This window comes from Macaca fascicularis, chromosome 7 (genome assembly GCF_037993035.2).
Source record: "Macaca fascicularis isolate 582-1 chromosome 7, T2T-MFA8v1.1".
Classification (NCBI taxonomy): domain Eukaryota; kingdom Metazoa; phylum Chordata; class Mammalia; order Primates; family Cercopithecidae; genus Macaca; species Macaca fascicularis.
The window spans coordinates 108,179,280-108,323,458 of NC_088381.1; positions in this window are offsets into that span (position 1 = coordinate 108,179,280).

Consider the following 144,179-nt stretch of genomic DNA (forward strand, 5'->3'; position numbering starts at 1 on the left):
CAGTGAATTTAGAGATAACCTAATGAGGAAAAGAAACAGATAACCATTTATCATAGCCTTTCCAAAACCAGCTCATGAAGAAAGACGCAAATGGAAACAAAGTAACTGAATACATTCATTTGTTAATTAATATCTGCTGTTCTTAGAGAACCATGAACAATTTATTAAAGAGGCGATAATCTGAAATACTCTATTACAGGGTTAATGATCATAAAAACAGGTCTCATAAAAGTAAGGGACAATCAAGAGCTTTCTGGAAGTGCTCATTTAATATATTTCTATTCTCTTAAACAAAAAATAGTCTCTGACACATTATCAGTAAATCATGTCTTAGGCAATACTATTGATTTTCTTAAGCCAGAGGATATTTACATTCCTTAGGCATGTCTACTTTCCTGGAAATATTTATTTGTGTTCACAAAAGTTATGTACCAAGAAAAAGCTCCAGGCTCAGTTTGAGGATACGGTAGAGGATTAATTGCCACGAAATACAAATTGGAAAAATTTTTAAATGTACTTCTGCTCAAATTTGATTGTTGAAATTAAATTCCCCAAAGTAAAATATCCCTGCGTGTGAGACAAGGTGATTCTCATTTTAGGAAGATAGGAATACAATTTTCAACCCTAACTACATGTACTAAATTGCACATTTCTAACCTCTGATTATTTTGAGTTGTTTCTAGTATTTTTAAAGTAAAATCCATATTCTGATTGTTCCACAAAATTGTTTCTGCCTATTTTTGAATTTCATAATCCACCCCTCACCACCCTCTGTTTAAGATCCAGGCATACTGTTTCTTTACTATTTGTCCAACATGCCTATCTCTTTTTTGTACCTTTGCAATGGTTCATAAGCTCATAGCCTGAGAATACTCATTCACCTTCTTTAGGTAGCCAAGCAAGAGAGCTTTGTTATTCTTAATTATCTTATTTATAACAGGGAGACCACCCTTTCTCCCTATCAAGGTAATCCAGGTTACTATCTCATGACACATTGTCCATTTTGTTCTCAGAAATTATAAACATCTGAAAATATGTTTTTTTCTCATTTAATATTTATCTCACTCACAGGAGCGTAAGGGACAGGAGGAAAGAAGACTTTTAAAAATTATGTATGGCTATAAAATAGGAATAAAAGACATCCCTGAGACATTATACATATAGATAGATATCTATATCTAGGAATGGATAGATAGATTAGTTATGAGCACTGATCTCTGATGTTTTATTCTCTTGCCCAAATTCCTAAGAGGTATGGGGACTCATTCCTAACAAACCATAAAATCTCATTATGTGTTTTTTTAAATTAACCCATATAAGGTGTCTTACTTTTGTTGATGAAATGAGTCAAACTCTGTAAAATATGTGAAGAGATTTATTCTGAGCCAAACGTAAGTGACCAGTGTTGCGGGAAGTCAGGGACCCTGAATGGAGGGACGAGCTGAAGCCATGGCAGAAGAACATAAATTGTGAAGATATCATGGACATTTATTAGTTCCCCAAATTAATAATTTTATAATTTCTTACACCTGTCTTTACTGCAATCTCTAAACATAAATTGTGAAGATTTCATGGACACTTATGACTTCCCCAATCAATACCCTTGTGATTTCCTATGCCTGTCTTTACTTTATTCTCCTAATTCCGTCATCTTTGTAAGCTGAGGATGAATGTCACCTCAGGACTCTGTGATGATTGCATTAACTGCACAAATTGCTTGTAGACCATGTGTGCTTGAACAGTATGAAATCTGGTCACCTTGAAAAAAGAAAACAATGACAGCAATGTTCAGGGAACAAGGGAGATAACCTTAAACTCTGACTGCTATTGAGCCGGGTGGAACAGAGCCATATTTCTCTTCTTTCAAAAGCAAATAGGAGAAATATTGCTGAATTCTTTTTCTCAGCAAGGAACATCCCTGAGAAAGAGAATGCGCCCCTGAAGGTAGGCCTCTAAAATGGCCACTTTAGGGGCAGCTGTCTTTTACGGTCAAAGACAAAGGGATGAAATAAGCCCCGGTCTCCTGTAGTGCTCCCAAGCTTATTAGGTTGAGGAAATTCTCAACTAATAAATTTTAGTCAGACCGGTTGTCTGCTCTCAAACCCTGTCTCCCGAAAAGATTTTATCAATGACAATGTGTGCCCAAAAATTCATTAGCAATTTTAATTTTGCCCCTTCCTGTGGTCCTGTGATCTTGCCCTGCCTCCATTTGCTTTGTGGTGTTTTATTACCTTGTGAAGCATGTGATCTCTGTGACCCACACCCTATTCATACATCCCCTCCCCTTTTGAAAATCGCTAATAAAAACTTGCTGGTTTTACGGCTCAGGAACCTGCCGACATGTGATATCTCTCCCGGACACCAAGCTTTAAAATTTCTCTCTTTTGTGCTCTTTCCCTTTATTTCTCAGACCAGCTGATGCTTAGGGAAATAGAAAAGAACCCACATTGAATATTGGGGGTGGGGGTTCCCCCAATAGACCAGTGAATTGTGACATAGCCCCAGGAGATCCTGAGAATATGTGCTTAAGGTGGTTGAGCTATGGTTTGGATTTATACATTTTAGGGAGATACAAGACATCAATCAATAAATGTACATTGGTTCAATCCAGAAAGTTGGGGAAACTCGGGCATGAGGTGGGGATGGTACTTCCAGGTCATAGGAAGATTCAAAGATTTTCTGAAGACCTAGAATCAATAGAAGGGAGTGACTGGGTTAAGATTAGGGGTTATTAATGCCAAAGTTCTTATTATGCAGATGAAGCCCCCAAGATGCATGCTTCAGAGAGAGTAGATTATAAATTTTTTTTATCAGACTTAGTCTTACAATCTCTGTTTTGATGTTAATGCTGGTCAGCTGTGCCTGAGTTCCAATGGGGAGAGTATAATAAGGCACTCATTATAAGTGAGTCTAACTCCCACTTCCCATCATGGCCTGAACTAATCTTTTAGATTAACTTTGGAATGCCCTTTGTCCAAGGTGAAGGTCCAGCAGTTGGTTGCAGGGCTTAGAATTTTATTTTTGGTTTACACTTTGCAACCTGCATGTGGTAAAGCATCACATGACAAATAGCAGAATTGAAAGGAAATCAAAATATTTTAACTCAAAATATATTTTGAGATGGCTGCTACAGGGCCAGCAGACTGAAATAGCTATGCAAAGCCATCTTTTCTGGGGAAAATGTATACCTGTAGATAATCTCCATTAATGCATCCATGACTTCCCTTTCTAGACCTTTCCTACATCCAGACGAGATTAACTGAGAGTACAACACCTTTAAAGATCTGAAAAGAGATACCTTTTATCTATTTTCTCTGAGGGCTGCTACCTGTGAGTCTTGATATGCATAACAAGGCTACCTTTGCTATCCAAGTCTCTTTCTTTCTCCTTCCCATAACCTGTCTTGTGACTAAAACCTATTTTTGCCTATACTCTAAGCCAGCATTCTTTCTCTAACCTTAAGATGATAAGCTTCTGAACTTCTTTGGGAGGTGGGGTCTTCATTTTGAAGACTCTCATGTATACACTTTACACAAATTTGTGTACCTTTTCTCTTATTAGTCAATCTGCCTCATATCAGTGATTTTTCAGGGAACCTCCAGAGGCTAAGGGCCTTGTCCCCCAAAGCCCCCTTATCTTAACTCAAGTATTTCTTTCTACTGACTTTAAGTCTTTAAATAATAGTTTCACTCTCAACCAGTTGTCAATGAAAGAATCCCTAAAACCCATCTATGACTTGTAAGCTCCCCTTTTCAAGATTCGCTGCCTTTTCAGGCCAAACCAATGTATATCTTCCATGTATTAATTTATGATTTTATCTGCAATTCCTGTCTCCCTAAAATACATAAAACCAAACTGTTACCCAACTGCCTCTGGCACATTTTCTCAGGATCTCTTGAGATTACATAACCCTGGGCTGTGGTCACTCATATTGGTTCAGAATAAATCTTTTAAAATATATTTTGGCAAAATTGTGGTTTCTTCATCTTTAGATAGATAGAAAGAAAAAATGACTTGGTATAGGTGATCATAAAGACTTTAAAACAAAAAAATTAAGCATATGATTACCTTTTGTTGGGTATATATTTCTGAATATATACACACACATGCTCACTTATATATCTTAGCATTTAGTGTGTTCATTGCTATTAGAGTATCATTGCTTCTAGACTCATCAGAAAGAACTAGGAAATATATGTATGTATTCTCATTCATGAATACACAGAGATCAATATTTATTTCTATGTTTATCTGTATATATAATTTAACAAAAACCTAAGTTTTTATTGATACCTCTAATTTCAGTCTAACTCTACTGGATTCATCTTAGCCTTTTACATTTCCTTATTTGTAATGTTCTTCTCTGACAGTAAGGAACCTGGATTTCTTTTCCCATAATATGTACACATATTTGGCCAATCCCAGTATATGTACAAACTTTGCTCTCATAACTTTGTGCTCCCATAACAAGAATTATGGATTAGTCTTCACATTGCTAAATCATAACCATTGAAAACACAGTAGCTTTAATTAGAGAAACATTCATAATTCCAAAACCAAGTTATGAAAGAAGAGATTTGGTTTCCTTCAAACCCAGAATTTAGTGTTTAAAAGGCCTGGAGGAAGCCAATTGCTTATACCTTTCCCATAGCTTGCTGCTAACTTCATGTTTAGATTTCTTGATTCCTTGATAAATGTTTCTAATCTAAATTGTCACTTCATCTCTCTATCTAGCTTTATTGGATAATACCTTGTTTTGTAATTTCATTGTACTTTGACTTTCTATAGCACTCAATTTCTTAACTTTGGTATCTGGTTCATTTCAAATCCACTACTACTAAGAATTATCCCTGCTCCTTACTTAACATTTAAGCAGTCCATCCCAAACCAAATGAAGTAAGTATCAGAAGCCTTTTTAATATTTAGCTCCTTAATCTCCTTACTTCCACCACTTTTAGACTCATTCAAATAAATTTTTAGTTAAAATTCCTCTTTCCCTTGATGGCACAACTGTCCCAGTCCACCATTATTACTCAGGCTGAGACTTTAGAGACATTGTTGATTCTGCCTTTTACTTTGCTTTTAAATCCAATTAATGGCTTCACATTTTACATTTTAAGTTTTCTTTCTCACCTGTGGCCTCTTTCAGGTTTTTATGCCCAGGAGAGGCTTTTGTAGTAATAAAAACCAGCAGCGCATCCTGCATGGGAAATTTCAAACAGTTGCCCCTATGACCCTTACTTATTCTGCATACTGCTAAAAATAAACCTTATTAAAATATCTGATGTTATGTTTTCTAGGGCCAATTTGGTTACATTAGAATTAACTAAAATGCATTAATCAAATATTCAAGTCTTATTATGCTGTGATTTCAACCAGTATTTCTGGAGGTGATCCTTGCTCTTCTCTTTGACATGTAACGCCCTTGAACCTTCCTTCTTGTTAATTTTCTTTATATTATTTCCTTTTTATTTCAGAGAAAAAGTTATATCCCTAAAATTATATATTAAATTTTTCTAAATGCTGTTTTAGTTATATTAAAAAACCAGAAAAGAGCAAATTTATATCAAAGAAAGTAAAAGAAATTATAAAAAGAAACCAATGAAGTAGGAAACTATTATCTAATAGAAAAAGTCAACAAAACTACAAGTTGATCTATTAAAATGTTTAATAAAATTAACAGCACTCTGATAAAACTGATAAATCTAATAAAATATATAATTTATATATCTGATAATTCACATATATTATATATACAATTTCAGTAGACAAGCAGGCGATGACTTGATAGATCCTACAGATATTAAAAAGATAATAAATGGATAATAAGCTATATTACAGATAATAAAATATATACTCATTAATATCTGTATACACTCTGAGTAACATAAATTGACATAAAAATTTTGAGTACTTTTATAGTTATTGAGGTTGTTGAAACTCCCAAAAATTATCTCCTCAAAACAAGTAAAGCTCATATGATTTTGCTAATGCATTTTGTTAGTTTTAGGCAAAGCAAAAAACTATTTTAACACCAATTCTTCTTAAGAATAGAAAATGCAAAATGTATTGAAAATAACTAAACAATAACTAAATAGTCTCTTCTAATTACAAATTCAATACTTTTGCATTCAAATTTTCATCAGGTTTTAGAATTGGAAATTGATAAGTTGATTTTAGAACATATGGGCAAACAAAATGAACCAAAAAAAAGCCAAATTTTTCATACTTGTTTTCAACTGCTGCACAAGTTACCAAAGACTTGGTGTCTTAAAACATCATGTATTTATTATTTCCCAGTTTCTGTAGATCAGAAGTCCAGTTTAGCTGAGATCCCTGCTTAGAGGACCATGAGTCTAAAATCAGGGTGCCAGCCAGGCTGCATGCTTATCTGCAGGACTGCCTTAAGAATAATCCATTTCCAAACTCAATCAGGTCATTGAGAGAACTCAGTTCATTGTAGGTGTCTGTTTTCTTGCTGACTCTTAGCTAGGGTGGCTCCTACATCCTAGAGACTGCTCTCATGTCCTAGCCATATGGCCATATCACAACATGCCTTCTTACTTTTAAAGCCAGCAAGTGACTCTTTCTCCAGTTTGCTATGGGATAGTCTTACAAAATTTAATTTAATCAAAAGAGGAACAATCCCATAATTTACTCTATGTAACATAAACTGATTAAAAGACTAATTATCTCATCATATTCACAGGTCCTGCTTCCACTCAATGAGAGGGGACTATGGAGAATGTATATAACTGGGATTTGGAAACCAACCATCTCAGCATTTTGTCTGCTACAATATTTCTTGAGAATAAGAATTAGGCTTCAGGGACCTACACTACCAATCATAAAAGGTTACTATGGAGCTAATTCACAGTATGTGTTAGCTGTTGAAAGATTGACAATTACAGCAATAGAAGAAAATTGAAGCATAGGAAAAAGACACACACATCGAGAGCTGCTATTTGGTTTAAAGATGACAATGCAGTGCGGTAAAGAAAACATGTCGTTTTCAATACAGAATGTTGTTTCAATTGGATAATCACCTTGGAAAAATAATAAAAACATAAGCAAATATTTACCTCCTACTTCCATCATATACAAAAATTAATTCCAATTGACTACATGTCTAAGTGTGAAAATTAAAACAGTAATGTTTATGGAAGACAACATATGTAAATATTTTTAGGACCTTGAGTTAAGCAAAGCTATTTTGTAGAGAAACAAAAGGCATTATTCATCAATAAATTAATAGGCTTGTCTACCTTAATCTTATAATTTATATTTGTCAAAAATACCATTAGAAAGTAAAAATAAAATGCGCAAATTAGGAGAAGATACACTTATCCACAGTATATCAAGGACTTCTAGAAATCAATAAGAAAACAGTTATCTCTATTTAAAAAATTGGTTAGTAGACTTTTGGGGTAAAACAAAGAATATAGCCAATAAATGAAAATCTGTTTAAACTAATTATTAGTAACATGCTTAACCTAATTATTAGTAATCCATGATGTTATACCAGCATTCATCCAACAAAATGGCTAAAATTGAAAACAAGCAAACAAAAAACAAAAAACACCCTGACAATTCCAAGTTTGAGGCAGTATATAGAAGTAACTGGAAATCTCATACATTGTCATTAGCAACGTAATTTAGTAAAATCACTTTGGAGAAGAGCACAATTGTGTCTAAAAAAGCCAGACATATTCATAGTCTATTACTAAGTCATACCACTTCCTGGAAATTTCATTTATATATGTATCAAAAGATACCCAGAGAAAGATTTATAGCAGCCCATTTGCACTAGCCCTAATTTGGAAGCAACCCAATTGTATATCAACAGTAGAATGGATAAGTAAATTATGGTATATTTTAACGTATAATGGAATGCTAAAGGGCAGTAAGAATGCATGAACTGCTTTATTCAGGAAGTATGAATCTTGCAGATATTGAACTGGACAAACCGTATGCAAGAAAGTGCATCACTCTATGATTCAATTTATATCAATTATAGAAAAGGCATATGTAAGTGATAGAATTCAGGATAGAGGTTACTCTTGACAATGAAGGAAAAGAAACTAGAGGGCCATATGAGGGCCTTTTTGTGCTGAGAGTTCTGAGTCATATTTCTATGATCCAGTTTGTGAACATTTACTGAACTTACTTTTGCAAATTTTTTGTACTTCTCTGTATATATGATATATTTCAATTTGCATTGTGTTTAAAAAAGTAATCTTAAACTTTGTAGGATAGGGTTTAAATAATTTGACTTAACTTTTGACTGGCATTAAATCTGTGCACGCTTTGAGAAAGTCTATGTTTAGGGTAATATTTAAAACAATTTTTCTGTTAATTAATTTAATTTGTGTCTTAAATGCTGAAATCAAGCTTTATACTGGTAGACATAGAACGAAAGTAGAGACTAGCGATAGAATAGAGAGTACATGATGTGACTACATATTATTCAGTTTAAATTGTGATAGTGAGAGGCTTCTTGTCAGCCTGAACATTGATGCTGACAGTAATTTCAAGCAATTTACTCTAAGTTTTTCCAAAGTGCACTGTACTTGCTGTCTCATGGGTATTATAACACATTAATTTTATTCATTTTCCCCACAAGGTGAAGGCAATATATGTTTGAAAAATCTACTATGTTAATTTGTGTAGTGCTTTATAACTTTTACCTTGAACACATGCAAATTTAATTTAAATTAAAATGTACAGTTAAAGTTGGGTTTCAGATTTTTTTTAATGTTGATTTAGTTTGTCCATCCAGCAAACACATTTCTAATCAAGGAAGATATTACTTGGTGGTGGTTTTGCATTGAATGCTCATAAGACAGCTCTAATCTGGGTTATAACTTTTTACAAGCATTGGTTTCTATTCTATAGTAGTCTGACAGCTACAATATTAGGAAAAAGTATTTCATCTTAAGAATACATTCTTAGTTCATTGATGCTTACTTCTGATACTTGTAAGCCAAATGACAAGTAAGCCTTGTATGTCAATGGCCTCATTTTAAGAAATTTTTCTCTGCTTCTAAGAATATTAGTTATTGAATGCATAGAATTCATGAGTCATCCATCCATAGTAGTCCAGAGTAGTCTGAAAAAACAGGGAGTTATCCACTACATTTAAAAGAGAAGATTCTACTATTTTTTTCTATACTAGGTTAAAGTCACGACACTAAGATTTTATATAATCGGTCTAGTAAATTATGATCATGACACTAAGATTTTATATAATCAGTCTAGTAAATTAAGATCAGTATTTTAAAAAATTAAATAGCTGAATAAAAATTATGAGATGCATCACATGTATTAAGATTAAAGAGTTTTATGTGAAAAAAATGTTTTCTTACACACATACACACAGACATAAACACACATATTTATTACTTGGCTGCTCTTTAAAATATAAATCTTACTGAATGTTATCATCTAAAGTGTTTTTAAAGCACTGAATTACTGGCATAAAAAATAGCATATGGAAAATATAGAGACAAGACAAAACACTATATTCAAGTAACTATAATTAGTTTGATGTGTCTAGATTGTAGAGTACATTGTGGTAGGGAAATAAATGGAGAGAAGATATAGAGAGAAGCACCCATGATATGTTTTAAATGCTCTATACGGAATTTGTGCTTTAAAAATTTGTTTTATCAGTAGGTCATGATGCTTCTCTGAAAATACAGACTGCTCTTTTCTTCAAACATACATAAAGGTTATATTTTTAACAGTATGGTGCAGTTAAGAGGCAGTGATCTTCTTAATTTCTTATGTCTCGTTCTAGGAATTCAGGGATTTCAACACAAGATGATGCGAGTTATTTTTTTTAGCCTGTATACCTAGTGGAAAGGGACATTATATGCCAGGGCAGCTGATACCTGTCAAATAAAATGAGACAGACGTGAGCAGGTGAGGTGAGGAATACAATCCTTAAGCTCCAAAGTAGTTTATCTGAAGAGGAAGGGACTCACCTAGAGGAAGAAGGAGAGTGCTTCAAGTTGGTTTAGGAGCACATGAGACCTGCTGTTGAGAGTGAATGATCTGAGATACTCCCTGTATGCCACATCCATTTGTTTTTAATACAATCTCTGGAAGAATTTGGATCAAAAATTATAGAACGAGGACTACAGAAAGTAAGAAAAATCATCCAAGTGTATGTAAGTGGCTGTAAGAAACTAGTAGGCCCCTACTTTAATTCTATTAAATACCTTTAGTTCAGTAGTAGTATAATTATAGAACCAAAACATAGGATTTTGACAAATATTTTTATTTTTTCACTGAGAAGATATGCAAAGTTAAGGATAACTGGAAGATCTGCCTTATAAGGCAGTAGCAGAAATAGCATCTAAAGCCAGGAAAAGAGAGGAAGTGATCCTGGGTGTACCTGACCATAGGCATAAGAAATAACACAGAGAAAGGGACAAGAGAAGTGCCTGGAAATGGGACCAGTATTCATTCATTTATTTATCAGTCATTTGCGGCACAAAGGATAATTATGTGGTATGTTTTCTTCAATATTATTATTAGTTAAACCTTAATCTACAAGGAGCTTCAAAGTCATTGTGCTTTTTAATTACTCCTGCTCAGCATCGATCTAAATATTATTAATAAAGAGCATTGTTATTGAGTATCTAATCAAATCCGCTGCACTGCAGCATATGATCCATTCCCTCATGGAAAATTTCTGTTTTGAAAACTGTTCCATTTGTTCACTTAGAGATGTTGCATTAAGCTTAAGCCTAAACTGAAGCCATTCTATTATATTTGTTTGAGTTGTCTCACTTTTGCATTTCAATGTGTCCATTTAAATTTTATTGTGTTAATGGAGATTACTTACCTGAATACGTGAAACTTTTGCATCGTGATGTCTAAGAGCAGCGGTCTCTTATGCACAATTACCAGCTGAGCCTTGAGCAAACCAGCTGGCATACTCTGTAGACAGAAGGAGATATCAACACCTCAATTTGGCTATATTTCTGTTTGATATGGGCTGGAAATATTGTAAAATATCTTTATATATCCATATGTAAATATGTAAAAATAAATTTAAATATGTCTTAGCTCAATGAGTATAATATTGTAAGTATTAAATCAAAAGTCAAGATCTTGACAAAAATGTTCATGTCTCCATGGAGCAGAAATGCAAAATCAAGGATAACTGGAAGAGTTGCCTTGTGAAGCAGCAACAGAAATAAGATCTAAGGCCAGGAAAGGAGAAGAAGTGACTATCTATCTATCTATCTAACTTACACATTTTTGTCAATGTCATATTTACAGTCACTTCATAGACTGACACACACAAAAAAACAGGATGTTTACTACATGACAGGTGTATATATATTTTTTGGTGAAAACAAATTTCCTTGGCCTGTGTTGCAAATTTTTAATTCATGTATGGTACTCATCAGATTTACATTGATTCACACCATCATCCTCCTTACTTGAGACCCCATTGTTTTTCTATATTTTAGTCTACTATTTGAATATCTTTTCTTCTCACCATAAATACACATTAATACAAATTAACTGCTTAATCTGCCCATCATTCATTTCTACCTTTATTTAGAGCTATATATATCTGTAAACATTAATGTTGTGTTACTATATATGCTTTTAAATATATATGTACAATACATATTTAATATGCACATTCTACTGCAACTTGCATTTTCACTCAGCAATTTTTATTTACAATCTAGTGGAAAGAGAATGGAGAGAACAGCAGGAGGTATTTCAGTGTTACCATAAGGTTCAAGCTTCTCTGAGATTACAAAGTACCTCCCCATACAAAAAAAGTCGAGATATTTCTGCACCAATACCCCTTAGCAGTATGACTTTGTTGGTCATCACATCAAAAGGTGAGATTTACTTCTCAATCCCTTAAATCAAACTTTGACCATGTAACTTGCTTTGACTAACTGGACCTTAGCAAATATGACATAAGAAGGGGCTTGAAAAGTGCTAGTGCACTAGACATTGGCTTCTCTTGCTACTTTTAGAACTCAGACACTAAGGGAAGAAGCCTGACTTTGTTAGGTACTGGACATGTGACCTGTTTGCCTCTTTCACTCTAGCCAAACATCATACATGTGAATGAAGTCATCCAGACTGATCATCCTCAGTCAGCCAGCCAGCTGAGACCAGCAGAAGAATCCCCAGCTATGCCCATCCTACATTGCCAATATACAGTACCAGGGGACAAATTATTGTGATTTTAAGCTATTAAAGTTCTGCATAGGTGTATTTGTATTGTAGCAAAAGTTAGACAGTACACATCTACTACTTATCTCTGCCGTTTGTATTTCTCACTGTGATACTGAACTTTATTTTTAGCACATGGTAGAAATTTTCATCGTTTTATGTTTTTTTTTTCTTTCTTTTTTTTGTTTTTTTTTAGACAAGGTGTTCCTGTACTCCCCAAGCTGTTCTCACACTCCCAGATTCAAGCACTCCTCCTGCCTTGGTCTTCCAAAGTGCTGGGATTACAAGCATGGACCATCTCACTTAGTCTTATTTTGCAATTTAATAACTGTTTTTCGATAACAGTCCATGGATTCATGGAAAGAAAGTACCTATTTAAAAAACTTAAATGTATCATTCTGGTTTCAAATGAGTAAGCATGGACTGAAATTATGTCTTTCTTGCCAGAAGCCAAAAAAAAAAAAAAAAAGCCAACAAATCACACTATCAAAATGTGTGGTCCACATCTTAATATAGCATGAATATGTGACCATTTTTCTGGCTCTGGATCCCTAAGTAAAGATTTAAGACCTTGCAGACATTTTCCAGGAATGTAGGAAAAGATGATATAAAGTATAAAAAGATAAAAATGAATAGAGGAAGAAATGGAAGGAAGAAAGAGGAAGGTGAAGAAAGGGAGACAGAGATAAAGATAGAAAATCAAGATAAACAAATTACTGAGCATCTAGATAAGGCTTCTTGGTTATATAAGCTGTCTAGGTTTGCAGGGATGCTGTAACACAATATCACAGACTGGGTAAGTTATAAACGGTAAAAATGTGTTTCTCATAGTAGTAGAAGCTGGGTAATTTAAGATTAAGGAACCAACAGATTTGGTGTTTAGCGAGGGCTGCTCTCTCCTTCCAAAATGGTGCCTCCCTTCTGTGTCTGCACATAATGGAAAGGCAAATGGGAGGAATGCTGTATCCCCACGTGGCAGAAGAGATGAAAGAATCAGGAAGCTCTCTGAAGCCTCTTTTAAAAGAGCATTAATTCCATTCATAAAAGCAGAGCCCTCATCCTCTAATAACCTCTCAATATCTCCACCTCTTAATACCATCACCTTGGGGTTTAAGTTCTCACATATGAATTTTGGAGGGACACATACATTCAAGTCATAGCATAAGTCAATGCATTCTCTTATTTTGCTTATGGGAGTTTGAAATGGACTTCTTTTGCAGGACTCTTAAAACAAAGAGTCAAGTGCAAAATTGGTACTTGAATGTAGGTGTTTAAAATGACAGGCAGTGGCTGAGTACAGTGGCTCATGCTTGTAATTCCAATGCTTTGGGAGGCCAAGATAGGAGGATTGCTTGAGGCCAGGAGCTAGAGGCTGCAGTGAGCTCTGATAGTGTCACTGCACTATAGCTTGGGTGACAGAGCAAGCCTCTCTCTCTAAAATAGTAAAAAATAATATGAATAATAATAAATAAAATAAAAAAAGATAAGTGACACAATGGAGATAAGATTAATGAATGTGACAATTACTCCCTAACTATATCTATCTATATCATTTAACATTGCTGTATTTGACTTTCATTACATTTGTTTAATTATACGTTTGAAAACTAAATTAATTTTAGTTATTATTATTGTTTATTAATAAACACTATTGAAGCATATTTTTCTCTGAGCATGGTTTTGGGGAAAATCCTGTAAGCTTTGTCAGGTTTTTTTCATATCATATCCCTGAAACCTGCAATTTACAACTGGATTTATACTTTTAATTTGAAACTTAGTTAATATATTGTCATAGTTTTTTATTTAATAAAAAATTAAATATTATATTTTTCTTTGAGAATGTTATGTTGGTAAAATTCTATGAAACTTGATGGTTTATTGTCATTATTTTTTATTTTTTAAAATTCTGTAAAGTTTAGATTTACTCATTGATCTCATTAAATGGATTATTTTTCCTTAAACAATCTTTTTTTATTTGTTTATAATTTTTTGATTAATTTTGTTGCTTGCATTACTTTAGATTTTTAAAGTTAGTCAATTTTATGTAAGTATTCCACCTACACAGGAAAGCTAACTCTGTTTCTTGGAGACAGAGTTTGATATATTTTTACTTAATACAAAATAAATTTTTTTGCTCATGTGACATAAATTCTTAGTATTTTTTACACTTAATCTACTGATATGGTTTGGCTGTGTTCCCACCTAATTTTCATCTTGAATTGTATCTCCCACAATTCCCACATGTAGTAGGAGGGACTCTGTGGGAGGTAGTTGAATGATGAGGGCAAATCTTTCTCATGCTGTTCCTATGATAGTGAACGGGTCTCACGTGATCTGATGGTTTTATAAAGAAGAGTTCCCCTACACAAACTCTCTTCCCTGCTGCCATGTAGTATGTGACTTGCTCCTCCTTGCCTTCTGCCATGATTGTGAGGCCACCGCAGCCATGTGGAACTGTGAGTCCATTAAACTTCTTTTTCTTTATAAATTACCCAGTCTTGGATATGTCTTTATCAGCGGTGTGAAAATAGACTAATACAGTAAATTGGTACTGGTAGAGTGGAGTACTACTGTAAAGATACCTGAAAATGTGGAAGCAATTTTGGAACTGGGTAACAGGCAGAGGTTGGAACAGTTTGGAGGACTCAGGAGACAGGAAAATGTGGGAAAGGTTGGAACTTCCTGGAGACTTGTTGAATGGTTTTGACCAAAATGCTGATAATGATATGGACATTGAAATCCAGACTGAGGGGGTCTCAGATGGAAATGAGGAACTTGTTGGGAACTGGAGTAAAGGTGATTTTTGCTGTGTTTTACCAAAGAGACTGGCAGCATTTTGCACCTGCCCTAGAGATTTGTGGAACTTTGAACTCAAAGGGCATGATTTAGGGTATTTGGTGGAATAAATTTCTAAGCAGAAAAGCATTCAAAAGATGACTTGTGTGCTGTTAAAAATATTTAATTTTAAAAGGGAAACAGAACATGAAAGTTCAGAAAATATGTAACCTGACCATGCAATTAAAAATAAAAACCCATTTTCTGAGGAGAAATTCAAGCTGGCTGCAGAAATTTGCATAAGTAACAAGGAGCCAAATGTTAATCACCAAGACAATGGGGAAAATGACTTCAGGGCATATCTCAGATCTTTGTGGCAGCCCCTCCCATCACAGGCCTGGAGGCCTAGAAGGAAAAAGTGGTTTCATGAGCCAGGCCCAGGTCCCCCCTGCTGTGTGCAGCCTAGGGACTTGATGCCCTGCATCCCAGCCTGGCAGCTCTAGTCATTGCTAAAATAGGCCAAGGTATAGGTCAGGCCATGGCTTCAGAGGGTGCAAGTCCCAAACCTTGGCAGCTTCCATATAGTGTTGAGCCTGCAGGTGAACAGAAGTCATGAGTTAAGGTTTGGGAACCTCCACTTAGATTTCACAGGATGTACGGAAATTCCTGGATGTCCAAGTAGAAGTTTGTTGCAGGGGTGGGGTCCTCATGGAGAACTCCTGCTATGGCAGTACAGAAGGTAAATGTGAGTTTGAAGCCTCCACACAGAGTCCACACTGGGGCATTGCCTAGTGGAGCTGTGAGAAGAAGGCTACTGTCCTTCAGACCTCAAAATGGTAGATCCACTGGCAGCTTGAACCATGTGCCTAGAAAACTGCAGACACTCAATGCCAGCCTGTGAAAGCAGCCAGGAGGGAGACTTTAATCCTTCAAAGCCACATAGGTGGAGCTGTCCAAGACCATGGGAACCCACCTCTTGCATCAGCATGACCTGGATATGAGACATGGAGTCAAAGGAGATCATTTTGGAGCTTTAAGATTTGACTGCTCTGCTGGATTTCAAACTTGCTTGGGGCCGGTAGTCTCTTCATTTTGGCCAATTTCTCCCATTTGGAATGGCTGTATTCACCCAATGCCTGTACCCCCATTGTGTCTAGGAAGTAGCTAACTTGCTTTTGATTTTACAGACTCAGTGGCAGAAAGGACTTGCCTTGTCTCAGATGAGACTTTGGACTTGGACTTTTGAGTTAATGCTGAAATGCATTAAGACTTTTGGGGACTGTTGGGAAGGCATGATTGACTTTGAAATGTGAGGACATGAGATTTTGGAGGGGCTGGGCAGAATTATATGGTTTGACTGTGTCTCCACCCAAATCTCATCTTGAATTATAGCTCCCACAATTTCCACGTGCTGTTGGAGGGACCTGGTGGGAGTTGGTTGAATTACAGGGACCGATCTTTCCCGTGGTGTTCTTGTGATAGTGAATGGGTCTCATGAGATCTGATGGTTTTATAAAGGGGAGTTCCTCTGTATAAGTTCTCTCTTCCCTGCTACCATGTAGAATGTGACTTGCTCCTTTTTGCCTTCTACCATGATTGTGAGGTCTCCCCAGTTACATGGAACTGTGAGTCCATTAAGCCTATTTTTATTTATAAATTACCCAGTCTCTGGTATGTGTTTACCAGCAGTGTGAAAACAGACAAATACATCTATTAAGTACTAAAAATGTATGTTATTATCATCAATATGACTATACAACTATACTTTTCTTTTTTTTTTTGTTTGCTATTTATATATGACTATAGGAGAGTACATATGCATTGATGGATTGATAGATTAATTGAGTCATTATTTTGAAAGCCCAGTGGTTTCCAGGAGTTATAACTTTACTATAAACTAATTGCTTCATAGAATTTTTCAATTGAATTCAGGTATTCACTTTGCAATTCTTGTTTTTCTGTTGTTTAATGTCTCATGGAATTTGTTAGTTGGTCTCTTAACTTTTAACCTTACAGACAACATTTATTTGTTTTAAAACTTTGTATTTTCATGTGCACACATGTATTTGCAGGTTAGCATGTGATTTTAGAAATCATATAGCATATGTGTGTGTATTTTTAAGAAAACATGTAGAGGTCACTTTTATTACTGCATCTGGGAATTCTTTTTTAAAGATTAATATCAGCCTTGTACACTTATTTTTCAGAACCATATCATTAGGCTTTTATTGTATTTCTAACAAGAATCACTAGTGGAGCCTGCTTATTACTAGGTGCTTGAGAAAGTTAGAGGTTTTTACTAAATGTGAGAAGAAAGCACTTTGAGTTATGGTAAAATGACACAGAAGAAATGCTGTAAGGATAAATAGACTTGAAGTAAAAAAGGGTCATTAATTCATCCATGTATTTATTTATTCATCCAATCGTGGTCAAAGGCAAAGACTGTAGTCAGCTCTTCACAGAGCTTACTTTTTAGAGCAGATGCTGTGAACATTTATAAAGTTCAACTAAAAGGGTTAAATATAAATGAATAACACAAAAATGTCATTTCTATGTAGGCATACTACGGTCCTTAAACTAGTGGTTAACTGAGATTTATATAAATATTCAAAATGGCACATTAGTGGCTTGTTGAAATTTTATTTACTAGGAAATTATAGAAGGAAAAAGTTCAGAGATCAAATGCTCATACTAAATTTTCAAGATTTTAGGAAAATTTAAGAAGAACACATATATAGTTAGTAATAAATAATGTTGAGCATAATTTCCATTTTGAGGTCCTGCATGAATTCTCAATGTATATTAATTTATTAGAAAATTTGAAGAAAATAATCCCAAATCAGAAACTCTAGGGAACAGGGCCTAGGGGAGATATACGAGGCTAGACATTCATGGTGCTACATCGTCTTCTCAAGATAAGACTCCGTAAGTGTTAATAGAAATCTGAAAAAAGGAAAGGAAAACCAAAACAGAACGGGATTTTTCCTAGTGCAGAAAGGGAAAGAGACATCAGGACCTCCCTTTTCTTATAGCATTTACTTGAGAAAACTTGTACAGTAATTGTGAATTCTTCCTCTATCCCTTTGAGATGTATATGAATCTTTAAAAAAGCTGAAGTCTTACAATCCAAGAATTTATGTTTTCAAGGCGCTGGGAACCATTTACTTGAAATATAAACATCAAGGAAGATAGTATCATTCACTCTCCATTCTCGTGGGAGTTTAACTTAGGCATCTGCTCCAAACTGTAACTAAAGTTGACTCTTGAACAACAAAGTTCCAGTATGGGTCTACTGATATGGGGATTTTCTTCTGCTTCTGCCACCTCTGAGATAACAAGACCAACCCCTCCTCTTCCTTCTCTTCCTCAGTGTACTCAGCCTGAAATTGACGAGATGAAGACCTTTATAATAAACTACTTCTATTTTATGCATAGTAAATATATTTGCTCTTCCTTGTGATTTTCCTAACATTTTCTTGTCTCTAGGTTATTTTACTATGAGACTATGGTATACATACGTATAGCATGCAAAATAGGTGTTAATTGACTGTGTACATTATCAGTAAGGCTTCTGGTTAATAATAAGCTATTAGTAGTTAAGTTATGGGGGAATCAAAAGTTATATACAGATATTTGACTGTGTAGGGGTTCAGTGCCCCAAAACCTCTGCATTATTCAAGAGCCAACAATACCTACCTTCATAGAAATCTTAGAAGTTGTGTGGGTCTTTTGGATAAAGGAAATTTGCAAAGACAAGTGGCCACACCAATTGTAGGTGAGTATAAGATGAACTATGTGTAACAAATGGTGCTGTCAAGACCCCTTACTTGAGGCCCAATTATTGTTTATCTTGAGAACATGTAAGCAATGCTTTTTATCTGCTTGCTTAAAAGGGTGAGATTTCTTTCTTTAGTGGCAGGCAGTAAGTTGCCTAGCATGTGTAAGAAAAGAAAAATACTTCAGAGCAGTCTGAGCTATGTGAGGTATGCAGGCCCAGAGAGACATGAGCATAGGACATCAGTCATGCCCCCAACACCTGTGATTGGAGGCAATTGTTTCAAGTCATTTTATTTCTGACTAGCTGCCTCACCCATTATCTTCATGTTTCTGGAATTTGTCATACAAATAACAATGTAAGCCAATCAAAAACTTCTGTTATTTTAATACAAATTCTTGATAAATAACTCAGAAACTGCCTTCTCTTTTCCTTTATAAATCCACTTTTAACCACTGGTAATTGGAGTGTATGTTTAGGGCAACTTGATTTAGTCTATGCTCCTGGGTTGCAGTCCTCAAGAATGTTCCAGATAAACTCTCCATGTACATTAATTTTGCCTCAGCTTCTTCCTTTTAGGTCAATGTATGCATCACATTCTGACTTAATGTTTATTCAGTAATAAAACTGTTTTCTTTCTCTTCCATTATGAAGAGGTTTTCTGGGTTCACAGGAGATTTTGTATTAAACTATCAAACTAGATTTCACCAACAATTCCCAATCAGTCCGTAGCAGACAGTAAATGGCAGGTCAACAAATTCCAATCATGCTCCTCAAGAGTTAGCCTAGTATCTGAAAAATGGGCAATAATACCTGATTTTCTTTCAGAGTGACCAAGGATTGGTGGAGTTATTTGGCCATTTGACCATGATGTATGGCCACAATGTGTATAGAAAGTAATGATTTGGGGGGTAGGAGATAGTGTGGTGCTCGCTTCAGAGGTGGCAAAGTGAGCTTGCCTGTGACTGTTGGCTATAAGCAGCTGTTTTCTTCTCCAATTTAAGATATATGTTTTTGTATTCGAGAAGATTAAACAATAACAGTCCGTGATTGCTTCCTGAGAAGTCATTTATTCCCCAGTTTAAAAGATTGTATTGAAGTCAGCCAAACTCTGAGTTGTTGTACCAAAAAAATTTCTAAAAAAATTTTAACCCTCCTAGTAAAAGAAGAGAAGACAAGAGCTGTTGTGCTGAAAATGGAAGAAATACTTGGTAGAAAGTACACACACACAAATACTGAATATAATTTTAGGATCCGCCAGCCTTTATCTATACTTAGTCAAAAGTGAGAGAGGTAAGTCTTGAACAGCTGCAAGAGAGAAAACCATGTTTTACATGATAGTAGTATATGCAAGTTAGGGAGCTTTCAGAACTGGGAGAAAAGCATGCAATTAAGGAAGAAAAAAGCATTTTAGGATTTGGTAGAAGAGTGACATTCCAGTCTGGAGCCCAGGCTTAGGTGGGAATACGGGGATGAGCATAATGTGAAATAAGACCTGCAGTCATTCCCACTCTTATTCTTCTTACAGTGATCTCAGCTTATTTTCTGTGAAGGCTGAAAGTTCTAGCACCTGAAGACAAATCCTTTTTCTAAGCTTTAATAGGCAAGGCTACACAAAATTACAGCATAAAATTCTATGTATTGTAGGGAGAGTAAGGAATTGATCCATTTTTTACTCATCATAAGGGTCATGGCGGACACCCCATAACAAAAGACAGGTTAACAAGAGAACAACCTAACAAATGTATTTTTTTTTCTAGTTTTACTGGACACAGGAACCTTCAGACCAAGACCCAAACATACAGGGAAAGCTGTCCATTTTTATGCTTAGGTTCGATGAAGAATGGATAAGCGTGTGAAACTGTGGTAGGACAAAAAGGGTACGGTCTAATGCTAATAGACAGTGGAGAAACTCAGCAAGGCCTGTTCAGATTTTTCTTAGTTTGTGTGAGTAGCATTCCCTCCTCCTGGGTGTGGGGCAAGACCCCTTCTGAAATGCGTCTTATGACTTATGATGACTTACAATCAAACAAGGTAGGTCAGAGAGAATTTCTTTATAGACCCCTCTTGCACAGAAAGGTGGGAAAAAATTAGAATACAATTTTTAGGTTTTATAGCTGGATGCTGGGAAAAGGGGCCCTGGTTTCTATGACCCACTGTGGCGAAGATGTATTCTAGCTCCTTTGACTTGCTTTGGGGGAGGATGAGGGGTGAGAAACAGGATGGCAGGAAAAGGCAGAGAGAAATATTTTTAGGAGGCTGCTTCTGAGGCCTTCACTATGGGGGTATCAATTTCTGAGCCCCAACAGTACACAACCTTATAAGTTCTAAGAACTAGAGAAAGAGCCTCCTATATACCATACTTTTCAGTAATGGTTTCTTCAAAGCTGAGCAAGTAACATAAATGGATTTCAAATGGCTTGTGTTTTAAAAAAAATTCTGGCATCAGCATAAATTACTGTTTAGAGAATTCCAGCTCCATTGCGTGTATCTCACATTGTTGTCAGCTGTCTCCTTCTGAGCATATCCCAGCCTTTCCATAAATATCTTAACCTGGCTTTATGAGAATAAACTGCAGCAATGATCTAATACCAAAAAACCCTAAGGGCCAAACATGAAAATAAGTGGATGTGGAACTTCCTTGTCTCTTCATCTTGTCAGTTTTATCAGGCTGACAGGCAATATTCACTGTAGGCCCATTATATCTCATCTACATCTGAAAGTGTACCACAGCATTCTGAATAGAAATTAAGGTCATTCTGTCTGAACCATTTGAATTGCAATGCACATCATTTTTATCTTAGTATAATAAGCTTTTTCCCCCTAGTACTTCACAACGTGTTTAGCTTCACCCTTTACTTACAAGCAGCAGGAAATTAGAATTGAACATAAGTATATTTTTCAGACAGAGAAAATGAAAGTGTGGATTGCTATTTCTCAGGGTTCAATGTGGGAAACCTTCCTGTTTTTATTCAGTGTAAATAGTCTAGATTATTAAACCAGCTATAAATCTATTAAATTAACTGATGAGAGAGAGAGAGAGAGAGAGAGAGAAACTAGGAAAGCAGTTAAATGTTCTGCAAACAGCAGAAACATCTGTAAATGATTTAGACCTATGATACAATTTTGTTAAAACATACTTAGGAATTTAACAGTGATATATATTATAATGGGGCAAAATTGTGCAAGTGAGTAACAAGGAAGTAGACACCAAGAAAAGTAGACATGAACAGGTGTTGGCGAAATAAGACCTGTGTGCCAAATCTCTATTACTATTTGTTTTTGTGAATAAAAGTTTATTGGAACTTACCATCATTTTTTACATGTTGTACATGGCTATGTTCATGCTACAACAGCAGACTTGAATACTTGCAGCAAAGATCTTACTTGGGACCCACAAAGACTGAAATACTTACCAGCTGACCTTTAATAAAAAAAAGTTTGACAACTTCTGCTGTAGAGGATATTTTAATACATCTAGATCAAAAAATAAATAATACCTAATTTTTAAATGAATGTTAGCTTAATTAAATATTCATGCCCACATATTGAGAATATCTTGAGCAATGAACAAAACTTTCATAAGTACTAAACACATGTACTGATTTGATACTAAATTATTCTAAAATTTAATTATGTGGATAGGAAAATACAGCATGCTAAAGCCATTTAAAAATGGAAACTGTATGATATTATTTAGAACAAGTCAATAATTTATATTATAAAAGTGACATATGAACATATTAAAATATTCAGACAACAAAGAAAGTAACAAAATTAAAAATAAACTCTTTGCCCTCTTTACACTGAAGTCCACTCTCTAAAATAACTATTGATAATTTCTGTTTGTATTTATGTTGCTAGACATTATTATAATACTAAATATACTTATTTCTACATTTCTTTACTGTTAATGTAAGTAGTTTCTTTTTTTCCCTTAAAGCGTTCTTTGATTGTCTTACTCTTTCTTTCATATCCTTCCCACTGTCTCTTTGACAGTATTTTAGTTGTATCACTTTTACATATTCTAGTTATCTATAATATTTTAAAACAGATTTTAGGTCATGATTCAATGTAGTATTTTGGTATTTTCTAGCAAACATTATTTAGCCTGTATTTTGTGTTTAGTTGGTGTTGTAGCCCATTTGTGCTGCTGTAACAAGATATTTTAGACTGGATTACTTATAAACAGCAGAAATGTCTCACAGTTCTAGAGGTTGGGAAGTACAAGAGCAAAGCCCTAGCAGGTTTGATGTCTGTTGGGGCCTGGTCCTTGCTTCTAAGGTAGTGACTTGCTGTGTCCTCACATAGTGAAAGAGATGGAAAGGAAACAGGCCTCGCTAGTTCTCTCAAGCCCCCTTTTTTAGGGCACTAATCCTATTTATGAAAACACTGCTCTCATGACTTAATCATGTCCTAAAGGCCCCATCTCTTAATGCTATTACATTCGGCTTTAAGTTCCTGCATATGAATTTGGGAGGGACACATACATTCAAACTACAGCAGTTAATGATAAAATTGAGAATGAGTAAATAGAATGAAATATTACAAGTATGTACATATTTTTAGTTAAGAAGGATCTTTCCAGCATCAGGATTTAGCTGTCAATACCAACTCAAATTTATACTTAATTGTTTTGATTCTAGGTTCTTAATATTCTTGGGCTCCTTTTCCATGAAAAAAAGTCTTCTGAGTAATTTAGATGTTAAACAAATCCAAATGTATTTTAACTTTTATTTTGCTTTCAAACATTATAGAAAGATTGCTCAGGCAAAATAAAAAATCTTATTTTAGTATAATTTTCTTTCAGAACTTGCATTCACTTCCGCCAAATAGAAGTCCAGTGTTAACCTGAATTTTATTTTCTTGTAGGAAATTTTGTTTTTCTCCTTAAAAATGTTCAGTTTTCTCTTAATGATTGGAATTGAAATTTTATAATGTTTAATTTGAGAGTGGCTCTCTGGTCATTTATACTGCTTGGTCTATATGTGCTCTTTCAATTCAATCTTTTTTCCAGCTTTGAGAACTTCTCTTAAATCCTCCCTCAGTTTGCTGGAACTACCCTTAGGCAGATGTTGGACTCAGTGAATCCATGTTGGACTTTATGACTCAGTGTTGAACTTCATAGATATTAGCTTTTCTCTTATATTTTCTATTTTTATATTTATGCTCTGTGTTCTGTTAGAAATCTTTGATATTAAGTCTTGTATTGCCAACTTGTTTCTTATGTGTAACCATTTAATTATTTTATTTCAGTAATTATATTAATTTCTTACATTGTTTTTTCTGATTGCTATTTTTTTTAGTAATCTGTGCTGATTTTGTGGATGCATTATCTGCTTAAATATCTCTGACATGAGTGTTGAATGAATTAAAGTTCATTTATCTTTCTTATCTCTGGAAGTTCTGGTTGTTTATATTAGTGCTTTCCAGTTTTTCTTTCTTTTTTAAAAAATCAAGTAACTATATTGATTAATTGAGGTAGCTGGTACTGTTACATCTATAAAAGATTAGGATTCATTTCTCTTGAGTTAGATCTGATCCTTAAATGGCCTACTTCAGATTTGCATAAGAGAACAGAGAATGTTAACTGGTTGGATTCCCTTTCAGGTATTTGAATAGGATGGCTATAGGTAGATCTCTCTTCTACAAACTCTGGCAAACACACACATACACTGCTGCCAAAGTAAACACATTCTTTACTTTGCTTTTACTTTTACATGATGTCTTAGTTCAAATCATGTTTCTACTATTCACTAGCTGTGTGACCAAAGCAGTCTTTACTTTAGCAGCAGAGATATTTAATCTTCCACCCTTGGGTAGAACTCTCTTTTCTTTTATTCTTTCTTTCTATTCATTTCTGCCTTTTGCCCAAATAGGAACTCTCAAAAGTCAGATTTCTTACTCCCAAGAAAGCAATTCTCTGTATCCTGGAGTGGGGAGTTGAAAGAGGAAATGGCCTGATAGACTCAATTTTTCTATACTCAGTTCTTCAATTATTTATCTTCCTATTTGTTCAGTGATATGAAATTTCTCTTGAAGATGTTGACTATGACCTTGAAACATCTTCTAGGGCTTACTGAAAAGAACTTATGTCAGACTGTGGTTGCTTCTGTTATTATACTACACTAATCCAAATCTTTATTTAAGTATTGGATTTGCTACTATCAGGCTTCCCTTTTTTCAATACTATTATGGTTTTGTTATATATGTAGTAAAGCATACATACACTTATGTGTATGGATGTGTATGTGTATGTGTGCATATCTATTTCTGCCATTCCCATGAAACCTCAGGAAAAACGAGATATAGAATACTCTTGTTTGCAATTTTAAAAATAAAGCTTCTCAAATTGATTTAAATTAACCTCAAAGAACCAGGCACAAGATACATCAAATAATTGTATATCTTTCTCTGTATTTTATAAGTGAACATAGCCAGATCAAGAAGAAATATTTCTATCTCAAGATAACTTAAAAATTCTGGAGCTGTGTTGTCTTAGTTCAAATCATGTTTCTACTATTCACTAGCTGTGTGACAAAACCTAGGTGCAAAGAGTCTCAATATACCTTTAAAATAAGGATAATTCTAGTGCCAGTCTTAAAGAGTTGCTGTGAGGGTTAAAGGAGTTAGTATACTAGTGCATAATATGAAGGAAGTGAATAAAAGGGTTTGCTATTGTTGTTACTAGTGTTATTATTAATCTAAGACATATGTCATTCTTATAAGTTATACATTTTATAGTATCATAAATATGTAATTTTATCAAGAAAGAAAGAGATTATTGTGTCAATAAATAGAGATCATTTCTTATGTTCGTAGCCTTTACTGTCTATGCTGCACTGTATAATGTGGCAGCCAATAGCCACATATGCCTACTTAAATTTATGATTTAATGAATTAAAATGGAAAGCTCAGCTTTCAGTCAGTCTAGCCATATTTCAAGCAATCTATAGCCACACTAAATGAAAAAGCAGAGCTATAGAACATTTCCAACATTTCAGAAAGTTCTACTGCATAGCACTGGTCTACAATCTTCACTGATCTAGTCAAATAAATATATTAGTGTATGGGAACAAGTACAAACTGAATATAATTTTTATCTTTTAAAATATTTGTCATCACATCATAACATAGCCTAAAACTAAAGTTGCATATACTTAGTATTATCTAGGCATAAATATATGTTCTCTGCTCATTAGTTTAATTTAAACTATGATTGTCAGCAAGAATTAGTTGTCATTTCCTTTCCAAATAAGCCACATGATTATAAAGACAGTAGAAATTTAGTTAGAACTGTTACTTAAAAATGTTATAAAATTAATATCACAATAATAATTTAATAAGTAAAGGAGAAATTATCTATTGTTATAAAATAAAACGTTTATGAAGGAAAATAATTTATTGAATGAATACTGGATATAGAAATTCTTAGTAGATACTTTGAAAAGAATTATTACCTGAAATCATACAGTATGGATTGTATAGGCTACACTCTGGTTAAAATAATAGACTTTGAATATGGAATTTGAATAATTTAATAATCCCAAAACAAAAGACTCGTTTTAATAATTTGAGTGAAGAATCAAAACATTTGGGAGAGTTAGAACTTTGTGAAGGAAATGACCATTGATGATTTCAATTAAAGCAGAGTGGTTGTATCAGGAACTAGATTCAAGTAGAAAAGTGAAAAGGTTTAAGGTGTGCTTTGAAATCAAACAAAAATATTGCTTGGTATAAACACATAGTTGTAAAAAATAAGTCCCATAATTTTCATATTCTTCCAGTACTTTCTATTTTCCATATGTAAAATATTAACAATTATTATAACAACCAAAAGGCAGTTACCTTGTTAATAAAATGATGATGTATGCCAGAATTAGTCTCCCGTGAGAGAAGCTTAAGAAAATTTTTTCTAGCTAATCATTTATAAATAAAAATTATCTAATAATAGTTAATTGTTAATACAATTATTTATACCATTTTTTGCTTGTGTCAACAATTTTTATTTTGAAAGTTATTAAACAGGAAAATGGAAAGAATAGTATGATGAAGTCTTACATGCACTATCTATGTTCAACAATTGCCATATTTTGTGATTTTTAAAAAATAATTTACAGATTACTATCTTGCCTATATTGAAATTTCTATGATTGTCCATAAATATTGTTTTGGAGATTTTGTTTTGTTTTTCTTACGAGATCATTGCATTTGATTATTATCTCTCTCTCTCTCTCTCTCTCTGTCTCTCTCTCTCTCTTAATCTAGAAGAGTCTTAATGCTCTTTTTATGTCATTGATATTTTTGGAAACACCAGGCCAATGTCCTTATAAAATACCTTATATGAGCATTTTCTCATGGTGCTGACTAACCTGTTCCTCCATTTCCTGCATTCTCAAGATACTAGAATTTTTGTTACCAGGCAAGTGGAAATAGACCAGACAGAGTCAGTTTGCCTATCTTGGTTTTGTGTTACCTTTTTGTTTAGGTTTTGGAAAGTCTTTCATTCTGAAGCCCGGGTACCCATGATGTTTTTGAATATGTAAACCAGCATTTCTGTATGTTGGTAGCAAGGATATGAGACAGAGCACTGGATTGTTACTTCATTGTGACCCAAAATTTTTTTCATAAAATGTCTTCTTTTTTTTTAATGTTATATGTATATATACTATATTCTTTTTTTTTCCTTTTTTTTTCTTTTTTTAAAATTATTATTATACTTTAAGTTCTAGGGTACATGTGCATAACGTGCAGGTTTGTTACATATGTATACTTGTGCCATGTTGCTGTGCTGCACCCATCAACTCGTCAGCACCCATCAACTCGTCATTTACATCTGATATAACTCCCAATGCAATCCCTCCCCCTCCCCCCTCCCCCCTCCCCATGATAGGCCCCGGTGTGTGATGTTCCCCTTCCCGAGTCCAAGTGATCTCATTGTTCAGTTCCCACCTATGAGTGAGAACATGCATAAAAAAGGATGAGTTTGTGTCCTTTGTAGGGACATGGATGCAGCTGGAAACCATCATTCTTAGCAAACTATCACAAGAACAAAATGTCTTCTTAATCTCTGTTCTCAATTAAAACTTATATTTTCATTAAGGATATAATTCTTCCTGAAACTTGAATGGGAACCTCATTGTGAATAAAAGAGTTAGAAGTTAGTATTATCTTTCTTCTCCACTGCCACGTCTCTTTCATCATTCTTCCATTGTCATTAGATCCATACTCCCATTTAGACTCAAGTGTTCTGCTATAGTTTTCTTTCCTTCTCCTAGTCAGTAGGATAACCCTGACCTCTAACTCACTTCCTAACAATACACTTGACTTGAGCTCCCTATCTCCACGGAAATAACCAGAATAACTCTACTGGGAAACTATGACAAATGCCACATTTTCACCTACAACCACCATCATTTTTTTTACTCTTACTTCAACTTCAAGTTGACTTAATCAAGATTTTAAATTACCTAATTCTTACCAATTCTCTCTCATCAAACTACCCCCATTTTTACTTCTTTCTCTTTAAGCTTTATTCACACAGACATCATAAATTTATTTCTTTTGTTGTCTTTTCATTTCATTTCATCACTAAATCTACCATTAGAAAGCAGTACTAAAATCCACAATATCTATTCATATTTTAGGTTGCAGAACACAACTATACACAATTATAGACTCACAGATGGACACCACTACATATTTATCATAAAACTAGAATAAAATCACCAGGAAATTCAAATTGTCTTGGGTATAAATACAGAAAGAAACCACAAATAAACAAAACACAATCAATCAAAGAAATAATAAAAAAGAAAGGGGGACTTCTCCATCCATGGAGCATGTAGTTGAATGTGGTCTATTTGACCAGGTGCCTCAATTCTAAGACTATACCTATACTTGTTCAATTTTAGCAGATAACCGCTTTTGATTTCATAGGGATAAAAAGTTTTCCATGAACTTGAAGTTGCCCTCTCCAGCTTGCAATTTTATCTATTGCCTTTAGAGTTTCTATTCTCTCGGGGACTTCAATCTATTCTTTGTTCCTTATTTTTGATATCCTCAAAAAATTGCCTTCACTTGCTCCTCTTATATAACCTATAAACTCATACTTTTAAACCTGGTTTTCCTCTTAGTTACTTCAAGGATATTTATTAGACACCAACCCTAAGCCAGTCACCATTACGGAGACCAGGCCTAGTATTGTACAGAGCCGAACTTTCTACTACTATAGGACACATTCAGGTAAAAACACATACAGACACACAAACGTGCATACACTCCACCAAGAAAATATGATAGTCTTATCATTTACCATTTCTTCTTCTAACCACAGTTCTCTCTGACAGGTTGCCAGAAAGTCTGAGATTGCATTACTAAATTATTAAGTAATAGTTATTATTCATTTTTGTAATCATAGAAATAGTTTTGGGAAGATAGAAAACACCAATAAATGTATCAGTTATTAACAGTTTAGTGTAATGTATTTTTATCAAAACTTTCAATTAATAATAGAATTTTGGAGACATTTGTGCAGGTTGTTTCATTAGCGATACATTCTGATGGTCATTCTTGACTGGGAGAGATCCCCTGGCAGCAACAGCTTGCTCAGCCTGGGGCTGGTTAGTCTGCAAGTGCTACAAATAAGTATTAGAAATGGTGAGCAAGAGAGATATGGGAACCACAAGGATGTTGGTGATAGAATTCTTTTATTTTACAGATTTACCCAAGGCAAGCTTGACCCTGAGTGGCTTTTATACTGTCTGTATCAGTATTATCCTTTGAGGCCCCAGGTAATATTCAGATTTCTAGATCCAGCACGAGGTCTCTGGAACTAGAATCATTAAGTGGGAACTTGGGAATCTGCATTTTTAACCAGCTCCCCAGGGCTTCTTATGTACTCTGAGTTCTGAGAGTCAATGCATGGTTAACATGATGAATTAAGAAAACATTTGGACTTAGTAACTATTTATAAAAATTTTGTCTGCCACTCACATTCCTAATATTTATTTCACCACTTTTCAGTTTTAGTTCTGTCACAGTGATCAACATTAGCTAGTAATTTATATCATGACTTGGATGTTTAAAAAATAAATTATATATGTGTGGTTACAGTTCATTTCAACTATATTCAATTTCAATCATAAGTTTATTTTGCCATATTATTACCAATTAGAATTTTTTTAAATGGTAATGCCTACGTATCACTTATAATGGCAATAATTCTAATTTTAAAAGACTGAATGACAATGTCATAATGAAAATTAAGCAATTATATCACAAAATAACATCCTGAAAAAGGCAAGTAATTTCTAATAATTGCGTTATCAAATTTAAAAATTAGAATACTTGTATTATTTAAGCTATGTTTAAAAATTCAGATTTTAGAAATTCACATAGAGCCATTACAATTCATTTAAAAGCAAAGTAATAAAATTTTATTTTCTACTGATAGCTTGAGAAAAAAATAACGAAATTCAATAAAAATATTTCCTATACAATCAGTTTCTATGTGAAAGTTTATAGACATAAAATAATGGGAAAGTGATAGCTTTGAAAATCATAGTGAAAAACACACAAAGGAAGAAAGAAAAAAACAATTCCGAATAGTATTCAACGTTGGCCATTTTTAATGATTTGCCTAAAAGCATATAGCTTATGGGAGAATGTTTTCATAAACATTGAATAAGAAAATATTCTTTTTAATATATAAAATTTTATTTTCAGTTTAAATTTTTTCCAACTTTATTGAGTTTAATTGACAAAATTATATTTAAGGTGTATATGATTTACGATATACATACATATTGTTTAAATGTATTTTACTTTTTTTTTAATGAGAATACCAAATCAATATTTTTAATAAGGTTCAATTGTACAATACAGTATTATGATGATGATGATGATGATGATGATGATGATGATGATGATGATGAAAGAGTCTCGTTCTGCCACCCAGGCTGGAGTGCGGTGGCAAGAATCTCGGCTCATTGCGAGCTCCGCCTCCCGGGTTCACGTCATTCTCCTGCCTCAGCCTCCCGAGTAGTTGGACAATACAGTGTTATTAACTATGGTCACCATGTGTATATTTCATTTCAAGAACCTATTATCTTGTAACTGAAAGTTTATACTCTTTGACTAGTATCTCCCCACTTGTCTCACTCTCCAATCTCTGGAAACTGCCCTTCTACTGTGCTTTTGAGTTTGACCCTTTTTGATTCCACGTGTAAGTGAGATCATACTGTATTTGTTTTTTTTTTCTGTCTGACTTATATCTCTTAGCATAATGTCCTCAAGCTTCACTCATTTCACAAATGGCAGGATTTTCCCCTTTTTACATTAAATACCATTCTTTATAAACCATGTAACAGATAATATATTTCCAAGGTACATAACCAGCAAAGGTCTTAGAATACACAAAGATGTAAATCAAAGTAAAAACAAATAATCCAATAGAAGTGAGCAAAAGAATTCAAAAGATACTTTATGAATATTAGATATTAATAGTTAATAAATACATGAAGATATATTCAACCTCCTTAGTCATCATGAAAATGCCACAATGAAACATCATTACACACACAACTGAATGGCAAAAACCTGGACATAATGAATAAATGTATTAAAAATTAAACAGGGAATGGTGAATATTAACAAAATGTGAAGCAATGGGAAATCTCATACGCTAGTGGTAATACTATAAATGAGCAAAATCCTACCAAGTTGCAATGCTGTAAACTTGATTCTACCTGTTTGGAAATTTGTATTTGCTAAAACTATGAATATCTTAGTACTAAAACATTTCATCCCTAAATATATATAGCTACAAAAGTGTATGCACATATCACGTAACACATATATAAGAATGTTTGTGGCAGCTTTATTTGTAATAGCTGCACATTGGAATCTATCTGCATTTTCATCAATTGTAAAATAAATTGTGATATATTCATGGAATAAGTATACTGTAGCTATTAGGAAATAACACTAATGAATCTCAAAAACACCATGTTTGCAAAAGATGCAAACATAAGATACAAAAACATGGTATATATATCATGTTATATATATATATATATCTCATGTTGTATATATACACAACACAATATGTTTCTTTTTTTTTTTAAGGAAATGCTGTTATTTAAAACAAACAACAAGGATGAACCTGGAGGACATTATAATAAGGCAAATAAACCAAGCACAAAAAGACAAATACCACATGATCTCACCTATAAGTGGAACCTAAAATAGTTGAACTCACAGAAGCACAGAGAAGAATGGTGGTTACTAGGGGCTTGCTGGGTGAGGGCTGTGGGTGTTGGGGGATTGAGGAGATGTTTTTTAAAAGATATAACATTTCAATTAGATAGAAAGAATAAGCTAAATTGGCTTATTCTACAATGTAATTAACACCATTAATAACAATGCGTTATATTCTAGAAAATCACTAGATTTTAAGTGTTTTCACTATACAAAATAAGTAAATGAAATAATTAATATTTAATTAGCTTGAGTTAGCAATTCCACAATGTATACATATTTCAAAATAGCATGTGTATATGATATATATGTATGATTTTTGTCAAATTTTTAAAAATATGCAAACATAAAATAGTTTATATTGTGTGATTCCACTTATATGAAGTTCAAAGCCAGATAAAATTAATATTTTTTATTTAAAAATGTTTAAATTTTATTTTTGATTGACAATAATTTTATATAATTATAGGGTATAATGTGATGATCTGTGTTCACAATGTGGAATGATTAAATCAGGTTATTTACCAAATCTATCACCTCACATACTTGTATTTTTGTGTTGAAAACATTTAAAGTATATTCTTTTAGCAATTTTGGAATTATAATTATTATAGTCACCATTCTATTCAGTAGATTACTAAAGCTTATTCCTCCTGTCTACCTTAAACCTCTTACCGTTTGATCAACATCTCCTCTTTCTTCATCCACCCCCCTCACCTACCCTCTGGTAATCATCATTCTATTCTCTTCTATGGGTTCAACTTTTTTAGATTCCACTTATAAGTGAGACCAGAAGTATTTCTCTTTCTGTGCCTGGTGTATTTCACTTGGCATAATGCTTAGGAGTCTTCCACATTTTTTCACATTGTCACAAAAGACAGTATATCATCCTTTTGTAAGGTTAAAATGTATTCTATTGTGGATATATATCACATTTGTTATTAAACCATTCTTCCGATGATGAACATCTAGGCTGCTTTCATATCTTAGTGGTTGTCAATAATGTCGCAATGAATATGGGAATGCAGATATTTCTTTGGTATACTGATTTCAGTTACTTTGGATATATACCCAGAAGTGGGATTACTGGATCATGTAGTTATTCCATTTTTAGTTTTCTGGTAACCTTCACATTATTTTCCATTATTTTCCATAATGGCTGCATTAATTTACATTCCCATCAATAGTGTACTAGGGTTCTCTTTCCTCCATACGCTCTCAAACTCTTATCTTTTTGCCTTTTTGATAATAGCCATTGTAACATGTGGCAGGTTATATTTTACTGTGGTTTTAATTTGCATTTCCCTGATAATTTGTGATGTTGAGCATTTTCGTAAATATATCTGTTAGCCATTTGTATGTATTCTTTTTTTTTAAAAAAAAGTCTATTTTGATCCTTTGCTCATTTTTGGTTATGAATTGAAATTGATATTTTTAAAATTATTTATTTATTTTTTATTGTTGTGGATGCATAGTAGTGTCCTTGCCCATTTTTGATTGTGCTATTTGTTCTCTTGCTATTAGTTGCTCATGTTCTTTATGTATCTTGGATATTAGCCTCTTATTAGATGTACAATTTACAAATATTTTCCTCCACTCCGTACAATGTGCTGAAGCTTTTTAGTATGATGGAATCTCATTTATCTGTTTTTGCTTTTGTTTCATGTACTTTTGGAGTCATATCCAAGAAATTTTTGCCAAGACCAATGTCGTGGGACATTTTCCTTACATTTTCTGCTAGAAATTTTAGTTTCAGGTCTTAACATTTAAATCTTTAATCTATTTTGAGTGGGGTTTTTTTCTTATAGTATTAGAGGAGCGTTTAATTTAACTCTTCTGCTTGTGGATATTCAGTTTTTCCAACATTATAAAAAAAGTCCTTTTTCTACTGTGTGTTCTTATTACAATTGTTGAAAATCAATTGACCTGAATAAGTTTGTGGGTTTATATATGGCCTAGCTCTCTGTCCTATGTCTTTGGTTAATGCTTTTATTTTTATGCAAGTAGCATCCTGTTTTGGTACTCTGATACCTTTGTAATAGATTTTGAAGTAAGATAATATGATACTTTTAGCTTTGTTCTGTTCTTTATACTGAAGATTGTTTTGGCTATTTGAGGTCTTTTGTGGTTTCATGCAAATTCTCAGAATTTTTTTTATTTCTGTGAAAAAATGACATTGAAATTTTGAGAGGGTTTACATTGAATCTGTAGATTGTTTTTAGTATAATAGATATTTTAACAATATTGATTATTCCAATTAATGAACATGGGATACCTTTCAATTTATCTTTGTCATCTACAGTGACTTTCATCAATGTTTATAATTTTCTGTAAACAGAATTTTCACCTTCCTGGTCAAATTTTCTCCTAAGTATTTTATTTATTTTTGATGCTAATGTGAATGGTATTGACATCTTAATTTTTCCAGATAATTTGTTGTTAGTGTAAATAGCACTACTGATTTTTGTGTGTTGATTTTGTAACCTGGAACTTTATTCAATATGTTTACCCATTTTAACAGTTTTTCGGTGACATCTTTAGGACTTCCTCTATATAAGATCATATCAAATGTTACGTTTTCCTTTCTTATTTGGATACCTTTTACTTAATTCCCTTGTCCAACTACCCTGGCAAGAACTTTTAATACGATGTTGAATAGAAGTGGTGAGAGTGGACACATCCTTTTCTTGTTCCTCTTAGAGGAAAAACCTTTAAATTTTACCATTGAGTATGATGTTAGCCATAGGCTTTTCATATATGGCCTTTATTCTATTGAGATACATTCCTGCTATGCCTAATTTATTGGAAGTTTTTATAACGAAATGATGCTAAATTTTGTCAAATACTTTTTCTGCACCTATTACAATGATCATATGGTTCTTGTCTTTTATTCTATTAACATGGTATATCACATACCTCTAAGAGTAATGTGGCCTCATAAAATGATTTGGGAAGTATTCCCTCCACTTTGATTTTTCAGAATTTGAAACGGATTGGTATTTGTTGCCTGTTAAATGTTTGGTAGAATTCTGCCACTAAATATCTGATCTCGGGCTTTACTTTCATGAGATTTTTTTTTTTTAATATTGAATTAATCTCCTTTCTTGTTATTGGTGGGTTCCCATAGTTTATTCTTTTTGATTCAGCTCTGGTATGTTTTAGGTTTCTAGCAATTTACTAATTTCTTGTAGATTATACAATTTGTTGCCTTATAATTGTTAATAAGTCTCTTATAATCTTTTGTACTTCTGTGATATCAGTTTTAATGTTCCCTCTTTAATTTCTGATTTTATTTATTTTAGTGTTCTCGTTTTTTAAGTTAGCTTGTCTAAAGTTTTGATGATTTTTTTTTATCTTTTCAAAGAACAAATGCCTAGTTTTACTGATCTTTTTATTGTCTTTTTTCTCTTTCATTTATTTCTGTTATGATCTTATCATTTCCTTCCTTGTACTGATTTTGGGCTTTATCTTTTTCTATTTTCTTTAAGATGTAATGTTTATCTGAGATCTTTCTTGTTTCTTGATGTAGCATATATATGTGCTACATCATTATATATATCTCTTATATATATGGAGTATTTTAATGTATTATATATAAAATATATTTATATTATATATATATATTGTGTGTGTGTGTGTGTGTGTGTATATATATATAGGGTAGTTTTTGGTATAAACTTCCATCTTAGAACTGCTTTTGCTGCATCCCATAAGTTTTGGTATGTTGTGTTTCCATTTTGGTTTATTTCAAGATTTAAAAAAAATTTTCTTTTAATTTTGTCTTTGACTCATTGGTTGTTCAGGTCCCTGGTGATTAATTTACACATATTAAGGAATTTTCTAAAGTTTCTCCTTTTTTTTTTTTTTTTTTTACTTGTATTTTAAGTTCAGAATTACATGTGCAGGTTTGTTAAATAGGTAAACTTGTGTCATGGAGGTTTGTGGTACATATTATTTCGCCAGCAAAGTATTAATCCTAGTACCAAGTAGTTATTTTTCCTGATCCTCTCTTTCCTTACACATTACACCCTCCAGTATGTTTTGTTCCTCTTTATGTGTCCATGTGTTCTCATCATTTAGCTCCCACTTATAAGTTTCTAGTTTCATTTCACGGTGGTCAGGCAATAAACTTGACATGATTTCAAACTTCTTAACTTTGTTAGGACTTATTTTGTGGCCTAATGTATGCTCTATTCTGGAGAATATTCTGTGTGTGCTTGAGAAGAATGTGTATTTCACTGTTGTTGGATGGAATGTTCAATATATGTCTGTTAGGTCTATTTGTTTAAAGTGTTTTTCAAGTCCACTATTTCCCTATTGATTTTCTGTCTAAATAAGCTGTCCATAATTCGTACTGGATTGCTGAAGCCCCCTACTGTTTTTGGATTGCAGTCTATTTCACCTTTTGGAACTATTAATATTTGCTTTATGTGTCTATTTAGGTGCTCCAATGTTGAGAGTGTATATATTTGAAGCTATTGTATAGTATTGATGAACTGACCACTTTATTATAATATAATGACTTTGTCTTGTCTTTTTACTGTTTTTGAATTAAAGTATATTTTGTCTGATATAAGTATAGCCACCCCTGCTCTCTTTTGGCTACCATTTGCCTGGAATATCTATTTCCATTTCTTCACATTAGTCTATGTATGTTCTTAAGGATAAAGTGAGTCTCTGATAGTCACCACATTGTTGGATCTTGGTTTGTTTGTTTGTTTAGCAATGTAGCTACTCTATGTCTTTTGACTAGGAAGTTTAATCCATTGACATTTAAATTAGTTATTGAAAGGTAAGAATTTCCTTCTGTCATTTTATAAATTTTTGACCATCTTGTTTGTAGTTCTTTCATTCCTGTTTCTTAATCTTACTGTCTTTATTTGTATTTCTTGTACTTTTGTAGTGGTATGCTTTGAGTCCTTTCTTTTTTCTTTTGTGTATCTATTAGAGGTTTTGTTTGTGGTTACTATAACTTAGCTTATCTAAAACATCTTATAGTTATAATGTCCTAATTTAAGGTGAGAGTACCATAGATTCAATTGTGTATAGCGACTTCTCTCCCACATTTTGTACTATTGATGTTATACTTTATATGTATATATATTGTGTACATGTTATCTTATTATTTACAGCTGTAGTTTTTTAAAATATATTTATATTTTAGCTGTTAAGGAGTGGTTTATGCAGCGTCTTTATAGTATTACAGTATTCTGAATTTGACTATATATTTACCTTTACAAATGAATTGTATACTTTCACATTGTTAATTATCATCCTTTTCTTTCAACCAGAAGAACTTATTTTAGCATTTTTTTTAAAAATACCCTCTTTTTAAAAATAGAGATGCTGTCTCACCTTGTTGCTCAGGCTCGTCTCAAACTCCTGGGCTCAAGCAATCCTCCTGCTTTGGCCTCTCAAAGTGCTGGTATTTTAGAAACAATAATAATAATATTACAGAAATAATAATAATAATAGTACAGTAATATTTTTAATTGATCTTGCTTGGAATCTTTTGTTTCCTGAATCTGTATGTTCATATCTCTCCCAAGATTTGAGAAGTTTTTGGACAGTATTTATTTCTATCAGACAGACAGTTTTTCTTTAAACAAGCTTTATAACCCTTCGTCTCTTATCCTTTGGGCTCCCTCATAAATTGTACATTTGTATGTTTGATGGTCTCCCATAAATCTCCTTTGTATTCTTCACTTTTCAAAAATCTTTTTTCTTTTTATTCTTCTAATGGGCTAATTTCAAATAATCCATCTTTGAGTTTGCTAATTCTTTCTTCTGCATGAGTGAGTCTGCTACTGAAATTTTCCATTGAATTTTTCAGTTCTGTAATTTTGGTCTTCAGCCCTAGGATTTCTGTTTTTTTTTTTTTTTTAATGGTTTCTAATTTTTTTCTTAATCTAATTTTTTAATGGGTTGCTTTCTTTATTTCATTGAGTTGTCTATCTGTATTTTTCTGCATTTTATTGGACTTCTTTAAGATGAGTATTTGAATTCTATTTCAGGTAATTTGTAAACTTTTATTTATAATTGAGTTGATTACTGAAGCTTTCTGAGTTTCTTTTGGTGGTGTAACATTTGCATTATTCTTTGTTATTCATGGAACCTTGTGTGGGTGTCTGCATTTGAACAAAAGCAAACCCTTCTTTCAGTTTTACAGACTGGTTTGTGAAGTTAAAGTCTCCTCCTGTTTGATCTTTGTGCTAATAGGATTGCCTCTCAGATTAGATTGAGTGGGGTTATGTGGATAATACTGGGTCCACAGTAGAGACCACAGCTGGCAGACCTATTTCTACAGGTCCAGTTGGAATGGGTTTTATTGGGCTCCTGTGTGGCCTGGACTGTGTCCAGTACTTTGGTCTGTGGGGTTGCCACTGGGATAAGGGTCTGCTTCAGGGTTTGCAGGCAGTTTACCTGCTACAAAGTACACTGATGGTTGTGAATTCCTCCTTGTCTTTGGGATGGCTCCTGTTTGATCATTGGATGGGGTCCTGGGCTGGCCATACTGCTCCAGTCAATGACTGAGATGGTGTGAAACCGAGATATAGGGTTGTCTGAAGTCTACGGCTGAGACCGAGATATTCAGACCTGACTCCAGTTTTTCAGTGAGTTTCTGGGTGAACAAACCTGCCCTCAGAATGTCTCAAGAAGGGCTGGAGCCAGTTCACAAGGCTGTTTCAGTATCCACAGTGAGACTGAGGTCAAGGCATCGGCCTGCTTGTTATCGCTGGGTTTCCCTCCATTCGGATTACCAGGCAATCCATACTGCTCTCCGCCTGCAAACTAAATGGGTCAGGACCAAGATCCTGGGCTACTTAAGAATCTACTCAAGGACAGAAGTTGGCATGCTTGCCATAGGGGCCGAGATGGGTATGTCTTCTGGTGGAACCCTGGCTGGGTAGAACTTTTCTGAGACTACAACTTGAAGGAACTAAAATAAAGCTTTGAAGCTAAATCAGAGTCTTCTGTGGGATTGATATTAGTAAGCCCAACCCAGTGGCACCAGGGAATGACATTCCTAGTAGTTCCCTATGAGGGTAGGATTGCTCTCAGAATGCAGCTGAAAGAGACCGGAGCCACATTCAAGGCCCTTTTCAGAAGTAATGTAGAAGAAAGCCCAGCAAGCCTATCTGCTTGCATCTCCCAAGAGTTCTCTGCACAGGAAGGGTAACTCTGCAATTGTGGCAAAAAGGGGCTGGAGCTGCAACAGAGAAACTTCAGGATCTACTCTGAGGTACAGGCTAGCAAGCCTGCCCAGTTGGCACAGACAGGCTTGTCTCCCAGCAGTTTTTGTGCCAACTGTTCCCTGCGAGGATGGAATAGTTCTCTGGCTGCAACTGAGAAGGGCTGGGGCCAGGATAAGGCCCCTTCAGGATCTGCTACAAGGAATCCAGCAAGGCACTCCTGATTGTTCAGACAGGCTAGTTTCCCAGCACTTCCCTGCACGGGTAGGATTACTTCCAGGTTGCAGTAGAAAGGAGCTGGAGCCAAGACAGGGCTCCTTCAGGATCTGCCTGTCCTGGTGGCATACCTGGGTAAGTCTCCCCCTGGGTCCTTGTGTAAGCAGTACTAAGCTGGGACCAGGTGATGGGGCTGGAGCCAAGTTATACAAAAATTCTATGTTCACTGCCGAGACTGATGTTGACAGGCAGATGAGCTTGTCTGCAAAGTCACTAGTGTGTGTAATTCCTCTTGAATCCCTTGCCAGATAGTTTTGGTAGCAGACTCAAGGCCAAATGGGGCTATATCCAGTCCTTCAGGGAATAAGGCCATTTCAGGGTTTGAACCTAGGAGGACAATTAGCAGGAATGTCACCTGGGTTCAAGTCTAAACTCTCAAAATGACCCCCCTAGGTCTTGTGCTCCATTGAAATTTCATAACCTCCTACCTCAATCCTAAGGCTCCCACAAACAGACTTTTGTCTCTGGATAGTTGAAAATTTCTGGCTGCTTGTGGGGAAATGTAAGCAGGTGACCTTCTATTCCACCATCTTGCTGATGACATTACAAAATGTATTATAATAGAAGTTGGGATAATAATTTCCCTGGGGGAGGAGGGCAGGGCTAGCAATCATGATAGCATGTTCGGGGAGGTCCGTTCTGGGATGTTTTTGTTGATTAGTGGTTTTATAGTTGCATTCACTTTGTTGTAATTCATTTAGATATTTGTTGTATGCTTTTCTTATGAAAGTTACATTTCAGTAAAAAGTTAATATATTTTAGCTTATTATGCAATTTAACAAATGAAGTCCAGATTTAAATAATTTATCTAGCAAATTACACTGAACAAATTTTAAGTTATGGTACATTTAATAAAAACAATTTTCTCATTGCCTGAGATCCTTCCAATTACACTAGTTTAAAACAAAATGAAATAAAATAATGTTAATTTAATTAAAAGTAGAATAATATAAGAACCTCTAAATACTGTCGATTGCGAATGTAGTTTTCTCCACAGTGGTAGTGTCCATGTGTTTTCTGCTTTAGTAAATATGTTTTAATTCACACAACGTTTATTGAAGTGTTAATTGTATAAGAGACACTGTGATAGGTAAAAAATAAGGTAGAGACCTCACACTTCTCTCAAGAAACTAGACTAGTCATTTAAATGGAAACTTAAGGCACATTCACTCTTTTGTATTTAATATATTTTTCACACTTTGGATATAAAATTTCAATATAAAGTATAAAGTTATCATCATTGTAAGGTTCCCAAGTTTGTGCCTTTTATATGCTTAAAGAAAAAGAAAATCTCTTTAATATAAACATTAAGTTCATGCTAGTGGTTTTATATTTAAATGTGTATATGCACACACACAGGTATCAGTGTGAAAGCAATTGAAAAAGATTTTAAAAGATTGAGGAATGGCTACATTTGCCTGTGAAATGAAATAATTAATGGGCAAGGGTGAGCCAAGGGCACTCCAGGAGAAGATGATTACTTGAGCTCAAAAGGAACTGTTGACAATTGTGGGATATTTCCAAACAACAGCTGGTCATATTGCTTGGCAGTGTTGTGAAATAAAAATCTGAAAGAAATATAAGGCAAGATTTGCAAGTTAATGGTGCTACTTTGCTTAGGACTTGAAAAAGAAACTAGAATGAGAATTATCTATTTAATTTGGTAGTCAATAGGAAGAGCCTACTAAAGAGTTTGGTTTTAGGTAATTTATTTAGAATATTAATCTATAATTAACACAATATGGATGAGCATGGAAGACAAAATAAATTCACCTTTTAGAGAGGCATAATAATAATATAAATGAATGTAAATAATCAAATCACCAAACATAGTATAATCATGAATAGAAAAAAATCACTTGACTAGAAATTAGAGGAGAGAAATTGGGGTCAAAACAATATTGAAGTGTAAGGCATATACGACTAGGTGGCAAAAGATGGAAATTGTAGATCTAGCTAAGTCAGCAGAAAAGGAATTTTTCTTCACATCAATAGAACCTTGCCAATGTAGGAAGAGAGATTAGAGGACAGGTATAATTAAAGGCAAAGGAAGATATTTCCTTCTTTGAGCTAAAACATATTTTTTCTCTCATTATAATTTTTCAAACATTTATATTTAAAGTGTGTTTCATCTTATTTTGTTGAGAAACAAGTTAATATTTTGAATTGTTTTCAAATACTTTCTCAAAAATCACTATTAGTTTTTACTTGGATAATAATTGATATATACGTTGGGAAGACAAGGGCTTTCAAAGTCTAAAAGAATCTGAACAGATTTTCATATCGTTTGCACATATTGAAAAAAACATAAACAGTTGACTAAAAATGTCAGGATTCAATGTATATATTCGTATTTCATTTCTCACAACAAATAAATCACATTTTCTATACCAAACAAATAATGAAACATCAGAGTAAAAGCTTATAATATCTCAAAACACTGCCTTTAAAATATAGTATTGCCTAATAGTTTCTTGCAAACTCATTAGCCAACAATGGATATTTACAATAAAGGGTATTCAGAAAACTTAAATCCACATTCAGAAGAATGAAATTAAACCCTTATTTGAGACCATACACAAAAATCAACTCCGAGTGGTTTAAAAACGTAAACGTAATACCTGAAACTGTAAAACTACTAGGAGAAAACATGAGGGAGAAGTTCCATGACTTTGGATTAAGCAACGATTTTTTTTTTGATATGCAAAATCACAGGAAATAAAAGCAAAAATGGATAAATGGATTTACATCAAACTAAAAAACTGAATAGCAAAAGAAGCAATCAGCAGACTGATATGACAGCCTGCACAATGAGAAAAAACATTTGCAAACCATATATCTCTGATTAGGAGTTAATATCTAAAATATATGAGAAACTCAATTCAATAGCAAGAAAACAACTCATTTAAATAAATAGGCAAATGGCCTAAATAGACATTTCTGAATATAATACATATAAATTTGTTAGGTATATGAAAAAATACTCAATATCACTTATCATCATAGAAGTGCAAATTAAAACCACAACGAAATATTACCTCACATCTATCAGACTGGCTTTTATCAAAAAGTTAAAAGTTTTGGTAAAGATGTGGAGAAAAGGAAACCCTTGCACATTGTTGGTGGCGATGTAAATTAGTACAGTCAATAATAAAAACAGTCTGGAGGCTTTTCAAAATATTAATAATGAAACTGCCATGTGATTCAGCGACTTCACTACTGAGTGTTTATCTAAAGGAAATAAGATCAACATTTTGAAAGGTATCTTCACTCCTGTGCTTGTTGCAGCATTATTCACAATAACTAATATATGAAATCAATCAAAGTGTTCATACATTGATGAATAAATAAAGAAAATGTGGTATAGATACAAAATGCAACATGAATTAGCCTTAAAAAAGAATGAAATTCTGTCATTTGAGATAACGTGAATGAAGCTAAAGAACATTATGATAAGTAAAGCAAGCCAGGCAGAGAAAGACAAACACTGCATTATCTCAATTATATATGGAATCCAAATAAGTCAAACTTAGAGGAGTAGAGGATGGAATGGTGCTTAACAGGGGCTGGGAGATGGTTACAGGATACAAAATTTGAGTTAGATAGAAGGAATATCTTTAAGAGATCTGTCGTGGAAAATAGTGACTATAGGGGCCGGGCGTGGTGGCTCATGCCTGTGTAATTCCCAGCACTTTGGGAGGCTGAGGCAGGTGGATCACGAGGTCAAGAGTTCGAGACTACTCTGGCCAAAACAGTGAAACCCTGTCTCTACTAAAAATATCAAAAATTAGCTGGGCGTGGTGGCAGGCGCTTGTAATCCCAGCTACTCGGGAGGCTGAGGCAGGAAAATTGGTTGAACTGGGAGGCGGAGGATGCACTGAGCCAAGATCACGCCAGTACACTCCAGCTCAGGTGACTGTGAGAGACTTGGTAAAAAAAAAAAAAAAAAAAGAAAAAGAAAGAAAGAAAGAAAGAGAAAGAAATAGTAAGAAAATAGTGATGGTAGTCAATTATAAGTTATTTTGAAAAAAATTAAAAAGACAACAATTAGAACGAATAAGTATCTGTCAAAAATGAACTAGTACTTAAGCTGGATTAATGTTCATAGCTATGGTATCTTTAATTTGTATATTTTAGCTTCTTTAATTGTTTTGGTCTTTTTTTAAATTTATTTATTTATTACTATTATACTTTAAGTTCTAGGGTACATGTGCATAACGTGCAGGTTTGTTACATATGTATACTTGTGCCATGTTGGTGTGCTGCACCCATCAACTCGTCAGCACCCATCAACTCGTCATTTACATCAGGTATAACTCCCAATGCAATCCCTCCCCCCTCCCCCCTCCCCATGATAGGCCCCGGTGTGTGATGTTCCCCTTCCTGAGTCCAAGTGATCTCATTGTTCAGTTCCCACCAATGAGTGAGAACATGCGGTGTTTGGTTTTCTGTTCTTGTGATAGTTTGCTAAGAATGATGGTTTCCAGCTGCATCCATGTCCCTACAAAGGACACAAACTCATCCTTTTTTATGGCTGCATAGTATTCCATGGTGTATATGTGCCACATTTTCTTAATCCAGTCTGTCACTGATGGACATTTGGGTTGGTTCCAAGTCTTTGCTATTGTGAATAGTGCCGCAGTAAACATACATGTGCATGTGTCTTTATAGCAGCATAATTTATAATCCTTTGGGTATATACCCAGTAATGGGATGGCTGGGTCATATGGTACATCTAGTTCTAGATCCTTGAGGAATGGCCATACTGTTTTCCATAATGGTTGAACTAGTTTACAATCCCACCAACAGTGTAAAAGTGTTCCTATTTCTCCACATCCTCTCCAGCACCTGTTGTTTCCTGACTTTTTAATGATCGTCATTCTAACTGGTGTGAGATGGTATCTCATTGTGGTTTTGATTTGCATTTCTCTGATGGCCAGTGATGATGAGCATTTTTTCATGTGTCTGTTGGCTGTATGAATGTCTTCTTTTGAGAAATGTCTGTTCATATCCTTTGCCCACTTTTTGATGGGGTTGTTTTTTTCTTGTAAATTTGTTTGAGTTCTTTGTAGGTTCTGGATATTAGCCCTTTGTCAGATGAGTAGATTGCAAAAATTTTCTCCCATTCTGTAGGTTGCCTGTTCACTCTGATGGTAGTTTGTTTTGCTGTGCAGAAGCTCTTTAGTTTAATGAGATCCGATTTGTCAATTTTGGCTTTTGCTGCCGTTGCTTTTGGTGTTTTAGACATGAAGTCTTTGCCCATGCCTATGTCCTGAATGGTACTACCTAGGTTTTCCTCTAGGATTTTTATGGTATTAGGTCTAACATTTAAGTCTCTAATCCATCTTGAATTAATTTTCGTATAAGGAGTAAGGAAAGGATCCAGTTTCAGCTTTCTACTTAAGCAGGAAAGATCTAAAATTGACACTCAAACATCTCAATTAAAAGAACTAGAGAAGCAAGAGCAAACACATTCGAAAGCTAGCAGAAGGCAAGAAATAACTAAGATCAGAGCAGAACTGAAGGAGATAGAGACACAAAAAACCCTCCAAAAAATCAATGAATCCAGGAGTTGGTTTTTTGAAAAGATCAACAAAATTGACAGACCACTAGCAAGACTAATAAAGAAGAAAAGAGAGAAGAATCCAATCGACGCAATTAAAAATGATAAAGGGGATATCACCACCGACCCCACAGAAATACAAACTACCATCAGAGAATACTATAAACACCTCTACGCAAATAAACTGGAAAATCTAGAAGAAATGGATACCAGGAAGAAGTTGAATCCCTGAATAGACCAATAGCAGGCTCTGAAATTGAGGCAATAATTAATAGCCTACCAACCAAAAAAAGTCCAGGACCAGATGGATTCACAGCTGAATTCTACCAGAGGTACAAGGAGGAGTTGGTACCATTCCTTCTGAAACTATTCCAACCAATAGAAAAAGAGGGAATCCTCCCTAACTCATTTTATGAGGCTAACATCATCCTGATACCAAAGCCTGGCAGAGACACAACAAAAAAAGAGAATTTTAGACCAATATCCCTGATGAACATCGATGCAAAAATCCTCAATAAAATACTGGCAAACCGGATTCAGCAACACATCAAAAAGCTTATCCACCATGATCAGGTGGGCTTCATCCCTGGGATACAAGGCTGGTTCAACATTCGCAAATCAATAAACATAATCCAGCATATAAACAGAACCAAAGACAAGAACCACATGATTATCTCAATAGATGCAGAAAAGGCTTTTGACAAAATTCAACAGCCCTTCATGCTAAAAACGCTCAATAAATTCGGTATTGATGGAACGTACCTCAAAATAATAAGAGCTATTTATGACAAACCCACAGCCAATATCATACTGAATGGGCAAAAACTGGAAAAATTCCCTTTGAAAACTGGCACAAGGCAGGGATGCCCTCTCTCACCACTCCTATTCAACATAGTGTTGGAAGTTCTGGCTAGGGCAATCAGGCAAGAGAAAGAAATCAAGGGTATTCAATTAGGAAAAGAAGAAGTCAAATTGTCCCTGTTTGCAGATGACATGATTGTATATTTAGAAAACCCCATTGTCTCAGCCCAAAATCTCCTTAAGCTGATAAGCAACTTCAGCAAAGTCTCAGGATACAAAATTAATGTGCAAAAATCACAAGCATTCTTATACACCAGTAACAGACAAACAGAGAGCCAAATCATGAATGAACTTCCATTCACAATTGCTTCAAAGAGAATCAAATACCTAGGAATCCAACTTACAAGGGATGTAAAGGACCTCTTCAAGGAGAACTACAAACCACTGCTCAGTGAAATCAAAGAGGACACAAACAAATGGAAGAACATACCATGCTCATGGATAGGAAGAATCAATATCACGAAAATGGCCATACTGCTCAAGGTAATTTATAGATTCAATGCCATCCCCATCAAGCTACCAATGAGTTTCTTCACAGAATTGGAAAAAACTGCTTTAAAATTCATATGGAACCAAAAAAGAGCCCGCATCTCCAAGACAATCCTAAGTTAAAAGAACAAAGCTGGAGGCATCACGCTACCTGACTTCAAACTATACTACAAGGCTACAGTAACCGAAACAGCATGGTACTGGTACCAAAACAGAGATATAGACCAATGGAACAGAACAGAGTCCTCAGAAATAATACCACACATCTACAGCCATCTGATCTTTGACAAACCTGAGAGAAACAAGAAATGGGGAAAGGATTCCCTATTTAATAAATGGTGCTGGGATAATTGTTTTGGTCTTATAAGTATTCCTTAGATTTCTTTGTAATCTTTACAATAAGATGTTAAAGGTGAACTCAGTGTTTTCTGCATTCTTAGATCCTTTTGCCAATAACTTTTCATTTTCTTAAAGTCTGTGCTTTAAAAATCAGCCAACCAACCAACCAACAGGAAACAAACACATTGTGGCCTCTCGTAATAATTTCTATCCAGTGCAACAGTTAATTGATATTATGTGGTTATAATTCCAAGAGTACAAAAGGGCATATAGTGAAACTAGGCCTTTTCTCCAAATTCCATCAACATAGAAAAATGTAGGCAGATTGCATTGTTCTTTCAGGGATATATTAGGCTCATTGGTTTATATATACAAATGCATCTCTGTGAAAAATAGCACATTTCATACATCTGGAATTGCTTTCATTCAATAATGTCTCTTGGTAGTCATGCCCTATTAGTAAATTTTTGTAAGAGCTACCATGGAATACTTAGCATAGTTGTGCCATAATGGATTTATTAATTTTCTACGTACTTGCTACTATAAGCAATACTTCAATAAACTACTCTCTCTATATAAGTATATATGGCAGATATATATATATATTTGAGTGTGTATGATGGTATATATTTAAGATGGATTATTAGAAGGAGAATTACTGCTAAAATATTTCCAAATATTATTTTCAAGTTTACAATACATTACAATTTACAACCATAAAAAATATGATTTATAATATATGAGGCATATGAAAGTACCTGTTTTCCTTCACATTTTGTATTCTGATCTTTGCATGCCAATAGATGGATACTTGGTATTTCAATGCACATTTCTTTTTCATTTCTCATATAATTTAGGCTTTATAACTTTGAATATGATTAAAAACCATTTGTATTTTCTTTTCCCAGTAAACAATGTGCTTATAATTTTGTCCCTTTTTCTACTCTTTTTATCTGCAGGACTTTCTCATGTTCGACTTTCAATACTGATTTGTGTGTTGAGAGCTACTCATCATCCAGTTCATTTTGGAACATAGCCTAATGTTAGCTTAGTCTGTTGCTTGAATCTGTGATTGTTTTTTTATTTATTTAAATCTTTCTCCTTTGATGTAGTATTAGTCCATTCTCATGCTGCTATAAAGAACTGTCTGAGACTGGGTAATTTAGAAAGGAAAGAGGTTTGATGGCTTCACAGTCACACATGGCTGGGGAGGCCTCAGGAAACTTACAATTGTGGAGGAAGGGGAAGAAAACACATCCTTCTTCACATGATAGCAGGAAGGAGAAGAGCTGAGCAAAAGGGGGAAAAGCCCTCTATAAAACCATCAGATCCCGTGAGAACTCATTCACTATCATGAGAACAGCATACGAGTAATAGCCCCCATGATTCAGTTACCTCCCACCAGGTCCCTCCCAAACAGATAGGGATTATGGAAACTACAATTCAAGATGAGATTTGGGTGTGGGCACAGTCAAACCATATCAGATGTCAAACAGGCTTGTTTTCTAGAGTCTCAAAACTGCTGTCCCTTGATTTGCCATATTTTTGTGCATTCAGTGAAAAACTTTTAAAAGACCAGTATTTATATAGTTCTACTTTCTTATTATTGTCTTACTCTGTAAAATTTTATAATATAAGAAATTTTTCTATCACTTAAATTGTACTCTCACATCATTAGAGTCATTTTAATCTTTAAATAGAAGATATTTGCAATCCTTCTGTATTTGATTTTATTTAACATTTGTACCTGTTGATTACTGTCTCTCTCTTGAAAATCAATGTAATGTAGTTCTAGATCTTCTCAATACTCTGAGGATTATTTGTCTTATTTCAGATTTTGGGGGTCTTCTCTCTATATAATCTTCTACTGATGATTAGATGCTGTGTTATCACATCACCTGTTCTTTTTGTGATACTGTCACATATTTGTTTCTCAAATTCTAATATGAATGCAAATCTGCATTCACATTATAAGCTTTATTTGAATAAACCTCTCCTATTTTAAACTTAGTAAGTCTGTAAACAAACCCATTACTTTCTCTTCAGTATTCCTCTAGCTTATTTCTATTCTCTAAATGACATCACCATTTTTCTTGCTTTTGCTTTTTTTATTCTTTCCAAAATATTTAAAAACGGTTATGTCTCAAACAATTAATTGGTAGAAATAAATATGCAAATTCTGAAATAGAGGAAAGCAGAAAGCAGATCAGAGTTGGAGATCATGACCTCATGATTATAGGAGTTCCATAATCATGAGAAACTTTATGGCATGTAGCTACATTCCATGAACTGAAAAAATGAATAGGATAAGCATTTAGTCATCATCTTTAGTGCTTAATTGAAGGATTGCTATACTCGTTAACTCTTCTATATCTCTGTGTTGTAAGCATCTGTGTGCCAAGGGCTTCTGTGTATTTAGGGTTCCTGCAGTTATTCCATTCCCATTATCTCTAAGAAGCCACAGACAGAAAGAAAGAGGCTCACTGTAGGTACCCTGGCAGGCACATTTGATTTACACTTATAAGAAGCTGTCCTAGGATAGCTAAAAGTACATGGAGCTAGTTGCTGTAGTTGTTACCAAAACAAGAGTTGAGAGACGAGAAGTAATGCATAAGAAATGTCTGACTCATTGTAATTGTCATGTATTTTAACAGACCAGATTAGTATTCACTTACAAAACCCGTTCTCTACTTTCTCACTTGGTGATTTTGATTGAGCTAATCTGTACCTTCAGGTGCCCATCATTCTGTATCTGCCAATCCTAATCCTACCCATTCTTTAATTCCCAGTTTAAATTATCCCTCCTTGAGTTTAGTTCACTACTAAAAACCTATCTTTTCCTCCTAACTTGTATATACCAATAAGAGGTCTTTCATAGCCTTAGTTAAATGAATGCTTTTTAAAGACAATATTTTTCTTTTGTTTGCAGTGTTTGATTCTATCCCAACTATTGAGATTGAAAATGTTTATCATGATGCTATTATATCTGTGACCAGTTATTTATTCTGTTTTTGCCTCAGTTGTCTCATCTATATCATCTGGGTTAATAATACCTATTTTGCTAAGTTATTTCAAATTTTAAATAATGAACTGTAAGAAATGTGGTTGCACAGAGTAAACGTCTTCCACAACTTATTTTCCTACCTGCAAGGCCATGCTAGGAACTTATTGGTGTTTTCTATGCTCCTTTGAATTAACTAATTGCAAACGAAGTTGTCTACAGTTAAGCAATGCTTTGCTCTTCAGTGAGGATGACAATTTTTATTGATTTATTTTATTCACTGATTGCCACAGAGATTATATTGCCATCATGGCAGAGGAGGAGGTGGAAGGAGATTCTGAAGCCTTGGGATAAAGCTGGTGCTGCGGCAGTCAGAGCAGAGAGACAGAATGATGCCACTGATTGCTGTGCTTCTAGAGACTGTTCTACTTCTGAATTTCCGATTCAGTGAAATAATGCCTGTGCTCATTTATTAGCCTGTTAGAGTTGGGTTTTCTGGTTTGCATTGTTTAAAGTATTCAAAATGGCACATACTTCTCCTTAGCTGTAATGTTTATTCTTTTTATTTATCTTAGTCTCTGCTGCAGTCCTGTCCATAAGGTTGGTGGTTCGTAAAATATTAAACCACAGGAATTATAACAGCCTCAGAAAAACATGACTCAACATGCAGCCTGGGACAACTCAGGGCCTTTCTACTGTGCACAGCATTTGTTCTGCTTTCAAGGCTCCCCACAGCATCTGAAGCTTTACATCCCTGGAGGCAACTGCCCATATGTTTACCTTTATTACCAACCTGCAGTTTCCAGGCATCTGCTAAATTACAATTTTGAGTGCTTAATGGTGATTTCATTTGTGTAAAAAAAAAAGGGGGAGACTCTTTGCCTCTCATTAACTTAGAATGGCATTGCACCACAGCGTAGAGCTGGCATATAGATATATTGAAAGAATTGGGTAGAGCTAAGAGGATTAGAAGCTTATGTGTACCATGAGGAGGTAAGAATCAGGTTGTGTTCATGTGTGTTCATGTTCTTTCTTGGAACAATAAAGTAAACAGATTTTCTCCTCTGAGAGAAAAGAAGTTTCAATAATAAAGAAATAGCTTTGCCCCTATCAAGGGCCCTTATGTCTTTTTAACCCCAAGGGGCATATCACAGAATATGTAGGAGAATATGGCAATATATAAAAGGCGATAAAGGCCACAGAGCTACAGATGTTCCCCAATCCTATGCAAGCTGATTCTCTATGGAGTCTTCCATTCTGCAAAGCTTCCAGCTTGTTCTGTCATAGCACCTGATTAGACAGCAGTGCCTCCCACACTCTTGGCTGTCTTTTATTTCCTTGGTTAACTTCTCTTGCCATTACAGTTGAGTTATCAGAATGGTATAAGTGTTACATCAATACCATTTCAGAAATAAAACACTAGCCATGCAAAGGCTGAGGCAAATTGTTTTCCAACTAAATGCTGGCAGCCTGCTCTTATAGATTAAGGCCGGGTTTCTCCACAAAGCACTGAAGCAGCAAATTTAAAAGGAGGCAAATAGAACACAGACTATATAGCAACAGAGATAAAACAGTTCATTACCTAGCTAACGTTTGCATTTTTCTGCTTTAGAGCAAGGATAAAATTAGAGATAACAAAATGACACTTATTAGACGCTGGACATTGAGAGAGAAATGTAGCTTTTAAAGATGTTTTTCTTCTATTCCTGGAAAAAGTAAGTGAGGAGAAGGTGAATGTACCAGGTACAAATTACAAAGGCAGAAAATATAGAGGAAAGAACTAAAGCCTAACTCAATTCTATGGATTTTAATTACGGAAATCTGGCCAAGTCACTCTCCTCCTTGCAGGGACTGTTGCTACTTTATTATGAAGAAATTGAAACAGTTGTCTTCTCTACTGCACAGGGTTGTGGCAAAAACAAAATGGCATTGTGAATGTAAAGGTTCATTAAAAACTCTAAAATGTGATAGCACAATGTAAACCACTTTTTTACATGAAGATGCATTGCGTTGAGTTTTCAATCTCATAACACAAGAGTCACAAAGACACAGAACATTCAGCTGACACTGATATAGTCATGATTCACAAAGACATTTTAGAAACTATTGAATTCATCTACAGCTACAGTCATATACAGCTCTCTGCCAGGGAGATTTTCTGCCTGCATTTGGACATGTACTGTGACAGGAAGTTCAGCACTTATTTGTTTGAGTCCAACCTCTCCTCTCTGCAGTGAGCTGGATCATGCCATGCATAAAGCACAGAGTCTTCTAAGAAAAGGACACAAGTCCCTGCTTTGCCACTTATTGTTTTTCCTTTTTTTTTTTTTTTTTTTTTTTTGAGACGAAGTCTCGCTCTGTCTCCCAGGCTGGAGTGCAGTGGCCGGATCTCAGCTCACTGCAAGCTCCGCCTCCCAGGTTTATGCCATTCTCCTGCCTCAGCCTCCTGAGTAGCTGGGACTACAGGTGCCCGCCACCACTTACTGTTTTTCTAACACCAAGCAAGTTACTCTCAGATACCACTGCCTCATTTATAAAAGTTTGTTAATAATGCTATACATGTCATAGGGTTATCATAGGGTTAGCAAAGTCCATTTCAGATGCTAGTTATTATCTTGAAGTGAGAATTCATTTTATCTTAATAAATATGTTATATTTGTTGACTGAACACAGGCAGCAATAACAGAGTGCTATAGGTAATATGTGTCATTCATATTCCAATAACTCTCATAAATGTTATCTTTTAGAAAACATGTTATTAGCACTGAGAAATAATAAGGGATTACACATGAACTCTGGATCCCCTCAACACAGCTTAATAAAAAGCCACTGTGCTTTTTCTTTTAAAACAGAAAAAGAAACGTGTTTGGATATCCATGACCTTCAGTAACTCATAGAATACAGCCTAGGCTGGGCCTGTGTGATGGCTCACGCCTGTAATCCCAGCTTTTTGGCAGGCTGAGGAAGGAGGATTTCTTGAGCCTAGGAGTTCAAGATCAGCCTGGTCAACAAAGTAAGACCTCGTCTCAACAAAAAAATTAAAAAGTTAGCCAGGTGTAGCGGTGTGTGCCCGTGGTCCCAGCTACTAGGGAGGTGATGTAGGATGCTCACCCAAGTCTGCGGTGAGCCATGATTGCACTACTGCACTCTAGCTGAAGTGACAGAGAGAGCCACTGTCTCAAAAAAAAGAAAAAGAAAAAGAATAGAACATAAGCTAGAAATCTTATGGGTGCTAAAGGCATTTCAGATGACCAGGCACCAGGCACAGGCTGGAGTGAGACAAAATTGTCATGTTTTGGCAGGTCATGAGACAAAATTTATCCTTGTCGTCTTCTAGGCTCTTGCCTTTCTCCTGATTTTCCCTGCATAGGTCAGACTCCTCACCTTCCCACTGCGTTTTCTTCACTGTTCTTAGGAAAGGGGATTCTCTTGTTCTTTTTTTTTTTTTTTTTTTTTAATTATTATTATACTTTAAGTTGTAGGGTACATGTGCATAACGTGCAGGTTTGTTACATATGTATACTTGTGCCATGTTGGTGTGCTGCACCCATCAACTCATCATTTACATCAGGTATAACTTCCAATGCAATCCCTCCCCCCTCCCCCCTCCCCATGATAGGCCCCTGTGTGTGATGTTCCCCTTCCTGAGTCCAAGTGATCTCATTGTTCAGTTCCCACCTATGAGTGAGAACATGCGGTGTTTGGTTTTCTGTTCTTGTGATAGTTTGCTAAGAATGATGGTTTCCAGCTGCATCCATGTCCCTACAAAGGACGCAAACTCATCCTTTTTGATGGCTGCATAGTATTCCATGGTGTATATGTGCCACATTTTCTTAATCCAATCTGTCACTGATGGACCTTTGGGTTGATTCCAAGTCTTTGCTATTGTGAATAGTGCTGCAATAAACATACGTGTGCATGTGTCTTTATAGCAGCATAATTTATAATCCTTTGGGTATATACCCAGTAAGGGGATGGCTGGGTCATATGGTACATCTAGTTCTAGATCCTTGAGGAATCTCCATACTGTTTTCCATAATGGTTGAACTAGTTTACAATCCCACCAACAGTGTAAAAGTGTTCCTATTTCTCCACATCCTCTCCAGCACCTGTTGTTTCCTGACTTTTGAATGATCGCCATTCTAACTGGTGTGAGATGGTATCTCATTGTGCTTTTGATTTGCATTTCTCTGATGGCCAGTGATGATGAGCATCAAAAAGTGGGCAAAGGATATGAACAGACATTTCTCAAAAGAAGACATTCATACAGCCAACAGACACATGAAAAAATGCTCATCATCACTGGCCATCAGAGAAATGCAAATCTCTTGTTCTTTATTAGGTGCTTCAACTGATTCAATGAGCATCAACGAATTTCACTTGTTTGTGTTTGGGTCATTCACTTTTCAAAGTGTTCATTCAGTTACTTCATCCGTAAAATGGTGACAATAACATCAGCTTTGTTTAATAATTAAATAGGACAATCTGTGTAAAGCATTTAGCATATTGTCCCACACATAGTAAAGTTCAATGAATTTTTAGCTATAATTACAATATCATAATTAAGATACAGTTTTATATTATACTTTCAAAAGTTAGATTTCCAAAGAGAAATAGCTTGAGAGCTGGAAAGACTGTATTTGAAATCCAGATTTATCAGTTACTAGTTGTATCGCATTAGGCACTGTTTCAACCTTGATTTTCAGTTTTTATATGATGGGAAATATAGTTATCCAGTTAATCACTGCTATTGTGAGGATTAGTTGGGAAAGCCCTCATCAAAGACTTGGCAATGAAAACATTCATAGTAAATAAATATTAGCTATTTGTTACTATTGTGGTAGTTTAGGAACAATTTCATATTATGCTCTTAAAATATATATAAAATGGGAAATGTTGATTTTGTATGTTGTCTGTTACTAAAAGTTCATGCAAATAATGATGTCCAAAAGTTTAGGGGAAAGAATATTTCCACAAGAATGAAGAGAGAGATTTCACTAATTGTAACTAAGCTTTGTTCTTTCTGACCCTCTGTATCTGCTTCCAGAAGCTGAGAGTCAGGTTAGCATCTCACTGTATTTCTGTGAAGAGGAGATATTGGTGCAAGATCTCAAGCAGACAAGCAAAATCCATCCCTATCCAGCAACTCTTACCTATTGAGCAAATGATTTAAAAAGTGGTTACTGTGCCATCACGAAAACTGTTGGGGATTGATGTGTCTCTTTTTGTTGAACTGGCTGAGTAGTTAAGTACACAGAATGACTTATACCATCACTTTATATTTACACTTACCTAATATGATATTGTTATGGCTGTCTTGTGAAATCAAGTTGTTTTCAGCTTACTTCTGTCATTCATCCTTCTTCTTTGTGATTAAATAGAAACAGATGATGTAAAATATGTACTCTGTTCTTTACTCTCCCTAACTTAACGTAGGTGGGGTAGGTAGCCTCTATTATCTGGGCAAACATAGTGCAGGGATAACCTGCATTGTTGAATTGAGTAGTATAAAAGTGACAATGCTAAAAACTCAGTGATAGTTCAGGACTAGCCACTGAATATTTGTTACACAGTATCTCAAAGTTCTCAACTGCATTATGACATTATTTTATTTAAAATTTTCTAATATTTAACATGTCTTTTTTCTACATTATTTAAATTGTTTTTATATTCTTTTTTGGTTATAAAACATAATAAACAAGAAAATAAAATAAAACATACAAAAAGATTTAACTGCTTAAACATAATGCAAATTTGAGACATATTAATGGAATTGATGGTCCATAAGCCAGTAATGGTTGATTAAATTTTTGTAATTTATAGAAAAATAAATGTATCAAAATGTTTGTATGCTATATATTGAGATATTATTTTATTATTTCATTCATGCTTATTCATTGAAGACCAGGAGTGATATCTAGGAGGAATATTTTCTACTTAAAAAGTATAAAATATCATTTATTTTTTATTTTCAAAAAATCATATAAGTAGATGCTTTATATACACTGTAATCTCTATAGCTAGGAGTCTTTACAAATTTACTATGCCAAAATATCCAGTCCATCCATATTTTTTTGCCTGCTAACATAAATCAAGGTGGGTAAGGAAAATGGTAATTGGGATAGGAGTACAGATACATTCAGAAGAATCAAGAAGACTGTTTAATGCAGAGAATATAACAAAATTGAAAACAGTTTGTGGCAGTTATCATTTTTATGGCTTTCCTGCATCTGAAAATCCTTAATATATTTAGGCAATTATTGTCATTCATTCATTTACACATTTATCATGTATATGTGGAGTGCTAACTCTATCTATGAATATTAGACTGTATATGCAGTGGTAAGTCACTGCCTTCATTGGACTTAACATTCTAGAAGTTTGTTGTAGGAAAAAACAGGCTGCTACCCATTATAACAAAAAGAAAGATACTTTAATTCCCAAGTCCCCTCAGTACTTCCCCTCTATCTCCCTAACTCCTCCTGTTCCTCTGCCTGCTCCAGATCCTTTGCAACATGGGCAAGAACTTTAACCTAGCTTTAATCACTTAGAAGGAATCATCTAGGATTTTAAATTAGTAGTCATTGATGCAAAGAATAAAGAACAATAGCAAATCCTTTCTGGTCATATTATTAGTGAAGACAGCAACACTCAACCTCATATCCACAAATTAGATCCCCCATTTGTTGATGTTTAATGATTTATATATATTTTACTACATTCTAATATTGTTGTTATTCAAATATAGTATTTTCTTTTTATTTTTTGAGATGAATATTGCTTCAATGTTATAAATATCTTTGCAAATTTCACATCTTAAAATATAATTAAGCTCACTTCTGCATACTTCTAAAACTTCCTTATCATTATTCACTTGTAATTAACATAATGCTCAGCAGAACATGTACGATAATAAGGGGGCCCAAACTGATGTAATAATTGATCTTGACTAACTGGGACCCCTAGGATTAAGGTATATATACAATATGTTAACTTCCTATTTAATTCCCAACTGTGGGAAAAGACAAGTATCTTAAGTCATAATGCTTAAAATTCAAGGCTGTTTTCCCAGTTCTAAGCTCTGAGTTTCTTTATAGATTCATAGAACTTGAAGAAAGGGGTGTCCAGGCATTTTTTGGAAAAGTTCTTACAATAACATTACAAATACATACTGTGAATCATTTCATTATTTTCTCAAATAATCCTATGACCATTCTCTCAGTATCTGAGTATATGATATAAATAAATACATAATAAATAAATGTCCTCCCAAACTGACAAAATAAGTATCTTCACATTGATTGCATAGGTGAATAAAATAAAGGTTATTGGGTTAGAAGGTCTTGGAAGTCCCTAGATTTCCCACTTTATCAAGGTAATAAATGAAAAATTAATACTACATTCCCGAAGGAATGGCAAATCTTAGTGAAATTGTCAAAGGCTTGAAAGATTCAGATGTGATTATATGTTTCATAGTACCATTTAATTCTCCAGTTTGCTGATTACAGAAAACAAATGAGACATGGAAAATGATGATGGATCATTTCAAACCTAATTTGGTGGTGACTTTAAGTGTAGATCCAGTTCCAAATGTGGTATTCTTGGTGAAACAAATCAATACTGTCTTAGACACCTTAAATGAAACAATTGATCTCACCTTTTTTTCCTCTATTACAGTAGGACTTGAACTTTGAAAATAATTTCTTTCACCCCATAAGAACAGCAACACAATTTCACTATTATGTCTTAAATCACAACTGTCATCTTCTGTGCCACAATTTAGTCTGCAATGACATTGACAATTTCACTATCCCACAAGACATAATACTGGTTTATGATTTTAATAATATATCGATCATGGGAACTGGAGAGCAGGAAGTAGCAGGAATAAATTTGCCTTGGTAAGATATATTTCAGTAAAGTTTCTGCTGCTCAGTATAATGGGGCATATGGGGATATCACCACTAAAGTGAGTAATCAATTCTGCTTCTAAAGGAAACAACGTTATATAGATATCTTTGACTTTGGTTGCAGTGCACATTAGCTTTGAGCATTACTCATACTCATTTACCTGGTACCTGAAAATACTGCTACCTTTTGATCAGAAGGCTCTTTATTGGGTCTAGGCTGCACTACAAGCTATGTGAACTTATCCACAATGACTCACTGGATCTTACAATAGTTGAAAGCTCTGTGGATGATTGGTGATGTTGCATGGAGTCTGTAGAAAACACAATTACAAAATCACAGAGAAAGCTCCAAGTTTTTTGAAATAATGCCAAACTTTTTTGGGTAAATAAATATTCTGCTCCACAGAGATATACCTTGGCTTGGGACTTCACATAAGAATCAACCATAATACAGGAGATAAACTTGTGACTGACTCATCACGCTATATCCACTTAGCCATTAACTTGATTACATCTAGCATTTCTACTGTGGAGCCCCAGTAAGTGTAAGCAGTTTGCATCAGCAGGATCTTTCAAATATCTATCCTTCCACGGTATTGGTTCTCTCTCAGTGAACAGCTATGGTTTCATAGGGTTTTCCCTATGACCATTTTACTGAGGTGAGGAAGAAACTGAGCTGGAATCACAGATGCCTCTATGTGATACATTGGCAGTAGTCATAGCTGACTGTAAAGAATGAAAAGAAAAAGATACACTGAGAGCAGACTTCAGAGCAACCCAGTTCACTGTTCATCTTAGCTAACTTTAATAGAATGACTTTAGGATTATATCCACATGTCACATTAACCCATGTGAGAATTTAACTGGAATATCATAGTAGCTATTCTTATCAACACCAGCTATGTGAAAAATGTAACATTTCATAACATTCAAAAGTCTTTGTCATCAGGTGGAAAATAATCCTTTGGATCCTCTCACACCTTCAAGGGTCATTAATGATAAATTGGTAAATATACACACCCATTTTAAGAACAACAGATTTTTAAAAATTGCATTTTGCTGATCAAACTAGGTGGGAGCTACATGCTTTGGTAATCAGATAAGGGGATGAATTAGTCACCTTTGAGTGTAGTGGCTGAAAATATAGTAATTATTTAAAAAATGGCTCACTGACAATTCTCACTATGCATATTGGTAGTTGTGGTCTTACACTCAACTGAAACCTGATTGTAAATAACTTCAATTAACTGAGATGATATCTGTGTTCTTCCTGGATGGCCAAATTCATTTAAATGTGATGTGCTGTGAAACATTTGAGGGTGTTTTGTTGTTGTTGTTGTTTTCTGTTTTTTTTTTTTTTTTTTTTTTTTTTTATGTTGTAAGATAGAACCAAACTCCCTTGAGAGTAATTTTTAAAATCATTTCACTTGTAAACAAAAGAAAAATAATTTTATGACTGACTTTAATAGTTGAAATAACTCTGTTTTAAACTTATAACCAATAAATTAAACACTAATTGTTTAAAGAAAAAGAAAACTTCCAAATATTTGAAAATAAAGCTAACCTGAAGGAAGTATCTGTATACCTAATGGTTTTTGTGGATTGATCACAAAGTTGGAAGGGATAAGTTTGGACCATTATCTACACAGAAGTTTGAACCTGAGATGGGGGTATTTTATGTAAATGTATTAAAAAGTCCCCACTATGATGAGTGATCTTAATGATCTAATGCAGTGATTGGCAAACTACAACCTGCAGGCTAAATCTGACCCACTGCTTGTTTTTTAACAGCTGGAAAAAATAATAGACTATTTCGTGGCATGGAAAAATTCTGTTAGTTTTTCAGTGTTCGAATTTCAGTCTACAAAAATAAAGTTTTATTGGTACATACTACACCCATTCATTTATGTATTTTATATGGCTATATTTGTACTCTAAAGGCAGAATAGAATAGTTGTAACAAACACTATATGCCCTGAAAAGCTTAACATACTATCTCATCTTTACAGAAAAAGTTTGCTGACCGCTGGCCTAGTGACTATGATGACATGATGACATGTTCTGTGGGTTTCACTGAATATTATGCATTCCTCATAGTAACAGAGAATTCTGGGTTTGGCTATGTTTTCTCCAACTCCCCAGTCTTTGCAATTGTTATGATCATAGACATTTTGCATCCTGTGAGCTGTCAATGTCCTGTGCTCTGTGGCAGCAGCAGCAGTGCCTTCAGCTCTGGGTCTAGTTGAATAGCCTCTTCATTTTTCTGAGTGGTCCCAGAGGTATCCTGCAATCCCAGAGATTCTAGAAACTATCCTGTATTTTTTCAGTTACTTCCTTTTCAGATTAAATAAACCAAAATGATTATTTGCAAGTAAGAATTCTGGTACAAAACCAAACTCACAAGTGAGTGACCAAAATAGGATTATGAAGATATATAGTTGGTAAAGTATTTAAGTAGATTAAGTGGATATACAAAAATGCTGTGTCGCATATGAAAAAGCCAACATCCAAAGATTTCATCTGTATAAGACATCAGAAATCCATAAAATAGAAAAATAACCGACCAAGGTCAAAGAAATGTAAGACATGAAATAATTGGTCAAAACTGAGGACTAAATTTGAGTAACTTGTAAAATAAAACAAACATGGACAGTGACACAATGAAGATAGTTTTTAAAACTTTTGTTATATTTTTATTTTCTCCTGAAAAGATATTTCTAAACAGTCACTGAATGTGAAGGAGTCAGTGAGTGTCAGTGAGTAGTTCAATCAATGTCACAAAGAATGAGAGACCCACAAAAGACTGGCAGGAAGTAAAGGAGGGGGACAGCGCTGCTCTCTACATAACCTCTAAATGCTACTGACTCAGGCAAGTCACTTATCTTCCCGCAGTCTTATTCCTCTCATCTTCAAATCTATGATAAATTTGACCTCCTTTGAGGATGAATTATGAGGACTAAATGAGTACTCGTTAAGAGTGTGACTCAAATCAAACAGTCTGGGGATTAAATTTTCCCCTTGAAATGTACTATCCAGGTAAATTTGGGTGAATTATGTAACCTTTCTAATTTGACTTTCTTTCTCTATAAGTGAGGATTACAATAGTATCTACCACATAAATTTTTGTGTGGCATTAAATAAGAAACTATATTTTAGCTCGTGGTGGAGTGCCTGTTAAAAAAAAAAAAAAAAAAAAAAAAAAAGAAGAAGAAGCCCACAAATGAAAGATGAAAGAAAAAAGGCATAATGATGTGACCAGGATATTCAAAAAAGGAAGTGAGCTATACCCCCATTTTCCCCTAATTGTCCACCTTATAATCATAATGAAATGCACTCATAATCAGGGCATATTCCCTGTAGATAGATGAGGGTGACAATATATACAGTGCAAATAATTCTTTTTAGACCCTGTATTAACATCTTTCAAATCAGATACCTATGCTCAATGTTTTTTCAAAAGAGGGGAATGAAGTCCTCTGAACAAACCCATGTGTTGAGTAAGCCTCCTCCCCATTCCTAAGTCGATAATTAAGTTTTTTATGGCATTTCCCAGTCCTATCCCCCTGCTAGCTTTGGCTTGTCCACCCAACAAGGTTATGTGCAATGTCAATACTAAGTTTCATTAGCTTATTTAGTATTAAGGCAACTTCTTGAGAAACACAACCCTATTTATTTTGGTTCACTATTTATTTTATCTTGCTTAGTGAACAAACACTTCATAATATGGTTAGGCTTTGTGTCCCCATCCAAAACATCTTGAATTGTAATCCCCAGGTATTAAAGAGGAGACCTGTGGGGAAGTGATTGGATTATGGGGCAGTTTCCCCCACACTGTTCTCATGATATGAGTGAATTTTCAGGAGATCTGATGATTTTAAAAATGATCCTTTTACCTGCACTCTCACATCCTCTCTCTCTCCTGCCACCCTGTAAGAAGTCCTTTCTTTTCCTTCGGCCGTAATTGTAAGTTTCCCGAGGCCTCCCCAGCCATGGGGAACTGTGAGTCAATTAAACCTCTTTATAAATTTTTCAGTCTCAGATAGTATATTTACAGCTGTGTGAGAATGGACTAATACACTTCAATCACATTGTAAAATCAAACTTTTTAGGCAACAGTTGTTTAGGGCACGTGAAGGAGTGTTTATCTGCTTCTTTATCATAGCCCCTGGTATGTATTAATAGACATTTATAGTTTTGTCTTTATTTTTTAGCTCAAACATTTTTTAAATGATAATGAATTTAAAAAATATGCGAAGTTAAGACTAAAAGTTTCTCAAATGTCTTAGTTTTGAGAGTTGGAAGTAACATGTAATAACAAATTTCAAACATTTCAGTATGACTATGCTTAAGTACATGTGATGGAAGTATTTGGTTAATCTAATTTACTTCAAGCTACTTTAAAAATCTAGAAATGCTTTGTCATTTTTCAGAAGTCTTTCAGAACTTGTAGTACATCAAAATGATATACTTTGAAGAGGTTTCTTTATTATCTTCTGATCACAGATACTTGGCTTAGCATGAACACATAACTTTAGACCAAGTTGCTTAATTCTGAAATTATCTATTTGTAATTGCCTATTTTTCCTGTAGAGAAGACTTTATGCATACTTAGAGCTGTCTTCAAAAAACTTGCAATTACTGCCACAAAATATTTGCGTGAATTGGACCTATCAATGAAGGACAAACCTGAGGATACTCAAAATAGTCCTCCTTATTTGTTAAATTAAGCTCCGTTTATGCTGTCTCTTTTTAAAAAGCATGTCTGATAAAAAACAATAAGGTTTATGAAGTTCACTTTTATAAAAATCAGATAAACCATACTTACTAATCATATTACATTTATAGGTGGTTTAAGGTAAACTTGAATAAATAAAATAAAAGAATAAGAATATAAATGTTTATTTTTACTATAATAAGAATAAAATTATAAAAATTAAAAATTTAATATATTCACTTATTTTCTGATCAAACTGGATTTTGGCCAAACTTGTATTTGTAATTATTAAAAAACAACATTGTTATGTAAAATTTATTAGCCTATATAATGAATTAAACCAATTTTCAACCTCTTAAATAAACAGCATGTGTTAGGCCAGCATTAAAAACTTTCATCTGAAAATAAAATCATTTAACGATCAGTAAAAGAATATTAAATTAATTATTTGTTACAGAAAATAAAGGGGCCAGATGTCGGTAACAGCAATGAGCTCCTTAATGTGGAAAAACAAGATTAATTCATGCCAGTAATATAGTGGAGGGACTTACACTATATAAAGAATAAATACTCAAGAAAACAAAGGCATGGGTAGAACAAACATTTAATTTAGTTTTTTTTTTTTCTTCTACTAGTTTGAAAAGTGAGAAACCTTTATTGGATAAATTGCCTTGTATTTCTGACAAAGTTGCTCTAAATAAACCCTTTTTAATTGCCATTTTAAAAACTTGAAGTATTAATATATTTAAAGGCTGAAATGCAAGATGATCTTAAAGTTTTCCTACTCAAAAAATCATACCACTTCAATAGCTAAACAAAGAAGCATCTCATCAAAAATCAACCTCTTCATCTAATGAAAGAAAAAAGTCTGAAATGACTGATCTATAGCTTTCTCATGTCTACCATTTGTGTAAGAGAATGAGTGATGCTGAAAAATAGATGCAAAAAACATCAATTTTCTCTTGATGTTCTAGCATCAGACAGAAATCCCTTATGATGGGTATTCCTATAGGAATTCCTAGGATCTATGAATCCATTTAGTCCACAAGTCTACTCTGTGGATTAAAATCATAGGATATCCAGTAATATGTGCACTACTGTTATTCAAGTTAATATAGGGGTATATTAATATGACTATTAATATACGTATTACATAAGACCCAAGACCAGGAAAAGAGTAAAGAAAATGCTTGAGCTTTCTGGCTGAGGGAAAGGGAGTACACCTACAAGATGGGGTGTTAATATTTGCCATTCTGGACAGCATCAACAATTCAAATATCATAAAAGAATTTTAACTTGAAGTTAACATGAGAATCTGTCTTTCATTTATCCTTTATACAACTTTTGTCATATATCAGAAGCTCTTTCCAGCTCTCTCCAAAAAACGTGATGCAATAATAGAACAGAATGACTGAAACTGTGATGATAAGGGTAGGGGCTGGCTGGGCCGTAAAAGGTAAGGAGAGTCAAAGGGGAAAAGTCAATGATGAGTCCGTGGAAGAGAGGGCCAAGAAAGAGGGATCCACAGAGGAATGAGGCCATCCAAGGAACTGAGCGAGGGATGACTGCCTGTGCCCAGGGAGGAGTAAGTGAATGAGTCCACCTGAATTTCATAGAGGAGTCAATCCAGATTTCACACCTGGAAGCCACTTCTATTAGTTTGAAGTTTGGAAAGCTTCCAGTAGCATGGTTTATGATTTATTGTTTCAGGGTAATTGTTTTTGGTGATAAAGGGTAAAATAACTCCATTATGAAACTTTCAGGTCCTTCTTTAGAAGTAGTATTGTATTAAAAATGAAACAAAATGAAACAAAACCTCATAACAAATATCTATGAAGCCGTAGGCTTCTGTCTTCCTTAATAGCTTCTAAATGGTGCTGATTACAGAGGATCGCTCTTCATGGGAGTTTTTAGCCTATTAAGAATGTGTGGTGCTGTACATTTCAATATTGCTATGAGAATACATTTCTAATGTTCTCATAAAAATTTGAATATTTGAAGTAATGATATGGAAATTAGCTTAATCATTTCATATTGCATTGAAAATTATAACACCACTCTATATTTAATAAATATATGCAACTATAATTTGTCAATATGTAAGAAAAAGAAATACACTTATTCCTTTAAAAATATGTGTACATGACTATTCTTCAAGTGACAGTCTAAGGGAGGATACTCAAGCTCTTTGGCAACAAGTTAAATCTAGCAAAAACAATTTCCAAGCTTCTGGGAATCATCAATACATATATTAATATGTTTATTATGTCTCAATTATTGTTAATGAAGTGGAGGTATATGCATGTAGACATTTTCAAGAGAGGTGCTTAAATTACTTTACAAAACATGGAATATGTAAACAGTAGTCATATCAAAATTAAAAGCTATGAAAAAATCTTTTAAAAGTATGCTAATCTCAACTAAGACAATATAACAAGTTCCTTTCCTACAAATAATAGAAATTCACTATTTTGTAAATTGTTTAGCTTGTGGAAATCACATAAAACTTTCCAATAATTTTACAAAGTTAATATAATGTTTATCAAAATATGATAAAAGAGTAAAAAGTAGGAATCAATAGAAAAGTTTCACTGATGAATAGTTGTAAAAATCTTGAACATTGTTATAGCAAGTCAAACCAGCATTTTATCAAAACAGCTCTACCAAATGCATGCAGTGCTTATTCCAATATTACACAGATATATAAAAACAAAGGAGCTATAATCTTTAACCTAAATTTTTGCCACACAGATGAAAATATCAGCAGTAGGAAAATGTCAGTATAGACAACTCTCTGTATATGTAGCAACATATATGTATGCATATATAGAGATATAAAACCACATATTTTCTTTAATACAATCACAAAATTCGTGCAATAAAATTCAATATTTAATTTAAAGGGAGAAGTTCAGTGGGGCATAGCTTCAATTCGTGGTGCTGCTTTTCTTCTACAGGAATGTTTCTAAAATCCTATAAGAAAGAAACATCTTGAAAAATAAAATAATAATGGAATATATTAAGAATTTGAAGTTAATTATTTATGCTTTAGAAAATGTCTATTGAATTTCTGCTCTGAAATATAAAATTTGGAACTGGTTAAATAATATAATGTAGAAATTAGTATTATGATTAATACTACTTAATATCAGTGTCAATACTATAAATTAGTTAATTCCAATAGAATAACATGGGAAAAATCTATAACATATTTTAAGTGAAAAATATGAAAGTGTTATCAATAGTTTGATAACCAATTAATTATATAATGTTTATACTGGAAAACTCTAAAGAAAATAATATTCTTAATTTGACAACATTTTTGGCAGGATATCTGGTCAATTATTTTTCTTTATCTTTTGTGAATGAATCCTCTATTTCTTTTTTTTTTTATACTTTAAGTTCTAGGGTACATGTGCACAACGTGCAGGTTTGTTACATGTGAATCCCGTTTCTACAATGAATACATCTACTGTTTATATTAGTAAAATAAGTTTTTAACATATATACAGTAGTATTCCAAGTATGTATGTGTGCATATATATACACACACATATATATATATGTGTGTATATATATATAGCCCCATCCCCACTTTATTGGTAACCTTTGTCATTGGCCACCAAAGACAGACCACCGGTAACATACCTGTAGTCAAACAAAGATAATTTTATTACTTACTGCATGCATGTTTCAGAATATGTTTTGGGGGACTTGTTACAGGATCTGGGCTTGGTTTGGTGATTTGGGCTTATATTAGGAGTTTTTGCTGGATTGGGTCATGTATGAAAGTGGTAGCAAATCTATGATTGGATAATTACTAATCTTTACATAGGAGGCAGAAAGAATGAAGAGGGCCTAAAGTTGTAACAGGAAAAAGAAACCACAGTCACGTATTTTAGGAGTGGGAGAATCTTGACCATTTTTGTGGTTCGTGCTGAAATCTACGTTTTGACTGCTGAGGCACACTTATACAGTGATTTTGTTTTAGTCTTGTTCGTTATTGGTACAGGGTAACGACATTATTTTTGTGTTTGAAACTGTAGGAACATCATAGCCTAGCTGTTAGTGCTAGCTGTCAAGGTTGCTTTTTCCTTTCCCCATCGTTTATTGTGGGGATGATGTTCTTAAAGTGTCGGCTCTAGACTACACCTTAGCATCACCTGAGAAACTGTTTGAAACGTAAACCCACAAGCCCACCCCAGAAGCACTGAATCAGAAACTCTGGGCATGGGGCCAAACTATGTATCTTTTAACAAGTCTTTTGGTCCAGGTATTTCTGATACAAGCTGAAATTTGAAAACCTATTGCAATGGTTAATCACCTTGACTACACATTAGCATCCTCTGGGGAATGGGGGCTTTAAAATCATACTGATGGAGAAGACCAATTCCTGTGTAATTGCAGTCAAAAATATCTGAGTGTGGAACAAGGGTTTGGTAATTTTTATATGTGCCTTAGCTATTAGAATGTGCAACCTTGTTAGAGAACTTCTGTTCTATCCTATTTGGGTAAAGGCAAAAAGAAAACAAAAATATAAAGCAAATCCACAAAGAAACAAAAATACACCAAAATACATCACGTTTCCCCTCTTTCTGTGTTCATCCACAATGCTATTGCTTCCTATTGGAGAATAATTTTGAAATGTTAATTAAATTTGAAAATTCATATAACATACAATTTAGCAATTCCATTTTGAACTATATGTCATAGATAACCTCTTACATGTGCACAAAGTAATCTATATATGAATATTTATCTCATCACTGTGTGTACTAGGAAAGAATGTAAATATGATACAGTTCACAGCTGAGAGATGGATAAATTGTAAGGTGTTTATAAAATGCTACACAATCCTGTGGTTAAAATAGACTGTATCAACTATATCAATGTGGATAAACCTCAAAACACAGAATGATGAGTGAATACAGAAACACAAAAATATTACATATAATTTTAGTAAAACTTAAAAACATTGAATAATGTTGGATCTTGTTATAGATACAAATGTCCAGTACTAATTTGAAAGGAAGCACACAAACGATTTGCATAGCTTCAACAGAGGTTATTTACTTACATCTGTGGAAAATAGAATGGGGATAGAATTCTGGGAATTTTAAAAATAGCTGTAACATTTTATTTCTCTAAGAAATAGGTGAAGCAATTACAATAAAGTGTCACATTTGAAACATTAGGCTACAGATTACCACTTGGAATTCTAACAATACTGTCCTCCTTCAAGCCAGTGCTGACACTGCCAAGCTGACTCACTTCTTCTAAAGCTTCATCTGTTAATTCTGCATTGACCACAAAGCTGTATGTTTAATAATGCCTTTGAAAATAACTAGATAGAATTTCAAGAAAAAAAAAAGACAAAACTGAAGCTCAATGTTAGCTATGAATGTTTCTGAACTCCAGGATCAGAGAAAAAAAAAATCTAGAATCTTCTTGCAGATTGTCCTAATGGGTAAACTGTAGTATCTCATCTTGTCTCTTGTAATTGAAATTCCTTCTATGAGCATTTTCATCCCTGCTCACCCCCTTTAGGAGAACCTAAACTTCTTCCCATAGAAAACAATTTTACCCTGAGATTTTCCCCTAATCTCTCCACCATCACTCCTCCAGCCATACAATGTCAGTTACCATAATCCACAAGGGCAAGACAGGGTTGAAGAAGGGTAGTGCTTCAGGTCACAGGGAAAGCTTTGGCAGAATTGTCTATGGTGAGAATTGCCGCATTATGTTCAATATTCTTTGGGTTTACTCAAGCAGCATCCTGTGAAAGTATCTCATTCATTTCTTCATTGAATTTCCAGGTTCTTATGAAAAACTATTGGGCAACACATATACTGTCATGTGCACACACAAATATACAAACCCAAGTGAAAACAATTATGTTTCTTGGTGATATTATAGTCAAAATTTGTGTTAAGGAAAATGAACATTTCTTGGAGAGATAATAGAATATACTCTGCCCAAAACGGAGATAGCATTTTACATTGTTATGCAGATAATTTTCATTGATATTTTCTTTTTCTTCTTTCTTGCTCCATGCATTGAATTCTACTGGGCAAAAATAATGTCCTAGGACTCTACCATTTATCCACAATTACTCCCATTTACAGTATAAAGACAAGAAGAGTTTTAAAATAAATATTTTTATTTAACTTCAACCAATTTTTAGGATGACTTTACTTCCAGTTCTTATCATTCCATTTTTTTGGTAGAAGAGTAGAGTAAAAAAAATATTCTTTTTCTAATTGTTAAACAATTATTAGGCTGCAATTACTTTTGCACCAACCTTATGTTTGGGATTTTAAAAGAAGCCATAATTTTTATAAATAAAGAGAAAATAAGTTAACATAAATATAAAAGAATTATGATTTTCATTTTCTTCATGTCCTATGTTTTTCAAGTTTTTAGAATAATATATATATATATATATGGCATCAGCAATAAAAATAAATGCTACCAAAATAAATTTTAGACAATCCAATCAAAGATGTATATTAACTTATTTGAAATTTTTTAGTTTTATGTAAACAAATAGTTGTACATATGTATGGGTACATGAGATATTTTGATTATTAAGCATATAATGTGTAATAATCAAATTAGGATAATTTGGATATCCATAACCTCAAACATTTATTATGTCTTTGTGTTGAGAACATTCCAAATCCACTTCTCTAGTTACTTTGAAATATACAGTAAGTCATTAACTTATAGCTGCCCTATTGTGTTATTGAACACTAGATTTTCCTCCTTCTATCTAAGAAATAAAATGTATTCTTGTACCAAGTAACCAACCCCTTTATATCCCTACCTTCCCAAGAGCCTTCCCAACCTCTGGTAACCATCATTCTAGTTTCTACCTCCATGAGATGAATTTCTTTAATTCTCACATATGAGTGAGAATAGGTGATATTTGTCTTTCTGTGCCTGGCTTAATTCACTTAACATAATGTCCTCCAGTTCCATTAAAGTTGTTGGAAATTACAAGGTTTCATTCTCTTTTATGGCTGAAAATATTCCACTATGTATATGCACCACATTTTCTTTATCCATTCATATGTTGATGGACACTTAGGTTGGTTCCATATCTTGACTAATGTAAATAATACTACAATAAACATGGATATGCAGATAGTTCTTTAATATACTGATTTCCTTTCTTTTGGATATATATCCAGCAGTGGAATTGATGGATCATATGGTAGTTCTATTTTTAGTCTTTTGAGAAGCCACCATAGTCTTTTTCATAGTGGCTGTATTAATTGTCATTCACACCAACAATGCACAGACATTTTCTTTTCTCCACATCCTCACGAGCATGTTAATTTTTGTCTTTTTATAAAAGTCATTTTAACTGGAGTGAAACGAACAGAATGGGAGAAAATGTTAGCAAGTGTTTCAACCAACAAGGGACTAATAACCAGAATATATAAGGAACTCAAACAACTCAATAGCCAAAAAACAAATCATCTGATATAAAAATGGGTAATCAATCTGAATAGACATTTCTCAAATGTCACTAATCATCAGAGGAATGCAAGTCAAAACCACAATGAGATTTTTTTAATTCTCTCTGTATATCAATCACCGTGCCACTAAAATATAGTTACAAATAACATATGGTCTTTTACCTTATGGAGTTTGCATCCGAATTTGTGGTAGACATATAAGATGGACCAATCCCTGGTGCATATGACTGTCTCTATTTCTCTCTATATTTGTTTGCTTCTTTATCTATAACCACTCTATTTATAAAGGAGTTGTTTTATAAAGAATGAAATAATTATCTTTTAAAATATTTTAAGGAAAATTTTCAGGTTAGTGGACAGCTGATAGGGGACAACTTTATAAGGGAGATAATGAAACTTAGGTGATGTCCAGGAAGATTGTTACCCCATAGTACTCAGCCAGTGAGGAACTGGGGGAGGGACTTGTGTGCTAGGAGATAAATTACCTGTTATGACTGTCCTGTGTGTGCCTGCCCTCTGCCCCAATCTTGCAAGATGGTTATTAAAAAGTCTCACTTTTGCTGTTCTTTGTGCCTCTAAGTCCATTCTTTGGATTTGGATGGGTGAGTGTGTTTCTCATACCTACGATCCAATCACCTCCCACCAGGTCTCTTCCTAGACATGTGGGTATTATGGGGATTACAATTCAGATTTGATTTGGTGGGGACACAAAGCCTAACCATATCACCATGTTGTGAGGGATATGGGATGAGGAGGAGAGTATGCTTAGAGTTGAAGAGGAAAACTGATTCATGCTTAGGTGGGCAATAGTCTAGTCTCTAGGCACTGTGGTAGATGGCATTACTGACCTGGTCAGTCCCAGCCACCAGAGGAGGATCTAAACATTTTAACAAAAGCCTCTAAAGCATGTGACCCCTAAGACATAAGACCCATGGCAGGGGCCACACTTGCACATTCTAAGGGTGATACTGACCACTTGAATTAATTAGACAAGTGATAATGTGATGACTTTATGTTAGGATGACATATATATAAAAAAGGTACAATTTATGTTTTTCATTTGAAATGACAGAGTGAGGGAAGTCGGAGTAGTTTTTGGTTTCTGACTTACATAGATTTGTGTCTGAGGAAGGATTTATTCGGATAAAAGCAAAACTTGGATGGGATAGACAATAAATTAACACACTATCAAGTAATTGTGTGATTTCACTTTTATCTAATCACTTATTATTAGACCTGTGTGTAAACTAGTCACCCAGGGATTGTGCTGAAATGCAGATTCTAATTTAGTAGGTATGTTGTGGATCCTGAAATTCTATTTTTCTAACAAGCTTCATACTAACTGTGCCAATTGAGGGACTATATTTTGAGTAGCAGAGTGCTAGACTATGGTTCTAGGTATTACTGGATTAAAGACCTCCTAAATCTCCTAAGAAGGACTATAATCTTATAAGGGAATTAATTTATTGCACCTTTTCCTGGCGCTGTTTCCAAACTGTCAATTATCTTTTCCTATCTCAATTACTCGCTGATAATAGAAGCAATTATCCTAAATGACATGTATAATAATGGTTCTTCCATACATCTAAGTTTCACTATAAAGTTGTAGTTATCTATTACTACAAAGGATACCCTCTCAAAATGTACTGTCTTAAAACATCAGTTTATTACTCTTCATGATTCAGTAGGTTGACTGGCTTGTTCTTTTGTTTCATGTAGTGTCAGATGGGGTGGTGGGCAGCTACAGTCATCTGGAGGTTCAACTGGCAGCTGGGGCTGACATCAAGACCATGGTTCTCCACTTGGGTGCTTGGGTGACCTCATAGCATGGTGGCTAGATTTCAAGAAGGAGCAAAAGAACAAGCATTCGAAAGAAAATAAGGTATAAAGTTAATAGGACAATCAAGGGCTAGGCCAAGAACTAGCATAGTGTCATTTCTAATATTTAGTTTTGGTGTGTTTGTTTTAAATGTCAAACAGTTACAGTGGTTGGGGGAGGGGAATACATAAGGTTTGAAATAGGGGCAGAATGGTTAACTGAGAAATCATCAAAGTAACAGGCCACTGCAGATGTTTAGAGAAATGAAGGCAGTTATCGAGAAGTTGATAATAGTTTACTTTTTAGTTAATTGTCATTTCCTTTCTAACATGCCATTTCCTTTCTAATGATCAAATACCAACTATTTGATCATTAGAAAATGAAATGTGATTCTCTTCTTTGAAAATAGGCATAGAAAACAGCAAAAGAGAGTAAATAAAAACAAAAAGAATTTAAAGTATGCGGAAGAGCACATATACATGTGTGCCCACAAAAACAAAAATAAAAACTAGAACTGTTTTTGTTCTATCCCATTTGTGACAAAAAAAAAAAAAAAAAAGATGTTCTATGTATAATACTGTAACGTTAATTTGCTATAATTCTATGGGTCTCAGAAACTCTGGTTATAGAATCTTCTTGCTTTAAATTTTCAAAGACCCCATTCAGTTGACACTTTATATCCAGCTCTTGAGGAGCTGCTGTCTGAAATTTTATGCAGCAGTTTCTTTCACACAATCCTTAGGCCCATGGTGGTTTAGTAGAATTAAAACTTAAGTAGAGTTGAAATGTAATTTCTTGAAAATTTTCTAACTCAAGTAAATTTGAAAACATAAATAAAATTTCATGGAAACAATATATGTTGAAACAGTAGCAATATTCAGCTAAACACTTTTTTTAAAAGAAATAATATTACACAATTCTAATCAGTTTCAAGAAGTGTTGAGAGAAATAAAATTCCATCTAATAAATCTGTGGCAAGACAAAGAATTCATACAACTGATTTCCTCTCTTTTTTTTCAATGTACTGAGATTCTCTGATACACACAGTAGTAAAAAAAAGGTTTTTTGTTTCAATGCCTGATTTATACACAGAACAAGCATAGCACCTTCCTTAAACAGCTGTATTGGGAATAGCATAAGATACAATTTTATTTATTATAGAACAGCTGTTTAGATTTTAATGGCTATCACATTTTATTTGTTTTGAAATATACTCTTTAATAGCAGCAAAGAAGAATTCTCTGTGGTGTCTATGATAGTTAAACATGTTTATCAATGTTTTATAAATAGAGGAATATCTTTCCAATCACTTATATATATTTTTAGAAACTTTAATTCAATATAATTTTTAAGTTTTAGAACAAAATACAAAGATAGTACAAAGAGGCCTTCTATATCCTATGTCTGATTTTTCCCATTATTAACATTGTATATGTCTGTGGTTCATTTGTCAACTGCTACTCCAAGGAGCTCTGTTTTCTTTTTTTTTTGAGAATGGTATTTAGAAACTAACATCTAGACACTGGGTGTGCTTACTGCTAGAGTGTCGTTGTTTCTAGGCCTTAACCACAAACAAATAATTATGTATAAATTTAATAATCTATGTGAAAACATAATTGTTTTGATATCTAGCCATCTGTCCATATATTAAACTAAACTTTAGTTCATACTGATATCCTTGACTCTAACTTAGTGCTGCATAGGGAATTTCAACCTTCCTTTCTTGCTTATGCATAACTTCCTTCTCTAAAAACAAAACATTGAACTAAATTATACTTTAGTTTTAAATTTGAATTTCAAATTTCTCTTATATTTAATAGTCTTGGGATCACCTGTGAGTGACACATTTCTTACACAGAATATAAGATTCATTAACTAATAAGATAAGACATATTTATCCCTTGAATGTATTATATCATATTCATATGTAGCTTGTTAATTTAAAATATTTTATCACTAATATAAGTACCAGCTGTGCTTTGCATGTAAGAGAGGAATATAGCAAGAGGCTAAAAATAATGGTGAGTAAATAATCAACTTAATAAAATTGTCCTCATGTGCACTGTGGTTATTTGAAGCTGTAGGTCAGTGGTATTCAACCACAGTGGTACGAAAAATCACTTGGGGAGAAAAAAAATGCTGTTTCCTGGTTATCACCTTGAGAGAATCTGATTTAATATGTTTGGAGTTCAGAATGGTCATAGGAATTTTAAAAGCTCTCCAGGGAATTCTGATGTGCAGCCAAGGTTGAGCCTAGATTCAGAACTTCTCCTGTACTTGGTTATATTAATGCTGATTGCAGCATCTCCATGCTGTCTTTGTTTTCTAAATGGATAGATTCCAAGATAAACAAACTGTGAAATAGCAATATGTATTTGGGTTTGGACAATGGGGCACACTGTATTGTTATAGCAAATGCAGTCACTGCAACACCACTGTAGCAGTGGTGGACGTGTAGGGATATATGTCTGCTCCAAACCAAAAAACACCTCTAGAAATTTAGAGATATTTCTTTTTCATTAAAAAAAAAATACATTGTGACCCAGTGTTATAAACAGAACTGTGTCCCTTCAATATTTATGTCTTGAAATGCTAGCCCTTCAATGTAACCATATTTGGAGACAGGGCCTAAATATGTAAGTAAGGTTAAAGGAGGTAATTAAGATTAAGTTAAGGTTAAATAAAGGTGAGTCCCAATACAATTGGGCTGGTATCTTTATAAGAAGAGGAGGAAGGATCAGGAATATGCATGCACAGAGAAAAGGCCACGTGAGAACACAGCAATAAGACTGCCTTATGCAAGCCAAGGAGAAGGACCCCACAGAAACCAAGACTGCTGGTACCTTGATCTTGAACTTCTAAGAAAATAAATTTCTGTTTATGCCACCCAGTCTGTGATAGTCTGTTATCACAAACCGACAGAACTAATACACACAGAAATTTCACTTTTCAGGGAATAATCAATAGATATGATGTACATATTCAAGAAATGTTCAAAAATATTCATAGTAGCTGTAGTCTTGTAGACCCATACTGGATGCATCCCAAATGTCTAACCTTAGGTGTACAATTCAATGGATTTGACACACAGACACATGATCCATACTTTTTCACAATATAGATCATTTGCACCACACCTGGAAGTTTCTAAATGCACCTTCCTACTTAATGCTTTACACTCAGACCTCAATTAAAAATTTTTCACAATAGATTGGTTTTGCTTGTTTTAGATTATAATGTAAATAAAGTCATAATAGCGTGGAGACTAAGACTACATACTTTTTTTTTTGCCTGAAGTAAGGCTTCTAATGTCTCAATAATGCTTTTACTAGAAAATTCCATAAAATTTTGACAAAACAGTCTATAAATATTTAGATCCATAAATCTAACTGCACAGAAATAAAATTTATAATTTTCTATAGTTATTAGTTTTTGTACTTTAGGGCACATCTCCTTACCTTGATAGTGTAGGTATTTATCATGTGTTATCCTATAAATCTTAGTCACACTCCACAATTGACTTTGAATTAAAATAATGCATCATTCTAACTTTAATCAGTGATTTACAGCAGGAAATATAAAGTATTTGTAGTTGATGATTTATTCCATTTAATAATATTCACTCTGTGCAGGTATGGTTGATGCTTCCTGTGTTTCTAAGTGTTCATTTGGGACAAATATGGATGTTCAAACTATCTAAACCCAGTGCATTTAATGGTATATCTGGAAGGCATTAAGAAGTCAGTGGATTTGCTATAAAAGAATGCAGTCCTTACAAAATTAGAAGAAAAGTGGTGCACTGCTAAAATAACCTTTTCCCCAGCACCATTACTTTTTACAAGGTATTCTTTTACCGCTTTAAAGTACTTACCTTTAAGTTTTGACCAGTATTCAATTAAATAAGTAGTCACAACAATAAATAGTACATAAAAATACAAATTTAGGATGCCAGCTACTCTCTCGCCATATTCTAAAATCAATGATCTATTATTTTGCATTATTTTTAACTGAAGAAAAATAATGACTTTTAGATGGTTTAATTATCATAGCCATACACCTAAATATTTTTACAGTGAATACTTTATTTAGTTTCTATGTATACTCTGGAAATACAGATTTAGAATTTTCCCTGGGTCTTGGAAATAATTTGCAAGTCTAGATATGTATTTAACATATAATAACTATCACTATGTTTATATACAAATGTTACAGGGTGTTAACTGAACTTTACAATCAGTGATGAGACATTTTTGATGATCTTGTAATTATTCAGATTATTGTCCAGCAAATATTTATTTTCTGTGCTCCCACTTAGGCAAAAGGCACCTCCTCACCCCGTTGATATGATAGACCATATGACTTTCTTTGGCCTGTGGAATGTTGACAAGTATGATTAAGTAGAAGCTCTGATGTGTTTGTAATATTTTTGATTGGCTCTTGTGCTCCAGTGATCCTCTATGAGAAGAGAATGACATCAGTGGCTGTTATCTTTTAGTCTCTGTCTCAGGAAAACCACACGTGGAGCAGACTTAAACTCAGCCCACAGCTTGAATAAAAGTCCAGACAAACTGCATCTTGATGCAGAGCTATGTGGTTAATCCCAGCCTTGATCAGTCGAACTGCAGTCAACCTGCAGATTCATGAATGTCAGTTTTTCAGAGTAGTGGTTGTGCAGCATTTATAATAATACCATCTTATACCTAGTTAATAATCAGTTATCAAGTGTGAGATACAGAGACAAACCAGGACGTGATCCTTTCCTCTCAAATGTTTAGAATCTACTTGGTTGGAAAGCGAAGTGAAAAATACAGAAAACTCTGGGGAGGAAAACAAGAATAGTTGGATCAGGATAAAGATAATGAGTGTCCTTGGAAAACTATATAGATGAGCTATTGTAGTTACGTATGCTATGTAAGTAAAACTCAATGTCCCCAAACTACAACTTGTTGTTGTTATTCATGAGGGTTAAACTAGCCTACCTGAACAGTTCTCCACTGGGTATCTTATGGGGGTAACCGGATGCCATTTGAAGGCTTCACCTAGCTGGATGTCCAAAATATCTACTACATAATACTTGATGCTGACTGTTATGGGACTTCAGGTGGGCTCTCTGCTGCAGCACCGGCACATTGTCTCTTTCTGTGGCTTGGACATCTCACAGCATGGTGGCTGAGTTCTGAGAGGCAATGTCTCAAGGGCAAACATTTCAAGAGACCCAGGCTTTTTGTGACCTAATCCCAGAAGTCTCAAAATGTCACTATTACCATGTTCTTGTCATCAAATGAGTTACTAAAATCATCCCAGATTCAAAGAGAGAGAACTTAGGCTGTAATTGTTCATGTGAGAAGCAGCAAGTACCAACAGAACTAAAGAAATCGAAAGTGGCCATTTTCTAAATTTATTTACCACAGAGGCTTTATTTGATTAAATTTGGATAAACAGCTTTGGCTAGAGAGTGCCCATATTATTTTTCATCCATACTAGGACATGTTTGAGGGTGGAATGGACAATAAATATGAATACATATCCTCAGCAAAACCGGGGTGTATTTTAGCGTGTTGATAACTAAGCTACTGCGTATTTTTATTCGTGTTTCTTTATTCTGCTTGTGATGCTTAGGCTCTGCCATTAGGGGGCACTTGAGGGATGCCCAAGGAAGGTGGAGTGAGAACAGACTTGCCTCTTCCTATTCCCATTGTCTCAGCAGTCTCATTAGAGACAGTTGGTTCCAGTTTTCAGGTTTGGTTTTTCTATATTTCCACAACCAGCTTGAATGCACTCTCTGAGATACACTAACATCAAAATGTGCCACTTCTTTTTCAGAAATATGAGGCTGAGCTCTGAGAGGTCCCTTCTATAAGCGTCTAGGTTCTAATAATCCCAACATTTTCCTTTTTGTTCTCTGGTCCCAAGAGGTATGACCTGTTCTTGTTAGTCCTACAATACAGTTCCACCAATTTCTTACATTAAATTCTCTGTCAGAAAAAAACAAAGAATGTAGTTCTGTTCTTCTATTTTCCTCATCTAATTGAAACCATTATCTTATATATTGGTTTTATTTTCCTAGCTTGAATAGGTCATATCAATCTAAAAGTTTTACTAGATAATCAGTATGACATTGTTCTCATGCTGAGCACTAGAGATGTTTTTAAAAGACAAAAAACACTTTCTAGGGACATCAATACATTTCTTAGAGTGAAGTTGGAATCACCGATATTAATTAAATGGCAAAGCTTGGATTCAAATAATAAGTTTTATTACTGTTGTAGTATAACTCATTTACTTATTAATAAATATTGAAATATTTTCCTAAATAACTCTATCAACTTATTTTATGATGTGTATATGCCAGTGGCTTCTTTAATATAGAACAAATTGATTTTTAGTATAAAGCAATCATGTACTGCTTAATACATATGTAAAGGTGGCACTATGCTATTGTATATATAAAATTATTTCTACTTTTCTGTTATCTAATTAACATATAAGAAAGGGTGTTATAAAATATATGTGTGTGCAACTTATAAGAGATTTGAAATGCATCAGTACAAATCCTGGGAATAGCAAACAAATACAAAGTCTGCAAATGAATTTTGGGAATGTATATTCCACATGAAAGCTTATTTATAGCTAGTTTCAGCTATTCAACTCACAAATGTGATCAAAGCAATGGATGTATTCTTCTGTAAAGCTAATTATTTGTATTTAAAGAACCATGCAAAATATAGGTAAAAATTTTTATGTTACAATTTTTTAAAAAATTAATATCAAATTTAGCAGGTGTTAATTGAAAAACACCACTAGAAATGCAGCACCTTTTTCATTCTCTAAAATTCTTAGTAGCACACCTGCTTGGCCTAGTGCGAATTCCATGAATTTTAATGGTAGAAATATTTCTCTCTGAGATTTCATCCTGATAGCTTCGGGGTTTTGTTTTCTCTCTTGTTTTTCTGTAGAACAAGAAAACATGCTAAGCCAGGTAACTACATGATTCCCTTTGTCAGAGAGGACACTTAGAGTTTGTGCCATTTTTTCCCCTCTCCTTTGATGGAGCCAGAATAGCACTGCAGATACACAACAAAAGTGTTTTCATGCCTCTTTTACAAAAAGTACTATGCATCCTTCATATGAGATCTGTTTATTTAAAAGCAATTTAAATTGATATTGTTGGAGGTCCTGCTATGGCAGCAGGACTTACCTATATTTTATAACAGATTACATTGACAGGAGGCACAGCAACATAATTTTAAAAAATAGAATCTAATGATTCTGTCTTTTTCAGTCAGCAGGATGGGGGCTCCCTGCAGACACACAAACCTGTGTCTGCAAAGGTGCAAGTGATTTGTCACTCAACAGTTATAACCCTTTGGGAATCTGGGCAAAGATTTGAGGGATTTAAATAATATAGAGGGATAGAAAAAAGTAATACTAACAAACAAAAGAAAACATGTTTGAAAGGAGAGAAAAATAAAACGTTTCAGAAAGATAGGACAGCATTGGGGAATTGTTGCTGAAAATAATGTGCCTAATTTGAGTATTCTAGTCCTTTTTTTTATGGAGATGAATTATTTTGATTTGGACCTTTTTAATGTGGGTTGATTGTAAATAAATGCTATGGTTTGAATGTTCCCCCCCGCCCCCCCCAGAAAGCACGTATTGAAAACATGTGTTGGTAAGCTCCAACGCAACAGTGTTGGAAGGTGGGGCCTAAAGGGAGGTGTTTAGGTCATGAAGGCTACACCCTCAAGAAAAATAAAAGGGTTTAATATTGCAAGTTGGATTTTGACCTCTTGCTTGCTCTCACCCCCTCTTGTCCTTCTGCCTTCTGTCATCTGCCATAGGATGAGGCAGCAGCCTTCTGTCATCTGCCATGGGATGAGGCAGCAAGGAGGCCCTTGCCAGATATGAGCCCACTGACCTTAGATGTCTCACCCTCCAAAACTACAAAACATAAATCTCCATTCTTTATAAATTACTCAGTCTGGTATTCTCTTATAGGCAACATAAAATGGACCAAAGCAATGAGAGCACATAGACTGAGATTAAAAATACATATATATTATTTATTATAACTTCAGTAAAATAATATTTAGAATTGTATTTTCTGATTGACATTTACCATCTATGCCTTACATGATTGACGGGAATCCAGGGTAATTTATCATTTATCACTAAACCCTATTTAAAAATCTGTCTTTATTCTTCAGTAATTCGGAAGGCTTTTGCAATCTTGCAGGTTGGCAAAGTTTTCCGGAATGATTCCTCAGTCAAAGTAGAGGTGAGAAGGAATGCTGATGAAAGTGCAGATTTAGGGTACCAACTTTTTTCTCTCTCCTTAGATGGAGCCAGAATAGTAGTGCAGACACCCAACAAACATGTTTTGATGGCTCTTTCACAAAAAAGTGCTGTGCACCTTTCATGTGAGATTTGCAGCATCATTCCTCTGAGATTTGTAGCATCACCACACAAGAGATACTCAGGATTCATCTCTGGCAGGCTCTCACCCAAGAAATGTACTCAAACACCACTAACTGTGGTGATTCTGCAGACACTGGGTTTCCTGGTGGCTGCTGTCATTCAGTTTGGCTCACTTTCTTTGTCTGCGTCTTATCCATGATTATAATCACAGATTCAAATCTTAAAACTTAAAAAAAGATTGAACTCAAGTGTAGCAAACTGGGGACTTCATGGAAACACTGTGAGTTCAGAGAATATCTCTTTGTAGAGCAAGGACTTTCCAACAGTTAAAATTTGTTGGTTTTCATGGGCATTTTGTTTGTAATTCCTGTTCAAATAGCTTCAATAGAAGTAACAGCTTTTCTAATTTTTTCTTAATAACTGGTCGGGCCATTTAAATTAAACACTTCAATAATACCAAAAAGTCCTTTTACTTGGAGAGTTCCACTCAAATAAAGCAACAGGTTTAGCTTAAATTTCTGTTCTTCACTGTGATACTTAGCTTACAGTACTTCAGAAAATACAGAAGCACATGTGTCCTTGTCCATCTGCTCCTGTCCACCACCCACAAAACATTTTTGCCCCATGTGTTAATCTTTATTCTTAGCCTGTTGCTTTCCATCATAATCTATTTTCTTAAACTATACTAGACAGGGATTCTATTGCTCCCTCCTTTGGTCATACTTTTGTATTATTATCAAGACCATGTAGAAATGGCAGTGCTGCAACATGAATCTTTAACTTTGGGAATTTTTGTTACCATGTTACTACTTTCAGGGGGAGGACTGTTTGATTTTGTTAGGTAATTATCGAATTCCATTCTGTCTGGGAGTTTTCTTATGAAAAAGAATAAATGATGTTGAAAGAACATAAATGAATGTGACCTTCAATTTTAAAGGAATGTTTAGTAAATATATTACCCCACATACACTGTAGAAGAATCTCAACATGTCCTTTCAATAGTTTGGGTGTTTCACAATGAAAATAAAAAAAAAATAGGTTTTAAAAAGATCTGCAGTCTTTGGTCTTTATTATGTCTCTTCTTATTCAAAAATAAAATATATTTTTTATAATTCTATGAAAGCATTTTAAAATTATTGTGGGAAAATTTACATATGGGACATCTATCTGTACGCTAACAAAAAATGGAGAAATCTGAGGAGAACAAAATACATCAAAATAAGGCTGAATGCTATGGAGTAAATAAAACATAACCAATGGAATTAAAATCCCCATAGCAAACAATTGAGTGTCATTGCTTCAGAGAAAATTTCAACCCTCTGCAAGTGTCTACCAGAAATTTTCATGTCGTGCTGAAGTCAATATTCAGGGGATGGTGTCTATCCTTCTATCTTCAGCCTTATCACCTGCTTTCTGTTCTACTTAACTGTAGGAAAGTGTCTCCAGTAATATAAAGTTTGATATGCTTCTTCTAGAACACAATCAATTTCATTATTCTACATCCTCTGACACATATGAAAATATAATGAAAAGCAATCATAGAGAAAGACCCCCAGAATTTTAACAAAAATTCCTCAAGTGTAGTTTTGTCTTTGTTTAGGATAAGACTAATGGTATTTAAATGTACTTGTCACAATTTAAATTCTGAACGGATTTTTTTTTATTTTTTTTATTTTTATTTTTATTTTTATTTTTTTTGAGACAGTCTGGCTCTGTTGCCCAGGCTGGAGTGCAGTGGCATGATCTCAGCTCACTGCAAGCTTTGCCTCCCGGGTTATGCCATTCTCCTGTCTCAGCCTCCCGAGTAGTTGGGACTACAGGAGCCCACCACCACGCCCAGCTAACTTTTTTGTATTTTTAGTAGAGACAGGGTTTCACCGTGTTAGCCAAGATGGTCTCCATCTCCTGACCTCGTGATCCACCCGCCTCGACCTCCCAAAGAGCTGGGATTACAGATGTGAGCCACCGCGCCAGGCAGGATGCTTCTTTATATAATGAGAAAAATACTAGAATACAACATAAATGATGCACTTGCATTTTCACATCTAGGCAAATATTCTCATAAAAAGGTAATTTTCCAATAGGGTGGCTGGCTTATAAAACATAATTATATTGCTATTGCTTTTCAATATAACTATAATAACAGTCCTACAATTTATAAAGAATCCTATCAGATCTGCAAAAGAAATTACATAAGAAAAACTAAAACCTACAAAAAAGCCAACTAACCTTAACTTAAAACGATAAAACTCTAATTTTAAAGAGAGAATATAATGAATGGGAAGAAAATTCCTGGTTGTGGATTTCTGATGAGTTTTATGTGTATAGTTAGGTTATAGCATCCGGTTATTCAATCAAATACTTCTCTATGTGTTGCTGTGAAGGTACGTTGTGGATGTGGTTAACATTTACAATCAGTTGACTTTCAGTAAAGGAGGTTTTTCTTGATAATGTGGTGGGGCTTGTCCAATCAGTTGAAAAGCTTTAAGAGCAAAACTGAGGTTTTCCTCAGGATGATAAACTCCCTTAAGACTACAGTGTCAACTCTTGCCTGGGAGTTCTAGGCTGCCAGAATGACCTATGGATTCCATAAGCCAACCATTGAGCATATGCCAATTCCTTGAAAAATATCATAAATATATGTATCTCCTTGTATGTCCTGCTTATAATATTTCTAAGGAGAACCTTGACTGATACTATGTTAGTCCTTTCTCACGTTGCTAATAAAGACATACCAGAGACTGGGTAATTTATAAAGGAAGAAGGTTTAATTGACTCATAGTTCATCATGGCTGGGGAGGCCTCAGGAAACTGGCAATCACGGAGGAAGGGGAAGCAAACACATCTTTTATTCACATGGCAACAGCAAGAAGAAATGCCAAGTAAAAGGGGGTAAAGGCTCGTATAAAACATCAGATCTAGTGAGAAATCACTCACTATAGTGAGAACAGCATGAGGGTGACTGCCCCTACGGTTAAATTACCTCCCACGGATTCCTTCCACAATACATGGGGATTATGGGAACTATAATTCAAGATGAGATTTAGGTGGGTACACAGCCAAACTACATCAGATATGACAAAGCAGTACTTAGTAGTGTGATGATACTAATCTATCCCAGAAATATATACATATTTAACTGCATTCTATTTAACTAATTCTGAAATATGACCAAATTTGACAGAAGCTTAACTAGAAAATATTGAAAGAGTGTAAGTATGCAAAGGTACAATAGACACCCGTATATGACAGTATATGACTTAACAATCCTGTAACAACTAGCCAGGGAAGTCAATCCACAACTCCTGTAGCTTTTCTTTTCTTTTCTTTTCTTTTCTTTTTGGAATAGACAGGACTTGTTGAACTATTGTTAACTTTGCCCCTGCTTCTGGCTCAGTGCCAAACAGATTAATCCAAATATGCTTCCAAAACTAATCACATAGAATGCCTTACTTCTAATTAGTATTCTCCAGCTTCCTCTTTCTCTCTCTTACTGTAAAGGTTCTCCTTTGCCTCTTTTCAGTTTCTGCCAAATCTAAATTATGAAGCCTGACTTCCTTGTTACAGCAAGCCCCCAATAAACAGACTGTGTTCTTATTCGAGTAGCTTTCATGTATTTTCCCAGTTCTCCTGGAGCTTCCATGGAGATACAGTCTGCATTGCCTCTAGACATGGACTCCAGCCTTTAAACAGGTGTGGTATTCACAGAGGTCGCTTGTGTCTTGTTGCTTTGCTCATGGCTTGTGGGGTCCCTGTCTATGTGCCACATCAGCATCAGGTCTGAACTTTACTCTCTTTGCCTTAAATTCTGTAGCTATTTATTGTAGTTTTTGTACCTATATATATATTTTTTATTTTGGTTCTAATTTGTTTAACATCCTTGGTAGAATCAGGCAATTTCTTTATATCCATGTTTTGCTCTCTTTTGTGCTTTTATTTTAGTGTTGTTCTATCTAGCAGTGTTACATGTCATAAGGAGAAACACAAGTTGAATCGCAGCTCAGAACCAAGCATAAGCCTGTGGTTGAACCTGGCCTTGCAGACTGGTATATTTGTGGTCCTCTCCTAACTGGCATCCATGTGAACAAACTTTGCAGTGGATCACCAGTAAAAATGGATAAAGTTCTCCTGTAATCTCTGATATTTGGTCTGAGAGCTTGGCTATGATACAGAGAGCACATTATTTTTCTGGTTTTTCATCTGCTAAGGATCCAGATTGTTGGTCTGTGTTCTGAGGTGGCCAGCAATCGAGTTGAGGGTTTAAGATATGAAGTACATAAGTATTGTTTTAGACTTAACATTGACACTTCTCATGGGATACTCCAAATGCTATCATCCTCCAGGAAAAATTTTCTGTTTCTTATATGTTTCTATCTCATTATAATTCTAATTTTTGTTTCTGTCTCACTAAATGACATAATTTCAATAAGACTGATTTGGCCACTCTGGGAAACACTTGTCTTGAACTAATTGTTTATTTGTAAGTCTCTTTAGAAAAGGAAGGAGATAAGACTTCTCAGGCCCCAATGGACAGCAATATTTATTAGTACACAGAACTCTCCAAATAAAATCCTGGTTAAAAAATTGCTTTGTTGAAAACCATCCTTGGCCAAACCTAACAAGCAATTTGACAAATTTAAGCAATAACAAACTAGATTCATTTCCTTGGTGAATCCTTCCCCTACTTGTGCTCCAAGTCTTTCTATACTGAGCTGTCTATATTGAGTCTTTCTAGATTGTCTTTCTATATTGAGCTCTCCTGCTTCCCGCTATCCTCTAATTTGTCTTTTTTCCACAGCTCTACTCCCCTTCCCCTTGTCTTGACCCTCCACCTTTTCCAACAACTCTTCTAAGATCTCCCAATGCCAGTTGCCTCTAAAGATTCATCCTCCCATGAGCCAGGTAGCAGGCAGAAGTAGAATTTAAATCTTGTATCTCAGTTGAATTAAGACTGGTAATTAAGAATTTCCCTGAATCCAGATAAAATCAACCACTATTCATAGAATAATTTGGAATGTTTTCGCTGTCTATAACCCAGTGTTATCTGAAGTTGTGATCAACTTCTACACATGTTGATCAGAACCTCAGAAACCAAATCCTGAACATAAAAGCTGATTGAATTGACCTGGAAAGAGATAGTTGTGATCCCTCTTTTCAAAATATACTTGAAGATCAAAAAAATTTCAAAAGGTAGAGCAGAGACTCTTAAAAACTGCACCCAAACATTTCTAATGAAAATTGATTGGAACATAATTAAATCCTGTAAACAAAGAGAAAATGAAACTGTAGAATATTTTGGGATAAATTAGGAAATAATTTCTACCTTTTGGTGTTAAAGAAGCTGCTGGTATAAAAGTGGTCCTTTCATCTTACTTTGTCAATAAAATTAAACCTGAAGTGTGAAACCTAATTTTGAAAAACAGGATTAAAATGAGAAATAGCCCTTTTATCTGAACTACAATACTCAAAAAAACATTTTAAAGGAACTTTAGAACAAAAATCAGACAGGACCCAAAATAAACATATTGTTGTACAGATCAAATAGCTAGGTGGCCTACTTCTGAACCAACCACTTATTGAGCAGGACACTTGTAGCTATTGTAAACAGGAGGAACACTGGAACAAAAAAGATTCTCTCATATTACAAAAGAGAAACCAGGATGAAAAAAGTCTTTTTATAGATCAAAGAGGGTACTTCAGGAAAGGAAAAGAACTCAGATCCTGCCTTACACTTAAACACTCAAGGTGAGTTAACTATAAACATAGATGGTCAAACTTATCAGTCTCTGATTTATAAAGGTGTAACCCTTTTTATATAAATACTGCTATCTTTGTTCCCCTTCTTACTCAGAGTAAACATACCACACTGGGTATAGGTATTTCAAATAACCAACAGATTTTCTCTGTCTCCTAACCATTAGCTGTCACCCTCCAGTCCATGAGTAAATGTATTTCTTCCTGCTCTGTGGTATCATACCTAAAAATTTAATAAGGAATGGCTTAAGTTGTAAATGAAATTGCACATTTACACCAGAAGGACTATTTCTTACATTTTAGACTCAGGACTCCTCTACTCATAATCAAATTGTTTTCTTTGTACATATTTTTGTCTTCACTATTATATTTGATACATTTCCCAAAGATCTTGACATCATATCTGATACACTAGGTGCTAAAAATTTCACTGACATAGAAAAAATCCCCAGAAGGGATCAAGTCTGTAATGGAAGTTTGTATACCTGAAGACTTACTTTATCATGCACTGCATTAGTTCTTGTTACTTTCCTGTCCTTTCAGAAAATAAGGGTAAGAATTATAGCAAATAGTGGAGGAAAACTATTTGTTCTAGTGAAGAAACCAAATGAATGAAGAAATCAACCTGTTCATGACCACAGGGCCACCAACAAAATTATAATGCTTCTCTTCCCCATAGTATGAAAGCCAAATGCCATCTTATCATCAATTCGGCCTGAAGCTATCTCAACTGTACAGATCTTTTCTCTGTCTTTGTTCCGTGTGCCTTTAGACTAGGAGAGTCACTAACTTTTTGCCTTCATCTGGGGAAGACAACAATATAGCTAAATGGTTGTGCCCGGGGGTCCACTGAAGGCCCCTGCTATTTTTCCCAGGTCCTCAATCAAAACTTAAAAGATCTGAATTTCCTTTGATTTAGTTATCATACCATGTGTAAATGATCTTCTACTTTCTTCAGATAACAGGTACAGAGAACAATTTGTAACATGAATTTCATTTACTTGCTCTTGGCGTTAGCCTTAGCTAACAAAGGAAGCATATATTTCAAAAAAATAAAATAAAATTTCACCCCACAGTCCATTATTTAGGGCATGACTTTAATAAGGAAAAATAGACTAAGAATGTCCAAACTTATCACAGGGCCCTTAAACATAATAGTTGAGATGATTTCTAGGTTTAATGGGATATGGCAAAAACTGCATAGGATAAATCTCAAATGCATACTAACAAATATCCCTATGCATATTGTATTTAAACTACAGAAAAGAAAATATAAAAGGAAAATCTTGAAGGCCAGAGACAGAAAACCAGCTTAGATACAAAGAAACAAGTGTAAGTATTACAGCAAACTTTCTGTCAGAAATCGTGCAAGCAAGAAGACAGTGGAGTAAAATATTTAAATTTTTTAAAGGAAAATAAATATCAACCTGGGATCCTACATTCAATGAAATCATTCTTCAAAGTGAAGAAGAAATAAGTACCGTTTTTCAGATAAACAAAATGAAAAGAATTTATTGCGAGTAGACGTTTGTTGAAAGAAATGCTAAGACATTTTTCAAGCAAGAGAGAAATTATATATAAATGTATAATATTTTATATATAATTATATATACTTTAAGTATTTAATCATACATTTATAACATTTCATGTTATATTAAATACATAATTATATTATATGTAATTATATATATATATGTGTGTGTATATATATATATAGATGACTACTGAATGCTTCTCCTCTACAATGAGAGGTCAAAGATAGTCTCTCTCAGCACTTGTATTCATTATTATACTGAATTCCCTAGGTAATGGAAAAATCTTTTAAAAATAAATTTTACACACTGGAAAGAAGCAATAAACTGTATTTTCTTCATAGATGATATGCTATTCTATGTAGAAGACTCCAAAGATACCTTATACCTTTTACAAAAATTAACAAAAAATTTATTATAGTACTAAATGTAAAATGTAAAGCTATAAAATTTTCAAAAGAAACCATAAGAAAAATTCTATGTGACTTTGGGTTTGATGATAAGCTTTCAGATATAATACCAAGGATTTAATCCATGAAACTAAGAAATTTGATGAATATGACTTTATTAAATTTAAAATCTGCCTTGCAAAATACACTGTTAAGAGAATGATAAAACAAATGAAACAATGGAAGAAAATATTTGTAAAACAAACATCTGACGAAGCATCTGTATGCAAAATATACAAAGAACTGTTAAAACTCAACATTAAGAAAACAAAAACGCATCCAGAAATGAGCACAGTATCTGAACAGATGCCTCAGCAAAAGGATGTACAGATGGAAATAAGCATATGAAGAGATGTTCAACATATTTTATCATGAAAGAATTGCTATTTAAACAACGAGATGCCACTGTGTACCTATTGGAATGCCTGAAATCCAAAAACTAACAGCAGTTGCTGGTGTGGATGTGGATCAACAGGAACTAAGAATTTTCATTCAGTGGCAGAAATGCAAAATGGTACAGACACCTTGGAAGACAGGTTGGCAGTTTCATATGAATTAAACATAATCTTATAAGATTCAGCCATTGTGCACTCCCAACTTATTTAAAAGCTCATGCCCACAAAAAAATCCTATACACAAATATTTGTAGGAGCTGTATACACTATCACTAAACAATGGAAACAACACAAATGACCTTAAATAGGTGAATAGATAAATAAACTGGTAGATCCACCAAATAAAATGCTGTTTAACAATAAAAAGGGATAGCAATCAAGCCATACAAAGACATGCATAAATCTTAAAATTCGTATTACCATTAAAAGAAATAAGACTGTAGGGCTATATCCATATGATTCCATTCATGTGGTTGTAGACTTGGTAAACTCATCAGTGATTGCCAGGGATTTGGTGAAGGAATTGAGTTGTTTAGGTGAAGCACATACTATTCTTAGGACTTCATACTGCAACAAGAGTATCTAAATATACTACAAATGATTGAAATAACCTTACTGAAGGGAAGGGAGGATATCTGCTGACCTAAATAGCATTGGAAATGAATAGAGTCTCTAAGACTGAAGCCAAAATAAACTGCACATGAACACTGTATTCTGGTTGTCTGTTCCCACTGGAGTATGGTTTTAAAATTCTGAAATGGCTATATGGTTTTTGCATACAGGAATAAAACAAGTAAATGTATGGAAGATGGAGGGAGCTACTGCTAAAGTGAGAGTTTAAAGACAAACAAGGGAAGAAGGCTAGAATGACCCATGTGGTAATGAATTAGGGTTGGAAACATCGGTATGAACTCATTTTTATCTTAATATGGATAGAGATGGATCCATATGGAAATGTTTATAGATATGTGTATATATGTGTGTTAGTATAAGCATGTATTTTTTGTATCAGCTGAGAGTGCCTAGAAACAATGATATCCAAATATCAACCAACATCCAGAATTCATATCTTGGTTTCTAATACCGTTCTCCAATAATAGGAACCACAATTGTTTAGAGAAATGATTGATCATAGGACTGAAGATGAAAATATGCGAGATGAGCTTGGAGCATACCATTGTACAATAAAGTAACAATGTGCTAAAACAACAACAACAATAACAACAACTCATAGTAATAAGAATATGTCAAAGGGACACAGGGACAACAGAGATACCATCTGAAAGACTCCCTACTTCTAGACCTGGAAACATTTGAGCAATATTTTTTAAAACTTGTTTTAAATTATAACTCAAAATATAAAATAAGTATCCATGCTACAAATAAGTGATTTAAAAAGTAAATAATTGGAGTAACAAACAAATGTCTTTTTCAGTTTGATTTCAATTATTTCATGTGGAAACTCTATTCTCAAAGAGGTGGAACATAACTTCTGTTCCATTATGTATGGGCTGTGTATAGTGATTTTCACCTAAAGAGCACCATATGGAAAGGGAGAAGAAAATAATAAGTTTACAGTAGAAGCCTGTCAAATACTACCTCAGCCGGTGGTCAAAGTCAGTATCAATAGTGATAAATTATGTTGATAGAATGTACCTTTGATACAATATGATAAAAAGAACACTTTAACTCTTTGACTCTTTGATCTTCTTCCACTCAAAATACAATCCAGGTTAATAATGAGAAAAAGCATAAGTAAACCCAATTGAGGAACATTCTACAAAATACTTGATCAGTTCTCCTCAAAAATGTCATGATCTTCAAAAGCAAAACTAGTTTGGAAAACTGTCCCAATCAAAAAGAGCCTAAGGAGACATGACAACTAAATGGAACATGATATCCTAGACAGCATAATTTAACAGAAAAGAATACATTAGTAACAACTGGGAAATATGAATAAATTATAGATTTTGAATTAATTATGTATCAGAATTGGTCCTTTAGTTGTGACAAATATGCCCTACTAATGTAAGATTTTAACAATTGACAAAACTGTGTACCTATGGGAACTCTGTATTATCTTCTCAACTTTTCTGTCAATCTAAAAAATTCTAATATAAAACATTTAGTCCCTCTCCCCTCAAAAAGAAGTTGAAGGTTTCTTTTGTGAAAATATTTTGTAATGAAATCAAATATTCTTTCAATTTTCCGTATGTCTGTTAGTAGCTCAGCTATGATTCTCTTTGCTGTGTATGGAAGTTATAGACTATGAAGGAAAATATAATATAAACTAGGGTATTTGAAAATTGCATATTTGTCAACAGGGCTCTGAAAAATATGTATTCACAAAAGTAAATACATTTACTTTGGATCATTTACATTCAGCTATTTATCTGGCTTTTGTTTATATATTACCTATGTATATTTATTTTTCAATAAAATATACTCAAGATTATAGGAAAATTATTGTGAAAGTGGCTAAATGAAACACTGCTGTTTAAAATGAAAATAAAATTTTTATTTTACTTTAAAATACTCTCTCCTTGTCATTCCCACTTATTATAAGGAGACTTAAAGAATTATTTGAGGGTGTTTTAATAATGAGAATGAGACTAAGAGCATTTATTCTGTAGTTGCATCAGGCTTTTCCTAATTCTTAGATCTTTGGTAAATCCTTTATAGGACCAAGATGGCTTTTAACATTTGAAGTAGTAGCTTAGAATTTGAAATACTTGCAATATTAGTCATTTGTGAAAGCTATAGCTGGGTTAGCTCTTACCTAACTTTTTATTTAAGAATAGTACTAATCAGATAAATTTCATTCACAGCTCCTGCTAAGTGTATTTATATTAGGCTGAAATTAAATGGGCTTAATATGGTGAATGCAAATGTCACGTAATGAGATGTTTTCTTTAGCTCATTTCTATGATATTATTAGATTATTATAAAAATATTTCCAGAATCCAACTTTAGGAAGTAATAGCATTGAAACTGAGTATTTATTTATGGATTGAGTTTAGACTATATTTATTAAAATTGATATAAAGATGGATACAATGTAGTTCCTTGCCTTCAAGAAGCTTGGTTTGAGAGGAAGAAGCAGTGAAAAGCCCTATACCATGTCTCTGATAAGAGAAGCATTGGGTGCTGGGAGGCCCCTAAGAGAGATGCTTACACAAAATTGAGTTAGAAATTGAGATAGGAACTGGTTTCTGAAAATGTAATTTGAAAGGAGAGTTGGAATTTAGGTAGAATTCAATAACTTGATCTGTACAGAGAGAACACATGTAAGACATTGAGGCAGAATGGAGTATAACTTATTACAGAAAATTGCAATGGTTCAGTGTGCTTCAGGGCAATTATTAGAGTTAAGGCTAAAGAGACAAGTGAAAGACAAATTCAACTAAGTCACTTATAATGTCTACTTAATTTATGGTTACTTACGTCATACTCGTTATTAGTGTAATGCCAACAGATATTTTTGTAGTTACATGGTAGTACGAAAATCTGTGTCATTCCTGACATAGACAATAATGATAACTCCAATGTAATGTCTATTTTGAAGGTAATAAATGCCATTGATCAGAATTATTCAGACCTAGATTCCTGGTTGTGTGGAAAGAAAGAAAAGAGTAAACTAAAATGGTTTATTATCTCATCTAGAGAATTCCAGTAACTGAGTGGACTTGAGGGATGATGTTCTCTTTTCTGTAAGTTGTATAGGGGAAGTAAAATTTACTTAAAATACTGGTATCCCTCACTAAAAAGTTTTAAAAGTTTTATTAGCTACTGTTTTGGCTTCTAAGTCTTAGTAACACTGTCATATATTAATCTGTAATGAAAGCAAGAAGGTGTATTCTGCAAAGCATAGGACACTTGTATAGACTTGGGCATGCTTGTTTCTATTTTTACTTTAGTACAAATAGACTCTTTGACTCCTGCTCTTTTTCTGTTGTAACAAAGTTCAGCTTTCTCTACATAGTGGCTCCAAACAAAAACCTAGGAATGACTAAATACTACAGAAAAATGACAGATTTTGTTTACCTAATGCTTATAAACATATAATAGAGTTACAACTGAATGTAGCAACATTGATGATATACCATTCATCATTATTATAAAATAAGTATTCATAAACTGTATGCCTACTATATCCAGATGTTGCCCTAGGCTCTGCTAAGATGTACAAAATAGCCTCAGCTACTCTCAAATAGGTTACATTCTAGGAGTATTTAGCCCCAATGTGTAGGGCTTTATGAGTCCAACTAAACCAGTTATATAAAAGTATCAATCATTGACATGACTGTAACTAATCCTAAAAAATTAAAAAAGTATTTATAGAATCATAAATACTCAGATATAATACAGCATCTTTAAAACTGGGCAACATAGCTGAAAGTCAGATACCTGTTTAAATGCTCTACGGAGATCTCTGTGTTAAATAATATCTCACAAAGAATGTATGCAACAATCTTTGGAAATCTGAAATATGTACTAACACACTGTAATTAACTTCTATTAACTTCAATATACTTATATTCACATTTACTTTTATTGAACTTGAAATGGTTAGCTTCATTTTTGTCCAGTTCATATAATCTAGGGAATTAATACAGTTGTCTAAATACTCTGAAGGTCTCCTACCCTATATTCATATCGTAGAAGATAATTGAATTATGATTTTTTTATCTTATTTTTTTGTCTTTCTAATGATCGCCATTCTAAATGGTGTGAGATGATATCTCATTGGGGTTTTGATTTACATTTCTCTGATGGCCAGTGATGATGAGCATTTTTTCATGTATTTGTTGGCTGCATAAATCTCTTCTTTCAAGAAGTGTCTGTTCATATCCTTCACCCACTTTTTGATGGATTCTTTGATGTTTTTCTTGTAAATTTGTTTACATTCTTTGTAGATTCTTGATATTAGCCCTTTGTCAGATGGGTAGAGTGTAAAAATTTTCTCCCATTCTTTAGGTTGCCTGTTCACTCTGATGGCAGTTTCTTTTGCTGTGCAGAAGCTCTTTAGTTTTATTAGATTCCATTTGTCAATTTTGGCTTTTGTTGCCATTGCTTTTGGTGTTTTAGTCATGAAGTCCTTGACCATGCCTATGTCCTGAATGGTATTGCCTAGGTTTTCTATTAGGGTTTTTATGGTTTTAGGTCTAACATTTAAGTCTCTAATCCAGCTTAAATTAATTTTTGTATAAGATGTAAGGAAGGGATCCAGTTTCAGCTTTCTACCTATCACTAGCCGGTTTTCCCAACACCATTTATTAAATAGGGAATCCTTTCCCCATTTCTTGTTTTTCTCAGGTTTGTCAAAGATCTGATGGCTGTAGATGTGTGGTATTATTTCTGAGGGCTCTGTTCTGTTCCATTGGTCTATATCTCTGTTTTGGTACCAGTACCATGCTGTTTCGGTTACTGTAGCCTTATAGTATAGTTTGAAGCAGGTAGTGTGATGCCTCTAACTTTGTTCTTTTGGCTTAGGATTGTCTTGGCAATGCAGGCTCTTTTTTGGTTCCATATGAATTTTAAAGTAGTTTTTCCAATTCTGTGAAGAAAGCCATTGGTAGCTTGATGGGGAAGGCATTGAATCTATAAATTACCTTGGGCAGTATGGCCATTTTCACGATATTGATTCTTCCTATCCATGAGCACAGAATGTCTTTCCATTTGTTTGTGTCCTCTTTTATTTCATTGAGCAGTGGTTTGTAGTTCTCCTTGAAGAGGTCCTTCACATCGCTTGTAAGTTGGATTCCTAGGTATTTTATTCTCTTTGAAATAATTGTGAATGGGAGTTCACTCATGAGTTGGCTGTTTGTCTGTTATTGGTATATAAGAACGCTTGTGATATTTGCACATTGATTATGTATACTGAGACTTTGCTGAAGTTGCTTATCAGCTTAAGGAGATTTTCCACATAGTTGGAAGTAAAGCACTCCCCAGCAAATGTAAAATAACAGAAATTATAACAAACTCTCTCAGACCACAGTGGAATCAAACTGGAACTCAGTATTAAGAAACTCACTAAAAATCGCTCAACTACATGGAAACTGAACAACCTGCTCCCGAATGACTACTGGGTACACAACGAAATGAAGGCAGAAATAAAGATGTTCTTTGAAACCAATGAGAACAAAGACACAACATACCAAAATCTCTGGGACACATTTAACACAGTGGGTAGAGGGAAATATATAGCATTAAATGCCCACAAGAGAAAGCAGGGAATATCTAAAATCGACACCCTAACATCACAATTAAAAGAACTAGAGAAACAAGAGCAAACACAGTCAAAAGCTAGCAGAAGGCAAGAAATAACTAAGATCAGAGCAGAACTCAAGGAGATAGAGACACAAAAAACCTTTCAAAAAAATCAATGAATCCCAGAGCTGTTTTTTTGAAAAGATCGACAAAATTAGTAGACCACTAGCAAGACTAATAAAAAATCAAAGAGAGAAGAATCAAATAGATGCAACAAAAAATGGTAAAAAGGATATTACCACCGATCCTGCAGAAATACAAACTACCATCAGAGAGTACTATAAACACCTGTATGCAAATAAACTAGAAAATCTAGAAGAAATGGATAAATTCCTGGACACATACACCCTCCCAAGACTAAACCAGGAAGAAGTGGAATCCCTGAATATACCAATAACAGGCTCTGAAATTGACGCAATAACTAATAGCCTACCAACCAAAAAAGTCCAGGACCAGACAGATTCACAGCCGAATTCTACCAGAGGTACAACGAGGAACTGGTACCATTCCTTCTGAAACTATTCCAACCAATAGAAAAAGAGGGAATCCTCCCTAACTCATTTTATGAGGCCAACATCATCCTGATACCAAAGCCTGGCAGAGACACAACAAAAAAAGAGAATTTTAGTCCAATATCCCTGAAGAACATCAATGCAAATATACTCAATAAAATATTGGCAAACCGAATCCAGCAGCACATCCAAAAGCTTATCCACCATGATCAAGTGGACTTCATCCCTGGGATGCAAAGCTGGTTCAACATAAGCAAATCAATAAACGTAATCCAGCATATACACAGAACCAAAAACAAAAACCACGTTATTATCTCAATAGATGCAGAAAAGGCCTTTGACAAAATTCAACAGCCCTTCGTGCTAAAAACTCTCAATAAATTCAACATTGATGGGATGTATCTCAAAATAATAGGAGGTATTTATGACAAACCCACAGTCAGTATCATACTGAAAGGGCAAAAACTGGAAGCATTCCCTTTGAAAACTGGCACAAGACAGGAATGCCCTCTCTCACCACTCCTATTCAACATAGTGTTGGAAGTTCTGACCAGGGCAATCAGACGGGAGAAAGAAATAAAGGGTATTCAATTAGGAAAAGAGGAAATCAAATTGTCCCTGTTTGCAGATGACATGGTTGTATATTTAGAAAACCCTATCATCTCAGCCCAAAATCTCCTTAAGCTGTTAAATTATGATTCTTAAAAGTAGGTTTGCTACATTTTGAGGAAAGCAAGCCTATAAGCTATTTTTTTTTTTGACCGTAGCAAAAATCTTAGGAAAAACACACTACACAGAGAGATTAGCTTCACAAATTTATTGTATACTAGGATATAAAATCACAGGAAAGTGTAGATTTAGGTATTCATTGGGTGTGGCATCAGGTAAGAAGGACAAAGACAATTAAGAATATAATTTAACTTTGTTTTTCAATGTCCGAGAGTCCCAAACGCTATTAATTCTATTTTCTGACATATCACATTTTCTATCTAATTTGATCTAAAATTATATAATCACTTCGAATTTATGCTTGGTTTTCCTTGGTTGTGCATGGGAAGGCATAGATTTGCATTATATAAAAGGAGAGTTTATTTCCTTGAAAAATACTGTATTTATCACTAGTTCCGTCATTTACTGTGGCAGTGCCTCCAATATTACCATGAAGACTGCATGAAACAAATGTTCAAGGAAGCTCAATGCTGTGAAAATAGAAAGGCTATATGGGAAATAGATGGTTTTTGCAATGAAGGAAAAATCCAGTTGCTCCATTAGCCACTGACAAGGAGGCCATTTAACAAATAATACTTCCTAAAGAGTACACTTTAACAGTTCCATAAAACCTAAGCCAATATTAGAACAGAGCTGGATTCATGAATACCTGGGATTAGATTCAGATAGTGTAGACAATTTTATTTTTCCTAATATCAGAAATGTGATCAAACATTAACATTAATTTCATTCGATGATGACTTTGGACTTTTGGCTGTTTGCTTCTGAAAAATGTGAGTTGTTTGACTCAGTTTAGCCAGGGTTTGGAGACAAAAAATAGCTTATAGTGTAAAATAGATGCTTATCTTGGAGTAAAATCTGGTGGTACTTCAGTGGTGGTGGAATAAAACACATACATATCATCTGGAAGGCCAAGCCTATTAAGAACAGGAGTGGAGGGGTACCACGTTATCATCAATATAATGAGGAGAGCGAGCTATACAATGAATAAAATCATTTTATAAGTTTATTTTCATTCAACATTGATAAGAAATACTTATATAATACAATAACATAAACATGGAAAATACTAAATAAATGATGTATTTTACCAATTTAACAAAGACCACAACACACAAAAGGAGACAAACAATAAATCAGGTAGTTACAATTTAGTTTAATGACAGGGCAAAATGATGGAGACATCTATAGGAATAGCAAGTAATTCAGACTCAACTAAAAGAGGGCATGTCAAAGAAAAATGCTGACAGGTGCTCGTTGAGCTAAATGTTAAAGGACAATGAAAATTAGGTGTTCAAATTTGTGGTAGAATAACATTCCAGCGAATGTTATTCAGGAACAGGAGTGGAGTGAATGGTAGCAGAATAGGCAAAATTGCAGAACACAAAGAAGCATGGCTTATTTGGGTATAAATTTATTGGGGGTAATTCATCTGGAGATGAGATTGAACAGGTAACTGAGAAAAAGGGAACAAATCAGCCAGCTTACTCTCATCTTTTTCTTTCTGCATTCATAAAACACAAAATTGGAATGACCTCTCGTATTAGGATTCTCAGAGAAACAGAACCAATTGTATGCATACAAGCTGGAGATCCAGAGAAGAGTTGATTTTGTAGCTTATGTATAAAAGCCAGTTTGGAGGTATAGTTTCAGAGAGTTCCTTCTTTTTTTCTATTAAGGCCTTCAACTAATTGGTTGAGGCCCACTATTAAGAAGGATAATCTGTTTTCGTGAAAGTCTACTGATTTAAATGTTAATCTGATCTAAAATGTATCTTTGCAGAGACATTTAGATTGGTGTTTGACTAAATATCCGGGTACCATGGCCTAGCCAAGTGGACACATAAAATTAACCATCATGAATCTACTCCTTGTAAACTTGGTGCTCATACACGTCTCCTCAAGCAATGCTTAATCTCCACATAAACACAACAACATGGTCACATTTCCATTTAACGTGTTACATGGATATTTCAGTGGTGTTTCAGGTTTCATTTCTGAACATTGCAAGAAAGCAGATATTGAAAGAAAGCAAGTTATATGAACTTTTTATTTCTCCGTGCATATGAAAGTTATGTTTGCATGATACTGTACAAAATGTGAAATGGCATTATATATAAAAATGCAATGTAAATACCTTAGTTAAAAATTACTTCATTACTAAAAACTGATAATGATCATCTGAGCCTTTAATGAGTCATAACTATTGTGCTAGTGAAGGGGCTTGCCTCCACGTTGGTGGCTACTAACTGCTCAGGATGGTGGTTGCTAAAGGTTGAATTGGCTGTGGCAATTTCTTAAATACAACAACAATAACGTTTGTCACATTGATTTACTCTTTCCTACACAAAAACTTTTCTGTAGCATGCCATGCTGTTTGATAACATTCACTCACAGTAGAACTTCTTCCAAAATTGGAGTCAATACTCTAAAACCCTGCTGCTGCTTTATAAACTAAGTTTATGAAATATTGAAATCCTCTGCTATCATTAAAATAATGTTCACAGTGTGTTCATCTGAAGTAGATTCCTTCTAAGAAACTATTTTCTTTGCTCATGCATAAGAAGCTGCTTATTAGTTGTTCAAGTTTTATCATGAGATTGCAGCAATTTAATCGCATCTTTAGGCTGCACTTCTAATTTGAGTTCTCTTGCTATTTTCACCACATCTGCAGTGACTCCCTCCACTGAGGTTCAAATCCCTCAAAGTTATCTATGAGGGTTGGAATCAACTTTTTTCAAACTCCTGTTAATGTTGACATTTTTATGTTCTCCCATTAATTATGAATGTTCTTAATGTCAACTAAAATGAGAACACATGGACACATAAAGGGGAACAAGACACACTGGGGCCTTTTGCAAGGTAGAGATTGAGAGGAGGGAGAGGATCAGAAAAAATAATGAGAGGGTACTAGGCTTAATACCTAGGTGATGAAATAATCTGTACAACAAACCTCTCTGAACAAGAGTTTACCTATGCAACAATCCTGCACTAGTACCCCTGAAGTTGAAATAAAACTTAGGGAAAATAATTTTAAAAATAAAAAAATAAAAAATGAATGATGAGTTCTTTCCAGGAGCTTTTCAACTGTCTTTGCCTATATCCATCAGAGGAATCATTGTCTGTGGCAGCTACAGCCTTATGAAATGCATTTATTAAATAACAAGAATTGAACATTGAAATTACCCCTTGACCAATGGGCTGTGGAATGGATGTTGTGGCAACAGGCATACAACACTAATCTACTTGTATTTCTATATCCGAGCTCTTGCATGACCAAGTGTCATGTCAACAAGCGGTACTATTTTGAAAAGCATCTTTTTTACTGAGGAGTGTTCAACAATGGGCTTAAAATATTTATTAAATCGTGTTATAAATAGATGTTCTGTCTTCCAGGCTCTGTTGTTCCATTTGTAGAACACATACACAGTAGATTTAGCACAATATGTAGGGGCCTTGGGATTTTTGGACTCGTGAATGAGTGATGGCTTTAACTTAAAGTCACCAGCTGCATTAGCCCCTAACAAGATAGCCAGAATGTTCTTTGAAGGTTTGAAGCCATGTGTTGAATCTCCTTTCTCTCTGCAAGAGACAACATCTTCTTTCACTGAATGACTGCTTTGTCTACATTGAAAATCTGTTGTTTACTGTAGCCACTTTTATCAGTTATCTTAGTTGGATCATCTGGATAACTAACTACAGCTTTCACATTAGCAGGTTTACCTTTGTCTTATTTGATATGGAGATGACTCTTCTTACTTGAACTTCATAAACCAACCTCTACTTGCTTCAAATTTTTCTTCTGCAGATTTCTTATCTCTTTTAGGCTTCATAAAATTGAAGAGCATCAGGGCCTTGCTCTGGATTAGGTCTTGGCTTAAGGGAGTGTTGTGGATGATTAGATCTTTTATTTAGACCACTAAAACTTTCACCATATCAGCAATGAGGGTGTTTTGCTTTCTTTTCATTCATGTGTTCACTGAAGTAGTACTTTTAATTTCTTCTTGCATTTACAAATTTTACCTTTTGCATTTATAACATTTTCTTTGCATTTACAACTTGGCTATTTCTTCAGCACAAGAGATCTAGATTTTAGCCTATATTGGTTTTTAACAATGCCCTTCTCACTAAGCTTAATCATTTCTAGCTTTTGATTTAAAGTGAGAGATGTGTGACTCTTTCACTTAAACACTTAAAGGTCATTGTAGGGTAATTAATTGGCCTAATTTCAATATTATTGTGTCTCAGGAAATAGGGAGGCTCAAGGAGAGAGAAATGGGCAATGGTCAGTCAGTGGAGCAGTCAGAACACACACAACATTTATCGATTAAGTTCACTGTCGTATATTGGTGCAGTTTATGAACTCCCAAAACAATTATAATAGTAACATCAAAGAACACAGATCATGATAACAAACATAATAATAATCAAAATGTTTGATATATTGAGAGCATCATTAAAATGTGACACAGAGACACAAAATGAGCACATATTGTTACAAAAATGGCACCGATAGATTTGTTGAAAAGAGTTGCCACAAACCTTCAAATAGTAAAAAATGCAATATTTGCAAAACACTATAAAGTAAAGCATGATAAAAAGATATATATCTGGACAACTGTCCTGCATATAATTGAAAATAAACTAATTTATTCTATAGAAGAGAATGAAAAGTACTAGGTGATGTTCCTTGTTCTCCTCAATACCTTGTAACTTAAATACTATGATGCTAGGATAAGAATATGTTAATAACAATATGTAGAGTGACTACATCATTTATTATGTCATAAGAGAATAAGAGAAGGGAGAAAACAAAAATATTTGCTACATATACATGTATACCCATCTATAAAGAAAAGAAAAAATACTCGTGACAACTATAGACTTCATTTCTTTAACTTGTCACATGGTCATAGGTGGAAGGTACAACTACCTTCTTCCACTAATCATTCTATATTCTCTTTTCCTTGAAGAAGCAACTCAGGTGGTCATGATTCTTTACCTGGTACAGGCAATCAAACCTTTACTCCTGAAGAATCTGGGGTCATTAGTAGTCCTGTAGAAAGTGGGTTGTAGTTTTTCATTGACTTTAATCACAGAGCATGGTAATATTAACAGATGCCTGAAGGATCTTCTGTATTCCAGAAACACTCTTTCTTATCTCCACTCATCCAAGTCAGCGTAGTATTAATAACTCCTTTCTTTGCCTATTGAATTAGAGGCATGAAGAAGCCAAAGTGGCCAAGTGGCAGTCTTAATTTCTAATTCAAGGGAATCATTTTTGTATCTTCTGGTGGAAGCATTCCTCACTTTGGAACTAAGACTTTCAGGCCAGAACAGTGTAAGGTCACAGAGATAGGAAGTACACTTAACCTAATGCTGCCTCCTTATGTATTTTAAGTTTGTCCTAAGTATTTCTCTGTACATAGTAAATTGTAACCTAACTGCATGTGTAAACACACTGTAATCTGTTCTTGTACCAGCCAGCAAATTTTCACCAATAAAGGTGGTCAACTGTTCAAAATATGTTCAGATATGGCAAATACTAAGCTGTAACCAATCCAGTTGTTTTTGTACCTGACTTCCATTTTCTGTATGTCACTTTCCTTTTTCTGTCCATAAATCCTCTCCAACCATGAGACAGCCCTTGAAACTCTCTGAACCTGTTCTGATGGGGGAAACTGCCTGACTCAGGAATTTCACTTCACTCAATTAAACTTTGTTAAATTTAATTTGTCTGAAGTTTTTCTTTTAACAGAAATAGACATTTTGTTACTAGGTTACTAAGAATGATAGTGAGTGTTGCCACTTCCATTTCCACCCCTTGGTTCCTGGACCTATGAAACCTGGCTATGTAAGAAATAGCACCATGTATTGAATGCTGAATCAGAGAATATGCAGCCCTATGGAGAGCCTTGCTCCAGCCCCGCAAGGTATTGCCACCTGCCTGGCATGAAAACTAACTTTTCAAAGGACATTCACCGTTGTACCAAGCCAGCTGCTTCCAGATGGTAGGGAACATGGTAAAACCAATGGATTACTTGAGGATTAGCCCATTACTACATTTAATTGGCTGTGAAATGAGTTCCTCGATGAGAAGTCATGCTCTGTGAAATACCATGACAATGGAGAAGACATCTGTAAGTCTGCAGATAGTGGTTTTCCCAGAATCACTCTGTGCAGGGACAGCAAATGCATACCCAGAATAAGTGTCTATTTTAGTTAAGACCAAAACACCGTCACTTCCATGATAGTAGACATCCAATGTAATCAATGTGCTCCCAGGTAGCTGGCTGATCACTCCTGGGGAAAGGTATCATTTCAGGACTCGATGCTGGTCTATGCTGCTGGAAGATTGGGTTCTCAGCAGTGGCCACGGCCAGGTTGGCCTTGGTGAGGGGAAGTCCATGTTGCTGAGCTTATGCATTGCCACCATGCCTGCCACAATTTTATTGGCTGTAGAATATAGCAGCACAAAATATCTTGTTTTAATTATATTCTCTATATAAGAAAAAGTATCAAATTTTATGTCTTTATTTTATCACCACTTTCTCAACATTATGAAGTGTACCAATGCCCAATTTTATTTTTATGATATTTTCATAAAGTACTATTTGTAAATATTTCTCTCATTTGTATAAATCTCACTCTGGATTATAAGGAGACAGTTGGTGTCTTAATTCAACATGGTATATTCAAAGTTATTTTAATAATAAGATGTAAAATATTTGCAAAATTTTTCAGAAAAAAATGCACTAACTAACAAATGGAAGTATATTTTGTTTATTTTCAATAATGAAATATGGGTGACATATTTATTACAGATTAAACACAGTTATCAACAGCACTCTTTTGATTCAGTGTCAAATAAACCTTGATGTGTAAATAATGGGGTTATTCCATCTATCAAGTACTGATGTTCTTTCAGACTTATAATTGTTAGCTTGAAAAGCATCAATAAGTTGGTAATTTTATTATGCATTGTTAGGGCTTTTTTAAGATTTATTTTCTGTCCATCATATCAAGAAGAGCAAAGAAATCCTGGTCTTCTTCAATAATCACAATTTTATCACTTTGCTACAGTTTTAAATCCAATAAATCAAAGATCCCTTCAAGAAGAAAGAGAGAAAGTAAGTTATGTCCAAATTTGCTGTGTAAAAATTTCATTTAATTTGAAGAACTTAGAAGTCATATATACTATATCTGCAATGTTTTACTATTTAACTTTTAGAATTCAAAATAAAGATAAGCAAAAATAAAATGACCTGTCTATCAAATAGATTAAATGCCCATGATATGCTGAAGCACAGAAACTAGGCCATATAGTTACTTCTGTGGCTGTGTTGAGATGACATGGAATAACAAAGGGTGCTGGCAAGCTCTACTGATTGACCAGTTTAGATTGTGACATGATCCAGGACCAATACACTTCCATTTGCTTGTTTTATTGTCCACCAGAAAAAGATACAAACAAACTTTCTTTACTATTTTATTCTTTATGATTGACTTTCTCTAGTTTTATACAGAATGAGGACTATATGACAGGTATTCTTGGTCCTTGGCTACAACAGAAAACAAAATAGATGAAACTTCCTGCCTTTATGTGACTTACATACTAGTGTGGTAACATAACTAAAAATAAATATTATAAATATGTATACCTATAGAATGTTAGAACATTAAGTGCTACGTGGAAAAGTAGAACAGGCAGAGAAGAATTAGGGGCATACGAGTAAGGGTGGTGTGAATAGATGAATAGATCCAGTTAAGAGGATAACATTTAATAGGAGGCCAATATTTTCAGTGATGTTCACAGTGAAATTTTTTTTGTGTTGGTTTAACATACGACCTCAGTTATAATCAGATTTATCACATATCCATAAAGTAAAAATGAATCTATTGTTATCTCAGAAATAATTTTCTTTTAAGCAGTGCAGGTTTCATTATTATCTCACAGATTATTTTCCTCTTTGACATTTTATTGTGCTGAAATCTAGTTTCAATGTTTTCATTATATTTTGATAATTATTTCTTTTTTTAGCAAATATATATATATTTTTAGCAAATATATATATTTATATATAAATATATATACACATATTTACATAAATATTTATATAAATAAATAAAATATATATTTGCTAAAACATTCTCAAAAGAAATATATATATATATTACACTGAGACAGTGAGTTTTATGGGAAAGCCAGAGTATTTTAGTTAACTGCCAAGGTGGTGAAACTTCCTCAGTAGTTGTCTGAGTGAAGGCCATACCAATGATATCAGATTATTTGTCCTCGTTTGTTTTTGTTTTTGAGTTTATTCTTGTTTTGTTTTTTAAGCCAACTATACTATTAATGATACATAATAAAAATTGGGCTCTTTTCCATGAATTTCTACTAATTACATTTTTCAGTTTAATTTCAGATAAATGTTAAAATGAACTTCACAAAGATTAATTTATTTTTAATGAGACTTAAAGAAAGGCTAATAGATTCTAATCCCTGAACAAAAGGAAAGTTCAAGCCAACAAAATGGACAAAGTAGGCAAAATATTAACTTTCAGATTTGAACTATTTATTTCTAATTACTACTTAGATTATTTAAAAAATACATTTCTATATTCCCATTTATTTAACACAATTTCTATGTGGTATTAAAGTAATTTGTGACAGTTATTTCCTCAGATAATTCAAGTTTAAGTTAGCACTGATACCAAATAAACTTGTAAAGTTGAACTGGAAAATGGAGTATAGAAAAATGTATTCATTATTCTTTTATTCATTTACTGAGTATATATTATTCTTAGGCTCTATAGGAGTTAAGGAGGAGCTAGATGAATGTGAGTGAACAGAGATAGAGAGTAGAACATATGGGGGCGGAGCAAGATGGCCGAATAGGAGCAGCTCCAGTCTCCAACTCCCAGCGCGAGCGACACAGAAGACCGGTGATTTCTGCATTTTCAACTGAGGTACTGGGTTCATCTCACTGGGGAGTGCCTGACGATCGGTGCTGGTCAGCTGCTGCAGCCCGACCAGCGAGAGCTGAAGCAGGGCAAGGCATTGCCTCACCTGGGAAGCGCAAGGGGGAAGGGAGTCCCTTTTCCTAGCCAGGGGAACTGAGACACACAACACCTGGAAAATCGGGTAACTCCCACCCCAATACTGCGCTTTAGGAAACAGGCACACCAGGAGATCATATCCCACACCTGGCCGGGAGGGTCCCACACCCACGGAGCCTCCCTCGTTGCTAGCGCAGCAGTCTGTGATCTACCGGCAAGGCAGCAGCGAGGCTGGGGGAGGGGCGCCCGCCATTGCTGAGGCTTAAGTAGGTAAACAAAGCTGCTGGGAAGCTCGAACTGGGTGGAGCTCACAGCAGCTCAAGGAAACCTGCCTGTCTCTGTAGACTCCACCTCTGGGGACAGGGCACAGTAAACTAAGACACACAGACACCTCTGCACAGACGCAAACGACTGTCTGACAGCTTTGAAGAGAGCAGTGGATCTCCCAACACGGAGGCTGAGATCTGAGAAGGGACAGACTCCCTGCTCAAGCGGGTCCCTGACCCCTGAGTAGCCTCACTGGGAGACATCCCCCACTAGGGGCAGTCTGACACCCCACACCTCACAGGGAGGAGTATACCCCTGAGAGGAAGCTTCCAAAGCAAGAATCAGACAGGTACACTCGCTGTTCAGAAATATTCTATCTTCTGCAGCCTCTGCTGCTGATACCCAGGCAAACAGGGTCTGGAGTGGACCTCAAGCAATCTCCAACAGACCTACAGCTGAGGGTCCTGACTGTTAGAAGGAAAACTATCAAACAGGAAGGACACCTACACCAAAACCCCATCAGTACATCACCATCATCAAAGACCAGAGGCAGATAAAACCACAAAGATGGGGAAAAAGCAGGGCAGAAAAGCTGGAAATTCAAAAAATAAGAGCGCATCTCCACCGGCAAAGGAGCGCAGCTCGTCGCCAGCAACGGATCAAAGCTGGACGGAGAATGACTTTGACGAGATGAGAGAAGAAGGCTTCAGTCCATCAAATTTCTCAGAGCTAAAGGAGGAATTACGTACCCAGCGCAAAGAAACTAAAAATCTTGAAAAAAAAGTGGAAGAATTGATGGCTAGAGTAATTAATGCAGAGAAGGTCCTAAACGAAATGAAAGAGATGAAAACCATGACACGAGAAATACGTGACAAATGCACAAGCTTCAGTAACCGACTCGATCAACTGGAAGAAAGAGTATCAGCGATTGAGGATCAAATGAATGAAATGAAGCGAGAAGAGAAACCAAAAGAAAAAAGAAGAAAAAGAAACGAACAAAGCCTGCAAGAAGTATGGGATTATGTAAAAAGACCAAATCTACGTCTGATTGGGGTGCCTGAAAGTGAGGGGGAAAATGGAACCAAGTTGGAAAACACTCTTCAGGATATCATCCAGGAGAACTTCCCCAACCTAGTAGGGCAGGCCAACATTCAAATCCAGGAAATACAGAGAACGCCACAAAGATACTCCTCGAGAAGAGCAACTCCAAGACACATAATTGCCAGATTCACCAAAGTTGAAATGAAGGAAAAAATCTTAAGGGCAGCCAGAGAGAAAGGTCGGGTTACCCACAAAGGGAAGCCCATCAGACTAACAGCAGATCTCTTGGCAGAAACTCTACAAGCCAGAAGAGAGTGGGGGCCAATATTCAACATTCTTAAAGAAAAGAATTTTAAACCCAGAATTTCATATCCAGCCAAACTAAGTTTCATAAGTGAAGGAGAAATAAAATCCTTTACAGATAAGCAAATGCTTAGAGATTTTGTCACCACTAGGCCTGCCTTACAAGAGATCCTGAAGGAAGCACTAAACATGGAAAGGAACAACCGGTACCAGCCGTGCAAAAACATGCCAAAATGTAAAGACCATTGAGGCTAGGAAGAAACTGCATCAACTAATGAGCAAAATAACCAGTTAATATCATAATGGCAGGATCAAGTTCACACATAACAATATTAACCTTAAATGTAAATGGACTAAATGCTCCAATTAAAAGACACAGACTGGCAAACTGGATAAAGAGTCAAGACCCATCAGTCTGCTGTATTCAGGAGACCCATCTCACACGCAGAGACATACATAGGCTCAAAATAAAGGGATGGAGGAAGATTTACCAAGCAAATGGAGAACAAAAAAAAGCAGGGGTTGCAATACTAGTCTCTGATAAAACAGACTTTAAACCATCAAAGATCAAAAGAGACAAAGAAGGCCATTACATAATGGTAAAGGGATCAATTCAACAGGAAGAGCTAACTATCCTAAATATATATGCACCCAATACAGGAGCACCCAGATTCATAAAGCAAGTCCTTAGAGACTTACAAAGAGACTTAGACTCCCATACAATAATAATGGGAGACGTCAACACTCCACTGTCAACATTAGACAGATCAACGAGACAGAAAGTTAACAAGGATATCCAGGAATTGAACTCATCTCTGCAACAAGCAGACCTAATAGACATCTATAGAACTCTCCACCCCAAATCAACAGAATATACATTCTTCTCAGCACCACATCATACTTACTCCAAAATTGACCACGTAATTGGAAGTAAAGCACTCCTCAGCAAATGTACAAGAACAGAAATTATAACAAACTGTCTCTCAGACCACAGTGCAATCAAACTAGAACTCAGGACTAAGAAACTCAATCAAAACCGCTCAACTACATGGAAACTGAACAACCTGCTCCTGAATGACTACTGGGTACATAACGAAATGAAGGCAGAAATAAAGATGTTCTTTGAAACCAATGAGAACAAAGATACAACATACCAGAATCTCTGGGACACATTTAAAGCAGTGTGTAGAGGGAAATTTATAGCACTAAATGCCCACAAGAGAAAGCAGGAAAGATGTAAAATTGACACTCTAACATCGCAATTAAAAGAACTAGAGAAGCAAGAGCAAACACATTCGAAAGCTAGCAGAAGGCAAGAAATAACTAAGATCAGAGCAGAACTGAAGGAGATAGAGACACAAAAAACCCTCCAAAAAATCAATGAATCCAGGAGTTGGTTTTTTGAAAAGATCAACAAAATTGACAGACCACTAGCCAGACTAATAAAGAAGAAAAGAGAGAAGAATCAAATCGACGCAATTAAAAATGATCAAGGGGATATCACCACCGACCCCACAGAAATACAAACTACCATCAGAGAATACTATAAACACCTCTACGCAAATAAACTGGAAAATCTAGAAGAAATGGATAATTTCCTGGACACTTACACTCTTCCAAGACTAAACCAGGAAGAAGTTGAATCCCTGAATAGACCAATAGCAGGCTCTGAAATTGAGACAACAATTAATAGCCTACCAACCAAAAAAAGTCCAGGACCAGATGGATTCACAGCTGAATTCTACCAGAGGTACAAAGAGGAGTTGGTACCATTCCTTCTGAAACTATTCCAATCAATAGAAAAAGAGGGAATCCTCCCTAACTCATTTTATGAGGCCAACATCATCCTGATACCAAAGCCCGGCAGAGACACAACAAAAAAAGAGAATTTTAGACCAATATCCCTGATGAACATCGATGCAAAAATCCTCAATAAAATACTGGCAAACCGGATTCAGCAACACATCAAAAAGCTTATCCACCATGATCAAGTGGGCTTCATCCCTGGGATGCAAGGCTGGTTCAACATTCGCAAATCAATAAACATAATCCAGCATATAAACAGAACCAAAGACAAGAACCACATGATTATCTCAATTGATGCAGAAAAGGCTTTTGACAAAATTCAACAGCCCTTCATGCTAAAAACGCTCAATAAATTCGGTATTGATGGAACGTACCTCAAAATAATAAGAGCTATTTATGACAAACCCACAGCCAATATCATACTGAATGGGCAAAAACTGGAAAAATTCCCTTTGAAAACTGGCACAAGACAGGGATGCCCTCTCTCACCACTCCTATTCAACATAGTGTTGGAAGTTCTGGCTAGGGCAATCAGGCAAGAGAAAGAAATCAAGGGTATTCAGTTAGGAAAAGAAGAAGTCAAATTGTCCCTGTTTGCAGATGACATGATTGTATATTTAGAAAACCCCATTGTCTCAGCCCAAAATCTCCTTAAGCTGATAAGCAACTTCAGCAAAGTCTCAGGATACAAAATTAATGTGCAAAAATCACAAGCATTCTTATACACCAGTAACAGACAAACAGAGAGCCAAATCAGGAATGAACTTCCATTCACAATTGCTTCAAAGAGAATAAAATACCTAGGAATCCAACTGACAAGGGATGTAAAGGACCTCTTCAAGGAGAACTACAAACCACTGCTCAGTGAAATCAAAGAGGACACAAACAAATGGAAGAACATACCATGCTCATGGATAGGAAGAATCAATATTGTGAAAATGGCCATACTGCCCAAGGTAATTTATAGATTCAATGCCATCCCCATCAAGCTACCAATGAGTTTCTTCACAGAAATGGAAAAAACTGCTTTAAAGTTCATATGGAACCAAAAAAGAGCCCGCATCTCCAAGACAATCCTAAGTCAAAAGAACAAAGCTGGAGGCATCACGCTACCTGACTTCAAACTATACTACAAGGCTACAGTAACCAAAACAGCATGGTACTGGTACCAAAACAGAGATATAGACCAATGGAACAGAACAGAGTCCTCAGAAATAATACCACACATCTACAGCCATTTGATCTTTGACAAACCTGAGAGAAACAAGAAATGGGGAAAGGATTCCCTATTTAATAAATGGTGCTGGGAAAATTGGCTAGCCATAAGTAGAAAGCTGAAACTGGATCCTTTCCTTACTCCTTATACGAAAATTAATTCAAGATGGATTAGAGACTTAAATGTTAGACCTAATACCATAAAAATCCTAGAGGAAAACCTAGGTAGTACCATTCAGGACATAGGCATGGGCAAAGATTTCATGTCTAAAACACCAAAAGCAATGGCAGCAAAAGCCAAAATTGACAAATGGGATCTCATTAAACTAAAGAGCTTCTGCACAGCAAAAAACACTACCATCAGAGTGAACAGGCAACCTACAGAATGGGAGAAAATTTTTGCAATCTACTCATCTGACAAAGGGCTAATATCCAGAACCTACAAAGAACTCAAACAAATTTACAAGAAAAAAACAAACAACCCCATCAAAAAGTGGGCAAAGGACATGAACAGACATTTCTCAAAAGAAGACATTCATACAGCCAACAGACACATGAAAAAATGCTCATCATCACTGGCCATCAGAGAAATGCAAATCAAAACCACAATGAGATACCATCTCACACCAGTTAGAATGGCAATCATTCAAAAGTCAGGAAACAACAGGTGCTGGAGAGGATGTGGAGAAATAGGAACACTTTTACACTGTTGGTGGGATTGTAAACTAGTTCAACCATTATGGAAAACAGTATGGCGATTCCTCAAGGATCTAGAACTAGATGTACCGTATGACCCAGCCATCCCATTACTGGGTATATACCCAAAGGATTATAAATTATGCTGCTATAAAGACACATGCACACGTATGTTTATTGCAGCACTATTCACAATAGCAAAGACTTGGAATCAACCCAAATGTCCATCAGTGACAGATTGGATTAAGAAAATGTGGCACATATACACCATGGAATACTATGGAGCCATAAAAAAGGATGAGTTTGAGTCCTTTGTAGGGACTTGGATGCAGCTGGAATCCATCATTCTTAGCAAACTATCACAAGAACAGAAAACCAAACACCGCATGTTCTCACTCATAGGTGGGAACTGAACAATGAGATCACTCGGACTCAGGAAGGGGAACATCACACACCGGGGCCTATCATGGGGAGGGGGGAGGGGGGAGGGATTGCATTGGGAGTTATACCTGATGTAAATGACGAGTTGATGGGTGCAGCACAGCAACATGGCACAAGTATACATATGTAACAAACCTGCACGTTATGCACATGTACCCTACAACTTAAAGTATAATAATAATAAATAAATTAAAAAAAAAAAAAAAAAAAGAGAGTAGAACATATTTTAGGTGCATGTAGCATTTCTGCAAAATACTGGGAAATAACATGATGCATTCAAGGACATATCAGTAATTTGATGTGTTTGGAAGATAGGATTCCAAAGCGAAAAGATCAAAAAGAGAAATCGATAAGATAAGAAATTGATACAATAATTGTTATGCTAAAAATATTAGTGGACTAATATAGGGCTTTGGGCAAGAAGAAATCTACTTTCGCCTTTGTCTTAGATATTTTAGTCTGTCTGGATGTCAGGCTGAAAATTGGGATATCAATTAGAATATTATAGAATTAATCCTAGTGGGAGATGAGAGATGTGACATTGAGGGGTGATGAAAATAAAATGGATTCAAGAGATTTAAAAAATAAAGTCAGGAAGTCATGTCTTGGTGTTAGATGAGACTCAAGAAGTGAGGGAATGGATACAGTCAAGTGTGTGTTTTCACATGGGAAAGTGCATCTATTGTGGTGCCAGGTGCACAGATAACAGCAAAACATATTTGATAAGTACTAATAATACCTATAATGCATCCAGTTTGGAATATTCTCAGTCTGAGATGCTTAGTGATAAATCAGGCAGATATATCTAGGAGAAAGTATATATAAATGTTGGTAACCAGATTAGAACTCGGCAATGATATATGTATTTGGAATAATTTTTACAATAACTGAAGTCAAGTAATGTATAATATTACCCAGAGAATGTTGCAAGAGAACATATACATTACATCACAAGAGAAGCCAGGAAGGAAGCGTAATATGACATTAACTTTTACTAAGACTCGAAGAGTAGCCAAGAGCAGAGATTGATAGGGAGAGACAGAAAGAATGGAAAGAGAAGCAGAACAGAGTCAGGTCCTATAACTTAATGGAGGAGAGAGTTTCAACAAAATGGAAGTGGCTAGAAGTTCAAATAATGCAAAGAATTAAAAATTGATGGTCACTAAACAGTGTTCACTGTATGTTTCAACAAAGAGATTATTTTTGACTTTTGCCAGATCATCTGTATTGAAATTGAAATGGTGACAGATCGAAGCCTGAGGGAGAAGAATAGAACAGGAAGATAGAGCAAACAGTCCAAGGTCCCAGAAATAATAGGAGGTAATAGGAACAGATTTGTAAATGGATGGTTTACCTTTATTAGGAGAATGTTCAAGACATGAAGGAAAGAAGCAAGGATAAAACAGAGGCATACATGTTCATAATAAAAGAGACAAGAATTGAAAGGACTTTCTGTCTGATAACTTCTATTTTCTCTGTAAAGGAACAGGTAAGAATTTGTAAGGATGAATGGGGGAGACAGGCAAGATTTTGAAATAAACATTGTGAATAATGAAAAAGGAAGACTAGTGAAAGAATTTGAGGGGAAATATTAAGAATATTGATTGGATGCCAAAATTATTTGAAATAACATGGCCCAAACTGTTCCATTTTAACATCTTTAGCTTTTTTGAATCAAGAAAAAATGTTACAATAATATTTTGGAGGTAATCATGATTAGAGAGCAGGATTTTGGTGTTTTCATTTTATCCAACTAAGATATAACAATAAGAACATTTATTTTGATGAGTGTTATTTAATAATAGATGTCTATTTCAAGAGAGGAGATTGGCATATATTTCTATCCTCTTTCCCCACAAATCTCACTGCATCAACAGTAAAAATACTTTTTTTTTTCTTTTTTTTTTTTTTTGAGACGGAGTTTCACTCTTGTTGCCCAGGCTGGAGTGCAATGGTGCGATCTCAGCTCACAGCAACCTCTGCTTCCTTAGCTCAAGCGATTCTCCTGCCTCAGCCTCCCGAGTAGCTGGGCTAATTTTGTATTTTGTTTGTTTGTTTGTTTGTTTTTTAGTAGAGACAGGGTTTCTCCATGTTGGTCAGGCTGGTCTCGAACTCCTGACCTCAGGTGATCCGCCCACCTCGGCCTCCCAAAGTGCTGGGATTACAGGTATGAGCCACCACGCCCGGCTAGATACTTTAAAATATCTGTCTGTAATAGACACAGAATGAAAGAGGACTCACACAAGGACCAGATGCTATGATGGAATTTAGAAAACCTATGAATTATGCTGTTGGCTAAACCAGAGAAGAAGAAACTGCACAGTGAGAGTGCCCAGAGCATGAAGCAGTGATAGAGGAGTAGGGGGTATGTACAGGATTTCCTCTTGACAGGATCCTAGAGAGCCTCTAAGTCTGGAGCTGCATTTAGCATATATAGAGTCCAGGGGAAGGCTATGGTAACTAATTAGAAACAGACTGAAGGAAGAGTCGGTGTGGGAGGATAGAAAGTAATCAGAGTGAATTAAATTGCGGTACAAAGGCCAGCAGCTCTCCTCACCCCATTCTCTGGCTCCTATATAGAGATTGATATTAAATCAAGACGTGTTCCTTTTGAATCTGAGTGATGTGCCTAAGAAAGGTCAGGCCTTCTATTGTTCACATTGTTACCCAAGAATAGAGTGCTTTATATTTTTGCATTTGGAGATCACTTCCTGATAACATAAGCTAAAGTAAAGTGTAAGAATTAACATACCTCACCACTCACGCACACCTTACTGTCAGCTGTTTCATTCAGTTGGGAGACTTAAGAAAAAGTGGAAGAAAAGTAGGTAACCACCCGTGTTATTTCATGTAGTATTTTCATTAAATTCAAAAGGCATTTGAAGACATTCAATACCATAACAGAGGACCACAGTAACAATTACTGTCCACTAGAGTAACTGAGGTGATGTAGGGAAAAGAAGAATTTTAAAGTAACATTTAACTAGTTTACACAGAAATAGCCAAGATAATATTAAATCTATAAAAAGCTTGTGAGGAAAAAGAGAAGTTTATAGTCAACGTGTAACATTATATAGTGATATTGTTTTGAGTGCTAAATGAAGTTACAGAAAAGAGAAACTGCTGTATCTGCAGATTATTTGGAAGTGCGTCAAAAATAAGATAAATCGAGGGGTGGATAGAGTGATGGAAAACTAAATAGATATATGGTTAATGTAGAATGTAAGTGGTAGGTTGAAACATTCACCTTTGCTGTATCTTTGAAAATTGTCAAAATAAAAATTGAGAGGGGGGTACTTTGTAACTTTTCCCTGTACATCTATTTTCTTTACCCTTAAATTTGGGCTGATCCTGTTACTTGCTTTCACCAATGGAAGGAAAGTGACTGTGTGCCAGTTCTGAGCCTAGATCTCTGGAGACTTATGTGCTTCTACTCTCTTTCTTTGCAACTTACTTTTGCTTCAAGAACAAATCAAGTCTAGTCAGCTGGAAGAGGGGAGACCACACTGAGCAGGGCTGAATCGCTCAATCTGAGTGCACCTAGAGCATGCAGCCTCCAACTGACCAGGGAGTTAGTTGATTTAGACACATGAAACAAGCCCAGACAAGATCAGCAAAACCACTCAGCCAACTGGTAGATTTGTGAGACATAATAAATGGCTGTTGTTTCAAGCCACTAAGTTTTGAAGTGTCTTGCTTTCTAAAATAGAAAAAAAGAAAAAGTGAAACCTCTAGGTCCTAAAACTTGGAATATCTTCTTTGACCATTACAGGTTTAGGAACCTGGGATTACATTTTAATCTCTATGGGCCTCGTCACATTATTTGGCTCAGCAGAGAATAATCAGCACTGTTTATTGCTTCTCATTTACAATAACAACTAAAGAGAAAACAGGAAAAAGTAGATACAAGTAAAAGTAAATATTGCAAAATTTGACTATTTACATATAATGTTAGAAGTTCCAATAAATATAATGGACTGAAAACACTGTAGCCTATTCTTTCTTTCTTAAGTGAACAAAACTAAAGAAAGTAATTTTAAAAAATAAATAATGCATCGAAAAATAAGAAAGTTTTCTCTACTAGGATTCATGAGGGATAGCTGAAAAAAATAAAAGAATAACATAGAAAAAGAAAGTAATGGTCTTAAACAGACATAGGAGAGGAAAGTAAAAAATGAAGCAGGAGCTACTTTGAATAGGACGTTGTTCAAATCAGTGGATAGGGCAATTGGTTGTGGCAGCACAACAGTGGTAGCCAGGAAATCTGCTGTTTCCTTCTCTACCACGCATCAAACTTTAAGCAAGGTGCTTTTGTGCAGGAGCAGTGTAACTGCACGGTGAAATTAAAACGTCAGCACAGTGTCTGGGATCACTGGTGACCCCAGAAGAAATAGAGGGAAATTGTATATACAATAAAACAATCCTTACTTCCTTCAGTCCTACGATAGGCAAACAGTAATATAAGACTTCCTAGCTCTTTCTGTCCCTCCTATTAAGTTTCACAGAGATAAAAAGGCATATTAGCATTCTAATTACAAAATGCCACCACCAAGAAGAATTACCAAATAACTGAGAAAAGATAATATCACAAAAGAGACTTACATAACTCGATAAATAGAAATTACATTAAAAGCATGTTAGATTATGTGAATACTTCTTGGATATAATGTTAGAATAGGTATAATTAATGTCCTCAGAAAGATAGGTTACTGTATCCATAAAAAATATACTTAAGGATATTATTTGGAATTTAAAATTTAATAATTAGATGATTATATTAGTAGAAAATAGACATTGCTGAAGAGCAGTTAGCATGCTGAAAGTTTACATTGCGATTTTTAGGACAATAAGCTAAAAATAGAGGTGAAATTTTTAAGAAAAACGTTAATATACATGGAGGTAGATGAGTCATTGAAACATTATTTAAATATAGTGCTAGAAAAATAAAAGTATTAAAAAATAAGAGCATAAAGAATACTCAAAAACGCAGTGACACTGATTAAAAGAATTAAAGCATAGAATTCACCTATATGACATTATAAGAGGCATCCTAAAATCATTGAAACAGGAAGACTGAAAAAAGGTAAAAATCACATACAAGATGATTGCTTACAAAAAGAAAGAAGACAAAGTATAACTCAAGATAAAGTCCTTTAAAAAGAATAAAATGAATATATATTGTTGGCAAGAGGGAATTTTAAGAAGGTATGACAGTTATTAAACCACATATTATCCTAGTTGTAAATAAGATAAAATAAAAATTGATCAAATCTTATTGAGAAATTTATACATAAGTAACTATAGATAGAAAAACTTTTCCAGGAAAATTGATGAAGAGGACCAAAAAATGTAAGTCTATATAGGGTTTATGATAACAACCTTAATTTAATAGATAGTGTAAAATAAGTAAACTGTCCTGGAAGTGGATCACATCCTTTAGAGAAAACAAGAAAGAGTCATAAAAACAACTAGTATTGGCTCAGGGCATACAGAGATAAATTTAATAAACATAAAAATGTAACCCCATGCAGGCAAACTATTTCATCTTGTAATGTTCCTAATATCCTTACCAATCCAGATGATTAATTTAAACTAATATTGGTACTCTGATTACCTTTCTAGAAATTGCTTTATGATTAGTTATGTGATCTATGCTAGTGCCTGAGCATAAAGCGAGGTATTCTCAGAAAATTCCTGACAAGGTTTAACATCTAGCACGTGACTAAGTGTTAATGGTCTATTTAAATACTTCCTCACCAAACCTGCCACATTTTTTTTTTTTTTTTGGACTATCTCTTGCCTCTGTGATACTTTATTATTTTGGAATATGCAGAAAAGCAATTTTCCATGTATTGCAAGTTTGAATGTTTAAGTGGTGATTTTTTTTTAATTTTTTTTACCCCTTCTTTAGCTTTCTTTGGTCAGATGTTATTAACTCACTACTTTGTATCTCTCGTTTGTCTTCTTTGAGTCCTCTTGAATCCTACCCCTAATCTCTATTATACATAAATGGAATATATCACAGATGTACCCTCATCTTACTTTTTATTATGAAAAGTAGGACAGAGATAGTGCAACTTCTCTCAATGGTCTTAGATTTTATCTTTCTAATTAAGAGATATTTGTTCAACCATTTAGGGTAACAAATATTAATTTAGATAACCTCATCTCTCTTACTTCATATCATACCCAAGTATAAGTTTTCTGAATTGCAGCTCTAAATATGAACATGAAAAATAAGTTTTTCGAAGAAAACCTGGGAGAATATCTTCAGAACTTGCAGTAGGCAAATGTTTGACAAATAGAACATTAAAATGCCCAGATCGTGTGATATCTTTTATAAATTGGGTGATATTGATATCAATAATTTATCTTCATCAAGAGTAACCATGAAAAGAATGGTAATGTTGGCCGGGTGCGGTGGCTCACGCCTGTAATCTCAGCACTTTGGGAGGCTGAGGCGGGCAGATAAGGAGGTCAGGAGATCGAGACCATCCTGGCTAACACAGTGAAACCCCGTCTCTACTAAAAATACAAAAATTAGCCGGGCGTGGTGGCGGGCACCTGTAGTCCCAGCTACTCGAGAGGCTGAGGCAGGAGAATGGCATGAACCCGGGAGGCGGAGCTTGCAGTGAGCCAAGATTTCACTACTTGCACTCCAGCCTGGGCGACAGAGCAAGACTCCGTCTCAAAAAACAAACAAACAAACAAAACAAAACAAAACAACAAAACAACAACAAAAACCTGTAATGTAACTCACAGAGTTAGAGGTAAAATTTACAATACACATATCCAACCAATGTCTTAGATTTAGAATATATCAAGAACTTTAGCAAACTAACAGGAAATAGATAACCCTAGAGAAAAATTGACAAAGGATTCAATAAGCACTTGACAAAAGAGATCACCAAATGGATAATAAAAATTATAAAAATTTAATTTGTTGCAAATTCAACCCCTAAGGTCATCCCATTACTCATCCACCAGAGCCGTTAATAGTAAAAAGACAGACAATACTGTTAGTGAAGATAAGGGATTACTGCAACAAGTTAGTAGATATTGACAATCCCTCTTAAAGCGGAACATATGCATATTTTATTAGCAAGCAACTATACCTCTAAGTATATAGCCAACCCATTATGTTTATGTATGTTTACTAAAAAAAAAAGTATTTTTAATAGTGCTTTTCATAATAGTCAAACACTGTGGACTAGCCGAATGAATTTGACTGAATCAAAACAATATGATACGTTCACACAAAGGAACACTATTTAGAGATGGACGTGCATGAACTAAAACAGCAACAATATGGATAAATATTACAAATAACATTTTGAGCAAAGGAAGAATACAGAAAATGTATTTCTTCCATGTAGAGTTGAAAAAAAAAAAAAAAACACATTAATCTATCATGTTAGAGGTCAGAATAGTATTTATTCTTCTGGGGGTTGTTATTTTGACCTGAAGGAATACAGGAAACTTTCAGCATCTAAAAGTATCCTGTTTTTTTAATCTAGATGCTTATTCCATAAACGTGTTTAGATGAAGATTATCACGTGTAGCTTTTGCTTATACATTTTTGTGTTTGTTATAATGCAACAAAATATAAAAAGAAGGGGTCCAGGCATGGTGGCTCACGCCTGTAATCCCAGCACTTTAGAAGGCCGAGGCGGGCGGACCACGAGGTCAGGAGATCGAGACCATCCTGGCTAACACGGTGAAACCCCGTCTCTACTAAAAATACAAAAAAATTAGCCGGGAGTGGTGGTGGGCCCCGTAGTCCCAGCTACTCGGGAGACAGAGGCAGGAGAATGGCGTGAACCCATGAGGCAGAGCTTGCAGTGAGCCGAGATAGCACCACTGGACTCCAGTCTGGGCGACAAAGCGAGACTCTGTCTCAACAACAACAACAACAACAAAAAAAAAAAAAAAAAAAAAAAAGAAAGAAAGAAGAGAAGGAAAGGAAGAAAATGAGGAAGAAGTGATGAAAGATACATTCATGCATAAAACACCAAAGGAAACTGTAATAATGTAATTCATACTAATACAGAATTGGTAGCTATATATGGATTTTATCTAGATTCTCAAACATCTTCCACTACATTCTTAATAACATATTTAATACATAAAAATACAGGTTTACTCAAGTTTTATCAAAAACAAACAACATTTTAAAATAGTAAAGAGCTCTCCTTAAAAATGCTTTTTTGCCTATTAAAGCAAATACAATGGAAATAATTTAGTATTGTTTTATTTGCAAATAATATTAACCTATGACAATTTATTTGAATTTATTTATAAACTTAAATTTTAACATTTATTTTTAACAGTCACACAATTAACACCCGATTGTTGACACCTGTTTCTTTGTTTGCCGGGTTGAAATATATATATTTAAATGTATTACTGTTCTTCTCTCACTAGTCCTCACTACTCCTCAGTCATTTTTAAACTCTTTGTCCTTATCACTTCACAAAGTGGAAACACTAAAAACTTTTTACTGAATTGTTGTACCAAAACAAAAACAAATGTGATGTAATAGATTACTACCCAACATTGAAAATTTACTAGGGATTGAAAATGCATTCTCATGTTAAAAATTCTTTCATTGGTCTCTGCCTCTGTTAAGCAAAATTTTGAGAGATAAGGAAAGCTGTCTTCTATTTGCTAGATCCTCATTTCCTTAAATGCCAATTCAATTTGCAGAAGCATAAAGAGAGAAAGTAAAATATTCTGCTGCAATACTTTATGAACTGTGTCAAACTGTATAACTACTAATTTTCTTGAACAGAAGAAAATAATTTTACAATCTCTTTTAGAGAGCAGAGGAGACCTCTTTCTTCTTGACATTAGCATCGCTCTTCACCATGCAGTGCCGAACAGGTGAATGCGGCAACATTATTTTATTTCCTTTATCAGTTAATTTTGCTTTCTCATAAGCTAAATTTTGTAGAACTCAAAACTTTCCATGGCCTTACTGTTTTCCAAAGATTCAAGTTATTAAAGCAGATGCCAAAATAAACATTAGAATAAACAGATATTTATACCAGACTTCATTTGTGTTCATCACTAGTGACCGTTTCCTTAGAAATACATCTCAATTAAAACACTTTTACAATGGTCCTAGTGCAAATCATGTTTTTAACAATTTTTTTTGGAAGCAAGTTAATATTAGAGGACTAGCACATATTCCAACTTTCAATAAAAGAGTAAGCTATGGATGACTGTGGTTCGTATACTTATAAGACAAATGATCATTCTCAGATATTATTATACTACATATGCCAGCAATACTTGATGCACGCAGTTATTCCTCACTGGAAACACTTTTCTCACTGGGATGCTAAAACATGTGATCTTTGTTTTCCTTCTTTATCACTGGACTCCTCTCATTCTCTTTTCAAATATATCCTTTTCAGCTTTTAAATCTTCTCTGTCTATATAAATTACCTATGTGTCCTCATCCACACTTACGGTTTCAAGCATTTAAATAGTCCTAAGTTCCAAAGTTATATTTAAAATCTAGTACCTTTCCCCTATCCTTTATCATTGATGAATTTACTTAGATATGTAATAGATATATGAAACTTAACTCTGAAATGAACCATTTTTTATGCTTTCACTATCTGGGTTTAAACTCTCAAAATGTTTCACCTGCATTTTTGCACCTTCCTCCTAACTGGCTTGTTTGTTTCACTATGTCTGACTTCATCTTTTACTACTCTTGTTCACTCTACCCAAGCCATACTTTTCCCCTTATTTTTCTTTAAAAACATCTAAATCATGTTTCTGGCAAATTTTATATTAGTTATTCTACCCGGAACACACTTCTATAACTATCTTCATGGAACTCTCCCTGTGCTCTTGCAAGCCTTTTCTAAAATGCCAAATTTTTCATTAAGCTTATCCTGACTACTGTATTTAAATTGCAAACCTCCCAAACCCAGCCTGACACCCCCAATTTCCATTTTATGCTCTAATTTTTTTTTCCAGAGCTTTGTCACTTACTATGTATTATACTATTTATCCACTGTGCTTATTCTTTCCATCTACTAGCATGTAAGCCCAATATAGATTTGCATCTGTTTTGTTACCAGAATCTATCCCAATGCTAGACACATGTTAGTAGTTCAAAAAATAATTGCTGAATTAATGAACAACAACAACAAAAAAGATTTTCTGCTGAACTGGAAGCCTATGTTAGCCACAAAATGTTGACATGAAGTTTTTATAAAGACCCCAATTTTCTTTTTAGCTACCATTGTTAGGGTAGGGATACTACTCAGTGGTGGTGTTCATAAGCATAATGATATACATATAAATAAATAATTAAATAAATAAGACATCTTCTCGTCTTAATTCTAAACAGAATGTGGTCCTCTTTGTCAGAATGAGTTTAAATTATATTTTATTTAAAATGTGAACTTGAGCATATATATTTCACATTACTCTTTCACAAAAATACTATTTTAAAATCACTGTGTGAGCATGTGTATACATGTATATACATATATTTTCATTTTAACAACAACTTCAGAACATCATAGTATTTTGGATGCAATAAGTTATGTCTTTCCCACACGCAATCCAAAATACATTAATTTAGTAAGAACATCATGTTTCTCGTTGCTCTGAGATATACCAAAGTTATAGTCTTTTTTTTTTCTTTTGAGATGGTGTCTTGCTCTGTCACCCAGGCTGGAGTGCAGTGGAGTGATCTTGACTCACTGCAAACTCTGCCTCCTGGGTTCAAGCAGTTCTCCTATCTTAGCCTCCCAATAATTTTTTAAGTGGCATTCATACAGTAAATAAAAAGTAAAACTATTCTAGCTACACATGATATAATCTTGTATGTAGAAAAAGTCAAGGATTCCATGCAAAATATATTAGAGCTATTAAACAAATTCAACAGGTTTAAGAATACAAAATCAATATATAAAACATATAATTTTATACACCAGCAATAAACAAAACAAAAATGAATTTAAGAAAACAATTAAATGTACAATAGCATCAAAAATAATAAAGTTTAGGAATAAATACAACAAAATGAGTATAAGAGCTGTATGCTGATGTCTACAAAATATCATTGACAAAAAACTTTAAAAAGTTTTCCCCCTTCAGTATGATACTAGCTGTGGTAGAACATACAGCTTTTATTATATTGAGGTATGTTCCATCTCTACTCAGTTTTTAAGAGTTTTTATTATGAAAAGATGTTGAATTTTATCAAATGTTTTTCAGCATCAATTGAAATAATCATATTGCTTTTGTCCTTCACTCTGTTGATATTATATATCACACTGACTGATTTGAAAATGTGGAACCATCTTTTCTTCCTGGGGATAAATCCTACTTGGTCATGATGAATGACCTTTTTAATGTGTTGCTAAATTTGACTTGCTAGTATTTTGTTGAGGATTTTTAATCAATATTCAGATATATTGACCTGTATTTTTCTTTCTTTGTTGTGTCTTTGGTTTTGCTATAAAGGTCATACCGACTTCATAGAAAGAGTTTAAGAATATTTCCCCTGCCTCTGTTTTTGGAATAGTTTGAGTAAGATTTGTATTAATTTTAAAAATATTGAAATAATATTAAGCATCTTTTATGATCACAATGGAAGAAAACTAGAAATCAATAACAAGAGTAATTTTGGAAACTATACAAACACATAGAAATTAAATAATTTGCTACTGAATAAACAGTGGTCAATGAAGAAATTAAGAAGAAATTGAAAAATTGCTTGAAACAAATGGTAATAGAAACACAACATGTAAAAATGTATGGGATACAAATAAGACAGAACTAAGAAGAAATTTATAGTTATAAGCACTTATATCAAAAAAGAAGAAAAACTTCAAATAAATACCATAATGATGCATCTCAAAGAACTAGAAGAGCAAAAGTAAACCAAATCCTGAATCAAGCTATAATAAACTAAGAGCAGAAATAAATGAAATTGAAACGATAAAAACAATAAAAAAATTAACAAAACAAAAAGTTGGGTTTTTAAAAAGATAAAGAAAATGGGTAAAATTTTATCCAGACTAAGAAAAAAAGAGAAGTTACAAATAAATAAAATTAGAGATAAAAAGGAGACAGTACAACTGATATGTAGAAATTCAAACAATCATTAGTGACTACTGTGAGCAACTATACGCCAATAAATTTGAAAATCTAGAAGAAATGAGTAAATTCGTAGACATACACAATCTATCAAAATTAAACCATGGTTTGTCTAAAGAATGTCATCCAGGAGCTCGTGTCTATTTTTATAGCAACACCATGTTGTTTTGGTTACTACAGCTTTGTAGTATCATTTGAAGTCAGGTAATGTTTGTTCTTTTTGCTTAGGATTGCCTTGGATATTCAAGGTATTTTTTGTTGCATATGAAGTTTCGAATTATTTTCTCTAATATTGCAAAAAATAATATTGGGTCTAGCCTATTATTAGGTGAAATAATAATGTGAGTTTATTCCATGGTGAAACCATGGTGAAACCCCATCTCTACTAAAAATACAAAAATTAGCCGACGTGCTGGCAGGTGCCTGTAATCCCAGCTACTTGTGGGGCTGAGGCAGGAGAATCACTTGAACCTGGGATGTGGAGGTTGCAGTGAGCTGACATCACGCCATCGCACTCCAGCCTGGGGGACAAGAGCAAGACTTCGTGTCAAAATAATAATAATAATAATAATAATAATAATGTTGGTATTTTGATAGAGATTGCATTGAATCTGTAGATTGCTTTGAGTAGTATAGTTATTCCAATAATATAAATTATTCCAAACAGTGAGCATGGAAATATTTATGTGCCATATGATTTGCTATTTCAAAGTGTACAACTCATACATGCCTTAATTTAAAACCCCTTATTGCTAAACAGCGCTAACAGTCATCTGAGCCTACAATGAGTCCAAATATTTTTATTGGTGGAGAGTCTGGTCTCCGTGTTGATGACTGCTCAGTGCAGTGGTTGACAAAGATTTGGCTGGCTACGGCAATTTCTTAAAATAAGAAAACAATAAAGTTTGCCCCATCCATTAATCCTTCCTTTCACAAAATATTTCTATGTAGCATGCTGTAAAGTTTGATGGCTTCTTGCCCAAAATAGAACTACTTTCAGAACGGAAGTCAACACTCTCAAACCCTGCTGTTGCTTTATCAGCTAAGTATATGTGATATGTAATCCTTTCTTGTCATTTCAACAATATTCACAGAACTTTCACCTGGAGTAAATTCCGTATCAAGAAAACACTGTATTTGCTCATTCTTAAGAAGCAACTCCTCATCTGTTCAAGGTTTATCATGAGATTCCGGCAATTCAGTCACATCTTCAGGCTCCGCTTCTAATTCTAGTTCACTTGCAATTTTCAACACGTGTTCAGTAACTTCTTCCACTAAAGTCTTGAACACCTTTAGGTTATACGTGAGAGTTTATTAAGCAGAATTCTTAAGGACTCTGGGATTTTTGGATTAATAAAAGAACACTGGCTTCAACTTAAAGTTACCAACTGTATTAACCCCTAACAAGAGAGACAGCCTGTCTTTTGAAGACATGAAGCCAGACATTGACATCTCCTTTCTAGGTATGGAAGCTCTAGGTAACATCTTCTTCCAACAGACGAATGTTTTGTCTACTTTGAAAAATCTATTGTTTACTATAGCCACTTTTATCTATCATCTTAGCTAAATCTTCTGGATAACTTGCTGCAGCTTCTAAGTAGAACTTGCTTCTTCATCTTGCACATTTATGTTAAATGGCTGTTTTCCTTAAACCTCATGAAAAACCTACACTAGCTTCAATCTTTTCTTTGCAGCTTCCTCGCCTCTCTCAGCCTTCATGGAATTAAGGAGAACATTCAAAATTTCCCCCCAGAATATAAATATCTGAGGTGGTGAATATTCCGCTTACTCAGATTTGACCATTAGATGTTGTATGCTTGTATCAAAATATCACATGTAACTCATAAGTATGTGCATCAATTACCAAAATGTGACACAGAAATACAAAGTGAGCATATGCTGTTGGAAAAATGAAACATAAAGACTTTTTGGACTCAAGGTTGGCACAATAATTTTATATATATATATGATACAGAGTATCAACAAAATACAATAAAGTGAAGTGCAGTATAAGGAGTTATGACTACATTTTATCTATATTAGAACATTATGTGTTGCCAATGTTTTATAGTAAATATGGAGTAAGAATTAACTTTCCATAGATATAGAGAGTAAACTCACATTCTAGTTCCAGTTAGGTTTTGTGTCAGTGCATAAAAATCAAGAGAGTATTTTAAATAAGAGTATTATTCCTGCCTATTTAAATACTGATTTATTAGTATTAAGATTGAGAATGTTTAGTTGTTTCTCTTCTTGTCTTAAGCAGCAAGTATGTAATTAACACAATTGCCATGATTCTGTGTATAATATTTCTCTCTCTATATATACTATTTAAAAATATATATTATATATTTTTTTATTTTAAAAATATATATTTTTTATATATATATATATTTTTTTGAGACAGAGTCTCACTCTGTTGCCCAGACTGGAGTGCACTGGTATGATTTAGGCTCACTGCAACCTCTGTTTCCCAGGTTTAAGTGATTCTCCTGCCTCAGTCTCCCACGTAGCTTGGGATTACAGGCACCCACTATAACACTGGGTAATTTTTAATAGAGATGGGGCTTCTATATATATTTTTTTACTTTTTCCCAACCCTTGCCCTTGGCAAACTCTAAAAAAGATATGAGTTCTTGATGAACTTAATTCAATCTATATTTATATGATTTCTCAACAGGAATGTCAGTGCATAATAAAGTCCTCAGCAATGAAAGATACATATCTCCATACTTTCAAATTTTGTGACAACATGAAAAGTTTCACAGTTTCATCATTTTTTTTTTTTTAATTCAGTGAAGTGTGTTCACAGAATCTCAATGTGTCTTTTTTTCTGTGAACAATTTGGTTTGGTTCATTTCCTTTGGCAATTACATTAACGTTTAATAAAACACAGATTATGAATAAGCACTCAAATGATAATTTTCAAAAAGATTGTGTCTATGAGGTGGAACAAACACTAAAGGTAAGAAAATTGACTCTAATGAGAACTTCAAGATATGTGGTAATGTGTAAGTTATTTAACGGGTATCTTTCCATGTAAATTAAATTCTATTCTTAATGAATGTCTTCTTTGGAATATTTTGCTAACATTTACTGATTATTTTGAGAGGCCTGTCAATGTGTCGTAAAATGGAATAAAAGATTTTATTGGGAAATATGATATCAAATAATGCTTCAAGGATTATATTTGCAGAACATCCATTCATGGAAAAATTCAGATCCATCAATTTCCTGTAAGAAGTAAATGATTCATTTGAATTGTAAGTAAATAAAGCTTTTTTTTTTTTTTTGCAAAGTAAAACTCATTCATGGCATGTTATTTTAACTCTATTATTTTGCTTCCTAAATTCAAATAAAATTGTACAAAACTTACTTAGCTTTATTATCTCCTTTATTGTCTGAAATAATATACAGTCTATGAACCTTCCTCTGGGAGTCCGTGAGCCCTTGATGAATGAGTACTGAGTAATTCTGAATTATTGCATATCTTATTTAATGATTAAAAACTACTAGAGAGTAAAAAATGATAATGCTTTCACCATTTGAGCAGTCTATTTCTGTCCTCTCATATTCTGTAAATTAAGCAGGATTCACCAAATTTCCCATAAATGTTATTTTATACTTTCATATACTTATGCTACTCTGAAAACACCTTAAAAATTAAGTGAGTTAAAGTAGTCTGATAGTCACATTTTAACCTCTATATAGCAAACTGAACAAAATTCACATATTTCAGATATACATGATTCGTACTTTCCATAACAAGTTTCTGAACTCAACTAAATATTGTGATCTGTGTCACACCAATTTAAAGAGATTAGATATCATTTTCAAAAAGTGCAGAAATGGACCAAATTTACCCAAGTCTCAGACTGTCCTAGTTATTTTCTTGGCCACAATTGCTCAGTATTCATTTGATCAGGAAGAATATGAGAAGCAGAGATGGCTATGAAGCTAGAAATCTCTACTCCCAGAATATACAAGCAGTCCAATGAGAATAGAGTTAAAGTATTTTGGGTCTTTTCATTTATCATGTGTACTTCTCTTGTCTGTGTCATATTTGTTTCTGTCTGTAAAATGTATTTTCCTTTTCCAGACCATATGACTGTAACATGATCCCAATTTTACATGTATCGACGTGTTATTCCCAATTCAAATTTCTGGATATGGGATAGAGTACTTAATTAGCATGAGTGTTTTTAAGTCTTACATAAGATAGTATTCTGTGCTTACCTCAAGAAGATATGGAAGTCTGGTACTGATTCTTGATCAAGGTAAGAATGGATTAAGCTAGCTATTGATTTATAAAATGCTGTTTAAAGTTCAAAACTCTCCTTGTGTCACTCAGAGCCAGTTTGTTTGCATTCATTAGAGATGAGTAGATTAAAGATTTACACTTCAATCTATGCATCCAAGTATTGGTTTAACTAGTTACACAGGATTTCTTGACGAGGTGGCCAGTAGGGCATAAAATACCTTTCCGAAAACATTTTTTTAAAAATTTCTTCTGAAATAAGGATTTCCTGTATGTATGTCAGTGGTTCAAAATCCAGAGATAAAGACCATCTTATGAAAGTAAGAAAGGGACCTGGTGAACTGCATTTAGAAGTTGCTTTGGTCTCCACAGCTTTCTTGTTCTTTTTTCCTCTGTTGTTATACCGTACAATTTATTAGAGACTTGTATGACTTCTTTCTATTATCTGACCTATGTAATCATAAGGTCCAAATATTAGTCATGATAGTAAGTTTACAAAATTATGTAAAGATAAAGGACATTATTAGAGTCACATAATAGAGTCTAACATAATTAGCTTTAACATAATACTGCCACAGCAGAAAACAAGTACGTTTTCCCAAAAAGAAAAAAAAATTGTATATGTAACATATATATGTGTGTGCATATATATATATAAAAAACATAAATATATGTGCACACACATAAATGATAGGAATCGGCACACATGGTGTGATTATGGAGGCTGACAATTTCCGAATCTATAGTCATCAAGCCTGAGACCTAGGAGATCTAATAGTGTACTTCTAGTATGAAGGCTGGCTGACCCAAGACCTAGGAAGAGTCAATGTTTCAATTTCAGTCTGAAGGCACCACGAAAATAGTACCAGGTCAAAGGCAGTCAGGCAAGAGGAATTCTCTTTTCTTTGGCGGATGATCAGCTTTCTGTGGTATTCAGTTCTTCAAATGATTGGGTGAGGCTCACCCATATTTGGGAGAGCAACCTTCTTCACTCCATTGATGGATTCCTATATTAATCTCATCCAAAAACACACTCACACACACTAATCATAATATCTAGCCAAATATATGTTTAACCAAATGATGTTTAACCTAATATCTGAGCTTTAGTGGCTAGACAACCTGACATATAATATTAACAATAGCATAATCACAAAGTAAACATCTATAGAATACACACAAAAGAAAATTAGAAGGGAATCAAAGTGTCGCTGTAAAAAATCAACTACAAACCAAAAAAAAAAAAAAAAAAAGTAGTAATGAGAGAAATGAGGGAAAAAGAATTTATTAGACATAACAAAACAAATAAAATGTTTATAGCATGTTACTCACAAAAGTGTTTTTCTAACAGTAATTAATTTAAATTTAAATGAATTAAACTCCCCAATTGAAAGACATAGATTGGCAATCTGCAAGAGATGCATTTTAGATCTAAAGCCATGAATAGGTTGAAAGTGAGAGAATGGAAAGAGGTTTTCTGTGAAAATGGTAACCCAAGCAAGCAGTCATGGCTATGCTAATAACAGACAAATAAATATACATTAAGTTAAAACTGTTAGAAGACACAGAGAATGACATTATATACATGCTGTGAATAGACCTTTATCCATTGAAGATGAGAAGTATATTAAATATAGGTGCACAGACCATTTGAGACTTCTGATTGAGAGTACACACTTGTTGTATGCCACTAAGATAATGTGATAACGATATCAACAAGTATAAGTAATATACCTACCTAGATACATTAGATTAGAATGGTAAAATGCCCAAGACAAAGATAAAATATATAAACGAGTCAACCTAATGAAAAGAGAAGACTGCCTTCACAAAACAGCAGTTAGACCGATAGCTTCATAATGTTAAATGTGAAAACTGCCAATCTGAAACTTTATATCCAATTAAAATGTTCTTTAAAGACAAAGACAAAATATACATATTTAAGACAAAAAAATGGGAAAACTTGTTACTGAAAATCCACATTAAAAAAATGCAGAGGATATTTTTCAGAAAGGAAAAATAGTGATACCATTCAGCAGCTTCAAGATGCAGAAAGTACTGTAAAGTGATTAAGTAATAAACATTATTAAGTATAAATACATATTGACTATTTGAATAATAATAAGGCAATGAAGGTTTTATGTATATAAAAATTAATAAACTTGACTATAATGTGAGGCCAGGAAGGAGAAGATATATTTAACTAAATTTTAAAATGCATTTATATTATTCAATAATAATAGTGTCATAAAAGGTTGACTTTGTAAGTTCAGCCTCCATGTTGCAATCACTAGGATAGCATCTAAAAAAGTAGTGAAAGAATGTATAACTCTCATATTAATCATGGATAAAAACTGCAATAATAAAAAATAATTTTAAAAAATGCAGAAGGAGGGTAAAAAAGTAACCCATGTAGGAAAAGAAGAAAGTAGCTAGTAATCTTGTAGATTTGATACTCAAAATAGTAGTAATTAAAAATAAATGCAATAAGGTCTTCAAATGAATGACATAAATATTAAAATGGGAAAGAAAACAAAACCCAGCTGTGTGCTCTTCAGCAGATACAAGTAAAAGGATAGGTGAAATATATGCCATACAAAAGTTAACCAAAGAAAGTTGTAGAGATAGTGAGATCAAAAACATTTTTAAGGCAAAAATTATTACTACAAATACAAATAAATAAAAAATGTTTAATGTATTAATGGAGTAAAACAAAACTAAATTTTGTGTAACTAGTAATATAATCTGAGTGTACATACATCAAAAATTGATGATACGTAAAAAGAAAAACCTATAAATTTGCTATCAGAGTTGAATATTTTAGCATAGATTATGCAGTAAGGTGTAAGAAGAATATAAAAATCAAAACTTAAGATAGAGCAGCACTAAATGACTTGAATATCAAACTTGACCTCATTTGCATATTTATGATTATATGCAATAGTTGGAGAATACTCTTTTCAGTCATACATTATACTTTCAAATAAAATGACTGATATTTTACTTAATATTTAATAGAAAAATCAGTTGAAAAGTTGTTTCTAAGCTGGTCATGGTGGCTCACCTGTAGTCTCAACTACTCGGGAGGCTGAGGTGGAAGGATCCCTCGTGCCTGGGAGTTCAAGCAGAGACTAGGCAACAAAGTGAGACCCTGCCTGTAAAAAAGAAAATATAAATTGTTTCTTCAAAAATATGTAAGATTGTCTGAGCAAGGAAAATTGATAAAAGATAAAGGAGAGAAAACACATAATGAAACAAAAGAGTAATTCTTAGAAATTGAATTGATTATAAATGGGTATTATGAAAAAATATATATCAGTAAATTTGAACATTGAAATGAAAGGGACATATTTCTATATAAACACTGTCATTTAATAAACAATAGAAACACTAAATGGTCCAAAGAAAATAGGAAATATTACATAAAATGAATGAATTATTAAAAACTTTCCCACAAGTGATAGATGGAGAAGGCTGATAAGGGAACCTACACAGTGTCGTGGCTGGTCATGCCTGCAATGGACTGGGAGCCTGCATGTGCCCTGGGAGAATGGGGTGGAGCCACCAGGAATTATTGCTATGCGCAAGTGTAGGAGCCGGGCATCTTCAGTTCTTGTGTGGTGGTCTGGTATTCAATCTGTAAGATGGGAGCTTATAGGCAGGACCCCCTCTTTCTTTGCTGAGAGCTTTCCTTTTGCCTAATGAATCTGCTCTCCTCATCCTTCAGTGTACCCATGTGCCTAATTTTTCTTGGTAATAAGACAAGAACCCAGATTGTAGCTGAACTAAAGAACAAAAATTCTGCATCTTTTTGGTGGCGCATATGGGGACAAGAAGAGGAGTGAGTAAAATGTGGAACAAAAAATTTCTTTCCCTTTTGTTTCTGAGCCTTCTTGTCCTCAGACTTCTGAGGGTAGAGAAAACAGTGGCCCACCTCCCCATTTGCTGTTCGGAGTCGGGAGTATTGGCCTCAGTCCACTCCAGCCTTTTCTATGGCATTTTCCTTCTTTTTTCAGGACTGTAATGGCACCTATCTTTTGTTTTACCATATTAGAGGTGTTCTATCCCTCAGTGTTCTGGCCCTCAGTGGCCACTCCAATGGCCGCAGGCATGTGCATGGGATGGATGGGTGAACAGCAGCTTTCTGCCCGCTTCCCTCCTGGTTGGGGAGCAGGACTCTGTTCACTGCATGTGCTACTGGTGTCCGGTGGCCATGCAGGGTGGGACTGAGCCACAGCCACTGTGCAGGCCCAAAGCAGCCTCAAGTGCCCAGGCCCCACACTGCCAGCTGGCCAGCTAATATGATTTGGCTCTGTGTACTCATGCAAAACTCACCTTGGATTGTAATAATCACCACAAGTTATGGGAGGGACCCACTTGGAGGTAATTGAATCATAGGGGAAGGTTTTGACTGTGATAGTGCATAAATCTCACAAGATCTGATGGTTTTATAAAGGGGAGTTCCCCTGCACATGTCTTCTTGCGTGCTGCCATGTAAGACATGCCTTTACTCTTCCTTCACCTTCAGCCTCCCCAGCCATGTGGAACTCTGGGTTCATTAAACCTCTTTCCTTTATAAATTACCCCGTCTCAGGTAGGTCTTTATTAGCAGTACGAGAACAGACTAATACACCAATGTTTCCCACTGTGTACCCACAGAGTCTTCCCCTCCTCCATCTGAGGGGTCCAGCTTGGTCTCGGTCTGAGCCTAGGGAAGAAACAGCAATTTAAAGTTTCTCTCCTTGTTGGAGAAATGCATTTGCATAAGAATAAGAAGTTTCTTCCCCAGGCATATTTTTCTTTTCTCCACTCTGTCAGCAGTTAACACAGCTCTGTATTTAAGCTGTTTCTTTTTTTTTTAATTCCTTTTCTCCACCCTGTCAGCAGTTAACATAACCCTGAATGTAAGTTGTTTTTTGTTTTGTTTTTTTTCTTTTCACCAGGTCAGGAGTTAACTCTTATGTGAGAGGCCTCTTTTCCCCCCTCTTTTAAGACTTTTTACTAGGCGAGGACCCCAATTCATAAGACACACTTTTCCCTCCTTTGTTGGAGGACTCAATTCCACAACTTTACTTTAACATTCATCTTATGGTAAGGAGTCCATAAGACTCCAAATTAGACACCTTTTTAATCCCAAACTAAGTTCCAAGTCTCAGAATTCAAAGGTTACTGATAGCGGAGGAGATAGGGAATCTGTGGGTAAGAATGGAAAATCCCACCTCCTAGACTCCCTGTAAACATGGTTGAAAACCACTTTGACAGTGGTGGCACTCTGTCATGGTCACCAGGACTCAAGGATATAAGGACAGGAGAAAGAAAGAGGGATGTCTCACTTTCTATCCTTCATATACCCCAGGTATTTGCTAGGAAGAGAAGGGAACAAGGGACACTTTGCTTCCCTCTTTCTAGATGAGTAGCCATTTGTCTTCCGCCTGCATGTCTTTCCAATGTATCCTGAGTCCTTTGAATAAATGTCTTCTTTTTCTATTTTCCTCCTCTGTCCTCTCTTCACAGATGCATGGCTATGTCCCCATGCTGCAGGACACTTCCCTCAGATGTATCCTCCAAACTGGGAAAAGTTCATTTCCAAGCCTTAAACTGGTTGGCTTGGGATTGAGCACAGGGGGAGGGAATGAAGTCTGACACTCTGTCAAAAAGGTAAGAGTTTTTTCTTGCCAGTCAGGCTTTTGGCCTCCCTTTCTCTGTTCACACCAGTCTAGGGAATGATAAGGATCACCATTTATGTTCTCTGTAAAGTTATATTAATGAAAAAGAATTTGTGAGGTTAGTCTTCAGCTGTAGCCCATCTGGTGTGCTTTGTATGTCTCTCTGTATGGTCTGGTCAAAAGTGGGGTACCTTAGGATGGGATGGGGGCTTGGAATGCATAGACCTGCTGCCCAAGCCAGCTTGGCAAACTGCTCAGTGGTAAACTTTGCTGCAGGTCTCCATCTTGTTTTATGTCCTTGGAAGTGTAACCTGTAACTACATGGCAGTGCTTTATTCTAGCCTTCACCATTTTACAATGGCACCCCAGGTTCATTCCTTACTTAGAAAATGAGTCCTTTCTGGTCTGAGATCTGTATGACTTTTACCATTTGTTGATTATCTTCCCCTTCACTAACCACCTTGAATTTTCCTTTCTCTGAGCACCTGGGTGGTTACCTTTGGTAAAGTTCAAAAGTCAGGCCATATTGGCCACTTAACATGGCTAAAGTAAGGTAATAAGGGATTTAAAAAGATTTTCTTAAAGAGCACTCAGCTTAATTAAAATGAATATTCAAGTTATAAATCTATTTAAAACGCCTGTATGTTTTTCTCTCCTTGGATCTTGTTTTGCTGGAAAAAGTTTTATTTACTTATTTTTTCTCAGTAGTCTAAATAATTTTTCTCCATTTGGCCTTGCCACTCTTAGTGCATGCATGAGAGGTCCTAAGATAATTTCTGATGGCCTAGGACTCCTTTGGAAGAAAGAACAGGAGCCATGAATTCCATTTTGGGAGAAACTTCTGTTTTCCTCACAGAACCCCAGGAATTAAGAGCAGATAGTTACCTCTCAAAATCTGTTTTTGTCTTTCAGCTATACCTGTTTATTAGGCCCTAGAAACTGCATGCTTTGCTTCTGTTTGTCTGTGTGGTTATATATGTGCTGTATGTGGTGTCTATAATAAAAGAGAGCTCTAATAATTGGCCTGAAGGAAAATAAGCACATAGATCAAATATTTTTTGAAGTAAAAATAAAAGCTGTAATCCTTCTTGGCCTGTGTGACTCTAATCTTTGAGAAATAAAAACAGTTTTAAAGATTACTGGTAAAATGCAAATGTCAATAAAATGTAAATAGGAGGTCTAAATTATGCAGGTCAGATACTAGGTTTGCTCAATGTCTTAAGGTTGTGGACTATTTTTTTTTTTTTGTCTTTGAGAACTGTTCAACTTGCCTACTATACAACTTGTTCAGGCCTGGGAACGTAGGCCTTAATCTTAGTAAATAATTATTAATTATATAATCTTAGTAGAAGATTATAAGAAGGCACAGAAATGTAAATTTTTGCCTAGGGTTAGAGGATTGTTCTAAACAGACAAAATAAAGCTAAAGGTCCAAGCAAATTGTGGAAGAATTGCAAAAATTAATCTTACAAAAGAAATTTCAAAGGAAAATATATGCTGTTTCTATAAATTAAGCATTGAAATAAAAGCAAGACAAGTTTCCCTTGAGGCAGTAATCTTCTCTTTAGCAAAATTTGTAAAGGGTTATAAAAGGTTATAAGAATCTTACTTCATAGTCAAACTAGATAAGATTAGATAGGATTGCCTATAAGTTTTCATTAGAAAATTAGGGTTGACATTAATAGTAAACTAATGTGAGGGTGAAATTTGGCTTTCTCTCCCTTGTACAAGATTTTCATCTAATAGTGAAGAATAATGAAAGATTTCAATTTGTGTCACAGATAGGCTGCCAAGGAAAAAAAAAGAGAAGGCAGTAGATAAATTGCTTGGAAAGCTAAGTCTTCCCTCTAACGAGTAAGGTTTTTCTCTTGTTTTAAAATTTCTGAGTCATCATTTTGGCTAAATAAATAATTTATGGTAACCTGGAATTCTATTTCATAACATCAAGTGTTTTAAACCTCTAACATTTTACAAGCTTCCCCAAATCAAATTTCAGCCTCAAGATTGTCTTCCCTAACCCCTAGCTTTTGGATTCTATGGAGGGCCCCTAGAGCATCCAGAAGAGAGCTAAACAGGATTATTTGACATGTTTAGGTACATAGGATTGCCAAAATCACATATAATCCTCTTCGGGTTGTATTTTAGGGAATAATATTAATATATGTTCCAAAACTGTATGGGATTTCTAAAATTGTAGTGTCTGAGTGTATGCTATCAATCACAGTTAAGGTTTTTATGTTAAGTATTGTAAACCACAGAGATAACCAAATTTCTTTGTCAGTTATGTTTTCGACAGTAACTACACTGAACATTTTGTTATTCACAGACAATTGTCATCTTGTTTTGATTCTCTTCAAAGGGTGGTTTGTAATAAGCTATAGAACTTTGACAGGTGCTCTTAAAAGCAGGTTTCTGATAACTTTGGAGATTGCGATGTTGGAATAAAGGAAAAATGTATAGGACTCATGAAGAGCTGAAATGTTCACAAATATTGAGCAAAGCAAGAGTTAACTGAATGGATGGAACTAATAGAAAATGTAGGTTATCTTGTTTGACTTATGTTGATTCTTGTTTTGCTTTTCAGAGTCAAGGAGACTTATTTTGATCTATTTAGAGTCTTTAATAATTGAGTAAGTTATATTCCTGTGAACAAAATTTGAAGCATATTTATTTCTCCTTTGGCCTGGCTTCTCCATAATTTGGAAACTATTTGTGAGTATTCTTGACTTGTGGCAATATAGTTGTTTGCATCACTGCAAAAAAAAAAAAAAAAAAAAAAAAAAAAATTCATTTTCTTTCAACAGGCCACAGTGGGAGAAACTGGTCATTTTGCCAAGATTTGATTGGAGGGGTATGTTTTCCTTTAAGAAATCAAGCTCAACTTGCAGAGCCACTAAAAGCCCCTTGGGAAAACTGACTTCATACCTTGTCCACACAGTCCCCCTACAGGGCTCCCAACTTTCTACCAGGCCCAGGAACCCAATATTCTTAGGACCTCATGAAAAGAGTTTACCCAACTCTCAGGTACAAAACCTGAGGATGCAAAACCCTGGCTAGCCTCAGCTTTAGAAAGTCCTATCTGAGATTCATTGTGGAAAAGAATTCCATTAAAGTCAATAAAATAAGCCTATGTAAGAATAATTATTTTTTCTGTACTTTATGCAAATAATTAGGCCAAGTATAAGACTAAAGTCTATGTTGTAAACAACTCAGTCTTATCATGATTGGTTTTTAACAAAAATGAGGGCTGGAGAGAGACAAATTATGTTTCAAAAATTATAAATTTGTCACTAAATTTTAGACTCATGAGTTGCTTTTAAGTTTCTTCCCTGTACCTTAAACTAACCCTGCTTATTCCTATGAACCAACCAGCAATCTTTAGTTGCAGCTCAAAAGGAAAAAAAGGGATTGGTAACGAAAAATCTGGATTAATATTTTAATTCTGAGTAATTATTACATAAATCCTGCCAGGTGATGGGAGTGAATAGGGTCCCCATAACCCAGAAGTTTTGTTTTTAGGAAAATAAGACCGAGGTAGGTAACCAAACTAAGCTCCATGCGCTGAAATCTTAGCAAGCTCAACTGTAGCCACTGATTATCTGGGCATATTGTGAGCCTCAGGATTTTTAAGCTGTCGTTACCCACCCCTTTTCCTTTCATTTTGATGCGTACTTTCTAATAACCCACTTTATCTCTTCTTCTCTTCAGGCCATCAGATTCCAAATGGTCATGCAACCAGAGCCTTGAACAATGGGCCTCCTTTTCCCGGGGGTACTTAGCTAGGCCTCTGAGGGAGATCTGACTGCTGCCTTCTAAAAACAGTGCATCCTGTGAACAAAAAGCAGTTAAGATAGGTCTTCTTCCCTATTCTAATGGCAGTTAGACCTACCCTTTTAGTGAATGGAATGATAGATGTAGGAGGCAGATGAGAGAACCTGCACAGAGTCTTGCTTTGGCATGCCTGCAGTGGACTATGGGATCACATGCATACTAGGAGAATGAGGTGAAGCCATCAGGAATTTTTGTCTTTTTCAGGGGCAAGAACCAGGCCTCTTCAACTTTTGTGTGGTGGCCTGCTATTCAATCTGTGAGGTGGGAGCCTGATGGCAGGCCCCCTCTTTCTCTACTGAGAGATTTCTTTTCACTGAATAAATCCATCCTCCTCACCCTTCAATGTGTTCACATGCCTAATTTTTCCTGGTTATGAGACAAGAACCTGGATATTAGCTGAATTAAGGAGCAAAATCCCTGCATCACAAGAAAACTATGGGGCCAGTTAATGTCAGTCATGACCCATTTCAAATACTTAAGGAATAAATAAGGCCAAACACAGAAACTCTTCCAGAGAATATAAGATGAGAAGTAACTGCCCAATTTGGTTCTGTTTTGTCAATAACCCTGATAAAAATACCAGAAAGGGACACGATATAAGGGATAAAGATCCAATATTAAAGGTCAAGCTCAGTAAAAATTCTAAACAAAATATTGTCAAACCAAATCTGGCAATGTAAAAAAGGAATAACAACACACACACACATACATACATACATGAATAAACACATCATAAAAAAATTAGAGTTTTGCATTAAAATTTGCTTCAAATTTAGAAAAATGAAAGCAAAGTAACAAAAATAAGATGAAGATTAAATATACCAAATAACTGTGTTAACAGATGCAGGAAAAACATCTCATTTCACATATAACTCTGATTAAAACCATTAAGATCACAAGAATCAGAAAGAAAGTCATTCCTCTGATTAAGTATGTCTGTAAAATGTCAGTAGCAAATTTTTATTTAAGGTGAAATATTCGAAGCCTATTATCTTCATTATTAACACTACTGCTCATCACACTGCAGATTTAAATTAGTATAATGAGGAAAGAAAAACAAATTAAGGAAATTAAAGTTTGAAAAAAAGTCACAATTAACCAGTGACATACATGACTTTTACCTTAAGTTAAAAAAATACACAAGACATAATATGTAATTTTTAATGTTTTCTGAATTCATGTTAAATAATAAAATTTATCTGTGTCTACAGATAATTTTAATAGATAAAAATAAGGTAGCATTTGCAATATTATCAAAAACACAGAATTTCCACTAGCAAATCATACAAAATTTAAAATACTTCTACACAGAAAGTAGTTTTACAAAACTAGGAGATAACATCAAAAAACCTCTTCTGGACATAGGTTTAGGCAAAGAATTTATTACTAAGACTCCCCCCCCCAAAAAAAAATGCAACAAAAAATAAATTAATGCAACTTAATTAAACTAAAACACCTCTGCACAACAAAAGAAATAATCAGCAGAGTAAACAGATTACCCACAGTATGGGATAAAATATTTGCCAACTATGCATGTGACAATGAACTAGTACTCACAATCTACATGGTTTCCACAAACAGTTTATGACATGCTTAAAATTTCTGACTTTTCATAGACATTCTTATTTTCAAACAACCAACTATTCTTTTTAGAACAAGTATTTGCCATCCTTGAAATCTTTTTACAACTTCTACAAACCATCTACGACATGCTTAAACCTTCTGACTTGTTCTAACATCTCTTTTAAATAACCAACTATTTTCTATAGTAAAGTATTTACCACACAAGATCCTTTCTTATATAAAATGTCTTTACTTTACAACCTTCTTTGCATTGCCAGGGTGTGACATATTACCAAACACAACAAAAAGCCCTAGTTGGCTCCGTGATAGTAAAATTTTCATGCTTCCTTTTTGTTGGTAGCTATTATCCCTGCTAAAAGGATAACAATTAAGCAAAATAATAGAGCAATGGAAACTCTCTGTCAGATATTCAAGTTAGAAGGTGCTACTGTATATATTCTCACTGCAAAAAGCGTGAGTATAGCAATTCCCACATTGTGGTGTAGCAGATAATTTCACCTAAAATTTTACTCACCAAGACATAGCACTTCCCTTTTGGGGGTCTATGAAGTTACAAATGCAATCCCATGAATAATTAAAATCTCCCTGCAAGTATGTGTCAAGAAGTTCCAATATTTGGCAGCGCATCTTGAGATAAAAAGTGGAAATAACTGAAGTTAAAGGTAGGACTGAGTAGAATGACTAGCCCTTGCTCATTTATTTATCCTTTATGATTTCCAGCTTAAGATACCCTATTTCTTCACATTGCTATCCAGGACGTCTCTCTGGGTTGTCAGGGGTTGCTCTCTCCGCTTTCTGGGCTTTGACTCAAGTATGATGTATTCAGAAGTTGATATCTATAATTTTATCACTGAGGGAGTTGGAAGAAGAGCAGCATAGGGCCCTTCCTAGCTTGGGCTGAGGGGAGGAGAGAGAGAAGGGAGAGCTTTTACCAATACCAAGTCTCATGGGTTAAATAAATGTGGTCCTAGTTCTTGGCATTCTTCTGCTAGTTGAGTTAATTCCTGTTGAAAGTGAGCCAGAGAGGTTACATGCTTTTTTTTTTTTTTTTTTTTTTCCTCAGAGGCCTTTGTGTGTGGCATAAAAAATGCTTCTATTCAGTTGGTGAAAGTATCTACCCCATATCTGGAGTTATTGGATGTCTGTTATCTTGGCATGTGGGTGAAGTCTATCTGCCAGTCCTCCCCTGGATAGTTTCCCATCCTTGGTTTGAGGAGGAAGAAGCCACCTGTTCAGGTCGTTATTTTTAAGACCAACCTCACAAGCATTAGCAACCTGTTTTACTGTTCTTAGTAACTCCTCTCCTGAAAAGTTTTCCCAAGTGAAAAGCTTGGTGAAGAAATTAAAGGAATTTCCACAGGCTATAGACTCGCAAGTGGAGCTTGCCATCCTCTCACTGCAGCCATCATGAGGCCTGGAAGGTATACCCTCAAGAAATGGCCCATTCTATTTATGCAGGGGAAATACTGAGGATCGATTTCTCTTGTGGGGACTTCCCAGATTGCAGGGACTTCAAGTGTGTTGGTGTGGTAAGGCTTCCTTGCTGCTGACTTGGCTGCCTGATCAGCTAACTTGTTTCCTTTGGCTATTTCATCTATTTCCTTCTGATGTCCATTACAACTTATCATTGCTACCTCTTGTGGAAGGAAAACTGAGGATAATAACTTGTTAATTTTCAGATGGTATTTTATAGGAGATCCATTGGCAGTAAGAAAGTGCCTTTCCTTCCAAATGGTAGCATGAACATGGAGAATTAGGAAAGCATATGTGGAATCAGTGTAAATGTTAGCTACCTTTACTTTGCTTAACTCAAGTGTTCTTGTAAGGGCTATCAGTTTGACTAGTTGAGCACTTGTGCCTGGAGAAAAAGATGCTCTTTCAATAACATTTTTCAGAGTGACCATTGCGTATCCTGTCTTATGAACTCCTTGCTCTACAAAGGACCCTCCATCTGTGAAGAGGGTGCAATCTAGATTTTCTAGGGGAGTTTCCCTGAGATCCTTCCTGGCTGCATAGGTCTGTACCACAACGTTTTCACAATTATGTTCAAGTTCCTCAGTTTCCTTGGGGAGGAAAGTGACTGGATTTAAGTGAGAGCAAGTTTTCAACTGGATGATGGAACCCTCTCACAGTAGAGCTTGATATTTAAGGAGGCTGCTGTCTGTTAACCATAGGCTTTCCTTAGAGGACAGTAATCCTGCTACATTATGTGGGGTATAAATAGTTAAGTCATTTCCCAGGGTTAATTTGGAGGCTTCTGGGACCAGTAGGGCCAACATGGCAATTGCTCAGAGGCATGCTGGCCAATCTTTAGTCACCAAATTAAGTTCCTTATTCAGGTAACCTATTGGCTGTTAAGCTGGTCCTTGGGCCTGAATTAAGACTCTAGAGCCATTCCCATTCTTTCTGATACATACAGATTGAAGGACCTTCCTACACGGAGGCTAAGAGCCAGTGCCTTAAGTAGGGTCTGCTTTAGCTAGTTAAAGGCCCTTTGAGCTTCAAGTTCTGAGGTTAGAAGATGAGTTTTAGCAACTTGAGTTTCTCTTATGAGGTTACATGAAGGACAAGCTATCTCACCATGCCCAGGTATCCATAGACTGAAAAATCCTGTAATGCCCCCAAATCCTCTTTGTTGCTTGACACTTTTCGGGAGGCAAAAGGAGAAAATAGGCTTATTCCTTTTTTGTTATTCCATTTTCACACTGTTAATAAAGGCATACCCAAGACTGGAAAGAAAAAGAAGTTTAATTGGACTTTCAGTTCCATATGGCTGGAGAGGTCACAGAATCATGGCGAGAGGTGAAAGGCCACGGTGATGACAAGAGAAAATGAGGAAGAAGCAAAAGCAGGAACCCATGATAAACCCAACAGATCTCATCAAACTAATTAACTATCATGAAAATATCATCGGAAAGACCAACTTCCATTATTCAGTTACCACCCCCAAGTCTCTCCCATAACATGAGATAACATTCAAATTGAGTATTCTGGGAGATAATATTCAAATTGAGATTTTGAGGGGGACACAGTCAAACCATATCATTTCACCCCTGGCCCCTCCAAATATCATGTCCTCACATTTAAAAACCAATCATGCCTTCCCAAAAATCCCCCGAAATCTTAACTCATTTCAGCATTACCCCAAAAGTTAACAGTCTAAAGTCTTATCTGAGACAAGGCAAGTTTCTTCCACCTATGAGCCTGTAAAATCAAAATCAAGCTAGTTACATCCTAGATACAATAGAGCTACCAGTCTTGGGTAAATACAGCCATTCTAAATGGGAGATATTGGCCAAAACAAAGGGGTTACAGGGCCCATGCAAGTCTGACATCTAGCGAGGCAGTCCAATTTTAAAGCTAAAAAATGATCTCCTTTGACTTCATGTCTCATATCCAGGTCATGCTGATGCAAGAGGTGGGTTCCTATGGTCTTGGGTAGCTCTGCTGCCCTGTGGCTTTGCAGGGTACAGCCTCCCTTCCAGTGGCTTTAAAGGGCTGGCATTGAGTGTCTGTGGTTTTTCCAGTTGCAAAGTGCAAACTGTTGCTAAGTTTACCTTTCTGGGGTCTATAGGATGGTGGCCCTCTTCTCACAGCTCCACTAGGCAGTGTCTCAATAGGGACTCTGTGTAAGGGCTCTGACTCCACATTTCCCTTCTGCACTGCCCTAGCAGAGGTTTTCCCTGAGGGCCCTACTCCTGTAGCAAACTTTTTCCTGGGCATCCAGGCATTTCCATACATCTTCTGAAATCTAGATGAAGGTTCCCAAACTTCAATTCTTGACTTCTGTGCACCTGCTGGCTCAACATCATGTTGAAGCTCCCAAGGTTTGGCATTTCCACCCCTTGAAGACACAGCCCAAGCTGTACATTGTCCCCTTTTAGCCAAGTCTGGAGCAGCTTGTACAAAGGCCATCAAGTCCATAGGCTGCACACAGCACAGAGACCCTGGGCCTGGCCCATGAAACCACTTTTTCCTCTGGGCCTCTGGGCTTCTGACAGGAGGGGCTGCTGTGAAAGTCTATGAGACGGCCTGGAGACATTGTCCCCATGATTTTGGAGATTAAATTGGCTGCTTATGCAAATTTCTATAGCTGGCTTTAATTTCTCCCCAGAAAATGGGTTTTTTTCTTTTTTATCACATAGTCAGGCTGCAAATTTTCTATACTTTTATGCTCTGCTTCCCTTGTAATACTGAATGCCTTTAGCAGCAGTCAAGTCACATCTTGAATTATTTGGTGCTTAGGGATTTCTTCCACCAGATACCCTGAATTATCTCTCTGAAGGTCAAAGTTCCACAAATCTCTAGGGCAGAGGCAAAATGCTGCCGGTCTCTTTCCTAAAACATGAACAGAGTCATCTTTGCTCTAGTTCCCAACAAGTTCTTAATCTCCATCTGAGATCACCTCAGCCTGGATTTTATTGTCCATATCACTATCAGCATTTTGGGCAAAGCAATTCAACAAGTCTCTAGGAAGTTCTAAACTTACCCACATTTTCCTATCTTCTTCTGAGTCCTCTAAACTGTTCCAACCTCTGCCTGTTATGCAGTTCCAAAGTCACTTCCACATTTTCACATATATCTCAGCAACACCCCACTCCTGGTACCAATTTACTGTAGTTTGTTTTCACACTGTTGATGAAGACATACTCAAGTCTGGGAAGAAAAAGAGGTTTAATTGGACTTATAGTTCCGCATGGTTGGGGACAGCTCAGAATCATGGCAGAAGGTGAAAAGCACTTCTTACATGTTGGGGGCAAGAGAAAATGAGGAAAAAGCAAAAGCAGAAACCCCTGGTAAACCAGTCAGTCCTCGTGAGACTTATTTACTATCATGAGAATATCATGGGAAAGACTGGCCCCAATGATTCAATTACCTCCTCCTGGGTCCCTCTCACAACATGGAGGAATTCTGAGAGATACAATTCAAGTTGAGATTTTGGTGGGGGCACAGCAAAACCGTATCACCTTTCTTCCCCTAATGCTCTGGTTCATTCAGACAGCAGCAAATTGAGGTATTTCCCTGAGGTTTTGCAAAGCTGGGCTTTAGATTTTGGAAACCTTATATCCTCTGTCAGCTAAGAAATTAAGAAGAACTTCAGTGCCTTCATAAAAAGCCTCTTCAGTTGGAGCACAGGGCAGTATATCATCCATATATTGCAAAATCTTGACCTGAAGATGAGAAAGTTCAGCTAGGTCTTTAAACAATGCCTGTCCAAACAAATGAGGGCTATTTGGAAATCCCCGAGACAGCATCATCCATGTTAACTGGGTGGTTTGACCAAAGACTCTTTGAAGGCAAACAGGTATTGAGAGTCAGGATGTAACAGTATACAGAAGTCATCCTTTAAATCTAAGACTGTTCCTTAGGTATTTGGGTCAGCAAGATATAGGGATTAGGTACTACTGTATGAATTGAGACTGTGGTCTCATTAATGATGTGGAGGTCCTGAACTAGTCTCCCTTCCCCATTGTGTTTTTGCACTCTTAATAGTGGGGTGTTGCAGGGGCTGTTACAGGGCTTGAGGAGGCCCTGCATCTTCAGGTTACTAATTAAAGCATCTAACACTTTCCCAGGTTCTGTCTTTAGGGGATATTGTTTCTTACTAGAAAAAGAAGTGGGGTTCTTAAGTTGGATCTGGACTGGCTTAGTGATTACAGCTTGACCTATTTTTTTCCTTGCCTTGTCCACACTTCTGGATTGATATTAACTCCCACCAGGAGGAGACAATGCATTTGTCTTGGGGCTATAAAGATGCTGGCCTGCATGCGAGCTAAAATATCTTTACCTAATAAAGGAGTGGGACTTTCTGGCATGATGAAAAAGGCATTTGTAAATAATAGGTATACCAATCTGCAGCTAAGGGGTTGAGAAAAATATTGGATTAGAGTTTTTCCTGAGATGACCCACATGGTCATACTATGGGAAGAGGGAAGCCCTGGATTAGAGAGAAGAAGAGAGAAAGAATGACTGTAATGGCTCTAAGGAGGTTGAACTTCCTTCCTTCCTTCAATTTCCAGAATCATCCAGGACTCCTTTGCTATAATGGCAACTTCAGCCTCTGGAGCCAGGGGTTTGGGCATCATTCCTGTCAGACCATCTGTAGGACCAGTTCTGAACCTGGTGACCTTTGTCTCCAGGGGCAATAT